The sequence below is a fragment of the Chanodichthys erythropterus genome, chromosome 16, assembly GCF_024489055.1.
Source record: "Chanodichthys erythropterus isolate Z2021 chromosome 16, ASM2448905v1, whole genome shotgun sequence".
Lineage (NCBI taxonomy): Eukaryota > Metazoa > Chordata > Actinopteri > Cypriniformes > Xenocyprididae > Chanodichthys > Chanodichthys erythropterus.
In genome coordinates, this window is record NC_090236.1 from 47,096,368 (window position 1) to 47,240,546 (window position 144,179).

At 39.0% G+C, this 144,179-nt stretch overlaps 1 protein-coding gene across 1 annotated transcript; it reads left to right on the plus strand.

The window, feature by feature from the left end:
• Positions 1–9,104: 9,104 nt before the first annotated feature.
• On the plus strand, positions 9,105–97,633 carry cwc25 (CWC25 spliceosome associated protein homolog). The gene is made up of 9 exons (XM_067363636.1): positions 9,105–9,429; positions 9,661–9,833; positions 9,994–10,230; positions 54,292–54,361; positions 94,103–94,233; positions 94,371–94,437; positions 94,845–95,050; positions 96,577–96,741; positions 96,979–97,633. Exons 1-9 carry the CDS (start codon positions 9,412–9,414, stop codon positions 97,091–97,093), a joined length of 1,182 nt encoding a protein of 393 aa, XP_067219737.1. The 5' UTR covers positions 9,105–9,411; the 3' UTR covers positions 97,094–97,633.
• The last annotated feature ends 46,546 nt before the right edge of the window (positions 97,634–144,179 follow it).

The window sequence follows — 144,179 nt, forward strand, 5'->3', positions numbered from 1 at the left end:
AGAGAGCTTATGACCTGTATGCCCGGGGGCGTGACTTTGGGGTGGGAGAGCTAGTTTGGGTTTACAGCCCAGTGAGGAAGAGAGGGAGGTGCCCGAAACTGGACAGCCACTGGGTGGGACCATGCCCAATATTGGAAAAGCTGGGGGAGGTTGTATATCGGGTGCAGTTGCCTCCTCGGGGGCGCAAAGTGGTGCTGCATCGGGATAGGCTGGCTCCTTACAGGGGCAACGCAACACCGCGGCCCAGCCCAGTGCTTCCTTCACAAAATGCTGAGACTCCAAGGGGGTCAGAGGGGGTAACTGAATTAGAGGAAATGGCCAGCAGTGGCCAGCAAGTGACATTGTTACCCGACACCCCTCAGGGTGATCGTTCGCAGGGCTCAGAAGAATCAGTACCTGAAGGTCAAGCTCAAACGCTTCTCAGGGGGCGTCCAAAGAGAAGGAGGAGAACCCCAGTAAAATTTAGAGACTTTGTCCTCGGGGTCGAGGACTTCAGTAAGAGGGGGGTAGTGTAGCATGTTCTAAATGTTATTGTGTTGCAGATGACAAGGAGTTTAATGCTTATGTTGCATTCTATTCATTTTTGTGTTGGGAACTGTTATTGTGAAATGCATTACCTGTTATTGGATGTTCAAGTTAAATATGTGAAGAGACTCCGCCCCTGGTGTGTGTGTTGAGGGAAAGCGGGTAGAAGGGGGGAGAAGGGTGCCTCGCTGTTTCAAGTGCGGTTCTCTGTTAAAGTCGGGGTGTGTACGGCGTGGGTTGTGGCCTACAACAGCCCGAATAAACACCCCTGTTCAATAGCACGTCTCATTATTGTCTGAGAACGCTACAGTATAATTCATAAACACAACTTCATTCTTTATAAATCTCTCCAACAGTGTGTAATGTTAGCCGTTAGCCACAGAGCATAGCCTCAAACTCACACAAAATCAAACGTAACCATCTAAATAAATACTTTACTCACATAATTCGAAGCATATACAGCATGCATGACGAACATCTTGTAAAGATCCATTTTAGGGTTATATTAGCTGTGTGAACTTTGTTTATGCGATGTATATAGTCGAGAGCTGGTGGGGCAGAGGGAACGCATCTCTTAAAGGGGCCGTGCTGAAAAAATCAGTGCATAGTTAATGATGCCCCAAAATAGGCAGCTAAAAAAATTAATTAAAAAAAATCTATGGGGTATTTTGAGCTTAAACTTCACAGACACATTCAGGGGACACCTAGGACTTATATTACATCTTGTAAAAAAACAATCTAGGGCACCTTTAATATAATTTAAACGGATAAGTTATAAAAAAATTCACCCCCCTCAGAGTTGTCATGAAGGGCAAAAATAGCAGTATAGACCAAAACCACAATTTGAACCAACTTGTAAACATGTTTTTTTCAGCTATAAACTTGGCCAATTTAACATGGGACTCTGAGGGACATGAGATTCTGCTCTCTTTTGGAGCATGTCCCTAGCGGCCAGTCGATGAATCGCAGTTTAAGTTACTTCCGTATTGGCTTCACGAGAGAAAGGGGGAGGTTGCCGCTTGATCAAGGCACGTCCGAATCCAATGTTAGCTTCACTTCCTCTCTCATGAGATACCTTCATCTGATCGATTTTTGAAGGAAGCATAGATGTATCCTTAGCTGCCTTTGATATCAATCCTGTGCTTTCCATTCTGTGACAGTTGAGCTAGAAAAATAAAGATGGCGTCTGAAGGTTGCGTTCGCTGCTCAGTTTGTGTATAAATGTACGATTTTGATCAACATATTTCAATTTTGATATCATTTCTATCGAGAAATTACTACTGTAGTAATTCAGTGGCGGAGGCAGAAAGTGGGTGATGGGTGGGCCTCTAAAAGTGTGGGTGGGCCAGAATAATTCGCATCATCCCGTGTTTTTCAACTGGCTTAATTTGGGAGGGGAAAAAATTATGGACCGTCCCTAAGTGGCGTCAGTTCACAAAAAGTCAAGGTATGGCACATTCAAATTACGTTATTTAATATAATATTACGTGACAATATCAATTCAAGTAAATCTACGAGATAAGAACAAGACAAAACTGCAGTTACAACCTGAACCGGTCAACCGATTAAAAAAAAAATAATAATTTGGAAATAACCTGGCATGGTAACAGGCAGCTATGTGGATAAATAAAAATAACTAAAAAGTCAGCTTGCGAAAAAAAAAAAAAAAAAAAATCAATACTGATTTGAAACTTGTGACAAACGCTCACACATTAACCCGATCACTTTATTTAGCGTTCATGTAAACATACGTTCGGATTCATAGAATGAATTTATATTTATTTATTTAAGAAATTCATTAAAAACAGAATATTGCTTCAGCCTTATTCAAAGGCCACAGAAACATGTTCGTTTTTTACGCACTTAAATACATGCCACCCGACGTTTTTGGTTTTCTTCCTATTTATTAAATATAGGCAATTGGTTGATGAAACAGTGATTGAAATTAAGATACAATTTCTACAAAACGAAATTCACTTTAAAGAAAGGCTTAGCTACTATAAAACAAAACTTAAAGAAGTGGACAAACTCAAGTCTGACCAGTTGCACGTCTCCCGACATATGCGCATCCGTCATGCTATTCACTTTTCATAATCAACATAGGTGAAATTTAACAAATAATAGGCTCTATAGCCTAATGTTTAAATATAAATATGAAACTCCCTCTAAATATCCCTCTGGCCGACGAACGCGCCGGCGCGTTCTGATGGATTTTTTCCTCATGACTGAAACAAGTCTTTCGTCAAGCCTACAAATGGTCTACTTTTATTCGTGTACGTTCACAATAACAACAAAATCTTGTACTTTTGTAAAATAAAATAAATAAAAAACAGGGTGCGCGCCTCAAAAATGAACACCGCGAATAATTGTAGGCTACCTAAAAGAAAGAAACATCTCCATTCGATAAGAAATTCGTATGTCTGTGTTAAATAAGAGGCGATCCATGGGCGTCGGAAGCAAAAACAATGTGGGTGGGTCCTCCCTCCAAATTTTTTTAATGCAATTTGTATATAGATAGATAGATGGATAGATAGATAAAATGCCATTCAATCGGTAGTTATTGATTGATTTTTTTTAATAGAATAACGAGATACAAACCTTTACATTCAATCGCATTTTTGCTCCCATTTATTTTCACACATTGATCACAGTGCATACAAAGTTCAGTCCCAAAGCGCGCACAACTGGAGAAATACACGTTTACCTTTGATTTCGTTTGATAGAAAAGAAGCAGGCGGTATGCAGGGTTTCATAATTACCGAGGTTACAAAATGTATTATGCTAGGGGGGTACGGGGGCATGCTCCCCCGAGAAAATTTTGATTTCCTTGGTGTACATAAATGCATTTTAAGACGTTTTAAGGCCAACAAATTGGATAACAATAGCTTTAAAACCATGTCAATAAATGCATACATGCACAGTTTTGAGGCAGCTTTAATCGCATGTTTGGTAAGTTCAGGACTTAATTTACAACAGAATAACGACAGTGCATGCCCGTAGCTTCTTTTGCACTTAAGTTAAGCTATAATTAAAGTAATATGCAGCGCGCGCCCCGCATTTGCGCGAGCAATTCTTGAGTTCGCGCCTCGAGCACAGTAGGCTATACGGCTGATTGGAGTTTTACTGACATAGCCTGACAATATCTCATCTGACCGCAGTTCACTGTTGTTCAACTGAAGCTACCTTTTCCGCGCTCGTTTGACTTGTGCCTGGCGCTGAGGCGAAGGTGGAATGCGCGTCTGAAAACTGTCCCGTTTGTTGTGGTCGTAAAGAATCTTTATTTTTGATCTTTTTTATGTTCTTTTGGTGGTTTGTGGAGTAGCATCACCTGGGGGGGATTAGACAAATGCTGAATTAGAGACGGTAAAAGTGAGTAGGTCCAATATATTGGTCCTAAAAAGTCTAATGGTTACAATGGTTCCGACCCCCATATAATATATATATATTTCCTTGGATCTGACTGGGTGGGCAAGCTGTCGATCTGGGTGGGCCCAGGCCACACCCGTAGCTCCGCCCCTGTAGTAATTAAATATTTGCTTAGTTCTCACCAAAGCTCGCGCTATCAGAAGTCTGTCCGAAATCAATTTCGTGAGGTACCTTCATGCACAAATGCTGCCGTACAAGTCGAGGCAGCAAGACAGCTAACGTTACCTAGGTTTTCGGTTTTCTTTTACTGTCTATGGACGCAGCCCTATTCTCCCCAAATACTCCTCGCTGCAGACTGTATCGCGATGACGTCACATATTTTGACGTCACGTATGTGTTACCGCGCATGCGCAAAGAATGACGTATCGTCTTGTATGTAAAACGCATGCGCGCCAATGACGTCACGTTTGTGTCACCGCGCATGCGCGTAAGTTAATGGCACCTTATATACTTATTTTAATAGTTCCTCTGTCATGGTTGTTTATTTTTGTGTACTATATTTTTGGACAGTTTCTGTCGCTTTGGCAATACTGCATGTAAAACATTTATGCTAATGAAGTAGTTAGAAGTCAAACTGACTACATAAAGTATATTTTCAGTCTCTACCAACTAAACCAAAAAAATAATCAAACTGGATCTCAAAATCCTACAGTCACTGCTGGAAAGGGTTCAAATATGCAAAAATGCTTCAAAACTGATGAATCTGCAGGAGCTGGAGGATTTTTCTGAAGAACAGAGCTCAGTTTAACTGCTCATAACAAACAAGAGACTCATGAACAACCATCACAAAACAAAAAAACAGTCATGGATCATCAGGTGACCACACACAGTATTGAGATCCAAGGGTTCCCAAACTTTTGAACGGGGTTATTTTAATAAATTCAGCTATTGTTTGTCTTGTGGACTATATTTAAACATCTTTTATGTAAAATATCTTACTCAGGACAGTACTAAACAAAAAATAACATGCATTTTGTATGATCTCTCTTGTTTTGTTAAAAATTCACATTTTCACAGTTTCTGAAAGGGGTTCCCAAACTTTCGATCCCCACTGTAAGATATACTAAAAAGGGAAACTGATAGATTGATGGGAGTTTATATACTGTACTTACCTTGGTCAAGTAATCAACAGGCAGGGGGGGTTTCATCACCTCTAAATTGAAAAGTAAAAATAAGAGTAGAATTATTTTCAAAACAGTGTTATTTGTGCTGTTCAAGAAATAAAGTGAAACCAATACCAGCTCTCTCTACTCTTCTCTTTTTCTGTTCAAGGACTGCCCACCTGGGTATGTTGGTGATGGCAGAAGGGGAGTCCTGCGCGGATTTTATTCAGTTAAGGAAGTTGAGGGCTATTGCTCTGTTGACTGTTTTTTTAATGATGGAGGGGAATTTCAGAAGATTTGAAGGAATTTTCATGTGAGATATATATATATATATATATATACATATACATATATATATATATATATATATATATATATATATATATATATATATATATATATATATATATATATATATATATATATATATATATATATATAGATAGATATATTATATAATTTATGTGTATTTATGTCATTTATATCATTTACATATAAATATTATATATACATATATATATATATATATATATATATATATATATATATATATATATAGATAGATATATTATATAATTTATGTGTATTTATGTCATTTATATCATTTACATATAAATATTATATATATACATATATATATATATATATATATATATATATATATATATATATATATTATAGTGTATATTATTTATATATTGTGTATATATTTATTATTTATATATATATATATATATATATATATATATATATATATATATTATACCCGCACACATACATAATATAAAAAAATATAATGTGTGATAATCTGTATGTGTAATTAATTCATAATTCTGTAATTATAATTGTAAAAGAGAGATATGCTTTGTTTTGAAATAAAAGAAAGTTATCACTGTTATCAGTTTGATTATTTTTTTTGGTTTAGTTGGTAGAGACTGAAAATATACTTTATGTAGTCAGTTTAACTTCTAACTACTTCATTAGCATAAATGTTTTACATGCAGTATTGCCAAAGCGACAGAAACTGTCCAAAAATATAGTACACAAAAATAAACAACCATGACAGAGGAACTATTAAAAAAAGTATATAAGGTGCCATTAATGTTTACATTTTTATTATTAGAATTTTTATTACTATGTTCTTGTTGTATTTGTATTGTATATGTGAACTGGAAGCTTCAGCACCAACTAAAATTCCTTGTGCCAATAAAGCTCTTTCTTTTATTATTTCTTTGTCGTTTTCAACATTTTTACATATTAACTTGTGCCAGGTTTTCGCATGCGTTTTAAGGCCAGAACACACCAAGCCGACGCCGACGAATTAGTGGCGACGAAAACAAACTGTGGGGTTGGCTCACGTCGGCAGCGTCTGTTTCCAAAGTTGCCCTGCCACACCAAAACGATGCTAAACAGCCGACAGCCAAGCAGCACGTCAGTTCTGCGCCTGCGTGAGATGAAATGCCTTTCCGAAACAGCAGGCGGCAGTAGCTGAGCAGCCAATCAGAATTATCTCATGGCCCGACGGACCGACGAGCTCCAACGCCGATTCAACATTTCGAATCGGCCGAAAAAAGGCCGACGAGGACCAACTTCAGCCGACGGTGCGGAACACACTGAGAAAACTTAGTCGGCCGACGAAGAAAAACTGCCCGACGGCCGACCGTCGGCTTGGTGTGTTCCTGCCTTTAAGGACGTGGAATCTCACACACGACGTCAAAACACGTGACAATAACGCGTAACTCATATGACACGCATGCGCTGTCAACATGTTATGGCGCATGCGTTTTAAAGACATGCAATACGTAATATACGTGACGTCAAAATACGTGACGTCACCGCGCTACAGTCTGCTGGACTATGGCTGCGTTCCAGTTCGGTTTTAGACACACACTCGCGAACTTCCCTAAACACTTCCCCTCGGGGGAATCCCTGCCGCCATTTTGAAGTGCGTTCCACTTCGTGAAGTGGACGAGGGAAGTTTATATGGACAGACCCTCGCTCCCTCGATTTTGACCGAGGGAGCGAGTCTACTTCATATGTACACTTCAGGCAGCTCCATAACCCACAATGCAACACGATTGTGACGTCACCGCATATCGCGTTTAATTTACCCCACCACAAACTACTCTATGATATACTAATTATGTTTTAAACATTTAAAACACACATATATACATATAAGATGCAGTATTAAACAATTTTGTAAGGGGAAAAAATAAATAATAAATCAGCTCCATTGCGGATTCCAAGTGATCAAGGGCTTAGGACGTTCCAGTTCAGCCCATACAAAGGTTCCGCCAGAAGTGGGCACTCGTGCAACGTAGCAATGACGTACATCCGAGTCAACGAGACCGAGTGAAGTTAGCGAGGGAAGGGCATTTAAAAACTGAACTGGAACGCAGCCTATGCTGCTGGTCCACACTCCGGTATGGGAAGCCAAACACACCAAAAGTGGTACGAGGCAGCGGGGTGTTACAAAGCTCGCGCCGCGCTGACATGTCATCTGCGCGGATCAATGGGCCGAGCCGCGCGACCGACTCGTCAGCGCAGCGCGGACGTGTTTTCTAGCGCCACCCAATGGGCAGCGCGGCGCGAGCTAATCTCATCCAATAGTATCCAGCTGCAGACCCGCAGGCAGCACCAGTTTCAGAGCCGCAGTTTCATGATATCTACAGTATTTAACAACAATACTTTCATTTTTCTGTTAATACAATACAGTCATTTTTCTGTTCATATAGGCCTAATATGCATAAGATATCATGATGTACAAAGAGCAAAATTTTAAAACAGCCTATATGCTATGCTATATGTCAATGAATGGATACAAACACAGTCGTGTATAGGCTACTGCGAGAATAGGCTACAACTACGCCGTTTTTATTTTTAAATTATTTTCTCCACGTTTTAAATAGGCTAATACAATGACACAGAGTTTGAGAAGATTTATTTATTATTTTTTTAATTAATTCAAACATATTAATACATGTGTAACATTTGACTGTATATTTGATCGTATTATTTCCTTCATGTTCAAATTGTTACACATAATACTTACATTATGTAACGTAGGCTATTTAATGTCAAATAAAAATAACCATTTAAAAAAAAAGCCTTGAACAAGTAAAACGTGTGTTGAAAACAAATAGGATATAAAACATTTCTAAAATAATAGGATTAAAACATATTTAAACTGCTCATAATAAAATAAAAACAAGCAAAAAAACAAATAATCATCTTAAAACACTTAAAGATTATAAGCCCATATCATGGCATTTCTGCAGAAAACCCTGTTTTTTCATCCCTGAAAACAAAATGAATAAGTTTTATTAATATTTAATATTAACACGATACATATATTTGACAAATGCAAAAAAATCTTTAATGATAAAATGTAAATGATTCAATAGCCTAGCAGACACTTAGTAATACAAATACTTAGTAATATAAATATATAAATATAAATTTGTTCACCACATCATGACAGAAATATCATACACTCACCATATACACCTTCTGATGTCTCATTGGCTTAAATGCATGTTTCACTTGTTCAAGGATTTGGAATGATTAAATACATGTAGGCTTATATTTTGACATTAAATGCCCTTAAATGCCTCTGTGTCTTTATATTATTTGTCAGAAGTTCACAACATGACCATAAGGAAATAATATCACATACAGTCAAGGGAGACATTTTTCTATATGGTTACACATTTATTAATATATTTTCAAAATTATATGGTTAAAAGTATTTGTTCACAGTTTATACAAATTAGTTCATGCCTTAACAAAACATAGTTTGCATTATCGAATAACTTGGTAATTAAAAGTCCTCTTTGTACATCATGATATCTTATGCATATTAGGCCTATATGAACAGAAAAATGACTTTATTTAAAAGTATTGTTGTTAAATACTGTAGACATCATGAAACTGCGGTTCTGAAACTGTGGTGCTGCGGGTCTGCAGCTGGATACTATTGGATGAGATTAGCTCGCGCCGCGCTGCCCATTGGGTGGCGCTAGAAAACACGTCCGCGCTGCGCTGACGAGTCGGTCGCGCGGCTCGGTCCATTGATCCGCGCAGATGACATGTCAGCGCGGCGCGAGCTTTGTAACACCCCGCTGCCTCGTACCACTTTTGGTGTGTTTGGCTTCCCATGCTCCGGAGCAGAAGGGGGCGGTAATGCACCAATAAGCTGGATGCCAACCGCCGTAAAACAGGAAAGAAGAAAAAGAAGAGCTTCGTTCCACAACAAAATGGAAGTTTAGATACACGCAATCGACATTAGGATTGTGTGTTTGAAATAAACAGTTTTAAAACATTATAATCTTATTTGTACAGCAGCCTCAACAACATGGGAGGTGGTGATCTTGTAAGTACAATTTGTTTTTGTCAGTAACGCAGTTATGTTAAATGACTAGAACCCAGTTGCTAATGATAACCAGTGAGGTTTAATTCGGCTTGTTAATGGGTATCGCCGGCTTTAAATTATTTAAACGAAGACGTCTATTTGAAAGAACTCTGGCCATTTAATAAAAATGATTGATTCCATGTGTAATTTTTACCTAAATCTGATTTACTTAATTTCCGCGAATCCCACCAGAACTTGAAAAAGAGTTGGCATCCGCAAACTCTGAAAAACATCGAGCGAGTGTGGAAAGCGGAACAGAAACATGAGGCGGAAAGGAAGAAGATCGAGGAACTGCAGAAGGAACTTAAAGAGGAGCGAGCCCGAGAGGAGATGACCAGATATGCGCAAGAAACAGGCGCTGTTAAGTGTGTAACATCCTTTCACCTCCTCTGTCAATCCCAACACAGCGCTTTTACATTACAGAAATATGTTATAACGCATAATAATATGTAATAATAATAATCGTAATAATAATGTGATCTGGTTTAAGCCTGTAATGTAATATCAAATTCCCCACTATTGCAGGAAGAAAGACGACCGTTTGGACTGGATGTACCAGGGTCCAACGGGACAGATCTCTCGGGAGGAATACCTTCTCGGTCGCCCCATTGACAAGCAGATCACCCAGCAGTATGAGGAGCCTGAGAGTGGTCCATCAGCTGAGACAGGCCTTCTGCCTGGTTCCATATTTATCCCCACAGGTTCTGCCTCTACTAATGATATGGCTGCTAAGATCAGAGAAGACCCTCTTTTTGAGATCCGGTAAGCTGGAATGGTGTAAATGGTGTATTTTTATTTTTTACCTAGAAGGCTTGTAACTAGGGGTGTGAAGAGACAGGTATCTCACGAGACGAGACGAGACTCGAGATTGAGTTCACAAGACGAGACTAGATTTTTACACACTATTTTTAAGAAATCCTCAATGGCAAAATACATGACTAGAAAAAATACTCTACAGGTGCATTTGAAATGTTTTAACTAATCATCTTGTAATGAATGTCATTTCAGTTCTTCTTTCTGAGTATGGATTATCATATGCAGTAAAAGACAACAATACTCAAGTGTAGGGATGCACCGAAATGAAAATTCTTGGCCGAAACCGAAAACCAAAAAAGAGGAAACCAAGGCTGAAAACTGAAACACCGAAAGAAATTATGCCAATTATTAATACCACTGCATTTATGTTAATGACTGTGTACTAACTTTACTAAAATCAAGGCATTGCAATTGCATAAATTAATATTAAAGTTTCAAATAATAAATCAATTACAAATTATGCAAATATTTATTTAGCACATTGCAACAATGCACAGTAAAATTCAAACTAAAATGTTTAACTTGACCCCACTCATGTGTACATTAAATAATAATGTCCTGTACATTATTATTTAATGTACACATGAGTGGGGTCAAGTTAAACATTTTAGTAAATATTTCTTGCAGGATTTCACTGAACATATCAGACAACGAGGGTGCATGCCCCTCATCTGGTGCAGAGAGACAAGTTTTTTTTTTTCTGCGCTCTGATCTCCTCCTGCGCTGGGCGCTGCTCCGTCTCTGTCTCCACACGGGTTCTCTGCATCCATCGCGGCCTGGATAATTTCTCGTGCGCGCTGCTTTATTTCCGCATCAAAGTAATGGTCTTTATAACGCGGATCAAGTACAGTCGTGATGAAGTGCAGAGGATCCGAATAGATCTCCGTGAAATGTGCGCTGACCGACTCTAAGAGTGTACTTTTCATTGTTTTCACTCCGTGGTCTGTCTCAACCACTTTGCTTAGGAGACGCTTTAGTGCTGCGATTAAAGGAATAACGTCCGCTACAGATGCATCAGAGGATCTGATCTCGCGGTTTCTGTTTGCGTCATCACAACATTTCGGCCGTATTGTTTCGGTGATAAAAGTCTTTCGGACGAAAAAAATTTCGGTGGCCGAATATTCGGTGCATCCCTACTCAAGTACTGTAAAAGTACAAACTCAACTGACTGACTTCTGTCCTGTATGATTTCAGTCTCTTCAGACCTTACTGTATATGATTTATGAGCTTCTACAACTTTTGACCTCCTAACTGAACTCCTTTCCACAAACTGATCATAGAAATAAAAACAGTATAAATAAAAATGGTAAAACTTTACAATAAGGTCTCATTTATTAACATTAATGTATTAACCAACATCAACTAACAATGAGCGATATATTTGTCTTCTGTTTTGTTTGACAACACTTCGAACGTCAACAAGTTACTCCGCCCAGGATCGCGTAGAGCACCTTTAATAAGATTAAGAGAAAACTTATTCATTTTTATTGTAAAGTGTTACCATAAGTGCAACCATCGCACTCTCTCAATATTCAAAGTGCCAATAAGACCAAATTTTTCTTTGATACAGAGCTAAGAGATGGTTACAATTACACTGGCCAGCCTAACCCTCTACAGCACAGCGTTGCCCTCAGGCAACGGAAAGTTTTCTTAAGCCCTATGTTTAGTAAATTTTTCTGTAAACCAATTAGAAAGGTTGAGAAAGTACCAAATAACAGTCCAGTAAGGTGTTGTTGGAGTCAATATCAAGGACCATTTAAAGGTGGGACGTCCTGTTCTGACACATGGTCACAGGAGCACATAGTCTGAGAAGAAAGCAATATTATTGCTTTAGTAATCTTATTTAAAACGACATGAACTGTAGGGGTGTAAATCGGACAGTTCATCACGATTCGATACAATATTGATTCTTATAGCCAGCGATTCAATATTTTCCGATACCTCAAAGTTCTGCGATATGATTAGATTAATATTTCGATATTTTGAGCCTATTTTACACAACCAGTTAAATTTTTATTAACTCAACCAAAATATATAACAAACCTTTATTTCAAAATTTCACATCCTGAACCCTGATTGGGACATCCACAAATAAAAATTCACACAGTAACTTAATGACACCTTATGACATGACAACAGTCAAGAAAGTATTTTAGTTCTGTGCTAAAATGTGTAATGTCAAAAAACTAATAAACAAGGAATACACACACACGCATAATTAAAAGACATTTCTTTTAAATGTATAGTGCAGGTTTTTAATGAAGCAACAACATATTATAGGTAGGACAAAACAAGATAGGCTATTAATATTCTTTCATTGTGCAAATTTATTATAAAGGCTCCAATACAGAGCGGCACAAAGCACTTATGCGCATCACGTGTGCAGAATGATGTGCTTGAAGCAACACAGAGTAACAGCGTGTGGTGCTCTTATGCGGCAGTTTATTGACCATATTCTTTTAAAGGTGCCCTAGAACTTTTTTTAAAAAGATGTTATATAAGTCTAAGGTGTCCCCTGAATGTGTCTGTGAAGTTTCAGCTCAAAATACCTCATAGATTTTTTTTAATTAATTTTTTTAATTGCCTATTTTGGGGCATCATTATAAATGAGCCGATTCAGAGCTACTGGCCCTTTAATTCTCGTGTTCCACGCCCACTGAGCTTGCGCTTGCCTTGAACAGTGCATAAACAAAGTTTACGCAGCTAATATAACCCTCAAATGGATCTTTACAAAGTGTTCGTCATGCATGCGGCATGCATGCGTCGGATTATGTGAGTATTGTATACTGTTATATTGTTTACATTTGATTCTGAATGAGTTTGAGGCTATGCTCCGTGGCTAACGGCTAATGCTACACTTTTGGAGAGATTTATAAAGAATGAAGTTGTTTATGAATTATACAGACAAGTGTTTAAAAATGAAAATGGCGACGGCTCTTGTCTCCGTGAATACAGTAAGAATAAATGGTAACTTTAACCACATTTAACAGTACGTTAGCAACATGCTAACGAAATATTCAGAAAGACAGTTTACACATCACTAAAAATATCATGTTATCATGGATCATGTCAGTTATTATCGCTCCATCTGCCATTTTTTGCTGTTGTTCTTGCTTGCTTACCTAGTCTGTTGATTCACTTTTGCAGATCCAGACGTTACTGGCTTCCCTTGTATAATGCCTTTCATAATATTGGAAACATAATTCTGAAACCCATATCAGACGTAAATTTTCACCACTTCTGACGCATCTGCAAAGTTTCATGAGTTTTCGAGTATGTTTCGGCCCTCAAAAAAGTGATTCACCTTACATGGCGAAACATCAGACTTTGTCAGTCACCACGGACACGCCCTTCAACTAAAACTCAAGATCTTTGCGATTTAACATCTCAAAGGCCTTAAGATTAGACTGGCCATATATGATGTTCATCTGGTTTAATCTCTATGAGGAGTTAATCACAGTGTAAAACATGTCATTTCCTGTTGCCCCCAGGTGGCGCTATGACTGTAACTGAATATTGTCATATAGATGTCTTCAGGTCAGGACTCTAATAAAACATGTGAAGTTTGGGGCAGATCAGACATTGTATGCCAGAGTTACAACAACTTCCTGTTTCATTGCGAAACATCGAAATTTGCCAGGCCGCCACGGACTTAAGCAAAAACTCTAGATCTTCGCAATTTAACGTCTCAAAGGCCTTTAGATTAGACTGACCAAATATGATGTTGATCTAACGAACTCCTCCTAGAGCTTTAATCAAAGTACAACATGTGGAAATGGCAAAAACTGCCAAAATTTTGTAGAGAAAATTAAAAATATCTCACTTCCTGTTGGGTTTACAAACTTTGCACCCAGGGGCTTTTTTGTAGGTATTGGGCTGTTACATCTGTCTACCGAATTTCATAACTGTACGTGAAATGTAGCACGAAGGGCGCTTAATTGAAATTTTGTAGGTGGCGCTATCGAGCCATTTTGCCACACCTAATTCTGAAACCCATATCAGATGTAAATTTTCACCACTTCTGACGCGTGTGCAAAGTTTCATGAGTTTTTGAGAACGTTTAGGCCCTCAAAAATGTGATTCATTTTGGAGAAGAAAAAAATTTTGGCTGAGCAATTCCAATAGGGTCCTCACACCATCGGTGCTCGGGCCCTAATTAAAGCTGCAAGCAGCGTTGAGAGGGCCCTCGCACCCGGGCTCACCGCCACCCGTTGGCCTCAGGAAAACAGTGAACAGTGGGCGACATGCATTTAAGTGAGTGAATACAGGAGAATTAAGCCAAAGTCATTTTGAAATGCCACACTTCCTGCGGCCAACAGGTGGCGCTTTTACCGTAACTGAATTTTTCCATGTTGATGTCTTCAGCCCAGAACTATTTTCGAACATGTGAAGTTTGAAACAGATCGGACATTGTATGTCTGAGTTACAACAACTTCCTGTTTCTTTCGTGGCGTTAATCGCATAAATTAGCACTCAGCCAAGTGTTGCATGATTTAACGTGTTTCTAGCATGTCTGGTACTTCGTGGCATGATGAAATGTGACTCTGGTAGTGAATTTCAGTATAAAGCATGCCACTTCCTGTTGCCAGCAGGTGGCGCTATGACTAACTGAATATTATCATATAGACGTCTTTAGGCTAGGGCTGCGTTCCAGTTCAGTTTTTAAATGCCCTTCCCTCGCTAACTTCACTCGGTCTCGTTGACTCGGATGTACGTCATTGCTACGTTGCACGAGTGCCCACTTCTGGCGGAACCTTTGTATGGGCTGAACTGGAACGTCCTAAGCCCTTGATCACTTGGAATCCGCAATGGAGCTGATTTATTATTTATTTTTTCCCCTTACAAAATTGTTTAATACAGCATCCTATATGTATATATGTGTGTTTTAAATGTTTAAAACATAAATATAGCTGCGAGCAGCGATGGCGGGCCCAAGCCCGGTGGCACCGCCACCCCGGTGGCTTCAGGGCAACTGTGCACAGCGGGCAATAGGCACTTAAAATGGTTAAACATCAAAGGACTATGTCAAATTCACTCCACATTTACTGCACTACAAGGTGCCGTTATAGAGCCCCTCCTCCCTGCCCATTTTCAAAGGATTACATGTGCCAAGTTTTAACATTATTCTGATGAATTTTGAAGCAAATCAGGTAAAAATAAGAAGGTGATCTCAATGTATGCTGAAAGTGACACATTTTCTGCTTCCAGTTGGTGGCGCTATGACTTTGAATCACAATAGTCAAATCCATGTGATCAGCCTTGTACAACGAAGACTAAGCCAAAGTTTCATCAAAATCAATTAATGTATGCAGAAGTTATAACACTTTGTTTCCCTTTTCTTGCCATAAATTCGTTGCCTTGCCACGGCCAAACCGTTTGAGATATCCAAAATCCGTTTGCAATTAAACAACTTCAATGTGTTCGCAACAAGTTAAAAAAAGCTTGGTGTAAATTGGATAAACCCTGTAGGAGTAGTAGTATAAAATTCATAGTCTGTTTTTTCAAAAAATTAACATTCAAACCAAAATAGCTGACTTCCTGTTGGTCGGAGCTAATGAATGTAAATTAGAAAATTGTCCGGCTTGATGAGAATAATATGTGTACCGAGTTTGGTGACTGTAGGAAAAACTAACCCCCCACTTTTGTCAAAAGGTGGCGCTACTGAGCCCCTCCACCACGCCCATTTCTATGGCTTTGTCCATGTCTACTGGTTGACAATATTGATGTGTGTGTCGAGTTTCATGCAATTTGAAGCATGTTAAGAGCCTCAAAAACACTCAAGAATATTATTACAGTTTGACCTGTTGCCATGGCAACAATATTTCAAATATCAAAAATCCTGTCATAGGTCTACATCTGCTGTGTATTGACATTACACTGATGAAGTTTGAAGCAAATCAGGTAAAAATAAGAGGGTGATCTCAAAACATTTCAAAAAGTGATACACTTCCTGCTGCCAGTTGGTGGCGCTATAACTTTGACTCACAATAGTCACATCCATGTGATCAGACTCCTATAACGAACACACTCGTGAAGTTTCATAAAGATCAATATATGTATTAAGACGTTATAACACATTTCCTGTTTCCTTTTTCTCGCCATAAATTCGTTGCCTCGCCACGGCCAAACCGTTCGAGATATCAAAAATCCCCTGGCAATTTTTAATCATCAGTGTCTTGACTTCATGCTGACCGAGTTTGGTGGCGATCGGATTAATCGTCTAGGAGGAGTATATCAAATTCCAGAGCATGCGTTTTTCAAACAACCCTTAATAGCTGACTTCCTGTTGGCGTGGCGATTAACTTAGAGCGCGAAAGTTGTTCGGCCCGATGAGGTCTATATGTGTACCGAGTTTCATACTAATACGTGCAAGCATGTTTAATATATGGACCAAATTTTCAGACTTTTTTCAAGGGGGCGCTGTCGAGCCCCCCTGCCACGCCCGGGTACCAGCCTCTCCGGTGTCCTAATGGCCGCGGATTCCAATGTGTGTGCCAATTTTCAAGAGTTTTTGAGCATGTTAAGGCCCCCAAAAAGCCCCGGAAGACGGAAAAAAAAATAAATAAAAAAAAAATAATAATAATCCTTAGAAGAACAAGAGGGCCCTGCGCGAATTTTCGCTTGGGCCCTAATAATAATAATTAAAGCTGCAAGCAGCGTTGAGAGGGCCCTCGCACCCGGGCTCACCGCCACCCGTTGGCCTCAGGAAAACAGTGAACAGTGGGCGTCATGCATTTAAGTGAGTCAATACAGGAGAATTATGCCAAAGTCATTTCGAAATGCCACACTTCCTGCGGCCAACAGGTGGCGCTTTTACCGTAACTGAATTTTGCCATGTTGATGTCTTCAGGCCAGGACTATCATTGAACACGTGAAGTTTGAAGCAGATCGGACATTGTATGCCTGAGTTACAACAACTTCCTGTTTCTTTCGTGGCGTTAATCGCATAAATTAGCACTCAGCCAAGTGTTGCATGATTTAACGTGTCTCTAGCATGTTTGGTACTTCGTGGCATAATGAAATGTGACTCTGGTAGTGAATTACATTGTGAAGCATGCCATTTCCTGTTGCCAGCAGGTGGCGCTATGACTAACTAAATATTGTCATATAGATGTCTTTAGGCCAGGACGCTTATCACACATGTGAAGTTTGGGGCAGATCGGACATTGTATGCCTGAGTTACAGCAGCTTCCTCTTTCATGGCGAAACATCAGACTTTGTCAGGCCGCCACAGACACGCCCTTCAGCGAAAACTCAAGATCTTTGAAATTTATCATCGCTAAGGTCTTGAGATTAGACTGACAACATTTGATGTTGATTTGGTTAAATCTCTATGAGGAGTTAATCACAGTATAAAACATGTCATTTCCTGTTGCCTACAGGTGGCGCTATGACTGTAACTGAATATTGTTATGAAGATGTCTTCAGGTTAGGACTCTAATAAAGTATGTGAAGTTTGGGGCAGATCCGACATTGTTTGTCTGAGTTACAACAACTTCCTTTTTCATGGCGAAGACATCAAACTTTGTCAGGCCGCCACGGACACGCCCTTCAGTGAAAACTCTAGATCTTCGCAATTTAACTTCACAAAGGCCTTTAGATTAGACTGACCAAAAATGACATTGATCTGATTAAATCTCTAGGAGGAGTTCGTTAAAGTACAACGTCTGGAAAATGCAAAAAACGGTGAATTAATTCAAAATATCTGACTTCCTGTTTGGTTTCGGATTTCGCTCCAAGAGAATTTTTTGTAGGTACTGGGCTGATAAATGTGTGTACCGAATTTCAAAGCCCTAGTGTAATGTAGCGAGCGGGGCTGTACGTTAGATGGCGCTATCGAGCCATTTTGCCACGCCCAATTCCGAAACCCATAACAGACGTAAATTTTCACCACTTCTGACGCGTGTGCAAAGTTTCATGAGTTTTCGAGCACGTTTAGGCCCTCTAAATGCGATTCACTTTGGAGAAGAAGAATAATAATAAATATAGCTGCGAGCAGCGATGGCGGGCCCAAGCCCGGTGGCACCGCCACCCCGGTGGCTTCAGGGCAACTGTGCACAGCGGGCAATAGGCACTTAAAACGGTTAAACATCAAAGGACTATGTCAAATTCACTCCACATTTACTGCACTACAAGGTGCCGTTATAGAGCCCCTCCTCCCTGCCCATTTTCAAAGGATTACATGTGCCAAGTTTTAACATTATTCTGATGAATTTTGAAGCAAATCAGGTAAAAATAAGAGGGTGATCTCAATGTATGCTGAAAGTGACACATTTTCTGCTTCCAGTTGGTGGCGCTATGACTTTGAATCACAATAGTCAAATCCATGTGATCAGCCTTGTACAACGAAGACTAAGCCAAAGTTTCATCAAAATCAATTAATGTATGCAGAAGTTATAACACTTTGTTTCCCTTTTCTTGCCATAAATTCGCTGCCTCGCCACGGCCAAACCGTTTGAGATATCCAAAATCCGTTTGCAATTAAACAACTTCAATGTGTTCGCAACAAGTTAAAAAAAGCTTGGTGTAAATTGGATAAACCCTGTAGGAGTAGTAGTATAAAATTCATAGCCTGTTTTTTCAAAAAATTAACATTCAAACCAAAATAGCTGACTTCCTGTTGGTCGGAGCTAATGAATGTAAATTAGAAAATTGTCCGGCTTGATGAGAATAATATGTGTACCGAGTTTGGTGACTGTAGGAAAAACTAACCCCCCCCACTTTTGTCAAAAGGTGGCGCTACTGAGCCCCTCCACCACGCCCATTTCTATGGCTTTGTCCATGTCTACTGGTTGACAATATTGATGTGTGTGTCGAGTTTCATGCAATTTGAAGCATGTTAAGAGCCTCAAAAACACTCAAGAATATTATTACAGTTTGACCTGTTGCCATGGCAACAATATTTCAAATATCAAAAATCCTGTCATAGGTCTACATCTGCTGTGTATTGACATTACACTGATGAAGTTTGAAGCAAATCAGGTAAAAATAAGAGGGTGATCTCAAAACATTTCAAAAAGTGATACACTTCCTGCTGCCAGTTGGTGGCGCTATAACTTTGACTCACAATAGTCACATCCATGTGATCAGACTCCTATAACGAACACACTCGTGAAGTTTCATAAAGATCAATATATGTATTAAGACGTTATAACACATTTCCTGTTTCCTTTTTCTCGCCATAAATTCGTTGCCTCGCCACGGCCAAACCGTTCGAGATATCAAAAATCCCCTGGCAATTTTTAATCATCAGTGTCTTGACTTCATGCTGACCGAGTTTGGTGGCGATCGGATTAATCGTCTAGGAGGAGTATATCAAATTCCAGAGCATGCGTTTTTCAAACAACCCTTAATAGCTGACTTCCTGTTGGCGTGGCGATTAACTTAGAGCGCGAAAGTTGTTCGGCCCGATGAGGTCTATATGTGTACCGAGTTTCATACAAATACGTGCAAGCATGTTTAATATATGGACCAAATTTTCAGACTTTTTTCAAGGGGGCGCTGTTGAGCCCCCCTGCCACGCCCGGGTACCAGCCTCTCCGGCGTCCTAATGGCCGCGGATTCCAATGTGTGTGCCAATTTTCAAGAGTTTTTGAGCATGTTAAGGCCCCCAAAAAGCCCCGGAAGACGGAAAAAAAAAAAAAAAAAAAAAAATAATAATAATCCTTAGAAGAACAAGAGGGCCCTGCGCGAATTTTCGCTTGGGCCCTAATTAAAGCTGCAAGCAGCGTTGAGAGGGCCCTCGCACCCGGGCTCACCGCCACCCGTTGGCCTCAGGAAAACAGTGAACAGTGGGCGTCATGCATTTAAGTGAGTGAATACAGGAGAATTATGCCAAAGTCATTTCGAAATGCCACACTTCCTGCGGCCAACAGGTGGCGCATTGACTGTAACTGAATTTTGCCATGTTGATGTCTTCAGGCCAGGACTTTTATCGAACATGTGAAGTTTGAAGCAGATCAGACATTGTATGCCTGAGTTACAACAACTTCCTGTTTCTTTCGTGGCGTTAATCGCATACATTAGCACTCAGCCAAGTGTTGCATGATTTAACGTGTTTCTAGCATGTCTGGTACTTCGTGGCATGATGAAATGTGAATCTGGTAGTGAATTACAGTATAAAGCATGCCACTTCCTGTTGCCAGCAGGTGGCGCTATGACTAACTGAATATTATCATATAGACGTCTTTAGGCTAGGACTCTTATCACACATGTGAAGTTTGGAGCAGATCGGACATAGTATGCCTGAGTTACAACAGTTTCCTCTTTTATGGCGAAACATCAGACTTTGTCAGGCCGCCACGGACACGCCCTTCACCGAAAACTCAAGATCTTTGATATTTATCATCGCTAAGGTCTTAAGATTAGACTGACAACATATGATGTTGATCTGGTTAAATCTCCATGAGGAGTTAATCACAGTGTAAAACATGTCATTTCCTGTTGCCTGCAGGTGGCGCTATGACAGTAACTGAATATTGTCATGAAGATGTCTTCAGGCCAGGACTCTAATAAAGCATGTGCAGTTTGGGGCAGATCCGACATTGTATACCCGAGTTACAACAACTTCCTGTTTCATAGCGAAACATCAAAATTTGTCAGGCCGCCACGGACACGCCCTTTGGTGAAAACTCTAGATCTTCGCAATTTAACATCGCAAAGGCCTTTAGATTAGACTGACCAAATATGACATTGATCTGATAAAAGCTCTAGGAGGAGTTCGTTAAAGTACAACGTCTGGAAAATGCAAAAAACGGTGAATCAACTCAAAATATCTGACTTCCTGTTCGGTTTTGGATTTCGCTCCAAGAGACTTTTTTGTAGGTACTGGACTGATAAATGTGTGTACCGAATTTCAAAATTCAATGTGAAATGTAGCGAGAGGGGCACTACGTTAGGTGGCGCTATCGAGCCATTTTGCCCCGCCCAATTCTGAAACCCATAACAGACGTAAATTTTCACCACTTCTGACGCGTGTGCAAAGTTTCATGAGTTTTAGAGCATGTTTAGGCCCTCAAAAATGCGATTTATTTTGGAGAATAATAATAATAATAATAATAATAATAATAAACGGAGCAATTCCAATAGGGTCCTCACACCATCGGTGCTCGGGCCCTAATAATAATAATAATAAACGGAGCAATTCCAATAGGGTCCTCACACCATCGGTGCTCGGGCCCTAATAATAATAATAATAATAATAATAAACGGAGCAATTCCAATAGGGTCCTCACACCATCGGTGCTCGGGCCCTAACAATAATAAACGGAGCAATTCCAATAGGGTCCTCACACCATCGGTGCTCGGGCCCTAATAATAAATATAGCTGCAAGCAGCAATTACGGGGCCAAGCACAAAAACGGCACAAGAAGCCAGCCAACATGGCCGTGAGCATCAGACCAACAGCAGCAGTGAGCAATTAGAAAAAAAAGTTATTAGCATTTTTGTCAAGTTTGTTATAACTTTTGAGCACGAGGTGGCGCTGGTCCGAAACTTCTCAGGCTGCTTCAGGGCATTGTCCTGATGACCCATACCAAATTAATGAATTTTGGTCAAACCCATCAGAAGTTATAAGCAAAAATAGCCATTTTTCATATCTCCACTCCAGTAGGTGGCGCTGCGCCGAAACACTGTATGATGCCTCAGGTCATGCTTGTGATGACACGTACCAAGTTTGGTCTGAATATGTCGAAGCATTGTAGAGATACAGCTTCAAGGGTAATTTTTGCATTACATCTCAAATTCTTTGCTCCGGTATACGAAAACGGTTTGACTTATCGACTTGAAATCCATAACTTTTTGTCGGCATGGTCTGAAGATGACACAGTTCAATTTTGGTGAAAATTGGAGCAACGGTCTAGGAGGAGTTCGAAAAAGTAGGTTTTTGAAGAAAAACAATATGGCGGACAGGAAGTTTAGCTGACTATAGCAAATGTGATATCTATGTTCTCAGTTTCATTACAATTGGTGAATACAGTCAAAAGTTATTAGCATTTTTGTAAATGTGGCGCTGCGCCGAAACACTGCATGGTACCTCAGGTCATGCTTGTGATGACATGTACCAAGTTTGGTCTGAATACGATAAAGCGTTGCGGAGATACAGCCTTACTTCTGTTTTCGCAAGCACTACGTACAATTCGTTCGTGAGTTTTTCGAAAACGGTTTGAGGAATCAACTTGAATTCCATAACTTTTTGTCAGCATGGTGTGAAGATGATCTGATTCAATTTTCATGAAAATCGGAGTAACGGCCTAGGAGGAGTTCGAAAAAGTAAGTTTTTCAGAAAATTCAAAATGGCGGAAAAATTTTCATGACGGAAAATGACGTCATAGGGTGCGATCGATTCGTCTTGACCCAAGGAAAAGAAAAAGAATTTTGTTTCTAGCCCTTATGGTTCAAAAGTTATTAACATAAACATAAGTGCAACTTTGGACAGCTGGTGGCGCTAGAGGGATTGAGATAGAGACTCCAAATTTGCTGTGGACAAAGGTCAGACTGTCCTCTAACTGTGTGCCAAATTTCACAACTTTCCCGCAAGCGGTTCTATGGGTTGCCATAGACTTCAAGAGCGGAAGAAGAAGAATAATAATAATAATAATAATAAAAAAAAAAAAAAGAACGCCAACAATAACAATAGGTGCCTCCGCACCTTCGGTGCTTGGCCCCTAATAAACGGAGCAATTCCAATAGGGTCCTCACACCATCGGTGCTCGGGCCTTAACTAACGGGACACTAAACAAAACATACAAACAAAAAATCACCACACCCTTCAAGAATGACCCAGCTGCCCCCGACGCCATTATCCAGGGCATTCCAATAAGTAAACCTAATATAATAAGTCAAAACAATCTAATCAGCTCAACTCAACTGAAACATCATTAGTAATAATAGTTGTAGTCGTAACTAGGGCTGTCACGATATTAGATTTTTCACACCACGGTTATTGTGGCCAAAAAATATCATGTATTAGTCTAAATAATTTTTCTCTTTCAGGGTTGCTGCAAGTTTAAGTCAAATTTAAGGCTTTTTAAGACCTGAAGAAATAAAAATGAATACTAGCATAGTAGCCTATACATTATGGCTGTTACCAATCAAATTAAATCATTATCAACAAAATCCATCTTTGCAATACAGAGGTGACACAGAATGAGAAGTGGCATTAATATATTTACACAGCATTTACAATTTGTCTACATAAATTTAATTCAATATTTAAATATTTTTAAATAAATTTTTCTAGTTTTAACTTTTTAATTAAAATGTCCCTTAAATATGAAACTAAACTAAACTGCCAGTAGGTGGCAGCAAGTCACTGTCTTTAATAAGTGAGTGAGTCAACCAAACCGATTTGTTTAAATGACTGATTCATTCAGGAACGAAGCTCGGATTCATTCATTCTAAACGCGGATTCAGTCAGTATAACAACATTTCTGTTGTATGGGGCTCTGTTCTGCTGTTCATCATTTTGAAATTTTCAAGGGGCAAAACAACAATATGAAAGGGGAAAAAAAAACAATATTAACAGTATTGTGTTTAAAACGTAACTCACATTGGTCATTTAACAATAAGTTGAAGGAACATTGCATTTGTGCTGATTTGGGTAAAACGGCACTTTTGCTTGTGATATTGTAAAACAAACAACTACATCTTATAATACGATATAATGACAAATTGTCGGGGCTAAAAATGCCTGTGTATCTTGAATTTTGAGGGCATACAACTGCATGCATAGCTACATCACGCTGAATAAGACGAGTAAAGAAAACACGGTAGGCTTATTAAAAGAATCACCCTTTATTTAAATTTATGAACACAGAAAATTGCTGTTAACAGGTAAATATAACATTTCCCATTCCATGACTAGTCAAATAATCACAACTTATTCTCTGTAAAATGGAGTAATCTGTAGGGTGATGGACACGGAGGTGGGTAAAAAGGTTGGTGGTGTTGCCACCCTTCGCACTGACTGTAGCTAGGCAGATCTTGCGGATTGAGCTGTCTAATGAGCCGAAAAACTCCCATACTGTCGAGCTTATTTATGTTTTTGGGGTGTGGAAAGAGCCTCTCAGTCTCCTGCTCGGAATAGCTGCGCGCACTGCGTTGTCTTTTTGTTTGACAGGTGTCAGCGTTAAGGTGCAATACTGCCACCTGAGAGCTCAACCAGGTACTGGCGCTGGAGTATTTGCATGTCATGATATCATAAGCATCCTGTTCATTTTAAATATTGTGGTTATCCTCAATACCGGTATATCGTCACACCCTAAATTAACACGATATCGATATTTCATGCTTTGAATATCACGGTTATCGTCAATATCGGTATATTGCGACACCCCTAGTTGTAACTTTGAAGAGAGGAGGAAAAAAAAACAAAACAATAATCATCAGGAAGGTAACACAAAATAATAATGATAATAATAATTTAAATTACAAAACAACCAAACATTAGGAAAATAAACTTCAGTTAACAAAATCAAGCTTCAGCCTCACCTCAGACAGCCATTTACATTATCCTGAAGAGATCGGAGGTGACATGTAAACTGCTTCAGCATCTTTGTGGCAGCTAAAACATTGCTGTTTACCATCAACAAAAACACACAACGTGCAAGGATAACGAAGAGAGTATTTCATATTTAGTTCACGAAGCTTGTGCTTAACAGGATCAAAGCTCTTGCACCTCTTCATCAATTCAGTGCTAAAATCCGGATAAATGTATATACATGTCCTGTTGTGCTCAAGCTTCTTTTTCTCCCTCGCGATCCAAAGAATTTTCACCTTGTCCTGGAAGTTAAGGAGCTTAAACATAATAGACCTGGAACTGGCTCTATCGCTTTGACGAACTGTAGGGGAGCGATGAGCCCAATCAATGATCAGCGGAGTGGGAAAATTGTCTTGCCCCAAAAGCTGTGGAGTCAGCCGGGACATAAAACCAGTAATATCATTACCCTCTACTGACTCCTGAACTCCAATAAATCGAAGATTAGAACGTCGGTTTCGATTCTCGAAATCGTCAACTTTGTCAATCAGGTAAGAGTTATCTTTCTCCAGTTGACGAATCCTAGTGATAGACACTTGCACGTTGTCCTCATAAGCCCCAACACGTTGCTCTAACAAGTTAACTTGATCTCCCAAGTACTTAATGAATTCTGAATACTGCTCAAACTATAATGTATGGAATCCGTTTTCACATCAAAGTGAGTCAGCATGTCCGTCTTGATCTGTTGAATTGCATCCCACAAAGTTTGGGTTGAGATATACGAGATTTTCGGCTCATCCATTGCAACAGACGAGTAATCCAAAGCGCGGATACAAAACGTGTGATTGTAAGACGTAAGAGGTCAACGCCAACAAATTGAAAAGCAGTCCAAAGTAAAAGAGATCTTACAAAGTTACAATAATAGCAATACTCATGCTTGATGCCATCTTGAAATATTTGTGCAGTGGTTAAAGTCCCCCTGAAATCAAAATTTATGTTTTTTAGCTTTCAGTATGAATATGTTAGCCTCAAGCAGGGCTCAATGCTAAGGTTTTTTTCTGCTGGCCCGGTCGGGCCAAATTTTTACTTGCCCTGCCAAAAACAATAAAAAAATTTAAAAAGTAAAAGAAAATGGGCCTATAAAATAAGCCTAGTTATTGTTTTCATTGGTTTTGATACATGTAACCTGTAACTTAAACTGTAAGACAAGTAAAAAAGTAAAAATATAGGAACAAATAATCAAAATACAAGTAATAGCACAAATAAATAGAACAGTATAAACATAAATAAAATAGGTGCTTTTTAGGTTTTTATGTAGGCTTAAACAGGAGATTTTCAGGTACAGAAATTCTGTCTTTTTATTATTGTCATTTCATATTTAATATGATGAAATTCAGTTTGGAGCAATTCAGTATGCAGCACAATAAAAATAAATAAATAAATATATATATATATATATATATATATATAAGAACAGATAAATAAATAACTGCGTACACACAGTTAAAATGAGTTATTGCCAAGATAGATAGATAACTAAGAATACACATAGTTAAAGTTATTGCCCGGATAAATACCCAGATAAATAAATAAATAAAATATAGCTGCGAGCAGCGATGGCGGGCCCAAGCCCGGTGGCACCGCCACCCCGGTGGCTTCAGGGCAACTGTGCACAGTGGGCAATAGGCATTTAAAACGGTTAATCATCAAAGGACTGTCAAATTCACTCTACATTTACTGCACTATAAGGTAGCGCTATAGAGCCCCTCCTCCCTGCCCGTTTTCAGAGTACATGTGCCATGTTTTAACATTGTTCTGATGAAGTTTGAAAAAATTCAGGTAAAAATAAGAGGGTGATCTCAAAGCATGCTGAGAGTGACACACTTTCTGCTGCCAGTTGGTGGCGCTATAACTTTTAATCACAATAGTCACATTCATGTGATCAGCCTTGTACAACGAACACACAGCCGAAGAGTCATCAAAATCAATTAATGTATGCAGAAGTTATAACACTTTGTTTCCCTTTTCTTGCCATAAATTCGTTGCCTTGTCACAGCCAAACCGTTTGAGATAACCAACATCTGTTTGCAATTAAACAACTTCAATGTGTTAGCAACAAGTAAAAAAAGTTTGGTGTAAATTGTATAAATCCTGTAAGAGTAGTAGTTTAAATTCATAGCCTGTTTTTTTAAAAAAAATAATAATATTCAAACCAAAATAGCTGACTTCCTGTTGGTCTGAGCTAATGAATGTAAATTAGAAAATTGTCCAGCTTGATGAGAGCAATATGTGTACCAAGTTTGGTGACTGTAGGAAAAACTACACTTTTGTCAAAAGGTGGCACTAGTGAGCCCCTCCACCACGCCCATTTCTATGGTTTTGTCCATGTCTACTGGTTGACAATATTGATGTGTGTGTCGAGTTTCATACAATTTGAAGCATGTTAAGAGCCTCAAAAATACTCAAGAATATTAAAGTTAGACGTGTTGCCATGGCAACATTTAATATATCACAGACACATTAACAGGTCTACATGTTGCCATGTTTTGACATTATTGTGATGAAGTTTAAAGCAAATCAGGTAAAAATAAGAGGGTGATTTCAAAGCATTTTGAATATGACACACATCCTGTTGCCAGTTGGTGGCACTATAACTTTCACTCACAATAGTCACAACCATGCGATCGGACTACTACATCCAACACACTCGTGAAGTTTCATAAAGATCAATCAATGTATGCAGAAATTATAACACACTTCCTGTTTCCTTTTTCTTGCCATGAATTCATTGCCTCGCCACAGCCAATCAGTTCGAGATATCAATAATCCGCTGGCAATTTTTTATCATCAGTGTCTTGACTTCATGCTGACTGAGTTTGGTGGTGATCGGAATAATCTCCTAGGAGGAGTATATCCAATACCAGAGCATGCGTTTTTCAAACTTTGTTTCCCTTTTCTTGCCATAAATTCGTTGCCTCGCCACGGCCAAACCGTTTGAGATATCCAAAATCCGTTTGCAATTAAACAACTTCAATGTGTTAGCAACAAATTAAACACACTTCATTTTGAATATGACACACATCCTGTTGCCAGTTGGTGGCGCTATAACTTTGACTCTCAATAGTCACATCCATGTGATCAGACTACTACAACCAACACACTCGTGAAGTTTCATAAAGATCAATATATGTATGCAGACGTTATAACACATTTCCTGTTTCCTTTTTCTCGCAATAAATTTGTTGCCTCGCCACGGCCAAACCGTTCGAGATATCAAAAATCCGCTGGTAATTTTTCATCATCAATGTCTTGTCTTCATGCTGACCAAGTTTGGTGGTGATCGGATTAATTGCCTAGGAGGAGTATATCAAATTCCAGAGCATGCGTTTTTCAAACAACCCTTAATAGCTGACTTCCTGTTGGGGTGGCGTTTAGCTTAGAGCACGAAAGTTGTTCGGCCCGATGAGGTCTATATATGTAACGAGTTTCATACTAATACATGCGTGTTCAATATATGGACGAAGTTTTCGGCCTTTTTTTTTTGAGTTTTTGAGCATGTTAAGGCCCCCAAAAAGCCCCGGAAGACGAAAAAAAAAATGAAAGAAATAAATAAATAAATAATCCTTAGGGGATCAAGAGGGCCCTGCGCGAATTTTCGCTTGGGCCCTAATAATCCTTAGAAGAACAAGAGGGCCCTGCGTGCTAATTCGCTTGGGCCCTAAAGAACAAGAGGGCCCTGCGCGCTAATTCGCTTGGGCCCTAAATATAGCTGTGAGCAGCGATGGCAGGCCCAAGTCGGTGGCATCACCATCCCGGTGGCTTCAGAGCAACTGCACAGCGGGCAATAGGCAGTTAAAATGGTTAAACATCAGAGGACTATGTCAAATTCACTCTACATTTACTGCAATATAAGGTGGTGCTATTGAGCCCCTCCTCCCTGCCCGTTTCTAAGGCTTTGTCCATGTCTACTGGCTAACAATCCTGACGTGTGTGGAGTTTCAAACGATTTGAAGCATGCTAAGAGTCTCAAAAGCATCTAAAATGAATATTAAAATTGAATGCTTTGCCAGGACAACTGTGTTTGAGATATCACGATTCTTTTCAAAGATCTACATGTGCCATGTTTTGACATTATTCAAATGAATTTTGAAGCAAATCGGGTAATAATAAGATGGTGATCTCAAAGCATGCTGAAAGTAACACATTTCCTGCTGCCAGTTGGTGGCACTATAACTTTGACTCACAATAGACACATCAGCCTTGTACAACGAACACACAGCCAAAGATTAATCAAAATCAATTAATGTATGCAGAAGTTATAACACTTTGTTTTCTTTTTCTCGCCATAAATTCGTTGCTTCGCCAAGGCCAAATGTTTTGAGACATCCAAAATCTGTTTGCAGTTAAACAACTACAATGTATTAGCACCAAGTTAAAAAACTTTGGTGTAAATTGTATAAACCCTGTAGGTGTAGTAGTATAAAATTCATAGCTTGTTTTTAAAAAAAAAATTAACATTCAAACCAAAATAGCTGACTTCCTGTTGGTCGGAGCTAATAAGTGTAAATTAGAAAATTGTCCGGCTTGATGAGAACAATGTGTACAGAGTTTGGTGACTGTAGGAAAAACGAACCCCCCAACTTTTGTCAAAAGGTGGTGCTACTGAGCCCCTCCACCACTCCCATTTCTATGGCTTTGTCTACTGATTGACAATATTGATGTGTGTCGAGTTTCATGCAATTTGAAGCATGTTAAAAGCCTCAAAAACACTCAAGAATATTATTAAAGTTTGACGTGTTGCCATGGCAACAATATTTAAAATATAAAAAATCCTGTCACAGTTCTACATCTGCTGTGTATTGACATTACACTGAAGTTTGAAGAAAATCGGGTAAAAATAACAGTGAACTCAATGCATTTTGAAAGTGACACACTTCTTGCTGCCAGTTGGTGGCGCTATAACTTTGACTCACAATAGTCACATCCATGTGATCAGACTCCTATAACGAACACACCGCTGAAGTTTCATAAACATCAATCAATGTATGCAGACATTATAACACACTTCCTGTTTCCCTTTTCTCGCCATAAATTTGTTGCCTCGCCACGGCCAAACCGTTTGAGATATCAAAAATCCGCTGGCAATTTTTCATCATCAGTGTCTTGATCGGATTAATCGCCTAGGAATAAAATTCCAGGGCATGCGTTTTTCAAACAACCCATAATAGCTGACTTCCTGTTGGGGTGGCGTTTAACTTAAGGCCAATTCACACCGCACCGACAAACGCCAACGAACAAGTTGGCCGTTGGATTTAGAATTCTATGAGAAAAAAACTGTCATGTTCACACCGCCCCAACAAACACCGACCAACGAGTGACGTTTGACTGGGAAAATTCCACAACTACATATGTAACCATGTTAACAATATTGTCAGGCAAGTTTATTATATTAATGATATAGTATCATATATATATTTTCATTGTATTAAAGTATTGAGGCAAAACAAAAATACCTGAAATCCGAAGCGCTGTAGCCATCGATCTGATCGTAACCTATTGGCTAGTATACACCAGTTTTTAAACCTTTTTTTTTTTTTTTTTTTTTTTTTTTTTGCATATACAACCATGTAGCTAAACAAGCCAAAACGAATTATTAAAAATGAAACTGAAGGTAAACCTGCGTTGCTCTCATAGTGGTTAACATTAACGTTACCTCTCTTTCGGTGAAGTGGAGCAGCTGCTCTTGCTGAATGGCACAGATTGCACTATGGACTATTGTACCTTTTTGTATATTTTTATTTTTTAACTGGATTTTATTTTTTATAACGAACAAGCTGCGATGTCACGTTTCCAGTACTTTGTTGTGTGTGAGGTGCAGGCGCGATCAAACAGCCGCCTTTGAGGGGACTTGCCTCATCGTCATGGCAACGGTTCGTAGCCAGGTCAGTTTACATCAGAGTTTGTTGCCGTTTGTTGGAAAACTGTTCCGATCACCACCAAACTTGGTCAGCATGAAGTCAAGACATTGATGATGAAAAATTGCCAGCAGATATTTGGTATCTTGAACGGTTTGGCCGTGGCAAAGCAACAAATTTATGGCGAGAAAAGGGAAACACGAAATGTGTTATAACGTCTACATACATTAATTGAAGTTTATGAAACTTCAGCGGTGTGTTCGTTATAGGAGTCTGATCACATGGATGTGACTATTGTGAATGAAAGTTATAGCGCCACCAACTGGCAGCAGGAAGTGTCACTTTCAAAATGCTTTGAGATCACCCTCTTATTTTCACCCGATTTGCTTCAAACTTCATCACAATAATGTCAAAACATGGCAGATGTACACCTGTTACTGCATTTGTCATATCTTAAATATTGTTGCCATGGCAACACGTCAAACTTTCATAATATTCTTTGGATTTTTTAAGGCTCTTAACATGCTTCAATTTGGATGAAACTTGACACACACATCAATATTGTCATACAGTTGACAGACTCAAACACACCTGAAAGCAGCTAATCAAGCCAGTGCATTTGTAGGCCACTGACAACATAGTATTACATTAGTTTTATAATTAGGTTAGTTAAAACATAAGAACACACTGCAAATGATAACTTCACACTCATTTGAAATTGAACTATAACACTATATCCCTATTGGTACAGGAATAGTTTTCTAAATAATTTTCTTAAATAATTTTTTAATTATTTATTGATATAATTCAAATTTATTAAAATAAAATTTCACATGATTATAAAAGTGGCTGTTTAAAATAAACTTGCATAAGTGAGCAGGACAATCTAGACATGTAGCTCACTATTTCCTGAGACTGACATTAAAATTGTCTTTGCAAGTTCTGTGATTTGGATCCATTTATTTTTATTTTATTTTTTTTTCATTGTATACCGCATATATTGAAATTAAATGAAACATGCTTTTGGTGCATAAGATTGGTGCACAAATAACAGCTCAGGGAGGTCAAAAAACACATGAAGAGAAGTGTGAGGATTATACAACTGGTTTGTAAATAATGTAATGCTTAATTTTAGAAATGATAAATTGATCATTAATAAAGTATTAAAATACAATTATTAAACACATTAAAGATATGCTTATAAGTCAAGAACAAAGCATTTATAGCTGTATTTATAAACTGCTTACTAATGTCTATCAATGCTTTATAAATGATGAATTAACTATTTACTAATACTTAACTAATGCTTCACAGTGTGCAGTTATTATAGTGTTACCAAATTTTTAAATTCATTATTTATTGACATGATTTAAATTTATTAAAAAACTGTTTCAGTAAAATTTCACATGATTATAAAAGTTTCTGTTTAAAATAAAACTTGCATAAGTGAGCAGAAAAATCTAGACATGTACCTTATTATTACCTGAGACTGACTTTAAAATTGTCTTGGCAGGTTCTGAGATTTGGCTCTATTTATTAATTTTTTTTCATTTTATTTTTTATCTTATACCACACATATTAAAATTAAATTAAAGCATGCTTTTGGTGCATAAGATTGGTGCACAAACAACAGCTAGGGAGATCAAAAAACACATGAAGAGAAGAGTGAGGATTATACAACATCAGCAACCACAGACATTCACATTAAGGCTGGATTATTTTTTTCAGACTGCATGATTTTCAAAGTAGTCGGGTCATTGTTCTTTTCACACTGCATGACTATCTCGGCCAGCATTCAGTCGCTTCTGTGTTCAAACTGCACGATGGATCGGAGACAGAAGGTTTCACACTGCATGACTTTACAATAGGAAGAATTGCCGACAACTCTGTCTGGCACGCAAACTATGTTTCACAACCAAACACACGGGAGATGTGACAAGGAAACAACGTGATATCACGCGTGCAAGAACAACTTTCGTACTCCAAGTTATACGTCACCTCAACAGGAAGTAAGCTATTACGGGTTGTTTGAAAAACACATGCTCTGGAATTTGATATACTCCTCCTAGGCGATTAATCCAATCACCACCAAACTCGGTCAGCGTGAAGTCAAGACATTGATGATGAAAAATTGCCAGATATCTGATTTTTGATATCTCGAAAGGTTTGGCCGTGTCGAGGCAACAAATTTATGGCGAGAAAAGGGAAACAGGAAGCGTATTATAACTTTTGCATACATTGATTGATGTTTATGAAACTTCAGCGGTGTGTTCGTTATAGGAGTCTGATCACATGGATGTGACTTTTGTGAGTCAAAGTTATAGCGCCACCAACTGGCAGCAGGAAGTGTATCACTTTTTGAAATGCTTTGAGATCACCCTCTTATTTTTACCTGATTTGCTTCAAACTTCATCAGTGTAATGTCAATACATAGCAGATGTAGACCTGTGACAGGATTCTTGATATTTTAAATATTGTTGCCATGGCAACACATCAAACTGTAATAATATTCTTGAGTGTTTTTGAGGCTCTTAACATGCTTCAAATTGCATGAAACTCGACACACACATCAATATTGTCAACCAGTAGACATGGACAAAGCCATAGAAATGGGTGTGGTGGAGGGGCTCAGTAGCGCCACCTTTTGACAAAAGTGGGGGGGTTAGTTTTTCCTACAGTCACCAAACTCGGTACACATATTGTTCTCATCAAGCTGGACAATTTTCTAATTTACATTCATTAGCTCCAACCAACAGGAAGTCAGCTATTTTGGTTTGAATGTTAATTTTTTGAAAAAACAGGCTATGAATTTTATACTACTACTCCGACAGGGTTTATCCAATTTACACCAAGCTTTTTTTAACTTGTTGCTAACACATTAAAGTTGTTTAATTGCATACGGATTTTGGATGCCTCAAACGGTTTGGCCGTGGCGAGGCAACAAATTTATGTCAAGAAAAGGGAAACAAAGTGTTATAACTTCTGCATACATTCATTGATTTAGATTAAACTTCGGCTTAGTTTTCGTTGTACAAGGCTGATCACATGGATGTGACTATTGTGATTCAAAGTCATAGCGCCACCAACTGGAAGCAGAAAATGTCACTTTCAGCATACATTGAGATCACCCTCTTAATTTTACCTGATTTGCTTCAAAATTCATCAGAATAATGTTAAAACTTGGCACGTGTAAACCTTTGAAAATTAGCAGGGAGGAGGGGCTCTATAGCGGCACCTTGTAGTGCAGTAAATGTGGAGTGAATTTGACATAGTCCTTTGTTTTACCGTTTTAAATGCCTATTGCCCGCCATGCACAGTTGCCCTGAAGCCACCAGGGTGGCGGTGCCGCCGGGCTTGGGCCCGCCATCGCTGCTCGCAGCTATATTCTTCTTCTTCTTCTTTTTCTTTTTCTTCTTCTTCTTCTTCTTATTCTTTTATTATTATTATTATTATTGTTATTATTATTTGTAATGTTGTCATTTCAATTCCTCGATCATCCCAAAAAGCTTCTGGTCATTTTGAGCTCATTCTCACCTCTACTTCTGAACCAGCTGTTTTTCATGTACATTTTTGCTGTTTTTGCTCTTCTTGCTCCGCACTGCACTACAGCTCAGACATTTGAGTGCTTGAAATGTTTGCCATGTTGCTCTGCTTTAAAAGCTGCTCTTTTTGCTGTACTGTTCTGCCTGCAGTGTTGCTCAGCATGCTGTGCTGTTCTGTTTGATGTTTTTCTCTGCTTGGTGTGCTGCTCTGTTTGATGTGCTGTTCTGCTTACAGTGTTGCTCTGCTTAATGCTGCTCTGCTTGCTGTGTTGCTCTGTTTGCGGTGCCTTCGGTGCTTAGCCCCGCATTGCTGCTTGCAGCTATATTTATTATTATTAGGGGCTACAGCCCCTTCGGGGCTATTGTAATTGTACGTTTTCCCTTTTATTATTATTCTTCCGAATGGGAGTCTATGGCAGCCCTATTAACGGAACATGAGAAAATGATGAAATTTGGCATACTTGTAGAGATGGTCATGTCTAGAAATCTGACCAATTTTGAAGTCTCTAGGGCCAACTCTATAGTGCCACCACCAGTTCAAAATTTCAACATTCTAAAGATTATAACTTTTGATCCATTTGCTCTAGAAAAATACAATTTAGTACATCTGATTTGTCGCTTCATGCTGATGCTATTCAACTTCTTACATTAAGTCTCCGCCCATTACAGTAGCAGCCATTTTGAAAAGTACAGTATTCCATTTTTTCGCTACTCTGGACAAAATTGGACAAATTTTGAAAATCTTTGATCAGATGATCTTTGGTCTGAGCCGCACAGAAATGACTGAACAGATTAAGTTAACGAGGTTGACCCAAAATTGCTATAGAGGCTGTATCTCGGCCAAACTTTGAGCAATCGAAACAAAAATTGGTACACTTGATCAAGACCATGAGCTGAGGTTCCATGCCAAATTTGGGAACAGCGCCACCTACAGGTCATGAGATCTGAAAGATGGCTATTTTGGCCAATAACTTTTGAACACTTTGTTAGAAAATCAAGATCTAGATGGTGTCTATAGATCCCCTGTGCCATGCCGAATCCGAGGATATCGAATTTGTCAACATCGGATGAACCACGTGTCCGCCATTTTGAATTTTGTCATAAATTGCAATAACTTTTAAACAATTCGACATATCATCACAAAAATTGGTACATATGACCATCAGAGAGTCCTGAAGGTACATGAAAAATTTCAGCACAGCGCCACCTAGTATTCCACAGATATAATGATTTTTGCAAAATTGCTTATAACTTTTGAAAACATTATCCAAAATTTGTCTGCTTTATGTCATTTTATTCCCTTGCTTATGCCGATTCCGACAAATGTGTGATTTGTCATTTTCCTTAAATGTACCTGTCTGCCATATTAAAGTAAATCAGAAACAGTTTTTTCGATACTCCTCCCACAAATTTTGGTCAATTTTGAATTCCAGGTGGAGCGGTTTTATGAAATTGTGTGTTTTGATTCCTTTATTGCCTCTTAGATTAGAAATAAATGCTTTTTGTTTCATGCTGTTTTCATTTTCATCTAAGCTTCTGTACATTCTGAGTTCATTCTCGCCCGTAATTCTGAACCAGCTGTTTCATGTTTGTTCATTTTCTGCTGTTTTTCCTCTTCCTGCTCTGTATTGCGCTACAGCATGATGAGCTGCGGAATGATCTAAAGTAAAGTTATTAAATAAAACATTCAGTGCAGTTTTATTAAAATTCTTCATTTTGAGTTCATTTTCACATGAACTAATGAACTTCGGCAGTTGTGCCAACAATCACCTGCACAGTGGTGCAATGAGATGCGCAATGGACACTGGACCTGGAGGTTGTGGGTTCGAATCCCGTGTTGGGTGGTCATTATGCAATTGTGTGTAATGAGTCATTTTGATTCCTTTATTTATCCAAATAAGCATTGTACTAATCTTTATTCCTCTTGAATTAGATACAAGTGTTTTTAGTTCATTCTGTGTTCATTCTCATCTGAACTTCTATTGATTTTCATTTCATTTCCACCTGTCCTTCTGAACCAGCTGTTTTGCATGTACGTACAATTTCTGCTGTTTTTGCTCTTCCTGCTCCGTATTGCGCTACTGCCACTTCTGGGGCTTGGCCCCGAATTGCTGCTTGCAGCTATATTTATTAGGGGCCAAGCACCGAAGGTGCGGAGGCACCTATTGTTATTGTTGGCGTTCTTTTTTTTTTCTTTTTTTTTTTTATTAGGGGCCAAGCACCGAAGGTGCGGAGGCACCTATTGTTATTGTTGGCGTTTTTTTTTATTTTTTATTTTTTTTATTCTTCTTCTTCTTCTTCTTCCGCTCTTGAAGTCTATGGCAACCCATAGAACCGCTTGCGGGAAAGCTGTGAAATTTGGCACACAGTTAGAGGACAGTCTGACCTTTGTCCACAGAAAATTTGGAGTCTCTATCTCAATCCCTCTAGCGCCACCAGCTGTCCAAAGTTGCACTTATGTTTATGTTAATAACTTTTGAACCATAAGGGCTAGAAACAAAATTCTTTTTCCCTCTGATTCCTTGGGTCAAGACGAATCGATCGCACCATATGACGTCATTTTCCGTCATGAAATTTTTTCCGCCATTTTGAATTTTCTGAAAAACTTACTTTTTCGAACTCCTCCTAGGCCGTTACTCCGATTTTCATGAAAATTGAATCAGATCATCTTCAGACCATGCTGACAAAAAGTTATGGAATTCAAGTTGATTCCTCAAACCGTTTTCGAAAAACTCACGAACGAATTGTACGTAGTGCTTGCGAAAACAGAAGTAAGGCTGTATCTTCGCAACGCTTTATCGTATTCAGACCAAACTTGGTACATGTCATCACAAGCATGACCTGAGGTACCATGCAGTGTTTCGGCGCAGCGCCACCTACTGGTGCGGAGATATGAAAAATGGGTATTTTTGCTTATAACATAAATTTGGTCTCGTTGGATTCGGGGAATCATGCCGAGTCGAATGATATCCAATTTTCCCATATCGGCCATTTTGGCCGTCGGCCATTTTGAATTTTGTGCTAAAATGCTGTATTTTACGAACGCATTAACGTATCTTTACAAAACTTGGTATGGGTCATCAGCACAATGCCCTGAAGGAGCCTGAGAAGTTTCGGCACAGCGCCACCTTGTGGTCAAAAGTTATAACAAAATTTACAAAAATGCTAATAACTTTTGACTGTATTCACCAATTGTAATGATGTAGATTCAGTAGATTCCTTGGGTCATGCTGAGAACATAGATATCACATTTGCTATAGTCAGCTAAACTTCCTGTCCGCCATATTGTTTTTTCTTCAAAAACCTACTTTTTCGAACTCCTCCTAGACCGTTGCTCCAATTTTCACCAAAATTGAACCGTGTCATCTTCAGACCATGCCGACAAAAAGTTATGGATTTCAAGTCGATAAGTCAAACCGTTTTCGTATACCGGAGCAAAGAATTTGAGATGTGATGCAAAAATTACCCTTGAAGCTGTATCTCTACAATGCTTTGACATATTTAGACCAAACTTGGTACATGTCATCACAAGCATGACCTGAGGCATTATACAGTGTTTCGGTGCAGCGCCACCTACTGGAGTGGAGATATGAAAAATTGTTATTTTGCTCATAACTTCTGATGAGTTTGACCAAAATTCATAAATTTGGTATGGGTCATCAGGACAATGCCCTAAAAGAGCCTGAGAAGGTTCGGACCAGCACCACCTTGTGGTCAAAAGTTATAACAAAATTGACAAAAATGCTAATAACTTTTTTTCTAATTGCTCACTACTGCTGTTGGTCTGATGCTCCCAGCCATGTTGGCTTGCTTCTTGTGCCATTTTTGTGCTTGGCCCCGTAATTGCTGCTTAGAGCTATATTTATTATTATTATTCTTCCTCCCGAATGGGAGTCTATGGCAGCCTTATCAACGGAACATGAGAAAATGATGAAATTTGGCACACTTGTAGAGATGCTCATGAATAGTGATTGGACCAAATTTGGAGTCTCTAGAACCAACTCTATAGCGCCACCACCAGTTCAAAAATTCACTATTCTAAAGGTTATAACATTTGAACCATTTGCTCTAGAAAAATGTAATTTAGTATATCTGATTCATCTCGTTATGCTGATGCTATTCAACATCTTACATTAAGTCTCCGCCCATTACAGTAGCGTCTATTTTGAAAAGTACAGTATTCCGTTTTTTTGCTACCCCTCCTTCAAATTCTGTCCAATTTTGTCCAAACTTTGATCAGATGATCTTTGGACTGAGCCGCACAGAAATGACTGAACAGATTTTTTTTATTAATCTTTGTTCAAAAGTTATAATGTCAAAGTTAACGAGGGCGACCCGAAATTAGTATAGAGGCTGTATCTCGGCCAAACTTTGAGCAATCGAAACAAATATTGGTATGCTTCATCAGGACCATGTTCTGAGGGTCTATGCCAAACTTGGGAACAGCGCCACCTACAGGTCATGAGATATGAAAAATGGCTATTTTGGCCAATAACTTTTGAACACTTTGTTAAAAAATCAAGATCTTGGTGTCTATGAATTCCCTGTGCCATGCCAAATCCGAGGATATCAAATTTGTCAACATCGGATGAACCACGTGTCCGCCATTTTTAATTTTGTCATAAATTGCAACAACTTTTTAAACAATTTGACATATCATCACAAAAATTGGTACATATGACCATCAGAGGGTCCTGAAGGTACATGAGAAGTTTCAGCACAGCGCCACGTAGTGTTCCACAGATATGATTTTTGCAAAATTGCTTATAACTTTTGAAAACATTATCCAACAGTCATTTTATTCCCTGGCTCATGCCGATTCCGACAATGTGTCATTTGTCATTTTCCTTAAATGTACCTGTCTGCCATATTGAAGTAAATGAAAGTTTTTTCGCTACTCCTCCCACAAATTTTGATCAATTTTGTCCAAAATCAGCTCAGATGATCTTTGGACCGAGCCACACAGAAATAACTGAACGGATTTTTGATATTCGCTACCGTTCCCGAGATATTCATCTCTTAATGTGACCTTGCTTGTGTTTGTTGTCTTATGCTAGTTAGCTTAGCATGCTAACCAGTTGTCATTCTCTTTAATGTGGCTCTTCAGTTATCAAGTTAACCATGAGCTTCATTAGCATTAAGTTAGCTTAGCATGCTAATATGGTTAGCATGCTAAGTAATGCTTTTTTTGTGAATTCTTTGTTACATTAAAAGTTCTCTTCCACAGCCTGTGAAATGTGCATCCTCAAGTAGCTCAATGTGTAAAGCCAGTTACCTGAAGATCCCTGTACCCAAAGATAGTGGGTTCGAATCCCAGGTGGAGTGGTTTTATGAAAGTGTTTTGATTCCTTTACTGCCTCTTGGATTAGAAATAAATGCTTTTTGTTTCATGCTGTATTCATTTTCATCTAAGCTTATGTACATTCTGAGTTCATTCTCACCCGTAATTCCTGACCAGCTGTTTCATGTTTGTTCATTTTCTGCTGTTTTTCCTCTTCCTGCTCTGTATTGCGCTACAGCATGATGAGCTGCAGAATGATCTAAAGTAGTTATTAAATATAACATTCAGTGCAGTTTTATAAAAAAATCTTAATTTTGAGTTCATTTTCACATGAACTAATGAACTTCGGCAGGTGTGCCAACATTCACCTGCACAGTGGTGCAATGAGATGAAAAATGGACATTGGACCCGGAGGTCGTGAGTTCGAATCCTGAGTCATTTTGATACATTTTTTATCCAAATAAGCATTGTACTAATCTTTATTCCTCTTGAATGAGATACAAGTGTTTTTAGTTAATTCCGTGTTCATTCTCATCTGAACTTCTACTGAATTTCATTTCATGTCCACCTGTCCTTCTGAACCAGCTGTTTTGCATGTACGTTCAATTTCTGCTGTTTTTGCTCTTCCTGCTCCGTATTGCGCGTAATTTGGCACACTTGTAGTGATGGTCATGTCTAGAAATCTGACCAATTTTGGAGTCTCTAGGACCAACTCTATAGCGCCACCACCAGTTCAAAAATTCACTATTCTAAAGGTTATAACGTTTGAACCATTTCCCCTAGAAAAATGTAATTTAGTACATCTGATTTGTTTCGTCATGTTGATGCTATTCAATATATTACATTAAGTCTCTGCCCATTACAGTAGCAGCCATTTTGAAAAGTACAGTATTCTGTTTTTTCGCTGCTACTCCTCCAAATTTTGTCCAATTTTGTCCAAACTTTGATCATATGATCCTTGTTCTGAGCTGCACAGAAATGACTGAACAGATTCAAACAAAATTCAAACAAAAATAGCCGACTTCCTATTGGTCGGAGCTAATGAATGTAAATTAGAAAATTGTCCGGCTTGATGAGAACAATATGTGTACAGAGTTTGGTGACTGTCAAAAGGTGGCGCTACTGAGCCCCTCCACCATGCCCATTTCTGTGGCTTTGTCCATGTCTACTGGTTGACAACATTGATGTGTGTGTCGAGTTTCATGCAATTTGAAGCATGTTAAGAGCGTCAAAAACACTCAAGAATATTATTACAGTTTGACCTGTTGCCGTGGCAACAATATTTTAAATATCAAAAATCCTGTCATAGGTCTACATCTGCTGTGTATTGACATTACACTGATGAAGTTTGAGGCAAATCAGGTAAAAATAAGAGGGTGATCTCAAAGCATTTCAAAAAGTGAAACTTCCTGCTGCCAGTTGGTGGCGCTATAACTTTGACTCACAATAGTCACATCCATGTGATCAGACTACTACAACCAACACACTCGTGAAGTTTCATAAAAATCAATATATGTATGCAGATGTTATAACACATTTCCTGTTTCCTTTTTCTCGCCATAAATTCATTGCCTCGCCACGGCCAAACCGTTCGATATCAAAAATCCGTTGGCAATTTTTAATCATCAATGTCTTGACTTCATGCTGACCGAGTTTGGTGGCGATCAGATTAATTGCCTAGGAGGAGTATATCAAATTCCAGAGCATGCGCTTTTCAAACAACCCTTAATAGCTGACTTCAGCCGCGTTTCCACCGAAATTACCCGGAACAATTGTACCAGGAACTTTTCTCCCAGGAACTTTTTGTCCCCCCCCAGACCTGTTGCCTTCTGCGTTCCCACGTGTTCTAAAGTACCGTGAAGATTAGGCTAATTTGCCCGGTGACATAGTACTGCGCGCAACTGTTTCTTCCTGTCAGTGACAGACCGTAATCATTCTTGTGTGACAGAAAAAGCAGTATGGAGGAGATTCAAGGAATGCTGCTTCTGCTTATGGTGTATTGGTTTACTAAAGAAATGATGAACCAAATGGCAGAAAACAGACGAGCACTGATAGTAAAGCGTATACAGAAATCTCGTAATTCTCGATATAAAATGAGACAACGTGTCTTATCAGAAATTGCCGACATTGACCGTGAGATGGCTGGGACGAACGAACGCCATCGGGCAGAAAGAACAAGATTGATAAGAAAACAATCAATAAAAATTATCCAGAGTTGGGAAGAATGTTATTATGGTATTTACTGCTGCGTGGAGTTGACCAATCAGTAGTAGTCCCACCCCCGAAAGTTCCTGAACTTTGAAAAAGTACCACCTCGCTATCAGGGACTTTTCTGAAGGGGAAATTTTACCCAGAACTTTTTTTTAGTTCCTGGTTCCTACGGTGGAAACACACCGAGTACCAGCCCAAAGTCCCTAGTTCCTGGGTAAAGTTCCTGTGGTGGAAACGGGGATTTCCTGTTTGGGTGGCGTTTAACTTAAAGCACGAAAGTTGTTCGGCCCGATGAGGTCTATATGTGAACCGAGTTTCATACTAATACATGCAAGTGTGTTCAATATATGGATAAAGTTTTCGGACTTTTTTCAAGGGGGCGCTGTCGAGCCCCCCTGCCACGCCCGGGTACCAGCCTCTGCGGTACCCGGGATAATAATCCTTAGGGGATCAAGAGGGCCCTGCGCGAATTGGGAGAGAACAACCAATGAAACCCAGACCTACAACACACTGATTATACAAAATAATGAATATTAATATATGAGCATGGAGAAAAATTACAACAAACTCCCAAGCACAAGGGAGAAATGTGAAAGAATATTTAAAAGGGCTAATAATACTTTCATTACACTTACAAGCACTGCAGTCTCATGATAAATGACACATAGTTTGACACAGAAAGAATAAAGAGTTTATTTTTTTCTCAATTTTTCTTTGAATTTTCAATCTAAATCAGTCTTTTGTCTATTAGAAAAATTGTCATCACGTTCACACCACTGTATCAGTGTCCAGTTTGCACACACATTTCATTTGAAGAAGACTTGATGAAATATGTGTGCATAATCTGTGCTGGTTCATGTTTGGTGCAGGAGAATGTGTGAAATATGTCTATAAAAACTTTAAACACAGATATTTTATTCTGTATGTGAGCTATGAGCCACGTGGCTAGTATTGTTAAACTCATAGCGGAGTGGGCAAAATTCAAACAACACTCATGTGCTAGCTCTGCTGAGGGAAACATACACACGGCTCGTGTGTCCAAACGCAGAGCAGTCAGAGGTGAATGAACGTCTCAGGTTACGCATGTAACCATGGTTCCCTGAGAACAGGGAAAGAGACTCTGCGCTGAATTGCGCTATGGGGAACGTCACTCGTGACCTGTGTTCGAAATGCCGAAATCACAACACTCCAATCCTATTGGCCGGCAACAGCCTATCACGTCAAACGGCACGAACCGTGACGTCTAAAGGGAGCGCCTGGGGAAACAGCCAACATCTTTTCGTCTTTGAGGGACTGTTAGCAGGCATCCCGAAGCATGGAAGGAAAGCACAGAGTCTCGTTCCCTGTTCTCAGGGAGCCATGGTTACACGCATAACCTGAGACGTTCGCTTTCGAAAGGGAACTTCAACTCTGCGCTGAATTGCACTATGGGGAACGATATACCCACGCCACCATGCTAGAGGAGAATGCATGCCCAAAAAACATCCGGCAGTTCCAGGGGAAAAAAACGGGAGCAGTTCTCCAAGGCTGTCAGTGACAGCATTCCCTACGGCCAACAGCCCAAGTTGAGCCTAAAAAGAGACCCTTCAAACAAGGCTGCTCGAGCATCTGGGATCAACAAACTAAAGTGGTCCCTCTCAGGGAATGTGGCCAAGAGTCCAAAGGAACCTAGGCCATTCACTAGGGAGGAACAAAATCACCCCCGACGCCACCAAGGAGGCCTAGCTAAATTTAGCAAAGCCAAACCTAGCCTTGCCAACCTCGTCTGATATACAGAATCTCCAAGCGCAAACTCCAAAAGGAGAGCAGGAAAGAGTGACTGCAGAAAGGCAGTAAGCTACTCAAACCCACACACAGAGATGGGCATCCTGGAGAGCGGAACTCAGCTGAACGCTATTAACCCTCGTATGAGAGGAGTACAACCACTCATCCTAGGATCTGCTCAGCCACTGACAAAGTGCTGAGGAGGCTGTGCACTAAACAAATCCCGGTACAGGGGTGCACAAACCAGCCTAGGGCCAGTCTGAACGGGAGACTTCATAGAAGTCTACAACCAATGAACGGCTTAGGGAGCTAAGCACAATTACACAGTCAACCCAAAGGGGAAGTACGAAGCTCAACCTAACAGACAGACCGTACTGTGGGCACATAGTCATGGAGGCCGGAACAAAGGGCCTACAACATCACCAGGGTTCTTAATAATGAACTAAGCATTCCACAGAAACTTAATACAAGAGGTGCTATTCTGGGATGGCCCGTAAGGCCAAAGACCTGAAACAGCATGCTGAAAGCATGACCACCAAGTAATTAAGTAGCTGTGAGTGCCGACAAAACAGCCCGTCCAACACAATCCAACAAGCATTGTACTCAGTAAAGGAGTTTTCTACTCTTTAAGCAAGAGAAGTACAGCGTACGCCATCACGCACTGAAGGCGGCCCATGAAACTATAACTTCAGCAGACACGTGGCATCAGCTTGTGGCAGTGTTATCGAGGTTCAGGCTAAACAGACCAACTACAAAGGAGGTCCTAGTCAGCCTGAGCCCCAGCCAGTCAGCAACACAAATCCCTATACTGCTTCAGTAAAAAATTATAAGGGAGAACCTTGAAAAAGGTAAATGCCAGCATGCACCACAGGAGGCCCTTAAGGCCCACCCGTCGCATGCGGCGTCAGCTAGTGACCACTAAAGTTCTAGGAGCAGAATAGAACCTAGTAACAGACAGGGTAACTATTTAACTCAACTAGAGCTAAAGGAAACAAATGCACTCAGAAATGTACTCAGTAAAACACCTTTTACTCTCTAAGCGAGAGGAGTACAAAGCCAAACTCCGGCGTGAAAACAATGGAGGCCTGTAAAAAGGCCTACGACTTCATAAAACATGTGGCATTAGCCAGTGCAGTCATAACTCACCCATGGTGAAGAGACATACAAAAAACCCATTCAGGCTGTGCCAACATGCTCACTTTAACACCGAAAGGAGGCCCTAATGGGGGCCAACAACTTCCATGAACACATGGCAACAACAGGGTAACACATGACAGATGCTAGCCAGACAGCCAGTACTCGAGAAACCATAGGAAGGAGAAGTACATGCTACGCCACACGACCCAACGAAAGGCCTGATCTAAGGCATATTCATACATTTGGGGAGGGGCGTGGCTAATGGTGGCATGTGTCATGAGACATGACTCAACCATGGCATGAATGTGTATACGACCAGCCCAGCTGGGCCAACACAGAAGCTACAAAGCACCATATGGCACCAGCCTGTGGTCATAACAGGGCCCAAGCTCAGAGGGCCAGTTCCAAACCCTAAATGGTAACTTAAGGGTTAACTAGCTACACAACCTGAGCCTAAGCGTACACATTCCAACAGGCAATGTAAAAGTATGCTGTCATGATCTAAGGAAGGCCTATAAGGCCTAACGCCACAGATAACATGAGCATAAGCCTGAGGCAGTGCTAAAAAAGCGTGAGCAAACTAGAAATCCTAAACCAACAGCGCTGTATTTCCAGAAACAAGCTGCATAACAGAGAGGCTATAATAATAGCCAACAATCTAACAGCAATGAAAACCAGCTGCTGGGGTTATAAACGACTGGGAGAGGTCGAGGTTAACTTTTCTAACCAGAATAGGAATCCCTACACTCACCCTGAGTGTGCAAACCAACAGGTGATACACTCAGTGAAACACAGACCCTAACCGGGGAGTACAACAAAACGCCACGTTCATAGACAGAGGTTAAACCTAGCCTGCTATCACAGAAACAGGTGTAACCTGTAGCAGCACAAAGTAAGCTCACATGAATATGCAAGGCTACAGTCAAAGAACCTTAAAGCAACGAAAGGCTTTAAACATACATGCCATCCATACGGATAAATGTTTTTCGCAGGACAAATATATTTGTTCTGAACCCAGGAAAACGGGGGCTAAGAAGCCAAAACACTGTTAAATCAAACTCGATTCATGTGAAAAACATAAAGCATGAGTGGTTCTAAGCAGTGGGGCCTAGCGTAACGCACAACTTATCTCCTTGGCGATAAGGGCCTGCTGAAAAACCCCAGCTGTTTATCCGACTAAAGCGCCTACATATTAAATATGAAGGGGAAATATGGGCAAAAACGGCCACCGACTCCCTCAGGAGGAGGCCAGAACTAGGAACTATACAACCGCAAGGGGATAGTATTAACAGGGGTGATGTAAGCAAACAAACAAACACCTAACCTAGCTCTAGCCTAGCCGCTAGCTAAGGCCTATAGAGACCAAGCCATGCTCAGGCTTCACTATTCCTAAATATAAGAAAATATGAAGCAACACAAGCGACAGCATCAGATGGCCGAAAACCGGCCAATCCGATACAAATAACTGTAATGGCGAGTGCTAGCTCTAGCTGCAAACACAGTGTCAGCCAAGAAGCTACACAAACACCGGAGGCTAAAATAGCGGCCATCAGCAGCCTGCCTGTAAAACAGCCAGCCTAGCATTGTTATTCGCCCAAATAACCCCTTAATAATAATAGTAATAATAACAACAACAACTATACGCACGGGAAGCTATACAGGAAAAGCAAGGTCTACATTTAGGAAATAAAAATGGATCTGGCTTACCTCCTGCGGCTCGTAGAACGCAGATTTCTCCTTACTACTTCCACACGGAAAAGGATAAAATCCAATGTTCTTTTAAGCCTAAAAGCACTTTCACTATCAAGCCAGATGGCGGGCCGTCAGAAAAATATTCATCATAGGCCCACATCGTCAGCCCGACTGTCAAAGCCCATAGCATATAGATGTCAAAGAACGCTACGGGGAGGTGCAGGAAGAAGGAAGAGCGAGGGCGAGAAAATGGCCCTCATCAGCGCTGCTGCCGCTGATTCTCGATCACCTCCCTCAGATCCTGCTTCTTCCTCCTTGCATCCCGCCATCTCTGCTACTTACTCCGGGGAGGAGGAGGCGCACAAGCGGCGACACTAGCCTTCTGGGCCTGCCTCTGAGCCTCAGCTCGAGACGGCCCGGGCCCTCCCAGCTGTCTGGGCCCAGAACTGGATCGGAGCGGAATGCAAGATCTGAATGCAGCAGAGCGCGCCTTCACCTCCCTGAACTTCTCATCCACCGCCTGCACGGAGGTGCCGAAAAGTTCAGTAGGCGAAACCAGGGCATCGAGGAGAAAGCGTTTTTCTTTCTCCCTGATGTCCACACAGTTAAGCCACAGATGTCGCTCTGTGGCCAGCATGCCCGCCATAGATCTACCCATCGAGGCGGCAGTTTGCTAGGTGGCCCTCAGAGCGAGATCCGTGGTTCGGCGCAACTCCGTGACCACCTCAGCGGACAAACACTGGCCCTGATCCAGATCTGTAAGCAGATCAGCCTGGTACGCAAGCAGCACTGCCATTGTGTGCAATGCCGCACCAGCCTGACCTGCAGTGGCGTAAGCCCTGCCATTCAAACTTGACGTCACTTTCAGCGCTTTGGATGGCAGGGCCGGAGCTTTCAGTGTCGGTGCACTCCCTGTAGCAAGATAGTTCGCAAACGTCTCATCTATAGGTCGCATCGACACTTAGCCATGATGGTCCAATCCCTCAACAGCAGCAAAATTAGCTTGCTGATGTCGATGAATTCGGGCCGAGAATGGGTTCTTTAATGCCTTCTTGATCTCAAAATGCAGATCGGGAAGGAATGGAAGGCTTGCCGGAGTTACCGGGTAATGGCTAGAAAGAAACTGATCGTTTAACCTGCTGCGAGCGGGTCCCCATCTCACGCGCTCCCAGGGCAGCTGCAGCCTGCTTGAGGCGCATTCCATAACTCAGAAAACGCCGCGCAGGGCGGCGCTTCTCCCTCCTTGGCCATCTCCTGCTCTTTGGGGCTTTGAGCCAAAAGAGCACTCGCCCCTGGATCTGAAGATGTCAGACAGGACATCATCATCCTCCAGAAGCGCGTCCTCGTCAGTCGCTTCGGCATGAGAAATATTTGCACCCTTCTCAAAATCCTCAGTGAGCTCCACCAGAGACCCCCATGATTTCAGCCGCCGCTCTGCTTCAGCATGAAGGGGGCCGAAACCACCAGGCAACGGTGATGACGCTTCTCCCCTTGAGAAGAGGGCCAAACGAGAACGGAGCATTTTCATGGGCAGTCGCTCACAGTTAGACACAGTTAGAGTTAGTCTTCGCCCAGACACACAACGCGCAGGTTGTGTGTGCTCTGGTGTTAGAAACCTGGGACAAGGATCAGCACACTTCCTGAAAGATTTCTCAGACATTTTGGTAACACAAACACAGGAGTTCTGTGAGTAATGGCAATGAACAAAACAGTCCAGAAAAGACAAAAGGATGTTGGCCGTTTCCCCAGGCGCTCCCTTTATACGTCACGGTTCGCGCCGTTTGACGTGATAGGCTGTCGCCGGCCAATAGGAAATGGAGTGTTGTGATTTTTGGCATTTCGAACACGGGTCACGAGTGACGCATAGCGCAATTCAGCACAGAGTTGAAGTTCCCTTTCGAAACGGAACAGCACTTTTGTGACATTTGAATTCTCCACTGTAATGCGATCTCATGCAAACATATTTTCCATTTGTGCTGGTAGATTACAGCAAAACAAACCACATGCACCCAAACTTCTGCTCTGGTCGCGTCGCAGGAAAACATATTTTTTGTGTTGTAGCACTGAGGAAACAATTGCACCCATGTCTCTGAATGAGAAGTGATACTTCCTCATGCATAATACCGCATTTATAATCTTATGCATACTACAGCGCAGTGATTGGATTGAATGAGCTTTATGTCATGAATAAATGCAGAAACTGTTGACGTCAGCATGTTCGACCAGCCCATACTGGAGCCAATCAGAACTCCGGATCTTGCCACTAGTACACATGACGTCAGATTTTGTGACTTTGCTCCGACTTTGCTTTTCAAACCGAAAGACCGAAATCGCTCTGAAAAATGCAAAAATAACTCATTTCAACTTTTAAATAAAATTTTCAATTATTTGCAGCCTATATATAGATCTGTTCACAGCTCAAAAAATGTGTTCTGGGGTTTCATGACCCTTTAAAAATAAAAAAAATAAAAATATTCATTCAAGAGCATTGAGTGATTTTATCTTTGTCTTTTCTTGTTAGATTAACAATGACTTTAGCAATCATTAATGTTGGCTGCTGTCCCTTTAAGAGCTGCACAAACCCAACATAGGCCTACTGTTACACTGCCTTCACGAGGTCTCGGAATTATGGTAAATACGAGTTTCCTAGGTAAAAATTGCACATGAACACCCTTTCATTTTGAAACATGAATGTGATGAGCTTTTAATCACAAATTCAGAAGTGGTAATTATCAAATTTCCAATAGCATGTGAAGGCAGCAATACACATGCACTTTCTCAGTGTACACTGTGTTTACGAGGATACTTACCAAAATGGAATTTTGATATATTTGTCTTGGTTATTTGACTGTTTAGGCGCGTCTCTGAAGCCCTTTGCTAATGCGCGTTCTGCAATGTCTCAGAGTGCGTGCACAGGTGGCTGCCTAGGGAACAGCGTCCGTTTCATGGCTTAATGTGCTTTTAATAGCACTGTTTATGTTTAATATCAAGCACATCCCAAAGTTTAGCAACAGTAGACTGCATTTTACATCCCTCTCTTATTCGGTTGATTTGGATGTTAAGTTTGGGTTAGGTAGGAATGAAAGAAGGGTTAGGTAGGACTCCTGATAGAAGAACTGCACAATAGGAGTGTTTTACAATAACAGGGAAACGTTACATATGCCTATGCTTTATTTCACACTGAGTTTAGTGTACATAGAAAAATGGCACAACAAAGCAAAAGGAAAGAAAGGCTATGTTTATTATACATTTTTAGACTTTATTCAAATAAAAATGTAAAACTAATGTATTTTGCAGCACAGGGTGAAGTCAGTATATACATTAACGACGATTTGAGAGAAATTCATTACATTTACAATTTACAATTCATTACAAATACATTTAATGTAAAACAATATACATGGCGCTCTGTGGCACGGCAGGATTTTGAGTCATTTCTGGGGGCCGGTGTGTGTACACTCATAGAAAACAATGCGTTTGAATTTTAAAGACGTGGCGCGGTGCTGAGCTTCGCGTCTGGTGTGCGACCCCCTTAAAACGCTGTTTAACGGTGTCCATTTTGTCTGGTAATGCAGTGAGATGTAAACAGGGACTCACCGACTGATTCTAATGTCGGGATTGAAATGGTGCAGTCGTGGCAGCATCTAGATTCTTCCTTTGTTGGCATTTGCCACATGTGCAACACCACTTCTCGTTAGATCTTCGTCTGCCCGATGCTGGAGAGGTGTGTGTCGCCGCAGCAGTCTCTTCCATCTGCCTAATTTCTTCCTCTGTGTATTCCGGTTCAAAAAGATAGGGCAGGGCGAAAAACTCATCTTCTCCTCGAAGTTCAAAATCGTTTGACATTGTTGTTTTACCTTTTTTTGTAAAGTGTTTAACCTAGTATTTGCATGTTCAATCTGTAAACACCGACTCGTACTTCTGCCCCACGTCAAGCGTGACCTTTTCAACGTAATTGTGTATTATGTGACGTCACGAACGTGTATCCCAGAACAGAGCAAGGCGAGTATTTGTGCTTATAAATGACCAATCGTTTTGCTAGATAAGACCCTTATTTATTGCTTGGTATCATTTAAATCCATGTGAAGTTGCACTGAAACTGTAATTTGGACCTTGAACCCTTTGGTGCCCATTGAACTCCATTATATGGAGAAAAATCCTGGAATGTTTTCCTCAAAAACCTTAATTTCTTTTAGACTGAAGAAAAAAAGACATGGACATGAAACTATTTTCGTTGGCGAAATAGTGAACAAGTGATTTGGTGTCTAAAATATAAGTCTCTTAACACTGAGGTCTGAAAACGCGCCGGCGCGTTTTGCAGGGTTTTTTTTTTCACATTGCAGCAAAACAGACTTAAAATACTCCGTCATTTTTTTGTCATAGAGACATAAGTAACATATCAATTGAAACTATAGAATATCATCTTTTATTTGTATACACTCAGAGTAAAAACACAATGTTGTGCTTTTTGTAAAATAAAGAAAACTAACATGATGCGTGATTTCTCCTCTCCCTCTGAACGAAGTCCAATCTGATAGTTCTCAGAAAATGAACTGTAACTTAGTGAATACTAATCACAGAAAAATTAAACTTATGTCTAAAAAAACGTTAAGATGTCAGGTTTTAAATCATGTAAGTCAAATCGAAAACAAACCTTCTGTGTTTATGTAATCTGTATGAAAAGAGAGCCATGTCAAAAGTCCGTGATTCAGCTCATTATCCGCTAATGCGGCCACGCCCATGGAGCCAGCGCTATTCAGACGCAAATTCAGAGGCAAATTCAGAGGCATTCATCGTCTCAATCGTGTATTTATTGTCTTGAAAAGTGTTTATCTGGATGTAAAAGTCATGGTTAGGGAGCTCTAGAAGACATGCAGTTAGTTCCTGTTTTCTTTTCTTCTATAGATGAATTTTAGATGAGTTTTTTTTTTCTTTAGCGCCTTCCGGCTGCAGTATGAATTGGAAACTCCATTCATGGAATAGCCTCTTCTTCTTTTAGATGAATTTGTGGACTAAAAAATGCACAGAGCGCCCTCCGACTTCAAGGATGAATTGAAAACACCAGCGCTCATAGTAATGACAATGAATATTAAATAAATATAACTCCTCTGTATAGAAAATTGACATAAGCATATGAGAATCCAATATTTCTCCAAATGTGCATGCTTTTAAACTAAAAGCCTATATTCAGACTCTTTGCATCACAGAAATACATTATATTTTAAAGTATAATATAAAACCATTACTTTATATTGTAGTAATATTTTTCTGTATGTTTCATATATCATGATGAGCTTGAGACATCACAGAAGGTTTTTTTCACAGCCTAACTGACTGAAATGCCTCATTAATATGCAAGCCATTTCAGCTCATTACTATCCAATTCTTTTGTCTTCTCAGGTAAGAATTATTCAGTGGTGATTCACGCCTCCTCGCATACTGTTTCTTAGCAAAAAAGTGTCTTACAAAAACTAAATTAATATATTGTTTTATATGAAGGAGTAGGCAGCATAATTTTTACATAATTTTGAAGCAAAAACTGTAGTTTACAATCTCCAATATCCTAAAGTCTTGTAAACACAGATTTACTTTACTCTTTTTGGCCTTATTTCAGTGACTTAAGTTTTGTTTTTTCAATAACCACGCATAAATGTTATTCCTTCAAAAACACAAACATGTACATACATGTTCCGCACATATTATTGTAGCCTAGTTTGTGCTGAATACAGTGTAATGACACATTTTCCATTAATGTTTATGAACAACTGAAAAAAGCACAAATGTCAGGGGATGTCAAAACTTCTCCAGGCCCCAAATCAGACTCAGACTCCAGAGGGTTAATATAAACTACTTGGTTATTAAACTGTACGATGTATAAAATCAATGTCCCATTATAATCATGCTGATATTTCAAGAAAAATGCACTCTTCGTGTAATATTGTTAACTATATTAAATTATAGAAATATAAAAGATATACAGGGGCATTTTTGTCCTTATCTTGAATTCTGGGGGCATTCTAAAGACACTAAATCACGCAGTGAAAGCGTACACTCTAAATATTCACGCGCACTAGTCTAACCTACAAGACCACGTCATGTAGGGTATGCGCGCGCACTCAATATGTGTGTATTTGTTTGGTTTTTGTAAAGTGAGGGGACATACTCTATAATGTCAGATCGCTAAATCAACAATTACGATATGATAGACGATATGAAGAGTTTGGTTCCAAAATGCAATAACTCCATTTTGATTAGAGTAAAAAGGTGTTTTCTTTACCAAGAAAGCGGCAAGATGAAAACCATTATTTTCTGTTTCAAACTTTCACATAGCATCTTTTGGTTATAAAAACATTAAAAATAAAAAGTTTATTATAAAAGCAGATTATTTTTTCCCCCAAATGCAATAAATCCATCAATAAAAAAGTTATTTTTAAAATTGAAAATACACAACAAAGTAAGTTGATTCACATATATGACAGCGTCTGAACTTTGCCAGTACTTATCTTTATATACAGGCATTTTACTAAAAATACATTCAGTCGTCGCTCCCAAAATGACTTCAACGGGTCATCTTGTTAATGTCATAAATGAATTCTTTGTCATTACAGATTAAAGAGTATCCGGCGCCACCGCATGGTTAAAATAAACACATATGCCGAGTACATTGGTATCAAAAACGGCTTTTAAAAACTGCCCATGATTCAGTTTTGTGGACCGTGACAGAAGTTTAATGCTGTCGTGTAACAAAGCAACAGCTTTACAGAGTGCCTCATCTTCTTTATATTCTCACGTAAATGATTACATTTCAATGACTTGCGTTTCTTCCCCACCACAGAAACCACCACAGGTTCATCAATGCCGTCAAAAGTATTAATTTTTCTGTTTTTGTTGATCACAAAGTACAAAGCAGATAAGGAAAACTAGGATGCCGGGTGTATTCAGAGCACCACCATTATGGTTTAGTGTGTGGAATGGTGCGCTGTGATTGGTTGAGCGGATATATCGTGTTCTGTAGAAAAAAGATACTGGCATTTGTCGCATTTTGGAAAGAAAGGTAGGAAACATGACAGAATAACATGACGGATATCGCATTCAATGATAAGCATTCAAAACTTAGTCTCTCACTTCCAATAAATGGATCACGTATTTTCATGACATCTCATCTCACTTCAGCTCTCCTGTCCAATCAAATGCGCTCTAGAATGTGAAATCCCGCCCCCTCCTACACTGTCAACAGACACTGAAGCTGTGGCTGAAATCGGTCATTTGTTCACACATATACCAGTTTCTACATGGTAAAGTGCACATAGTGCACTATATAGGGGATCAGGAATGATTCAGACAGTATAAATATGCTTTCCATTGATGTGAGTAAAGTCTTTTTGCATTAGTATAACATAAACACAGCGCGAGCACAGTCTGCTATGGCCCAGGGACACTAGAGCACAGAGCGGATCATATCCGCTAGTTGGCTCAGACCAAGAAAAGTATCAGACATATTTAAATTCTGCACAGAATGCTATATTTTAAAGTGATATAGAGGAGATTAGGAGGATAAACAGTTAGATATTAAAAGGAAACGGGTTTTACTGAGTTTAACTGCTCTGGCCGAGCTGTGATATAAACAAAACGCTATTGGCTATTTTTTAAAAAGGGGCGGGGCGGTTTGATATATCGACCTGTCTTCTTGTTTGTTGAAATTACGTCAACATATTGAATAAAGCTGCGCGTTCCAAGACACTTCAGTGGGCCTTTAAACCAATGCTGCATTGTCAAACTGAAAGATCTGTACCGAAAATATTCGGTACAAATACGTGTACCATTACAGCCCTGTTAGCAAGGGTAATCAACTATTTTAAAGAGAACTAGGGAGGAGTTAAAATTATATGTAGCTTGAGCTTAACTCAAATATTTATTTGGGTCTGGAAATATTCCTATAATTGCTGGTAAATTAAAATGTTTACAGTAGATATAATCCCTGTTTTTCAGCAAACGGGAGGAGGAGAAGAAGAGAGGAGTTCTTACAAATCCTGTTAAAATGAAAGAAATCCAAAAGATGGTGAGTAGAATACTTTGCATGATATTTAGTTGTCAGAATTGAAGATTTAACTTGCTTTTAATTCATTATTTGGAATTTGACATTAATTGGTCACATCAGTTGCATTGGAAATTTATTTGACAAAAATAGGAGTTTACCGTATTGCAATCTAACAATATGAAATTCAACAGTTAATGGAATTCTGGGAAAATAAGTGTTATTTCACTCTGGTCCACAAAATAAAGGTTAATTTATTAAATATAGGCCTGGTTTCACAGACAAGGCTTAAGGATTAAGCCTTAGTTCAATTAGGGCATTTAAGTATCTTTTATAAACTTGCCCTAGAAACAAAACATTACTGGTGTGCATCTTGAGACAAAACAATGGCACTGACATATTTTAAGATATGTCAGTGTAAGTGGTTTCAGTTAAAGCAGCTGTAACAAGCATTTTAGTCTGGGACTAGCTTAAGCCTTGTCTGTGAAACTGTGGCATAATGTTTGACTTCTTTTACTTTTTTTAACTTTTCGATTTAAAATAAAAATCTAACTGGAATAATGTCAAGTCACCTTTATTTATATAGCACTTTTTACGATGCAGATTGTTTCAAAGCAGCACAATTTTCGCTGTACAGCAGCTCTAGAAAAAAATGGTGTCATTGTCCAGCTCAAGTAAGTTCTGTATTGATAAGTTCATTCTGTTGTAAAAATCATTAGTTATTAATTTAGTTAATTTATATATACATCAGCTCTGGAAAAAAAGTGTCATCGTCCAGCTCAGTTCAGTTCGCATACAGTGGTGTCAGTGTAGGCAGATCAAAAACATTTGTTAAATATCAAGTGTCCCCAACTACAGTAGGTGGACAACCAAAATGGGTATTACCGCCGCGCATACCGCCGCCGCAGGGCCGTTGCGTTAACTGAAAATCAGTCGCGTGTAAACAACTACCGCCAGGTGGCGCAAAGGGACGGATTGGAAAGTGACTGTAATAATAAAATGTCGGTTTGTAAACGGAGATGAAAGGACGAAGTAAAACAACAATAACATTATAATATAACCTTTTAACATCCTTAAAAACCATTAAAAAGTGAGTTAATTTCAAAACGTGGGATAGGCTTAGGCTACTCTATGCATCAAAAATTAAAAGAAAGACCCTTAGGCATGCATGCATATATATATATATATATATATATATATATATATATATATATATATATATATATATATATATATATATATATATATATATATATATATATATATTAGGAGCACACACACACAGATTATAATTGTAATATTTTCATTCTGGTTTGCTCTTAGCGCAAAAAAAAAAAAATCCTTATTATTAAATATTAAATTATTATATTAATATTAAATATTATTATTATTATTATTTTTGTGTGTGTGTGGGGGGGGGGGGGGGGGGTATTATATATGCTATATAATGTTTAGTGATTTTGATATCGCAGACTAATACCGGCAGGAATAAATATTTAGGCAAATTTACTCATTAAAACAACCAAAGGTGTTCATCAGTGATTGTACATCAAGAGCAAGGACAGGTTGTGTGCATTTTGTTTTGTGCTTTTACCAGACCGAAACGCTCGATTGTCTTTTGTGAAAACTGCTCATGTGCACGAGCGCCAAGAGAACTGATAACAGCAGCAACGAGCACTGGCCATGATTTCAGAAACAACACGTTCCAGCGGATAGATCGCCTCTTATTTAACACAGACCTATATCTTATCGAATTGAGATTTATTTATTTTTAGGTACAATTATTCGCTGAGTTTAAGTTCACTTTTGAGACGTTTCAGATTCTCGCAGAGACAGCTGAAAGCGCACCCTGTTTTTATTTTATTTAATTATTCAAAAGTATGTTGTTATTGTGAGCGTACACAAATAAAAGTAGACCATTCGTAGTAAGTAAGTAATCGCCAAAAAAGACGGAAGGCCTGTTTTAAGTTGTTTCAGCTTTCATGAGGAGAAAATCCATCAGAACGCGCCGGCGCTTTCGTCGGCCAGAGGGATAAAAATATAGCCAATTTAGTTTATATTTATATTTAAATATTGGGCTATTGCCTATTATTTTTAAATGAATAAATTCCACCTATGTTGATTATGAAAAGGGATAGCATGACGGATGCGCAATGTTGGGAGACAAATGCAGCGGGTTAGACATAAGTTTGACCACTTCATTAAGTTTTGTTTTATAGTCTTTCTTTAAAGTGAATTTCGTTTTGTAGAAATTGTATCTTAATTTCAATCAATCCTATATTTAATAAATAGGAAGAAAACCAAGAACGTCGGGTGTGGAATGGAAACGAAACCATGTTTCCGCGGCCTTTGAATAAGGCTGAAGCAATATACGTCTTTCTGTTTTAATTAAATTTATTTATTATTTTATTACATGTCTTTATTACTTAAATAATTGATACAATGTTTTTGGTTGAACAATATATTTTAGCTGGTCTTAGACACATTTGCGTAGTGGCTTATTGTGCAAACTTTTTTTTCCTACCACACGCCAAACTCATAACATTTCTTGCAGATAAAAAAAAAATAAAAAATAAAAAAACACGACGCTCCGACTTTTACAAAATCCCTCCTCGCTCAAGTCAAAACTTCGCACATACTCGGCAGCAGCAGACGCTGGCAAACGCGCGAGAGGAGGGTTGATCCTATTCGAACTTCTGGAGTGGAGCGTGAAACACTGCAAAATCACAAACAAATAAAGAAACTTACTGCAAATACTCATAACAGAGTCTAACAATTGTGTATTTCGTCAGCTTATTTCATATGATCAGATCAGGATGTTAAAATTAACAAAAAGCACCAAGATTGCAAAAAGGTCTGTCAGGCACATAGCTTAGGCTAATATTTTGAGTCTCCCGCTCTCTGGATTAATGGCTTTGGTGACAAACATTTTAAACAAAGCGCCCTTCCCCTATCTCAAACTTGTCAAGTGTTGCAGACCAACTCTATAGCAGAAACTTTTTTATCTTAATAGCCTAGCACTTGTTGAATAACATAATGTTGATTATTGGGCTAATGTTTTTTTATGGCATGACATTTTTTTTGTAATGTTTATGAGAGTGTTAATGGATACAAACTGCACAATTGCAGTTTATCAGATTGTTACATAGCTATAAATGCACAATATAGTTGAAACATTAACACATTAAAATAATCTGATAATCATACAGTAGTTCACATGAACCCTTTGTAAGCGATGTATTACCATTACATCATGGGCATACGGGACAGCCCCGCAGCCCCAACCCTATGATGGGCCGTCGCATTATTTACTATTTAGCCTTTGCTTTTTTTTTTAGAACTAAACTCAATTGACTAAAAATAAAAAATATAGCTGCGAGCAGCGATGGCGGGCCCAAGCCCGGTGGCACCGCCACCCTGGTGGCTTCAGGGCAAATGTGCACAGCGGGCAATAGGCATTTAAAACAGTTAAACATCAAAGGACTATGTCAAATTCACTCCACATTTACTGCACTACAAGGTGCAGCTATAGAGCCCCTCCTCCCTGCCCATTTTCAAAGGATTACATGTGCCAAGTTTTAACATTATTCTGATGAATTTTGAAGCAAATCAGGTAAAAATAAGAGGGTGATCTCAATGTATGCTGAAAGTGACACATTTTCTGCTTCCAGTTGGTGGCGCTATGACTTTGAATCACAATAGTCACATCCATGTGATCAGCCTTGTACAACAAAGACTAAGCCGAAGTTTCATCAAAATCAATTAATGTATGCAGAAGTTATAACACTTTGTTTCCCTTTTCTTGCCATAAATTTGTTGCCTCGCCACGGCCAAACCGTTTTAAATATCCAAAATCCGTTTGCAATTAAACAACTTCAATGTGTTAGCAACAAGTTCAAAAAAGTTTGGTGTAAATTGGATAAACCCTGTAGGAGTAGTAGTATAAAATTCATAGCCTGTTTTTTCAAAAAATTAACATTCAAACAAAAATAGCCGACTTCCTGTTGGTCGGAGCTAATGAATGTAAATTAGAAAATTGTCCGGCTTGATGAGAACAATATGTGTACCGAGTTTGGTGACTGTAGGAAAAACTAACCCCCCCCCCCCACTTTTGTCAAAAGGTGGCGCTACTGAACCCCTCCACCACGCCCATTTTTATGACTTTGTCCATGTCTACTGGTTGACAATATTGATGTGTGTGTCGAGTTTCATGCAATTTGAAGCATGTTAAGAGCCTCAAAAACACTCAAGAATATTATTACAGTTTGACCTGTTGCCATGGCAACAATATTTCAAATATCAAAAATCCTGTCATAGGTCTACTTCTGCATACATTGATTGAACTTTATGAAACTTCACGAGTGTGTTGGTTGTAGTAGTCCGATCACATGGATGTGACTATTGTGAGTCAAAGTTATAGCGCCACCAACTGATAGCAAGAAGTGTGTCACTTTCTAAATGCTTTGAGATCACCATCTTATTTTTATCCGATTTGCTTCAAACTTCACCAGAATAATGTCAAAACATGGTGAATGTAGACCTTTTGAAAGGGAATAGTGAAATCACAAACACTGTTGCCATGGCAATGCATCAAACTTTAATATTAGTTTTGGAAGCTTTTGAGACTCTTAACATGCTTCAAATTGCATGAAACTCAATGCACACATCAGAGATATCAACCAGCAGACATGGGCAAAACCGTAGAAACGGGCGGGGAGCAGGGCCTCTATAGCGCCACCTTTTGACAAAAGTGGGGGGGGGTAGTTTAACCTACAGTCACCAAACTAGGTACACTTATTGTTCTCATTAAGCCGGATAATTTTCTAATTTACAGTCATTAGCTCCGACCAACAGGAAGTCTGCTATTTTGGTTTGAATGTGGATTTTTTAACTAAACAGGCTCTGAATTTTAAACTACTACTACTAGGTAGTTTATTCCATTCAGACCAAACATTTTTTACATATTGCTAAAACATTGAAGATGTTAAATTGAAAACGGATAATGGATATCTTGAACCGTCTTGCCATGGTAATAGATTGAAGTAATGTAAAAAAGATAAACGGAATGACTCATATTCTCCATTAAAAAAAAAACACTATACACAATTTATATATAGAATAATATAGATGTTTGAAATAAACACATTTTATTCATTTTCTTCCAATTCAAAAAGCATGTGTAATTAAAAATAGGCAGATTAATCCATTTTTCAATCAAATATAATTTGTCATACATAGAGTAACAACTAGAGGGCAGCATATACCTATTTTTAAAACAGGGTTGGATAAGTCAAACATATATAATTTTGATATAGGCCTTTGAGACGTTAAATTGCAAAGATCTAGAGTTTTCACCGAAGGGTGTGTCTGTGGCGGCCTGACAAAGTCTGATGTTTCGCCATGAAAGAGGAAGCTGCTGTAACTCAGGCATACTATGTCTGATCTGCTCCAAACTTCACATGTGTGATTAGAGTCCTGACCTGAAGACATCTATATGACAATATTCAGTTAAAGTCATAGCGCCACCTGGGGGCAACAGGAAATGACATGTTTTACACTGTGATTAACTCCTCATAGAGATTTAACCAGATCAACATCATATGTTGTCAGTCTAATCTCAAGACCTTAGCGATGATAAATATCAAAGATCTGGAGTTTTCGTTGAAGGGCGTGTCCGTGGCGGACTGACAAAGTCTGATGTTTCGCCATGAAAGAGGAAGTTGTTGTAACTCAGGCATACAATGTCTCATCTGCTCCAAACTTCACATGTTCGATAATAGTCCTGGCCTGAAGACATCTTCATGGCAATATTCAGTTACGGTCAAAGCGCCACCTGTTGGCCACAGGAAGTGTGGCATTTCAAAATGACTTTGGCATAATTCTCCTGTATTCACTCGCTCACATGCATGTCGCTCACTGTTTTCCTAAGGCCAACGGGTGGTGGGGAGCCCGGGTGCGAGGGCCCTTTCATCGCTGCTTGCAGCTTTAATTAGGGCCCAAGCACCGATGGTGTGAGGACCCTATTGGAATTGCTCTGTTTATTATTATTATTATTAGGGGCCAAGCACCGAAGGTGCGGAGGCACCTATTGTTATTGTTGGCGTTTTTTTTTTTTTGTTTTTTTTTTTTTTTTCTTCTTCTTCTTCTTCTTCTTCTTCTTCTTCTTCTTCTTCTTCTTCCGCTCTTGAAGTCTATGGCAACCCATAGAACCGCTTGCGGGAAAGTTATGAAATTTGGCACACAGTTAGAGGACAGTCGGATCTATGACCATAGCCAATTTGGAGTCTCTAACTCAATCCCTCTAGCGCCACCAGCTGTCCAAAGTTGCACTTATGTTTATGTTAATAACTTTTGAACCGTAAGGGCAAAAACTCAAAACAAAACTCTTTTTTCCTCTGATTCCTTGGGTCAAGACGAATCGATCGCACCCTATGACGTCATTTTCCGTCATGAAAATTTTCCCGCCATTTTGAATTTTCTGAAAAACTTACTTTTTCGAACTCCTCCTAGGCCGTTACTCCGATTTTCATGAAAATTGAATCAGATCATCTTCACACCATGCTGACAAAAAGTTATGGAATTCAAGTTGATTCCTCAAACCGTTTTCGAAAAACTAACGAACGAATTGTACGTAGTGCTTGCGAAAACAGAAGTAAGGCTGTATCTCCGCAACGCTTTATCGTATTCAGACCAAACTTGGTACATGTCATCACAAGCATGACCTGAGGTACCATGCAGTGTTTCGGCGCAGCGCCACCTACTGGTGCGGAGATATGAAAAATGGGTATTTTTGCTTATAACTTCTGATGGGTTTGTCCAAAAATCATAAATTTGGTCTCGTTGGATTCGGGGAATCATGCCGAGTCGAATGATATCCAATTTTCCCAATTCGGCCATTTTGGCAGTCAGCCATTTTGAATTTTGTGCTAAAATGCTGTATTTTACGAACGCATTAACGTATCTTTACAAAACTTGGTATGGGTCATCAGCACAATGCCCTGAAGGAGCCTGAGAAGTTTCGGCACAGCGCCTCCTTGTGGTCAAAAGTTATAAAAAAATTTACAAAAATGCTAATAACTTTTGACTGTATTCACCAATTGTAATGAAACTGGTCTCAGTAGATTCCTTGGGTCATGCTGAGAACATAGATATCACATTTGCTATAGTCAGCTAAACTTCCTGTCCGCCATATTGTTTTTCTTCAAAAACCTACTTTTTCGAACTCCTCCTAGACCGTTGCTCCAATTTTCACCAAAATTGAACCATGTCATCTTCAGACCATGCCGACAAAAAGTTATGGATTTCAAGTCGATAAGTCAAACCGTTTTCGTATACCGGAGCAAAGAATTTGAGATGTGATGCAAAAATTACCCTTGAAGCTGTATCTCTACAATGCTTTATCATATTCAGACCAAACTTGGTATGTGTCATCACAAGCATGACCTGAGGCATCATACAATGTTTCAGCACAGCGCCACCTACTGGAGTGGAGATATGAAAAATGGCTGTTTTTGCTTATAACTTCTGATGGGTTTGACCAAAATTCATAAATTTGGTATGGTTCATCAGGACAATGCCCTGAAGGAGCCTGAGAAGTTTCGGACCAGCACCACCTTGTGGTCAAAAGATATAACAAAATTGACAAAAATGCTAATAACTTTTTTTTCTAATTGCTCACTGCTGCTGTTGGTCTGATGCTCACGGCCATGTTGGCTGGCTTCTTGTGCCGTTTTTGTGCTTGGCCCCGTAATTGCTGCTTGCAGCTATATTTAGGGGCCAAGCACCGAAGGTGCGGAGGCACCTATTGTTATTGTTGGCGTTTTTTTTTTTTTTTTTTTTTTTTTTTTTTTTATTCTTCTTCTTCTTCTTCTTCTTCTTCCGCTCTTGAAGTCTATGGCAGCCCATAGAACCGCTTGCGGGAAGTTGTGAAATTTGGCACACAGTCAGAGGACAGTCTGACCTTTGTCCACAGCAAATTTGGAGTCTCTAACTCAATCCCTCTAGCGCCACCAGCTGTCCAAAGTTGCACTTATGTTTATGTTAATAACTTTTGAACCATAAGGGCTAGAAACACAATTCTTTTTTCCTCTTATTCCTTGGCTCAAGACGAATCGAACGAACCATATGACGTCATTTTCCGTCATGAAAATTTTTCCACCATTTTGAATTTTCTGAAAAACTTACTTTTTCGAACTCCTCCTAGGCCGTTACTCTGATTTTCATGAAAATTGAATCAGATCATCTTCATACCATGCTGACAAAAAGTTATGGAATTCAAGTTGATTCCTCAAACCGTTTTCGAAAAACTAACGAACGAATTGTACGTAGTGCTTGCGAAAACAGAAGTAAGGCTGTATCTCCGCAACGCTTTATCGTATTCAGACCAAACTTGGAACATGTCATCACAAGCATGACCTGAGGTACCATGCAGTGTTTCGGCGCAGCGCCACCTACTGGTGCGGAGATATGAAAAATGGGTATTTTTGCTTATAACTTCTGATGGGTTTGTCCAAAAATCATAAATTTGGTCTCGTTGGATTCGGGGAATCATGCCGAGTCGAATGATATCCAATTTTCCCAATTCGGCCATTTTGGCCGTCGGCCATTTTGAATTTTGTGCTAAAATGCTGTATTTTACGAACGCATTAACGTATCTTTACAAAACTTGGTATGGGTCATCAGCACAATGCCCTGAAGGAGCCTGAGAAGTTTCGGCACAGCGCCACCTCGTGGTCAAAAGTTATAACAAAATTTACAAAAATGCTAATAACTTTTGTCTATATTAACCAATTGTAATGAAACTGGTCTCTGTAGATTCCTTGGGTTATGCTGAGAACATAGATATCAAATTTGCCATAGTCAGCTAAACGTCCTGTCCGCCATATTGTTTTTCTTTAAAAACCTACTTTTTCGAACTCCTCCTAGACCGTTGCTCCGATTTTCACCAAAATTGAACCGTGTCATCTTCAGACCATGCCGACAAAAAGTTATGGATTTCAAGTCCATATGTCAAACCGTTTTTGTATACCAGAGCAAAGAATTTGAGGCATGATTCAAAAATGACTCTTGAAGCTGTATCTCTTCAGTGCTTTGACATATTGACACCAAACTTTGGAAGTGTCATTGTCACCTCACTCTGACCATACCACAACAATTTGGACACAGCGCCACCTATTGGTCGAAAGTTATGAACCAGTAAATCCTCATTTTTGATAATTTTTCAGCTCTTATGCCTAAAATGATCTTAATACGTCTTTAATTGTTCACTGTTGCAGTTGGTCTGATGCTCCCAGCCGTGTTGGCTGGTTTCTTGTGCCGTTTTTGTGCTTGGCCCCATAATTGCTGCTTGCAGCTGTTTCTTATTATTATTATTATTATTATTATTATTATTATTAGGGCCCGAGCACCGATGGTGTGAGGACCCTATTGGAATTGCTCCGTTTATTATTATTATTATTATTATTATTATTATTATTATTAGGGCCCGAGCACCGATGGTGTGAGGACCCTATTGGAATTGCTCCGTTTATTATTATTATTATTATTATTATTATTATTATTATTATTCTCCAAAGTGAATCGCATTTGAATATATATATATATATATATATATATATATATATATATATATATATATATATATATATATATATATATATATATATATATATATATATATATATATATATTTATAATGATAAATATCAAAGATCTTGAGTTTTCGGTGAAGGGCGTGTCCGTGGTGGCCTGACAAAGTCTGATGTTTCGCCATGAAAGAGGAAACTGTTGTAACTCAGGCATACTATGTCCGATCTGCTCCAGACTTCACATGTGTGATAAGAGTCCTAGCCTAAAGACATCTATATGACAATATTCAGTTAGTCATAGCGTCACCTGCTGGCAACAGGAAATGGCATGCTTCACAATGTAATTCACTACCAGAGTCACATTTCATTATGCCACGAAGTACCAAACATGCTAGAGACACGTTAAATCATGCAACACTTGGCTGAGTGCTAATTTATGCGATTAACGCCACGAAAGAAACAGGAAGTTGTTGTAACTCAGGCATACAATGTCCGATCTGCTTCAAACTTCACGTGTTCAATGATAGTCCTGGCCTGAAGACATCAACATGGCAAAATTCAGTTACGGTAAAAGCGCCACCTGTTGGCCGCAGGAAGTGTGGCATTTCGAAATGACTTTGGCATAATTCTCCTGTATTCACTCACTTAAATGCATGACGCCCACTTTTCGCTGTTTTCCTGAGGCCAACGGGTGGCGGTGAGCCCGGGTGCGAGGGCCCTCTCAACGCTGCTTGCAGCTTTAATTAGGGCCCGAGCACACCGATGGTGTGAGGACCCTATTGGAATTGCTCAGCCAAAATTTTTTTCTTCTCCAAAATGAATCACATTTTTGAGGGCCTAAATGTTCTCAAAAACTCATGAAACTTTGCACACGCGTCAGAAGTGGTGAAAATTTACATCTGATATGGGTTTCAGAATTAGGTGTGGCAAAATGGCTCGATAGCGCCACCTACAAAATTTCAATTAAGCGCCCTTCGTGCTACGTTTCACGTACAGTTATGAAATTCGTTAGACAGATGTAACAGCCCAATACCTACAAAAAAGCCCCTGGGTGCAAAGTTTGTAAACCCAACAGGAAGTGAGATATTTTGAATTTTCTCTACAAAATGTTGGCAGTTTTTGCCATTTCCACATGTTGTACTTTAACGAACTCCTCCTAGAGCTTTAATCAGATCAACATCATATTTGGTCAGTCTAATCTAAAGACCTTTGAGACGTTAAATTGCGAAGATCTAGAGTTTTCGCTGAAGGGCGTGTCCGTGGCGGCCTGGCAAAGTTCGATGTTTCGCAATGAAACCGGAAGTTGTTGTAACTCGGGCATACAATGTCTGATCTGCCCCAAACTTCACATGTTTTATTAGAGTCCTGACCTGAAGACATCTTTATGACAATATTCAGTTACAGTCATAGCGCCACCTGGGGGCAACAGGAAATGACATGTTTTACACTGTGATTAACTCCTCATAGAGATTAAACCAGATGAACATCATATATGGCCAGTCTAATCTTAAGGCCTTTGAGATGTTAAATCGCAAAGATCTTGAGTTTTCGTTGAAGGGCGTGTCCATGGTGACCGACAAAGTCTGATGTTTCGCCATGTAAGGTGAATCACTTTTTTGAGGGCCGAAACATACTCGAAAACTCAGGAAACTTTGCAGATGCGTCAGAAGTGGTGAAAAATTTACGTCTGATATGGGTTTCAGAATTAAGTGTGGCAAAATGGCTCGATAGCGCCACCTACAAAATTTCAACGAAGTGCCCCTGACACTACGTTTCACGTACAGGTATGAAATTTGGTACACACATCTAACAGCCCAATACTTACAAAAAAGTCTCTTGGAGTGAAATCTGAAAACCAACAGGAAGTGAGTTTTTTTTTTTTTTCTTTGCAAAATTTGGGCAGTTTTTGCCTTTTCCAGGCGTTGTACTTTAACAAACTCTTTTTAGAGCTTTAATCAGATCAACATCATATTTGGTCAGTCTAATCTAAAGGCCTTTGAGACATTAAATTGCGAAGATCTAGAGTTTTCGCTGAAGGGCGTGTTCGTGGCGGCCTGGCAAATTTCGATGTTTTGCCATGAAACAGGAAGTTGTTGTAACTCGGGCAAACAATGTCTGATCTGCCCCAAACTTCACATGTTTTATTAGAGTCCTGGCCTGAAGACATCTATATGCCAATATTCAGTTACAGTCATAGCGCCACCTGGGGGCAACAGAAAATTACATGTTTTACACTGTGATTAACTCCTCCTAGAGATTTAATCAGATCAATTTCATTTTTTGTCTGTCTAATCTAAAGGCCTTTGTGATGTTAAATTGCGAAGATTTACAGTTTTCGTTGAAGGGCGTGTCCGTGGCGGCATGACAAAGTCTGTTGTTCCGCCATGAAAAAGGAAGCCGTTGTAACTCAGGCATACTATGTCCGAACTGCTCCAAATTTCACATGTGTGATAACAGTCCTGGCCTGAACATATCTATATGCCAATATTCCGTTAGTCATAGCGCCACCTGCTGGCAACAGGAAATGGCATATTTACACTGTAATTCCCTCCCAGAACCACAAATTTAATATGCCACAAAGTACCAAACAAACTAGAAACACATTAAATCATGCAAGACTTGGCTAAGTGCTAATGTATGCGATAAACGCCATGAAACAGGAAGTTGTTGTAGCTCAGGCATATGATGACCGATCTGCTCCAAGCTTCACGTGTTTGATAACAGTCCGGGTCTGAACACATCTATATCGCAATATTTGGTTATGGTCAAAGCGCCACCTGTTGGCAGCAGGAAGTGTGGCAATTCGAAATGACTTAATGGCACAATTCTCCTGTATTCATTCGCTTACATGCATGTCGGCCAACGGGTGGCGGTGAGCCCGTGTGCGAGGGCCCTTTCATCGCTGCTTGCAGCTTTAATTAGGGCCCGAGCACCGATGGTGTGAGGACCCTATTGGAATTGCTCCGTTTATTATTATTATTATTATTATTATTATTATTATTATTATTAGGGCCCAAGCGAAAATTCGCGCAGGGCCCTCTTGTTCTTCTAAGGATTATTATTATTTTTTTTTTTTTTTTTTTTTTTCCGTCTTCCGGGGCTTTTTGGGGGCCTTAACATGCTCAAAAACTCTTGAAAATTGGCACACACATTGGAATCCGCGGCTATTAGGACGCCGGAGAGGCTGGTACCCGGGCGTGGCAGGGGGGCTCGACAGCGCCCCCTTGAAAAAAGTCTGAAAATTTGGTCCATATATTAAACATGCTTGCACGTATTAGTATGAAACTCGGTACACATATAGACCTCATCGGGCCGAACAACTTTCGCGCTCTAAGTTAATCGCCACGCCAACAGGAAGTCAGCTATTAAGGGTTGTTTGAAAAACGCATGCTCTGGAATTTGATATACTCCTCCTAGACGATTAATCCGATCGCCACCAAACTCGGTCAGCATGAAGTCAAGACACTGATGATTAAAAATTGCCAGGGGATTTTTGATATCTCGAACGGTTTGGCCGTGGCGAGGCAACGAATTTATGGCGAGAAAAAGGAAACAGGAAATGTGTTATAACGTCTTAATACATATATTGATCTTTATGAAACTTCACGAGTGTGTTCGTTATAGGAGTCTGATCACATGGATGTGACTATTGTGAGTCAAAGTTATAGCGCCACCAACTGGCAGCAGGAAGTGTATCACTTTTTGAAATGTTTTGAGATCACCCTCTTATTTTTACCTGATTTGCTTCAAACTTCATCAGTGTAATGTCAATACACAGCAGATGTAGACCTATGACAGGATTTTTGATATTTGAAATATTGTTGCCATGGCAACACGTCAAACTGTAATAATATTGAGTGTTTTTGAGGCTCTTAACATGCTTCAAATTGCATGAAACTCGACACACACATCAATATTGTCAACCAGTAGACATGGACAAAGCCATAGAAATGGGTGTGGTGGAGGGGCTCAGTAGCGCCACCTTTTGACAAAAGTGGGGGGGTTAGTTTTTCCTACAGTCACCAAACTCTGTACACACATTGTTCTCATCAAGCCGGACAATTTTCTAATTTACATTCATTAGCTCTGACCAACAGGAAGTTGGCTATTTTTGTTTGAAGGTAATTTTTTGAAAAAACAGGCTATGAATTTTATACTACTCCTCCTACAGGGTTTATCCAATTTACACCAAGCTTTTTTTAACTTGTTGCTAACACACTGAAGTTGTTTAATTGCAAACGGATTTTGGATATCTCAAACGGTTTGGCCGTGGCGAGGCAACGAATTTATGGCAAGAAAAGGGAAACAAAGTGTTATAACTTCTGCATACATTAATTGAATTTGATGAAACTTCGGCTTAGTCTTCGTTGTACAAGGCTGATCACATGGATGTGACTATTGTGATTCAAAGTCATAGCGCCACCAACTGGAAGCAGAAAATGTGTCACTTTCAGCATACATTGAGATCACCCTCTTATTTTTACCTGATTTGCTTCAAAATTCATCAGAATAATGTTAAAACTTGGCACATGTAAACCTTTGAAAATGAGCAGGGAGGAGGGGCTCTATAGCGGCACCTTGTAGTGCAGTAAATGTGGAGTGAATTTGACATAGGCATTTAAAACGGTAAAACATCAAAAGGACTATTGCCCGCCGTGCACAGTTGCCCTGAAGCCACCGGGGTGGCGGTGCCACCGGGCTTGGGCCCGCCATCGCTGCTTGCAGCTATATTTATTATTATTATTATATTGCCCAAATGTAAATAGCATAGCCAATAAGTTAGGCTATTTCTTTATTCTTTTACTGTAAATACATGAATTTAGTTTAGGCCTAGGCTATATCATTTGATGCACCGATCGAAATTACTGAAACATCATTTTACGCGCTTGTCTAGAACCTTATATAGCCTAGCCTATGCCCAAATTTGTGTCTAACTTAGCATTTAGAGCAGCTAAAATATATTGTTAGACCAAAACATCTTATCAATTAAGTAATAAAGACATGTAATAAATAAATTTAATAAAAACAGAAAGACGTCTATTGCTTCAGCCTTATTCAAAGGCAGCGGAAACATGGTTTCGTTTCCATTCCACACCCGACGTTCATGGTTTTCTTCCTAATTAAATACAAGCAATTGGTTGATGAAACATTGATTGAAATTAAGATACAATTTCTACAAAACGAAATTCATTTTAAAGACAGACTTACTATAAAACAAAACTTAATGAAGTGGTCAAACTTATGTCTAACCTGCTGCATTTGTCTCCCAACATTGCGCATCCGTCATGCTATTCCCTTTTCATAATCAAAGGTGTCATCTTTAAAAATATATATATTAGGCTATAGCCCAATATTTAAATATAAATGTGAAACTAAATTGATTACATTGTTATCCCTCTGGCCGACGAAAGCGCCGCCGCGTTCTGATGGATTTTCTCCTCATGACAGAAACAACTTAAATCAGGCCTTCCGTCATTTTGGCGATAGCCTACAGATTAGTGCAAGACTACAAATGGTCTACTTTTATTTGTGTGCGCTCACGATAACAACAAAACCTTGTGCTTTAGTAAAATAAAATTAATACAAACAGGGTGCGCTTTTAGCTGTCTCTCTGCGAGAAACTGAAACGTCTCAAAAATGAACTTAAACTCAGCGAATAATTGTACCTAAAAAGAAAGAAATATCTCAATTCGATAATAAATTCGTAGGTCTGTGTTAAATAAGAGGCGATCTATCCGCTGGAGTGTTGTTTCTGAATTTGATATTTTAAGGAACAGAATACACTCCTGCATTTAAATGCGGCTGCAGGAGTTGCAGTTTTTTATGACGTTTTATTAATCCGACCATTCTTTTTAGTTTCAATGATTTAGCTAAATCGTGCCTTAATAATGGGAGCGATATTATTCAGTGACTCACGTTTTACTAAAACAAAGGGATATAATTCATAAAACAATCAACAATTTATTAATCAGTGTCCAAACAGATAGGCTATATTTTTCCTAAGTAGTTATCTGTCAAGTAAAGGACAGGTAACGAATAACAAAGTAGCCTATGTGCGTGTCAAAAATCCATGCTGATTTATTACAGGAGTTTAAAATATAAATAAAAAATTTATTTGTGATAAATATAGGCCTAATATATGATAAAATTGACATTTTGCATAAAGATAAATGTGCTTTGATGCATTTGTTGGATATCATGTGGTTAAAGCGCCACTCAGCGGTCAAAAGCTGCAAATGCAGTTTGCGATGCGGCGGCGGTGGCACACGCGGCAGTAGAAACACCGTTTTGGTTGGCCACCTACTGTAAGCAAACCAGAGGTAACAACAGCAAGGAAACCAAACTCCATCAGGTGAAAGAAAAAAAACTTGGGAGAAACCAGGCTCAGTCAGGGGACTAGTTCTTCTCTGGCCAACATGCTCATGCTTATGATTCAGGCAGCATTACATGTCGTAAGTCAGATTGGGATCAGACACGTCAGGGATGTGTTGTGCTTGTGTTTATTCGCTGGTCCTCCTTCTGATCTGGATCAGCCTAACAATCCTTTAACGGATTTGAAAATATACATTGATAATGTGTATGCCAGGTTAAAGCGATGTGTTTTTTAGCCTAACTGAGCTGGATGATGACATCACTGTTAACTCCAGTGCTGATATAAATAAATTAACTAAAATAATAACTATTGATTCTTACAATGGAATGAATCAATACTGAATTTACTTAAGCTGGACATTACACTGTTTTCTTTAAGAGCTGCTGTGCAGCCAAAAGTATACTAGTTATACCAGTAATAGCATACCAGTTATCACTGTAAAGCTGCTTTGACACAATCTGCATTGTAAAAAGCGCTATATAAATAAAGGTGACTTGACTTGACTAGATTTAAACTGACAGAGTGTGTATGCTTCCCAAACAATGCTAGGAAGACTTTTCCAAAGTTTAGGTGCTAAATAGGAAAAGGATCTACCGCCTGCTGTTGATTTTGATATTCTAGGTATTATCAACTGGCCAGAATCCTGAAATGGCAATAGACGTGAAGGGCTATAATGCGTTAAGGGCTCGGTCAGGTACTGGGGAGCTAAACCATTTACTGCTTTGTAAGTAAGTAGCAGAGGTGGAAGTAATGAATTTCAACTACTCGCATTACTGTAATTAAGTACCTTTTTTGGGTACTTGTACTTTTTTGAGTACATTTTTAAATCTGAAATTTTACTTGTACTTAAGTACAAATTAAGCCAAGTAATCTACTTTACTACTTGTAAAATCAAATTCCGTTACAGAGTATGCCTACAATTTGAATTAATATTCAAACCTTTGACTGACTTATCGGTAGCCAATTAAGATATCAGATCATAAACAGACCAATGAAAACCTATTTTAATAAATATATATATATATATATATATATATATATATATATATATATATATATATATATATATATATATATATATATATATATATATATATGCCTCAGACATCGATTCAGAATATAACATATGGGTTGTTAATGTAAGAAAATTCGTTCTTGTAACTAAACAGTGAATCTAAAATGCTAAGTCGAAGAAATCGTGAGGGAACTGGCAAAATAACAGATTCCTTCAAGCCTAGCCAAGTGGCTAGCGCAAATGATAACCAGGATGCTTTCAGCGACTCACCGACCTCTGAAATACTCAATGAAATGTGTGGCATGAGAAAGGAAATAAATGAGAAGTTTGGAAAATTGGAGGAATCGATCAAGCAGGTAAATGAAGGGATAAAAGGACTCGAAAAACGAATGGAGGAATCCGAAGAAAGAATCTGCATTACTGAGGACAGATGCGAGCGATCGGACAGGTTGTTGACATATATGATGAAAAAACAGCTTCAGTTGGAGAAGTTAGAGGACTTGGAAAACCGCTTAAGGCATTCAAACGTGAGAATATATGGACTGGAAGATGGTGCAGAAGGAAACAGAAACATGATTGAATTTATGTCGACAACATTGATACTTGATCTACCCGAGGACGAGGACTTGGGTATAGAGCGCGCACAGATCACTCGGGATGAAACCGACAAATCCAAATGCGGCCCCGCGATCAGTCGTGGTTAAGTTTTTGCATTTTCAGATGAAACCGTGTGTCTTGCACAAAGCCTGGGCTACTAAGGATTTGCAGTTTAAGGGGAGTCGTGTCGTGCTGGATCATGATTATTCCTATGCAGTACAACGCAAATGAAGAGAGTATAAAGACATCAAAAAGAAGCTGAAAGAACGCAAGATCAAGTTCAAGTCACCTTACCCAGCGATACTGAAAGTTCAGCTTGAAGATGGAGAAGTGAGTTATAGCTCAGCCTGGGAGGCAGCGGAAGGTCTTTAACATCTGGGGATCAGAGCAAAACTTTCAGAGGCTGAGATGCGAGAAAGAGACTTGTTCAAGCTGGGCTTGCTGCGGAAATGCATGGAGACACATTTATCTAAAACTCTGGTTGGGGATATTGAATTGCTCTCAAAGTGAATAATATCAGTGTTTCCCACAGGATTTTGTGAAACTGTGATATGTGTACATTGGTTCCTCTAGAGGGGTCCGGGGGCTAGCCCCCCCGAAGGAAAATTTTGTAAATTTTAAATTTAAATGCATGAATCTGCATTCTGAGAGCAAAATTAAGTGACTAGATCAATGAAGAAATTTGTTCTCTTGTAAACAATTTTGTGATCTAATCATTTATTTATTGGTGATGGTAGAGCACATTAATCACGAACACAACATGCAGTAGGCTAAATGATAGTTCATAAGTGGTCAAACATGTAGAGTACACATTTAAACCATTAAAATGTGTAGCAAAAGAGGTTACCTTTTGTTGAATTAATTTATTAGTGGGGGCCTTTAATTAATGGCGTTTAATAGTCTAATGGATAGACTCCACAATATATTGTTCTTTGTTGTTGTTCCTTGTCAGTATAGGTTTAATTTATTTTTGGCTTTATGTTCTTTTTCTTTATTGTAAGAGTATTAAAAGAGTGGGACTTACAACCATACATATGCAGGTAATACGTCATGGTTTAAGGGATAAGTGCAGTGATTTAGAGGGTTAAGTTGGTTAAAACAGGAGAATAAATTGCAATCCAATACGACAACGTAAATGAAGGGGTATAATGTAGTATCTTATAATGTGAAAGGTTTATATAACCCAATGAAGTGGCGAAATATTCAGTTTTGTTTAGATTCAATATTTAAAGATAAAGAGGGGAGACATATCATAGTAAATGGAATGATAGATGGGGTATGGGTAACCATGTGTAATGTATATGCACCGAATGACAAACCACAATTTATAAAAAACATTGTTAGTGTAATAACAGAAAGAGCAAAGGGCCCTTTATTGGTTGGGGAGATTTTAATTGTTCAATCTCTTTGTTATTAGATAAATATCCACTCTCATCCTCACCTCAGACATCAATGGCCAAAGCCCTTAAGAATGTTTGTGAGGAATTCGAGTTTTTAGATATCTGGAGATTCTTACATCCAAAACAACGAGATTATACCTTTTTCTTCCATCCTCAAAGGACATATTCTAGGATAGATTACTTCTTTATGCCAAAAAGTGAAGTCTGTAGAGCAAGAGAGTGTGAAATTTATAATATCTCATTATCTGATCATGCTCCTGTGTCACTGATATGGGAAGTTGGCCAAAGACCTTCAGGTAGTAGATGGAGGTTGAATACATCACTATTAGGAAGGCCAGAGATTAAAACATATATGACATGAATTTGAACAGTACCTAGAACTTAACGATAAACCAGATACATCACCCATAACATTATGGGAGGCGGCTAAAGCTGTGTTAAGAGAAAATAATAAATAATAAAGAAAATTATTTAATGTTCTTCCGCATTAAAAAAGGAAGATAGAAAAGCAAAACAAACTCGGGAAAAAAAAAAAAAAATCTGGAAATACAGCATAAGCAAAACCCAACAACAAAGAATCTAAAACAGCTCAAGGAGGTGGATGATTTACTCACACAGAGAAAGTAGAGAGGAACCTAAGATTTTTAAAGCAAAAAATTTATGAGCATGGGATTAGAGCTAACCATTTGTTAGCTTCTCAGTTGCGGGGGAAATAAATAAAAAATGGTTTAAACATAGTGAAAACAATTAAGACCAACTCTGCTGATAAACCTGCTGAAATTTCAGAGACCTTTGCTGCTTTTTATAAAAACCTTTATTCAGACGCAGACATATGCTCAGAGCCAGAACAAATAAAATCATATTTAGATAAAATTAACTTCCCCCAAGAGGGAGATTTTAACTTCAAACGTAACAAAGGAAGAAATAATGGAAGCCATTAAAAAATTAAAGAATAATAAAAGCCCTGGGACAGATGGGTATACAAATGAGTTTTATAAAGCATTTAGTGACATTATAAGTCCTTTATTAGAAAGAGCATATGCCCATATTATGGAAACAGGTAAAATGCTATATTCATGGAAGGAGGCAATAATTTCAGTCATTCATAAAGAGGGGAGGGACCCTACAATCCGTAGGGTCCCTCCCCTCTTTATGAATGACTGAATACAGGCCAGTTGCCCTCCTTAACACTGATTGCAAATTGTTAACATCTATATTGGCTAGGCGTATAGAGAGAATTGTTGTGCATCTGATAAATCCAGATCAGACTGGATTTGTGATCGGGCAGCATTTGCAAGATAGTATTCAAAGGCTACTCAATATCATGACATATAGCTCCTCTCAACAACTTCCTTGCATGGCACTAGCGTTAGATGCAGAGAAAGAGTTTGATCGCATATCTTGGCCTTTTTTGTTTAAGGTGTTAAGAAAAATTTGGATTTGGCCCTAAATTCGTTAAGTGGATCCAATTGTTGTACTCAGACCAACAGAGCATGGTCAGAATAAATGGCTGTCTGTCACAGCCATTTCAATTAAGTAGGGGGACAAGGCAGGAATGCCCTCTATCCCCACTATTGTTCACAATGAATATAGAGCCCCTGGCTCAAGCTATTAGAGAGAACTTACAAATTAAAGGAATTGATATAGATAATTATGTACACAAGTTGTCCCTCTATGCAGATGACGTCCTTGTTCGCGTTTCAGATCCTTTAAGTTCAGTTCCAATATTAATGGAGGAAATTAAACAATATGGAAATTTATCAGGATATAAAATGAATGTTAATAAAACTGAAGCCCGAGCTTTAAATGCACACATTTCCCTTCACACAAAAGCTTCCTTTCATTTTAGATGGCCAAGAGAAGGCATAACATATTTGGGAGCAAAAATCCCCCCAAATTCTGATAAATTATATGAGGTCAACTATATTAAGCTTATTAAAAAGATTACAAGTGATCTTGACAGGTGGTCTATGCTGCTCCTCTCTATGGCTGGAAGAATCGAGTCAATTAGAATGAATATCCTTCCCAGATTGATGTTTCTATTCCAGGTACTACCCCTCACACCTCCACGGTCCATGTTTACACTGTTGGATAGATTCACTTCCAGATTTATCTGGCAGGGAAGACACCCTAGAGTTAGATACAAGGTTCTACAGTTACAAAAATCTCAAGGAGGTTGGGCTCTTCCAAATTTCAGATACTATTGGTTAGCATGTCAATTAAGAGCCATGACATTGTGGATATCAGATCTAATACAGGATGGCTTGAAATGAAGACGAATTGCTCATGTGTGCCATTGTCAGCTATTCCTTTTTGTGAAGAGAAGAGCTGTAATAGCCGTTTAGGAAGGTGGACAATGATTACTCTTTTAGCGTGGAGAGAAGCTCAGCGGAGTTTTGGTCTTTTAACTGGGGACTCTGCCCTGTCAGATATCTCATGTTAAAAAAAAAAAAAAAAAAAAAAGCCCCTACAGCTAGGTTCAGGTTTTCAGAGGTGGAGACTGTACAATTTATATTTTATTCATCAACTGCTAGCTGGTACTACATTGAAAACCTTTTGAACAGCTGGAATTAGAGTTTGGTTTACCAAGAGCTGTTTTTTTTTTTTTTTTTTCGATATCGTCAAATAAGAAATTTTCTTCTCAAACATCCAAATTCAAAAGAAATTCTAAACCAATTATCAACAGTAGAACAATATTTTAAAAGAATTAAGCTACATGAGATGGCGGGTAAACCGGTATCTACTTTATACCGGGCCTTATCTGATATGAAAAAAGATAATATTGAACATATTAGGCACAAATGGGAAAATGAGTTTAACAAGGAAATACATGAAGAGGCCTGGAGATATATTTTTAAAGTAACAAATGCGGTTAATTGGAGATATTTTAGCTGGAAATGCTCAATCCGATTTTTCAGATCACCCAATAGTGGTATCCAAGATCAATCTTAACCAAACGGCTTATTGCTGAAGAGACTATATAGGGAGGCTCTTGCCAATCTCACACATATATTTTGGACTTGTCCTAAATTAACAGGTTTTTAGAATGAGGTATTCGATATTGCAGAGAAAACATTGGTTATAAAGTTAAATAGAGAACCCATGGTGGCTATTCTTGGGGCCAATATGAAAGAGGTGAAATCTAAAGAGGGAAAATATTTACTCCAAATACTCTTGTGGCTGCAAAAAAAAAGCTATTACCAAAAATTGGCTCCAAAGAGAGCCTCCAACCTGTAATAAATGGTTATCTTTAATTAAAGAAATATGTTATGGAAAAAAATAACATATACTCTTAGATTGCAACAGGCCTGATTTTAAAAAAAAAAAAAAAAAAAAAAAAAGAAAAAGAAAAAAAAAGATGGGCAGCCTGGTTAGAAGGAATGGCTTTGGACTATGACTGACGGGTTTCCAGGCATGGCAAATCTAGTAATATATACCCAGCAATAGTAATACCTATAATTAAAATGAATAAATAAAAAGTCCCACCCTCCTTGGTTGGATTCAAGTATTTATTTATTTATATAGTTTTAATTGTTTCCTATTTTGGTGTATTGTTTTTAATAATTTTAAAATAGATTTTTGTTTGTTTATTTTTTTATTTCCTGTGAAGATTATTGTTGTATAATGTTTGTTAGATATGTTTTTTGTTTATGGTTGGTGACTAGGTGGACCTGCAACAAATGTAAAAACAGACATGTATGATGTGTTACACACAGGATGTATGCAAGTTTGTTCTTAAAAAGAAAAAAATGGAAAATAAAAATTAAGTTGTAAAAAAAAGAGCTGGCCAGTAAATGAGCTGTGTTCTGACGTAGAACCTGGAAGCGCTGCACTGTTTACTACATGAACAGCATCAGAGACTGATACAGAAAAGAAGAAATTGTTCAATAAAATCTTTTTTTATTATTATTATTGTTATTTTTTTATTTTTATTTATTTTATTTTTTGCGCACAAAAAGTATTCTCATCGCTTCATAACATTAAGGTTGAACCACTGTAGTCACATGGACTTTACTACCTTTTTGGGCCATAAAAAGTGGTAATAACGTTGCAGTCTATGGAGGGTAAGAAAGCTCTCAGATTTCATCAAAAATATCGAAGGTCTTACAGGTTTGGAACAACATGAGGGTGAGCAATTAATAAAAAAAATTTCATTAACATCCACGGCATATAAAAATTCAGTGTTGTTATTAGGCATGGGCCGGTAACCGGTTTCAAGGTATACCGCGGTTTTGGAAACGTGCATGGATGTGAGAATGTGATGTGGCATCAAATCACAACGGTTGTGATGTAATTATAGAAATATATAGAGGCGCTCCATAGAGTAAAACGGCTTTCAGCTTCGATTCACAGAAAATGCTGCTCTGCAAGTGCTGTGTGTTTGAGTCACTTATAATTTGAATTTAGGAGCACAACGTGCACCAAACATCTGTACTGAGAGTGTAGTTTATAAATCTGTTTTCAAAGAAAAACATCTTACTGGATCTCCCTGTGGTTTTCCATCAAAATAAAAGCTCAAGGATTTAACGTTTGAAAGCAAGAAATAAAGACATCCATGAATATTAGTATTGAAATCTTACTGTTGTTCTGTAATATAAAAATAACAAATAATTATATCATATAATAACACTATTAATACTTTTTAATATTTGACTATTAATATCTTCTTTAGCTGATCACATGCTTAAAGGATTAGTCCACTTTTAAATAAACTTTTCCTGATAATTTACTCACCCCCATGTCATCCAAGATGTTCATGTCTTTCTTTCATCAGTAAATTAAGGTTTTTGAGGAAAACATTCCAGGATTTTTTCTCCATATAGTGGATTTCAACGGCTACCAACAGGTTGAAGGTCCAAATTGCAGTTTTAGTGCAGCTTCAAAGGGCTTTAAACGATACCATATGAACGCGAATTGACAGCAGACCCAGAAGAGAGGACAATGCTGAAATAAAGTCGTAGTTTTTGTTATTTTTGGACCAAAATGTATTTTCGATGCTTGATTCCAACTAATCCACTGATGTCACATGGACTACTTTGATGATGTTTTTATTACTTTTCTGGACATGGACAGTATACCGTACGTACATTTTCAGTGGAGGGACAGAATGCTCTCAGACTTAATCTAAAATATCTTACGCTGTGTTCCAAAGATGAATGGAGGTCTTACGGGTTTGGAACGACATGAGGGTGAGTCATTAATGAAATAATTTTCATTTTTGGGTGAACTAACCCTTTCATTTCTTTTCGATTGATGAAAGAAAGATATGAACACCTTGAATGACATGGGGGTGAGTAAATTATCAGGAAAAGTTTTTTAAAAGTTAAAAGTGGACTGATCCTTTAACTCAAGTGACTGCAATTTTTTTTCTTTTTTTTTTACAGAAAATAATTCAATTTCTGTTCTTATTATTCTGCAGGTTTTGGCTCACTTAAATGACTGCATTTATTTTATTTATGTAATTTTAATTTAATTAAGAAGAATTAAATTAATTATTTTAATTATTAAATCTAAAATACATGTTTGCTACTTTTCCAAATATTCTATGTTGCTTAGAAATATATTGTGTTCAAAGGAAAAAAAAGTTGTTTTTTACCTAGAAATTTTAAAATAACACATTTTAGAGCTGTAATTGCAATACCATGATACCGTGAAACTGATATTTTTGCTTAAGGTTATCATACCGTCAAAATCTCAAACCAGCCCAAGCCTAGTTGTTATATTTCGAATACCTCAACTGAATTGAGGTAATTTCTTTTATTTGTTCTTATTTTATTACTGACTGTTTGCTTGTCTTTTTTGTAAATTCAGTTCAGTTTGAAATCAAGCTTTCTTGTACTGCGTGTGAGCTATTGCAACAAAGTTACCCTATTGTAGAGACACAAATACGCAGAGTGAGCAAATGTTTAAGTGAGATTATTGTAATGGTAATTAATCAATGTTTAAATATGTAAACAAAAGCCTTAATTAAAATCTGTTCATCGTATAAAATTGACCTAACTGCACCACTGCAATCAAATTGATTACAAGACTTGTGCTTTTTGAAGCTTGAAAATGATTGCCTTGACAAAATAGATTGACATAAAAATTAGATATTAAAATATATATATATATATATATATATATATATATATATATATATATATATATATATATATATATATATATATATATATATATATATATATATATATATATAATATGGCAATATACAGTATGTTGTGGTTTTCCTCATGGTATTTAAAATAATACTGAATATTGATCATTTTCAGGGTATTGTACTGAAGTTAGAAATTTCAGTATTGTGATCACTAATTCATGCACAAAATGCTTTGTTGAAAGTAGCTATTTTCTACTTGGGTCTATGATTAGAGTGAATATTGTTTGGTAATTTACTGGTAATTAGCAAGATTTTAAAATCTATATGTTTAATAGGGAGCAAATGCAGTGTTGACAGTGTCATACTACCTGGTTCTAGTAAGAACTCTAGTTGATGCATTTTCAACCAACTGTAGTTTATTAAGCATGCAGGGCAACCAGTGGATAAAACAAACAGACAAATACAAAATAAACAAAGATATAAATGAAATAAATAGTGCTTTCATTTGTTCATGTGTTCAGGTAAGATGGCATTAGCATCAATTAGTGCTTATTAAAGCCAACTATATTCAGATTAAGAGCTGTGAGTGATTTTCTCTTTGCATTTTGTTGTTTGATTTGATGGCACAATCATCAGAAGGTGAAGTGCTGTCACCTTAAGACAATATATTAACACATCGGATTTACTTCCAGCTGTTCATGTCCATATAAACTGTGTTCAAGTAGCTAAACACTCTCCAGGCCAGTCATTTTGACATATTTGTGTGTGTAATTGATCATTTAGACATGCACCCAAAGACCAAAGTGTAATTTGTTTGTGTGTGCGTGCTCCAAAACGGATCTCCAAATAGACAATTTAGCCCGGGGAACAGCGTCTCTTGCGTGGATTATTGTGATAATAGTTGTCAAAGGTCATGCAGTTTAGCAACAGTAAAGACTATTTTACAACTATCACCGATTGTGCTGATTCTGATGTTAAGTTTGGGTTTAGGGAGTGTTGAAGTTTCATGTGCTTTTTATTCACCGCACTGACAACAGAACAGCAGTTATACACTAGATGGCTTAGTACAACAGTGACACCTATTGGTAAATTACTATATTACAACACTTCCACTTAATTTACAATAGCATTGTCATGTTGTAGTAAATAACATATTACCTTTGACAAAAAAAAAATAAAATAAATAAAATAGTGTCAAGATACAATAAACTATACTAACACAAACTAGTAATATCTTTTTTTTCTTTGTCCCTTTTTGCCATGTTAACACTAAACACAGTCTAGCCTCTTTAGTGTTAGACTAAATAAAATAAAATTAAATGAAACAAATATCTCACTTCTAAGATACTCAAACCTCTGTTTTACCAATGGCTTGGTCAAGATGTCTGCCTTCATGTTATGTGTAGGACAGTATTGCACTTGTATTTGTCCATTCTGCACACGAATGTAATGTTAGCGAAGGTCTATGTGCTTAGTTCTTGAATGATCAACTGGATTCTTTGCAATTGCAATGGCTCCTTGGTTGTCCTCCAGGATCACCACTGGCATAGCATCCATTCCAAGATCACTCAGTAGTCGTCTAAGCCAGACACATTCTTGAGATGCTTGACTAAGTGCAACATACTCAGCTTCCACTGTCGAAAGAGCAACTGTTGATTGTTTCTTGCTGCGCCAGCTCACGGCTCCTCCACTCAGTAGAAACACATTACCAGTTGTTGAGCGATGATCGTCCTGATCTCCAGCCCAATCAGCATCTGAGAATCCGATCAAGGTTCCAGATTCTGACTGCTCATACTTGAGAGCGAGTTCTGTCGTACCCTTCAAGTACTGTAGTATCCTCTTCACAGCAGTCAGATGTGCAGTACTTGGATTTGCGTTGAACTTTGATACAACACTCACTGCTTGTGCTATGTCAGGACGTGTTGCCATAGAAGCATACAGTAAGCTACCTACCATAGACTGGTAGTTACTTGAGTTCACAGGCTTACTGACACTGTCGTCCTTTTTTAGCTTCTGATTTACATCAGCTGGGGTTGCAACAGGGTTAGCATCATGCATGCCATACTTTCGAAGAATTGCTTCAATGTAATACTTCTGATGAAGAAACATACATTTCTTCTCCTTGTCTTGGATGACAGAGATACCCAAGATATAGGAAAGTTCTCCCATGTCCTTCATCTTGTAGCGCTTTTTAAGAGCAAGTTTCAGCTCTTCCATCCTTTCCATCGACTCTGTGATTCGTATCAGATCATCAACATACACAGCTAATATCTCCAGCTCCTGTCGAGATCTTACAAACACACACGGGTCGGATGTACTCTGATTGAAGCCAATGTTCTTCATGAACTCTGTAAAGGTTTTGCTCCAGCAGCGAGGAGATTGCTTCAGCCCGTATATTGACTTCTTCAGTTTGCATACCAAACTTTCCTCTCCTGATTTGATGTATCCCTCTGGTTGTTCCATGTAGATTTCCTCATCCAGATGTCCATTCAGGAATGCAGTTACTAAATCCATCTGATGTACATGTAGATTATTCTGAACGGCGAAAGACAGTAATGTACGAATTGAGTTAAATCTTATCACAGGTGAAAAAGTCTCATCGTAGTCAGCACCATACTACTTTGAGTATCCTTTAGCAACGAGTCTACACTTATATCTTCCCACTCATCTATCACTCTGATGCTTGACTTTGAACACCCATCTAGATCCTATAGCCTTCCGATCCTTTGGTAGCTCAACTAAATCTCATTTTCCAACAGCGATTCATATTCCAAATCAGCCGCATCCTACCATTCCTTTGCATTAGGACTCATCATTGCTTCTTTCATTGTGCTTGGTTCTTCTACACAACAAACACCAGCATAATGATCAACTGTCACCAGATCAGCAAACTCATCATATCCAAATCTCTTGGGTGGTTTTCTGATTCTGCCGCCTTCTCTAGCAGTCTTATCGACAGTAACATCGACTGATGTTGTCTTGTCAGTTTTCATGTTAACTTCATTCTTAGAAGAAGAAATGTCCACTTCTTGTTTCCACAACGAATTAGAATCCTTCTTTTTTCTTCATCGAACAATCGGTAGCCCTTCGCATTGTTGGCATATCCCACAAAATGTAGCTTCACAGCCTTCTTGTCCAGTTTTCTTCTTTCTGTGTCTGGAACATGTGCATAAGCTACACAACCAAACACTTCCATGTGACTTACATTTGGCTGTTTATCATACCATCTCTGGTAGGGTGTCTCTTGCTTCAGAACAGATGTGGGCAGCCTGTTCTGTATGTAGGATGCAGTCGCTACTGCCTCTGCCCAATACATCTTTGGTAATTTAGCATTAGTGGTAGCTTTGAGGTAATTTAGAGAGCATGGTTCTTTCTGCTTCAGTTAAAGTGCGATTTATTTATTTATTTATTTTTATTATTATTTTTTTTTTTCTGCCACACCATTTTGTTGGTGTGTGAGGCACAGTTGTTTCATGATGAATAACATGAGTGTATTCTCCACCATTGTCCGTTCTTAGTCTTGTCACTTTCTCTCCACACTCATTGGAGAATGTTTTCTCAAATTCCTTGAATTTAAGCACTTCACTCTTCTGCCTCATAAAGTATACTTTGCAACATCTAGAATAGTCATCGATAAGTCACACAATAATTTGACCCACTAATAGACTCAGTCTGCATGGGACCACAGACATCACTATGAACCAACTGCAATTTGCGTTTGGAACGGATTTCTCCCACTGGCTTGTGAGGCTTTCTAGACAGCTTGCCTTCAATGCAGGCTTCACAAAAGAGAACTTCTTTCTCTGCAGAAAAGTCCATTCCATTCATCAGATTTTTAAGTTCCTTCAATTTGGTGGTGTGACCCAGTCGCTGGTGCCACACACTGGCTGTTACTAATGCACTTGACTCAGAATGACAGTCAGGTGAATTTCCCTCGACATCCAGCTGATACAGCCCATCAGATCTTTGTGTTCCCATTCCTCTGAGATCTCCATTCTAACTACGGATGTAACAGCGAGATTTTTTTGAACTGCACTGTATTTCCTCTTCTAACAGCAGCTCCCACTGAGAAAAGATTCCCGGATAGCTTTGGAACATACAGCACATCATACATTGTGACATTTTTGACATCATCGACTTTTAATGTCATTCTCAGCTTAACATTACCAAGTCCTAGGGCGTCAACCACTCTGCCGTCACCGAGTTTCACTGACTGTGGTTTTGGAAATTGCTGATAGTTTTGGAGAATTTCTTCATGACACGTCATATGCTTTGATGCTCCAGAGTTAGGGCTGGGCGATGTATCGAATGCTTTTGTCACGCGCATTTCTTCAGTAAAGCCGGTTCTCTGATTACCGCTAAATCGCCATCACCTGCTTTCAAATGAAGCGGCATTTAATAGACAGAGCCGTAGTTCACTGATAAGACACGCAATATCGCGCTCAATATCGACGGCGATACATATCGATATTGAACGCGATATTGCGTGTCTTATCAGTGAACTACGGTTCTGTTTATTAAATGCCGCTTCATTTGAAAGCAGGTGATGGCGATTTAGCGGTAATCAGGGAACCGGCTTTACTGAAGAAATGCGCGTGACAAAAGCATTCGATACATCGCCCAGCCCTATCCAGAGTCGATCAACCACTCGATCTGTTGTCACTTTATCCTGGTTAGTCTCTTTAGAGATAAAAGCACTCTCAGACGAATCTTCTGAATGCTCAATGTGTTTTGCTTTGTGGATTTTATTCCTTTGGATTTTATTCCTTTTTGTTTTACTTGGACAATCACGCTTGATGTCCCTCTTTCCCACAATTGTAACATCTCCACGAGTTGGATCTATCAGTTCTCACCGTCTTGGAGTTGGACTGCATATCACCGCCAATCTGCATTGACATCGCTGACGCACCACCGGACGCAGCACCGCCATAGTTACCATCTGCAGACATTCGCGTTTGTTCTTCATTTATTAATGCTTGCTGAACAAACTGTAGTGTTAAATTGTCCAACTTGGTTTCCAGAGCAGTGACAATTGTAGCATAGCCTGATGGCAGACTACCCACCAGTGTTACAATCTGATTCTCCTCTTCAATCACAGCACCTATCGCTCCTAGCTGGTCAGTTAGTTCTTTCATTCGTTTCAAACGTTCAGTTATGATTTCTCCTTCCTTCATTTCACATCTGAAGTACTTTTTCTTTAGAAACAGCTTATTCGCAAGAGTGTCTCTCTCAAAATGTCCTTTTAGCGTATCCCTCGCTTCTTTAGGTGTCTTGCAGCTTGTTATCAGATATAACTGGGGTGTACTCACATTTAGCACCAACACAGAAAACGCCTTTTCTTTTCGTTTTTCAAATTCTGCTCTTGTCTGTGCATTTGCTCCCTCTGACATGTTGTCAGTCTGTCACCATGCCCCATAGTCCTTTTGCTTTCATCAAATGTTCCATTTGAAATTTCCACGTTGCCCAGTTCTCTGGTCCGCTCAGCTTTTCAATAAACAGTCTATCCTCCATTGTGAATTCCACAACACTGTTTATATCACACAAAAGCAACCTTTTTTTAGCGAGGATCTGTGCCCATAACCTGTTGAAGTTTCATGTGCTTTTTATTCACCACACTGACAGCAGGAAGTAACAGAACAGCAGTTATACACTAGATGGCTTGGTACAACAGTGACACCTATTGGTAAATTACTATATTACAACAGGGAGGAATGAACGTGCACCACTGTGAAGGGAAGGAAGTGTGCTAGACGAAACACGACTAGTTTTTAATAGTTTTTTTTTTTTTTTGATAGTTTTATCTTCTTTCTGATGATCCTTGGAAACCAAAATTGAAATCAGAAATAATATTAGCTTAATATCACAGGCCAAAAGTGTAAGCAGATGTTTGAATGTTTAGTTCTCTTCTCCATCGTCACAATTAAACAGGGCTTTAATGTTGCGTGCGAGCTATAGCTCCTCTGCGTGAGCACGATCTGAGGATTGCGAATAGCAAAAATGCATCATAAACATATCTCCCATTACTATTGTCCTATATATATTATTGGATACAGAAACAGCTGGTGACTCTGGTGAGATAGAATTTGCAAGATAATGTCTATGTAGCAATAATAAATTTGTGTATTTTCTTCATGATTTCTCCAGTACCGACTAGGACTGTAGTCAAGTCCACCTTTGTCGAGTCCAAGACATGTCGAAGTCAAGCACTAGTCAAGACCGAGTCCAAAGAGGTTCGAGTCCAAGTCAAGACTGAATCCAAATGAAACAGTCAAGACAGTGACAGAAAAAACCTACAGCAGAACCGTTAACACCAGAGCTTGTCGATTTCATAATCAAGCCCCGGGGCCCATTTAATACCTAGCCTTGAGATCATGTCTTATTGGTAAAAATGATTTTATTAATTATTAGTCTTAAATGAAAATATCATTACAGTGAGACTTGGTAACCACAGGTAAAACCATACATGGCTACTCACTACCACTGTCAAATGATATATTATGATATGTTATATAGGTCTATAAAAACACCTAAACACAGGTAAAAACTATACACACCTTCACAAAGAAATGAATTATATTTTCCCCTACCCACCTAATATTTATATTGCAATATAAATGGCTATAACATAGTTTTCAATATAAATATTCCACATTTCCACGAACCATGGTAATTTACTACAGTTTATTCATGGTAAAAGTTTGTGTGTTAGTGTGGTGATTTGGGGATTTAAAAGTCTTATCTTCATTCATAGCACATTTCTCCTGTTTTCCTCATCAGTCTTACTGGGAACGATGAGGCTGTTTCATCCGATTTAAAACTAGTTTAATCAATGAATAAATGCAGCTCCTTTAAGCTTTCGTCCCGTTATCCACTGGGCTGTGCTGTGAAGTTCAAAGTAAACTAGTGAAATGCCTGAAAACAGCGCGTTTTTTTTTTTTTTTTTTTTTTTTTTTTTTTTTGATTAGGGTGCCACTAGCCAGATGAAGATGATTCGCGGGCCAGATTTGGCCAGCGGGCCGCCAGTTGACGAGCCATGTACTAAAGACATTGTTAAAATAGTTGAAGTGACTGCAGTGGTTCAAACTGAATTTTATGAAGCAATGAGAATGCTTTTTGTGCGCAAAAAAACAAAACAAACATAACTACTTTATTCAACAATATATCTTCTGTGTCATTCTCTTACGCTTTTTACGTTCAGTGCTCCCAGTTTGTACATCAGAATGCCGGCTCATCCAGCTTTCTGACGTCTCTTGTTCCAAAGATGAATGAAGGTCTTGAATGATTGGTGTGGAACGATATGAGGGTGAGTAATTAATGACAGAATTTTCAGTTTAGGGTGAACTAACCCTTTAACAGAGCAGCCATCAAGTGTTAGATGGTATTCTAGGTTATTAGGTGCAGATGTTTTTGGTCCAGCAATTAGAATCTGTTTTTTTTTTTTTTTTTTTTTTGGGGGGGATTTAGTAGTAGGAAATTACGAATCCAATTTTTTTATATCAGCTATGCATTCCATAAATTATGTGAATTGGTAAGTTTTGTCAGGATGCAAAGAAATATAGTGCTGAATATCATCAGCTTAACAGTGAAAACTAACGCCATGCTTCCTAATGATATTTCCCAAGGGTAGCGTATATAGAGTGAAAAGCAGCGGTCATAGTACTGAGCCTTGCGTTACTCCACACTGAACTTGAGATCGGTATGTCATATCTTCATTTACTGCTACAAGCTAATAACGCTCAGATAAGTATTTGAACCATGCCAATGCAATTCCACTAATGCCAACATAATTCTCGAGTCTGTTCAAAAGAATGTTGTGGTCGATGGTGTCATGGAGCACTAAGATCTAGTACCACTAATAGAGAATTACAGTCTCAGTACTATTGTACGGTCTAAATCCTGACTGGAAATCCTTGCAGATACCATTTCTTTCTAAAAAGGAAGACAGTTGTGATGATACTACCTATTCTAGTATTTTTGATTGAAAAGGTGGATGTGAGATCGGCCACCTTCAGATCTCAGACATATTATAAATACTTAGATTTGTAAGAAATGGCAAACTGAATGGGATAAATGTACAACAAACAAACTTAAATCAATCATGTGGTTGGTGCAAAATGTGGTTGGTGCAAAATCGCTGGGATCGTATTATTTACAAACGCTGTCAACAGGGTACTCCAGGCTAACCTACATGTTTCTGTTAATGGGTGAAGATCCTCCTTTGTGCCAGAATCCATCATCATTGAAGCATATTTTGATGGATTGTGTTAGTCTGAAATCTGTTAGAACTATTTTTTTTTTTTTTTTTTTTTTTTTTTTTTCTTACTTTTATGAATCTTAGATAAAATAATTTTTATCTAAGATCAAATTTAATTTTTATTTTTTTTCCTTTTATATAAAAAATAAATAAATCTCATTCTCGCCATGAATACAGCTGAGGTACAAACAGACAATTTGAGATCAGCCTGTAATTGATTAATTTTCTCTCGGATTAAGTTGTTTTTTTTTTAAACCGGTTTAAAATACCAACTAAGCTATTGAAAGAGATGCTTCCAGAGGTCATATATCCTCTTCTTAATATCATTAATTAATATTTGTCACTAGGATATGTACCGAAAACTTTTCTATTTAAACTATTATTTAACCTGTTATCAATAAAACATGGGTAACATTTTATAACAACTCACGCCATGAAGCATTAGTTAAGCATTAGTAAATAGTCAATTCATCATTTATAAAACATTAATAGACATAAGTAAGCCATTTATAAATCCAGCTATAAATGCTTTGTTCTTGATTTAAGCATATCTAAAGCATATCTATAATGAGTTTAATAATTGTATTTTCATACTTTAATAATGATAAATTTATTATTTCTAAATTATGTATTACATTATTCACAAACCATTTATTTAGGAGTTGTCAGTTAGAGGTCTGCGCGGGACTGTTATTTTCGTCCCGTTCCCGCAATGGTTCTATTCGGCATGAACCCGCTCCCGCCTAAAATTCACTCTGTGTTCACCCACTATCCAAAGATAGTGATTTTCTTCCCGACCCGACGGGTCCCATTAAAGATCTTTTTCAGTATCTTGCGTTGCATTTAAACTTCCCCTAAAAAAGAGAGTGATTGGGGATAACAAATATAAAATGTTGCATATATACAAGTATTTGTTATTTGTCTATGATGCTGTCAACAAATGTCAGAGGAAAAAATGTCACAAAGAATAATAGGCTAAATATCACAGAGAAAAATAAGCTAAATTAAATAGCCTACAGCATGTCACTCAAAACATACATAAACGAAAACTGTTGGCTTACTAGCTATACTGCAAAATGAAATCTTTTTTAACATCCACTCAAGAACAGAATGACGCTGACTGACGACCGTTTCAGAACGTCTCTAATGCAAAGAACATATCTTGCCAGGTTTCTCAGTACAGGGAACTGGTGACTCTGTGAACGCCACCACTGCAGAAAGTTTTGTTCACTTAAAGTTCAAGCACAGATGCGTTGATGTCAAAGAATCTCGGGAGTGACCGGGTTATTGTCAGACCGCCTGCTCCTGCCTAATGCACTCTATAGTTACCGACCACAATCCGCCTTTCATTCAAAATTTAATCCCGCGCAGCAAGAAATCTTATCAGGTCCCGCGGTTCCTGTGGGAGAGCTGCAGGAATGCAGACCTCTATTGTCAGTGGTTCATGAGATCAGTTAAGAAGTGTAAATAAATGATTAATAAAATATTTAAATGTACATTTATGCATCTTATTATTTAGACATAGTGTTAGTTACTTGGTGTGTTAATAAATGCTTTATTAACACATATTCTTAGTTTCAAAACTACCTCAGTACTAACTTTAAAACATTAGAGAACAGCAGTGAAGAAGATCACTGAACCTTTAACTCTCTGAGGTCTGAAAACTCGCCGGCGCGTTTTGCAGGGTTTTTTTCACATTGCAGCAAAACAGACTTAAAATACTGTTTATGTTAGTTGATAAAAATAGTCACTCATTGTTAGTTCATGATAGTTCACAGTGCATTAACTAATGTTAACAAAGGAAACCTTATTGTTTGTGCTTAATAAGATTAAGAGAAAACTGTTATTCATTTTTATGGTAACACTTGTTAGATTGTTTTTATTTAAATACAAAGCAAAACGACAGTGGAGGCGTAATGTAAACAAAGTGGTGGCATATTCTTTCCAAATCATCCTAACACTCTGTCATGGCAACATCACGAGACTACTTTTCGCCTCGACAAGAAATCTCGTCACAGTTTAGTCTCGCGAGATCTCATGACACGAGATCTCGTCACACCCCTATTGAATACTAATCACAAAAAAATTAGACTTATGTCTAAAGACACGTTGAAATGTCAGGTTTTAAATCATGTAAGTAATATCGAAAACAAAAATTCTGTGTTTATGTAATCTGTATGAAAAGAGACATGTCAGAAATCCGTGATTCAGCTCATTAACAGCTAATGCGGCCACGCCCACGGAGCCAGCGCAATGCAGAGGCAAATTATGAATCAATACAGGCATACATCATCTCAATCATGTATTTATTGTCTTAAAGTGTTTATCTGTATGTAAAAGCCATGGTTAGCGACCTCTGGAAGATATGCCGTTAGTTCCTGATATGTCCTCTTCTTCTTTAGAATAATTTGTGGACTAAAGGTGTACAGAGAGTGCCCTCCGGCTGCAGGTATGAATTGAAAACACCATTCCTGAAATGTCCTCTTCTTCTTTAGAATAATTTGTGGACTAAAGGTGTACAGAGCGCCCTCCGGCTGCAAGCATGAATTGAAAACCGTATCCAGCACTCATAGTGATGATAATAAATATTGAATAAGTATTACTCCTCAGTATAGAATATTGACATAAACATATGAGAATCCATCAATATTTCTCCAAATGTGCATGCTTTTAAACTAAAAACCTATATTCAGACTCTTTGCATCACAGAAATACATTATATTTTCAAGAATATAATAGAATACCATTATTTTAAATTAAGATGAGACATGATTAGAGGTTTTTTCACAGCCTAACTGACTGAAAAGCCTCATTATTATGCAGCACCATTAAAGGTTCTTTATGCGCTTCTTTTGTCTTCTCAGGTGTAAATGACCCATTATTCATGATGATTCACACCTCCACACATACTGTGTTTCTTGACAAAAAGTGTCTTACAAAAACTAAATCAATATATTGTTTTATATGAACAAGTAGGCATTATAATTTTTTACATAATTTTGAAGCAAAAACTCTAGTCTACAACCTCCAATACCCTGAAGTCTTGTAAACGCAGATTTAATATACTTTTTTGGCCTTATTTCAGTGACTTAAGTTTTTTGTTTTTTCAATAACCACACATTAACATTATTCCTTCAAAAATACAAACATGTACATACATGTTTCTCACATATTAGCCTAGTTTGTGCTGAATACAGTGTAATGACACTTTTGACATTAATTTGTTTATGAACAACTGAAAAAAGCACATGTCAGGGCATGTCAAAACTTCTCCAGGGCCCCAAATCAGCCTCAGACTCCAGAGGGTTAAATCTGATGTATAAAAGCTTTACAAAGCATAAATAGTCCTCACTTTAGATGAGCTCACAAAAATAGTTAACTGACCACTTCTAAATGTTTTATAATTACCTGAATTAATCATGAATTGCAGTAGGAATGTTAATAAAGCATTTATTAACACACTAAGTAACTTATTATTATTATGTCCAAATAATATGTATACATCAATGTTTAAATAGTTTATTAATCATTTACTTATACTTCCTAAATGAACTTATGAACCACTGACAACTCCTAAATAACTGGTTTGTAAATATTGTAATACTTAATTTAGAAATGATAAATTGATGATTAATAAATTATGAAAATACAGTTAAACACTTTATAGTTATGCTTATAAATCAAGAATAAAGCATTTATAGCTGTATTTATAAACTGCTTACTAATGTCTATTAATGCTTTATAAGTGAAGAATTAACTATTTACTAATGCTTAACTAATGCTTCATAGCATGCAGTTATTACGGGTTAATTTTGATGATTCAACGAGTTTAGACAGTTCTTCCCCTCCTATAGCAACAAATGAATGGAATTTTTCCTCAGGGACACTACAGTGCACTGTCTGATGTGATATTGTAGTAGATTGTTGCATGGTTATAATTTTCTCTCTAATATTATCAATCTTGCAAGTAAAGAAGTTCATAAAGTCCTTAATGCTGTGCTGTTTGTAAACTTCAGAAGTTGAAGCTTTATTTCTCAATATACTATCAAATACACAGATCTAGCAGTTTTTAAGGCCTTTCTGTAAGCAAAAATGCTTTCTTTCCACGAAATGCAAAAAAAAAAAAAAAGTTTTGTTTTCTTCCAGCTGTGCTCAATTTTTTGGCTGCTCTCTTAAGGGCCCAAGTGTGCTCGTTGTACCACATTGTTGGACTATTTTCCTTAATCTTCTTCAAGCACAAAGGAGCAACTGTGTCTAAAGTACTGGGAAAGAGAGAGTCAGTAGTTTCTGTTGCAACATTGAGTTCTTTTAAGCTATCTGGTATGATGAGGAGATTAAACTGATCAGAAAGACTATTTATAAAGCAATCTTTAGTGGTAGAAGTGATAGTTCTACCATATTCGTAACAGGGAGTCGGTTTTACAGCCTTGGCTAAATGTAGTTTACACAAGACTAGATAATGATCTGAGATGTCATCGCTCTGGTGCAGAATTTTAAAGGCATTAATATCGATTCCATGTGACAATATTAGATCTAAAGTATGATTATGACAATGAGTGGGTCCTGAAATGTGTTGTCTAACTCCAATAGAGTTTAGAATGTGTTACAGCCAGCTTGTTTCAAGCCACAACATAAAAAAGGTTAACACACCACCGTTCAATCAATACAATCAATATTAATCAAATCAATATTAATTTATTAGTTTTAACAAACATAACAATAACCACAAATAACAAACATAAGTCTAGAGAAAAAATAAAGAAACAAAGGAAATAACAATAAAATCTTGAAGCTACATGATATGAAATGTATACAAATAAAGAAAAACAAAGATGTCACATTCTGGTCATGAGCTGCTCCTGGGAGAACCATCCCATCGAGAGTGCTCCCCAATGAACAACCCAAAGTCCTTATATAGTCTACACCCCTAATTATCATTAATTAATTAACATAAGGATTGACGCAAAACTCCTACAGTCTGCCACCAACAGGTAAGGAGAACACTCGTCACAAATGTCTGTAAAAGTGAATCCCAATGCGTCTTTTTTTTTTTTTTTTTTTTTTTTTTTTACATGGATATTAAAATCACCAACAATTAGGACTTTATCAAAGAATTTGCTGATTTTCTATTGGTTAGTACTGGCTGCTGATAAAGTCTGTATGGTGCCCTGGTGGCCTACATATAGTAGCCAGCACAAATGTCAAACGGGATTTATCACTTACACTACATAATGTTACATAAAGCACCAAGAAATTATATTTGAAACTAGACCTCTGAGTAATACTGAAGATATTACTATAAATTACAGCAATACCTCGCCCTTTGCCTTTCAGATGAGGCTTGTGTTTATAACAGTATGGGGTGGAGTCATTTAAAGTAATGTAATTGTCCAGTTTTAGCCAGGTTTTTGTCAAACACAGCACATCTTGTTTATAATCTGTGATCATATCATTTACAATAAGTGCTTTTGAAGAAAGGGATCTATTATTCAGCAATCCAGGCATTATCATTTGTTTAACTTTATTATATCTGTTTTTTATTTGTTGAACATCAATTAAATTTTTACCCTTAAATGGGTTTAGGAATTTTTTGTATTTACTAAATCGAGGAACAGACACAGTCTCTATGTGCTGGGATTTATCTGACTTCTGTGATGTGAGACAGCTAGCTGACAGTCAGTTTAGCCATTCTGTCTGCTTTTTGACCCCCGCCCCAGTTTGTAATGTTTCAGACTTTGTGCCATTTTACTAGAGAAAAGTGGCACCATCCCAGCATCTCTTTTCAACAGGTCATGTCTGCCCCAAAAAAACATTTCCAATTGTCTATGAACCCTATATTATTCTGTGGACACCACTTAGACAGCCATCCTTCAAATGATGACAGTCTGCTAAGTATCTCATCACTCCAGTGAACAGAGAGGGGTCCAGAGCACATTACAGTGTCTGACATTGTATTTGTGAGTTCACACACCTCTGTAATGTTAATTTTAGTGATCTCCAACTGGTGAAGTCGGACATTATTAGTGCTGACGTGAATAATAATCAAATAATAATAAGCCAAAATTGCTTTCAGGTGCTCTGGCTCCTGGCAAACGATAATGCATCGTGATATCGATTTAGATTAAAATATTAATAGCTAGCAACATCAGATTAATATAATTGTCAATATTAGACAATATCAGATATATGGTGATGAGTATGTTATATTTAGCAGTATAAACAAAGCTATATGGAGCTACAGATGCAAACCACTCAGCAGTGAAGGCAGACAGGAGCAATTGATCAGGTAGCAGCAATTGAAAAGGCATAATGCATTCTCTTTGTTGTCCAAGTTCAAACTCAGTAAGTGAATTGGAATTCAAAAGGCATTGTTAGTTGAATTCTGAAAGGAGTTTCAAAAATGACAACACTGCTCTGTGACATTTTTCTACCCTTATAGTTGCGTCACAATCTTGAGAAGGAGAAAAAGAAAAAACGTAAAAGGGAGAAAAGAGAGGAGAAAGAGAGGAGGAAGGAGAAAAAGCACAGAAAGAGGAGTTCAAGCTCTGATGAGGAGGACCAGAAGCATAGGTACAAATTACATTTTGAATGTGTTTTTGATTTTTTTCATTTACTGGAATAAATCTCTCTTTGATCCTTGTTCGAGAGACAGCATACTTAATTTAAATAAGTTCTCTAACAATATGTGTGTCTGTTTGGCCAACCAGGTCCAAAGAGGAACAATCAGATGTCACAACATCTAATGGACATCTTAAATCAGGCTATGGACTTCAAGTAAGTAATTATTTTTTTTCCCCTGGCTTTCTTACTGACATGTTTCTTTTGGATTTTTTTATTATTAACTTTTATTTAATTTTAATATTTAATCATTTATTGACATTTGAATTGTCATAATAGGTCATGCTGACCTCAGTAATATAGATGCTTAGAGTAGTTATTGGATCTGCAGGACTTAATACTACACCATTGCTTAACATTGATCTGGTAATATTTATCAAATACTCAAGCCTGTTACTCATGAGATAGCTGAAATGGCAAACCACAACGGTTGACTGATTCAATCAGTTTCCCATGGACTAAATCAAGTCCTGCTTGTTTTCTTGTTAGAGAAGCCATTTTACTTTCAACTTGCATTTCATGGCAACTTTGAAATAGTGAAATTTACTCCTTTCCTCCTTCAGTTACCAGAAAATAGATCCCATCACTCTTCAGCATCTAACCACACAAATCATCATTCAAGAGACAGGAGTCGATCCCCATTTTCTCATAAAGCAGACAGGGGCAATCATTCCTCTCGAGAGTCAGAGGGAAGACCTAAAACCAAAGACCCCAGCTCACAGAGACACAAAGGCCGCCATCAAAGACAGCAGTACACCAATTACAGCAAGTATGACACATCCTTGAGTTGCTATATCATGTAGTAGGTTAAATGATTTACTTTCCCCCCCAGCATTTTTTAAAAAGTTGCCAGCCACTGCCAGCATTTTTGATCATTTTCACTAAAGTTTTATGGTCCCCAGAATATTTTGTTGTATGAATATCTGAACATGCAATATACCAAAGGAAAGAGCAAATCCTCTGATTTTAAACAAAAAAAAAAACCCTGTTTTATTCTAGCTTCATGTATTCTTTTTCGGTCAACATTTGAATATGGATAAGTTTCATTAAGTGATTTGAGCTTGAAAAACAGCAGTCCACTAGAGAATGCGCACGGACTTTGAAAGGGTTGCGCGCTGAACTGTGCACGAGATGGAGCGGGACACGGAAAATGAAATAAGGCCTATAGCCTACCCGCGAGCGCGTCTTATGACAACTTTTATTTTTTCACACACAGCACAGAGAAACATCTTTCTAATAAACCGACCAAACTGCCTATCAAGTGATAGACAAAACTGACAATGATTTTATCTTTTTTAAACAAATGAAAGGCAATGTGGATAAACATTCACAGCCACGATGAACAGAACACCACACAAAGATATATAAAATGAATAAAAACATTTTGTATCAATAAACCTTAAAATAAATATATATATATATATATATATATATATATATATATATATATATATATATATATATATATATATATATATATATATATATATTAGGGCTGTCAAAATAACGCGTTAATTTCGATTAATTAATCTGAGAAAAAATAACGCGTTAAAAAAAATACTGTGAGATTACGAGGGTCACCCCTAGTATGTACATTTATAACACTATACTTAGTATTGTATTACCTTTTCATCAAATTACAAAAAAAAAGTTAACACTGTTGTGAGGGTGTTTCTAATACAGCGGCTATGGGAGTGACAGTAAACATGACATCTTTCTCTCTTTTGACTGCCATTATCGATCTTTTTTTTTTTTTCCTCTTTTTGAAAGTTGTGAAAACACTGTTGATGAGTTTTTCTTTTGCTATTTGAGAAAATGGGGACACAGAAAATATATTTAATGTATTCTCTCATTCACCACCATAGAATTTTACCCAACTATGACAACTTCGATTTCGAGAAACCCGGACAGGTGAAAAGGGTCTATTGGAAAAAGATTGTGGCATTTAAATGGCAGTGTTTTCAAAATGAAACACAACAGCTGTTAGTTTTGAATGATATGTCTAACAGAAGTGTTGGGAACTGTGTTTAGTGTTTTGCAAAAAGTTTGTTTTACAATTGCAAACTGAGAGTAAGGCAGATAATGTGCTTGCAGTTTTACAGACTTGGTCTGAAGATTAGGTCTGCAAATGAATGGTTTCACTGAGTGGGCCTCAAGTACCACTTTTATTGTGTAAGCAATTATAAAAAACTGTAAACTCTGGCATGAACACATTTCATTTGTTTGTTTTAGCTTCAGAAGACTTTCAGTTTTGTAAGCCACTTAAAATGCAACTACATTTTCCCCTTGTCTCAGGCGCCTCTCAGCTGAAGAGTTGGAGAAGAAGAGAAGGGAAATGATGGATTTTGCCCGTGAAAGGGAGATCGAAAGGGAAAATAATGTGAAGAGATATAAGAGACAAGAGGAACAGGAGAAAGCCAACGACAGCGCCAAACAGGACCATCATGCTGGCTTTATACAGTCAGTATTTTTATTACTGAAAACAGAATTCTTAATACTGCTGCACCCAGTGATTTTATTTGTAGCAGACAGTCTAATTCCTGGTTGGTTTGTTAATTGGCATAGAAGTGTGGGGATCAGGAATATCTTAATTCTGCTTCAGCATACATTCTTATGAGCAAAGCACTTATGGCATTAAGACATTTTTTGGATAATGACTTCCTCTCTAATTAATTTGTGTCTGTAATCTCTCTACAGTGACATGAAGCTAGAGAGTGCTGCCACGTCATCTCTTGAGGACCGTGTGAAAAGAAACATTCACTCCATTCAGAGGACCCCTGCTGCTCTGGAGAAGAACTTCATGAGAAGATGAAGAGAACTTAAAAATACATACATGGAACCTCTCTGAGATACCTCTCTGTCTTTTGTATTCTACTGGTTTAAGATTGTTTTACATTTTTATTGAGGCTTATGCTTGTAAATAAAATGCAAAGGGCTTTCTCCTAACCAACCTGCTCCAGTCATCAGCATCAGTAGGTCTCTCTCTCTATGTATGCATGTACGTGTTATATATATATATACATATACACACACACACACACTATATTGCCAAAAGTATTGGGACACCCCTCCAAATCATTGAATTCAGGTGTTCCAATCACTTCTGTGGTCACAGGTGTATAAAATCAAGCACTTAGGCATGCAGACTGCTTCAACAAACATTTGTTAAATAATGGGTCGTCCTCAGGAGCTCGGTGAATTCAAGCGTGGTACCGTAATAGGTTGCCACCTGTGCAATAAATCCATTTGTGAAATTTCCTCACTACTAAATATTCCACTGTCAACTGTTATTAGTATCATAACAAAGTGGATTATATATATATATATAATGACTCTCTCACAAGCAAAAGTTATAATGTTCCTGCCCCAGCGTTTTTAGGTCAGTTGTTTCTCACTAAGGGATGCATATTGTAATTGCAGGTCATATCAAAAAGTTGTTGGTCTATATAAATAGCTGTATTCTGTACGTTTGACTTGTCAAGTCACCTTTATTTATATAGCTATTTTTACAATGCAGATTGTGTCAAAGTATACTTACAGGGATAGAGGGAACATAATGCTGTACAGCAGCTAAAATAGTGTAATTGTCTACCTTAAGTAAGTTCAGTATTGGTTGATTGATTCATTATTCATTGTAAAAAAAAAAAAAAATCTTATATATATATATATATATATATATATATATATATATATATATATATATATATATATATATATATATATATAATTAATTTAGTTCATTTATCTATACTAAAAACTCATGTATGATAATTTTCTTCCTAATACAATAATTTTGAGCTTCTGGTCCAATACTTGGACATTTCCAATCTAGCAATACTGAGTGAATAAGACGAAAGCAGTACACAATGAACTGCATTGTAGTCTAACCACCAATAATCGCAATAAGCTCTGTTTTGTTACTTTCGATAAGAAACAAAGTGTCATCCTTTAAATTCGTCTGAAGGGACTGCTCAGTGTCTCTTACCCTGTTCTCAGGGAACCATGGTTACATATGTAACCTGAGATGTTCCCTTTCAAAAGGGAACTCAACACTGTGTTTGACACACTATGGGGAACGATATACCCACACCGCCATGCTTGAGGGGAGTGCATGCCAAAAAAATGGCTAGACGTCAGAACTAGCAGTTTCAACTGAAATGCCAAAACCACTCCCTCTACAGGTCACACACAGGCTGTCCGTGACAACATTCCCTATGGCCAACAACCCAAGCTATAAGCCTCAAAGAGGCCTTCCACAGAAAGCCTACCAAGGTCACTCAAAGGCTTCTGGGACCAACCTCTTTTCAAAGAAAAGAGGATATCTCTAAGGGAATGTAGCCAGGGGGCCCAAAGGAAGCCTAGCCAGTCACTTGTCAGGGGAACAAAGTCAACCCTGAATGCCACCAGCCACCAGGCCGACCTGGTCTAATTAAACTAACCTAGTCTTGGTCATCGACCTGTCTGATCACAGATTCTCAGTTCACATACTTCAGAGAAGATATCCAGTAACCAACTCAGACCAGAACGTAGAGACGGGCATCCTGGAGAGTAGGACTCTTAGCGCGATTTACCCTCACCAATGAGGGAAGTAAAACTCTGCTCAATCCTAGGATCTACTCAGCACTTGATTATTTGCACTGAGGAGGCTGTGCACTCTGGGACTCAAACAAGGGAAGTACAATCAGCCTAGGGGCTGATTTTCAACAGGGAGGCATCAGAGAGGCCTACAACCACTGACCAGATTTAGGGGGCTAAGTACTATACAGGAAAACCCTCTAAACGAGGGGGTAAACCATATATAACAGATAAACCATACTGTAGGCACAAAATCATGGAGGCCCCAGAAAGGGCCTGCAACACAAAGTAATTCTACACCGTGTAGAATATATCGCAGCAGCCTTGCAAAAGGCCATACATGTGAAAACTAAATGCTTAATCTGCTTAAAAGACACCCAGATATGGGGGGGATGCTTACAGGGCAGCCTGTGAAGGCCACACACCTAAAGCAGCTCAATTACTGATAAAGCAAGAGCCCACAAACATGAGAACTCATTCAGATTGAAACCGAGTTTAACTAGCAGATAAGACTGTAGAGTGCCCACATAACAGTCTACCTCAACACATTCCAACAAGCAATGTACTCAGTAAAACACTTTTTACTCTTTAAACGAGTACAAACTTACGCCAACATGCCCTGAAGGAGGCTCAGCAGGGCCTGCGACTCCAGAAAGACACGGGCGTCAGCTAGTGGCAGTGTCTAAGCTCTAAGGGAGCCATATATGAGAACCAAACTATCCAGTGAGGTTAACTATTTAGCTCAACCTGAGCTTAATTCTATTCAACACATTCCGTCAAGTCAAGTCACCTTTATTTATATAGCGCTTTTTACAGCGCAGATTGTCAAAGCAGCTTTACAGTGATAACTGGTATATAATTTTGGCTGCAGCTCTTAAAGAAAATGGTGTCAAGGGGGAGTCACGTGACGTGCTCATGAACCTAGTCGCACTTGAGTAGAGCTCCGTACGTTTGGCCCCTTTTACTGATTTTTTCGTTTTATTTTAAGTTTACTTCACTAACAATACTATTCCTGATGGCTCACAATCGGAAACAGCAGGAGATGTCTCCGTCGGCTTCTCCGATTAAGAAGAAACCCAAACCACCGACCACAGGTGATATGGTGGATACTGCCTGAAGGGTCCGAAAAGGACGACCCTATGGGCTTTCTGAAAAGTTCGCTACCTAAGTGGCTCCCGTCTCTGGCGGACAAAGAGATTGAAGTGGAACGAGCGCACCGCGTGTACACAAGGCACTCCTCAGATCGCGCTAAACCACGGGTTTTCATCTTTAAACTTCTGCGATACACGGACAGGGAGCTCATTTTGCGGGCCGCCAGACTTCACGCCCCGGTGAAAACATCCGACGGAGCAACGCTGTCTTTCGTTCCAGATTTTTCTCCACTCACCGCAAAAAGAAGTGCATTCGGGCCAGTTAGGAAGGAAATGAGAGAGGCAGGTATCCAGAATTTCCTTCTCTATCCTGCAACGCTGAAGGTCATTCCCAATCAAGGTGAACCTAAAATGTTATACTCCCCAGAGGAAGCAAGAGTCTTCCTCAGATCCCATTCATCCACCAACCCTCAGTGAACTTCAGCCGGGTATTTTCTATCTAATCGGAGAAGAGATGCCATAAATGGTTAGGCGACTGTGTTTTTCACTTTGCACTTTAATGTTTACTTTTGAACTTACAGAAAGTATCCTTACTGAATACGGAGGTATAATATTTTAATAATAGTTTTAGTTGTATTCCGTCTCTCATATTTTATTATTTATTTTTATTTATTTTTTATTTTTATTTCATTTATTTATTTTTATTTTTTTTAATTATTATTATTATCATTATTATTATTTTATTTTAATTATTATTTATTTATTTTTCCCTAACAGAGATACTATTTAGTCAGTATGTGACTTTGGGGCCAATGTTGGTGCTTCAGTAATGTGCGGGTTTTTGTTGACGCCACGGATCATGTTTAGGGGTGCTGGCAGATCGAGGTTTGTTCTTGGTTTGATCTGCCATAGTTCATGGAAATGTGTTTATGTTTTGTCGAATACTGACGGGAAGGGTGGAGGTGGGGGGTGGTTTGATGGTAGACTCAACTGGTTTTGTTCTCAAATCTGTATTTAGTCTTATTATGCAGTAATTCTGTTCGATACCTATGACTGACCTTAATATTCTAAGTTGTAATATTAATGGCCTAAATGGCCCACACAAACGTACAGGTTTTCTGGATTTTCTGCGAAGGAAAAAGATTGATATAGTGTTAGTTCAAGAGTCCCATTTGAGAGAGGAGGATGTACACAGGTGTAATAACAAGTTTTATGAAATGGTATCTCATTCATCTTCGGATGCTAAAACCAAGGGGGTCCTAATATTGGTGCGGAGGACTTTAAATATTACTATTTTAGATAAAGGTTGTGATACAGACGGTAGAATAACACACATAAAAACAATAATGGAGAATAGGAATATTGTATTTATTTCAGTTTATGCCCCTTGTACTCCTGATCCTACTTTTTTCTCTGTTTTGTCTACCTATCTTTTAAAATTTTCAGATTTTGAAATTGTATTGGGTGCAGACATGAATTCTGTAATGTCACATATTCTAGATAAATCTGGACCAAAGGAATCACACTCTCAAGCCGTCTGTTCTGCCAAACTTAGGCAATGTGTAACCTCATCTTCACTGGTGGATAGTTGGCGCTTATTAAATCCTTCTGCTAAGTCTTTCACTTTCGCATAAATCTTATTCGCGAATTGACTATATTTTCATCTCTACTTCTTTATCTTCAGCTGTTCGTGATGCCGATATCTGTTCCTTATCTTTGTCAGATCATGATGGAAATCTGTGCAGACTATCTTTGATCCCTCGGCCATCTCGTGCGACTAGATGGCGGTTTAACCCTAAATTGTTACAGGATGAAAACTTTTGCAGTCAATTCAGAAATAAATTTGCTGAGTTTATTGAAATTAACCAAGGTTCAGTGGATGATCCACAAACACTCTGGAATGCAGTTAAAGGATTTATAAGAAATAACTCAATTTCTTATGCTTCTTTCCTTCAGAAAAACCGACATAAGAAGATAGTTGAACTGGAATCACAGCTCCAGAATTTGACTAGAGACAATCAACGTTGTTTCTCAGACAATACTCTCAGCAAAATTATGGCGGTCAGGTCCGAACTTAATTCATTACTGAGATCCAGGGCAGAATTCCTGATTCAAAGATGCAGGCAGAATTACTATTTTCAAGGAAGTAGACCAAGCCACCTTTTAGCTTTAAGAATACGCAACAGTGAAAAGTTTGCTAATATTTCTGCAGTGAAATCCCAATCCGGGCTCATTATGACGGACCCAAAAGACATTAATATTTCTTTTCATTCTTTCTACTCTAACCTCTATACTTCTTCTGCTGTTGGTGACCCTGATTCTTTTACAACTTTTCTGTCCAACCTTGATTTACCTAGGCTGTCAGATTCAGATTCAGATTACCTGGCTGAACAGATTACTCTTCAGGAGCTGGAGATGGCAGTCCGATCTATGAACAAGGGGAAATCCCCTGGTTTAGATGGTATTCCAGTGGAGTTGTACACTACTTTTTGGTCAGATTTAGGCCCCCTTTTGTTAGATATGATACATTTTTCAGTTACTCAAGGCTCATTTCACCCATCTATTAATATAGCTGTTATTTCTCTCTTATTAAAAAAAGATAAAGATCCGACTTCCTGTTCTAGCTACCGGCCAATTTCCTTGATAGGGACTGATGTTAAATTATATGCTAAGGTACTATCTCGGCGTCTAGAGAAATTTATGAACAGGCTAGTTCACCATGACCAAACAGGGTTCATTAAATCTCGCTCAGCTTCGGATAACTTACGCAGGTTATACCATATTATTAATTCAACTAATAGTTTGTCCTCCCCTTGTGCAGTGTTATCTTTAGATGCTATGAAAGCTTTCGACCAGCTAGAATGGAACTATTTATGGGCAGTTCTACAGCATCTGGGTCTAGGATCGAGTTTCATAAACATGATAAAAGTTCTGTATGCCAATCCAGCAGCCTCTGTTCTCTCAGGTTCTGTTTGCTCTAACCCGTTCTTTATACACCGAGATACTCGTCAGGGTTGCCCGCTTTCTCCTCTGTTATTTGCCTTATCCTTGGAACCCTTAGCTCAAGCGGTCGACAATCTGAAACTATTTCTCCCATAATTATAAGGAATACTCATCATCATATTTCTTTATTCGCTGATGATATCTTATTGTTTTTGGAGAAGCCGTCACATTCTATTCCTCATGTATTGAATTTATTTGACCATTTTGGATCTCTCTCTGGGTTTAAAATTAATTGGAGTAAGTCTTGTCTACTTCCCCTTAATTCTAAATTCGATCCCATTTCCCTTTCTGTATCTATTCCATTAGTTCAAAACTTTAAATACTTGGGGATAGATATTTTTCCTTCCCTGCAAGAAATTCTTTCAAAAAACTACAATAGCATTCTAACCAAAATATCCTCAGATTTGGAAAATTGGTCTCGTCTTCCTACTTCTCTTCAGGCTCGCATATCGGTGATTAAAATGAATGTTCTCCCACGTGTTAATTTTTTTTTCCTCCATGATTCCTCTCGCTCCACCAGTTGGCTACTGGAACAAACTTGAGGCATGTGTTTCACGGAATGGGAAACGTCCTCGTATTAAACTGACTACCTTACAGCGAAGTAGATTACATGGAGGGCTTTCTTTCCCTAATTTTAGACTATATGCTCAAGCCTTCTCCCTCCACCCTTTATCAGTTTGGTTTGACCCTGACGCTTCTGTATCTTGGAGAGCAATTGAGGAATCTATTGTTTATCCTTATAAATTAAAGCATCTAGTTTTTTCCGGAGTTACACTTAGGCGGTGTAAATCTAGGTTTGGTCCCATTGTAACCCATCTCCTCTCCACATGGAGGGAGGTTGAAAGACGTTTACAACTAGTTACAATATGGCATAAGCATTCGCCAATTTTCCACAACAACAATCTTTTGTCAGGCAATACTCCATTCCATTGTCCCCAATGGATTCATCATAAAGTAAACACTATGGGAGATATCTTTGATGATAATGGTTTACAATCCTTTCAGAAACTCAAAAATCAATATAATCTGCCAGGCACTTCCTTTTTTATGTATTTACGCATTAGATCGGCCCTACGGGCATACGGGGTGCCTTGGAACTTTCAACTGCCTATTCACCCTTTGCGCAAACTAATCCTCCCGTCGGAGGAATTTCCCTCTTCTGTTTCAGTCATTTATCTTTTTCTTCTTGAGCATTCATATAAACCTTTATCTATTACAACTGTTTGGGCTAAGGACCTTAATGAGGATGTGCATGTTTTATTTTCAGATCAGATATGGGGAATGTTTAAACTGTCTTCTAAAAACCCTAACCACCAAATGATTCATTGGAAATTGCTGCATAGGGTCTACTTGACTCCAATGAAACGTTTTCATATGAAGTTGTCATCTTCTCCTAAGTGTAATCTCTGTTCACAAGGATCATTAGGCACATTTTTGCATTTCTTCTGGGAGTGCCCCCCTCTCTCTCCTTTTTGGACTCACCTTTCCTATTTGTTGGGTACTGAGATAAGTCTGACTTCACGCCCTTTTTTCTTGAATGACTTTTGGGACCTCACCTTGTCTGTCCAACAAAGATGTTTACTACTGGCTGCTCTCACTGCAGCAAAAAAGTTGCTAGTCAACCGTTGGAATCCTCCTCACACAATGGACAGACGAACCTGGGCGGTATATTTGTTGGACATTATCTCAATGGAACTCTTAACTTCTCGCATACATGGATCTAATGTGAAAACTGTCAATTTATGGCATTCATCTTTCAAGGTTGTGTCCTCTTTTCTAAAATCTTTGTAAATATTTTATTGTATTTTATGTATTAATATTACGTAATTTATTTTATTATTGTTTATTTTACTTTATGTATTTATTTATTTTTCTTCTCTACCCTTAAGTCTACCAAGGGGTGGGATGGGTTGGGATGGGTTTTAAACTTGCACAGTTGCTTTTTGTTTTACACTGCTGTTCACAGGAGAAAATTCAATCAACAGTTGTTAAAAAAAAAAAAAAGAAAATGGTGTCAATGCAGATCAAAGCAATGTTAAATATCAAATGTCAAGTCAAACAGGCAATGTACTCAGTAAAAACACTTTTTACTCTTTAAGCAAGAGGAGTACAAACTTACGCCATCATGCTCTTGAAGGAGGCCCAAACAGGGCCTGCGACTCCAGAAAGACACGTGGTGTCAGCTAGTGGCAGTGTCTAAGCTCTAAGGGAGCCTAGTCTGAGAACCAAACTATCAAGTGAGGTTACCTAGCTTAACTCAACGTGAGCTTAATTAATTTACACATTCCAACAGGCAATGTACTCAGTAAAAACACCTTTCACCCTTATAGCAAGGGTGATATAGTCTGCCATGCTCTGAAGGAGGCCAAAACCGGCCTACTTCTTCAAATGATCACAGGCATAAACATGTGGCAGTGCTAGTTCTAAGTGAGCAAAACTCTGACTAAACATCTACCAACAAAACTTGTGAACCAACAAGCTATTGTGCTCTGAAGGAGGCCCAAAACAAAGCCTTCCACTGAGGAGGAGGTGCCCGAGAGGCGACACTGGACTTCTGGCCCTGTCTCCGATCCTCGGATCGGGACGGGCCAGGACCTCCTGTCTGTCTGGGCCCAGAATCGGATCTGAGCGGTATGCAGGTTTTAAACACTGCTGAGCGTGCCTTCGCCTCTCTGAACTTTCCCATCACCACCTCGACGGAGGTGCCAAAAAGTTCAGAGGGCGAAACTGGTGCATCGGAGAGAAAGCCCTTTTCTTTCTCCCCGATGTCAGCCATGTTCAACCACAGATGCCTCTCCATGGCCATCATTGCTGCCATCGATCTTCCCACTGAGGCAGCAGTCTGTTTAGTGGCCCGGAGAGCAATATCTGTGGTGCTGCGCAGATCGGCCTGGTTAGTCTGTAACACTGCCATCGTGTGTAAGGCAGCACTAGCCTGACCCGCTGCTGTGTATGCCCTGCCATTCAAGCGAGATGTCATCTTAAGGGGCTACAAAGGCAGGACCTAAGTTTTTGATGTTGGTGCCCGCCCTGTGACGAGAAAATGTCTCGTCAATAGGGGGCATCGACACATACCCATGCTGGCTCATTCCCTTAACATTAGCGAAATTGGCTCACCGATGTCGGGGAATACTAACTGATTACGGGTTCTTCCATGCCTTTTCGATCCCCACGTGTAGATCAGGAAGGAATGGAAGGCTCACAGGGGCTGCTGGATTATGGTCGGAAAGGAACAGTTCGTCGAGCTGTCCGGTCCCTTTCTTTACACGCTCCCATGGCAGCTGCAGCCTACCAGAAGTGCGCTCCATAACCTCGAGCAGCTCTGCATATGCGGGGCAGGGGGGCTTTGAAGTTTCAGAAGGCTCGCCTTCTTCCTCTTCAACAGCCACCTCCTGCTCTCTTGGGCTTAACACCAGAAGAGCACTCGCTGCTGGATCTGATGATGTCAACGAGAGGACGACATCAGAGATTTACACCTCTCTCAAACTCCTCAGCCAGCTCCATCTGAGAGCCCCATGATTTCAGCCGCTGCTCTGCCTCAGCACGGGCGGGACCAGAACCACCAGGCACAGATGCCGACCCCTCTTCCCTCAAGAAGAGGGCCAAACGAGAGTGCAGCGTCCTAAAAGGCAGATGCTCACAGTTTGCACAGACAGTGCCCTCAAGCATTGTCCGTGCATACTCTTCTCCCAGACAGAAAACGCACAGATTGTGTGTGTCATCGGGTGTCAAAAACCTAGGAAACGGATCCACACACTTCCTGAAACGTTTCGTAGACACATTGTTTTCCTACCAGATTTGAAGTATCACAGTTCAAACAAAGCAGTCCCTGAAGACGATAAGATACTGACTGCTTCTCTAGGTGCTCCTTTATACTTCCGGGTCGCGTCTTTAATGACGTCATAGGCTGTTGTTGGCCAATAGGATTGGTGAGATTTGATAATTGCTTTCTGACACCGGTTCACGTGATGTTCCCCATAGCATGTCAAACGCAATGTTGAGTTCCCTTTCCAAATAATTGGCAAAATTTTCATAATAATATCCCATAATATTTCATAGGAATATTGACAATTAAATGAAAATTTAAATGAAAATTAGTCAGAAATAAATGATGATAAAATATATTTTCATAAGGGTGTTAAATTGGATCACTAAATTAATGTCAGCCATTTTTAAAGACCAACGAGAGGGAGAGGTCATAGTGAAACCTCTGAACATTTGGGGTCTCTGAAAAAGCCCTGAATGTGCTCTTTACAGGACATCTAGACTTAAATCTGTGACATGTAATCTGGAAATTCGCTAAAATATAATGTTCTCTAAAGAGGACAATACTCCATTGCTAGTAGTCAGGATATACATAAATGAACAATATCACACTCGTAGTCATGCGATATTGCATTTATACAAGTTTGACGGCACGAGTGTGTAAATAAATAAGAAATAACAACGGAGTGTCTTTATAACCCTCTCTTGTGAAGAACTACTTCCTTCCGCAATGGATTCAAATCTCAAGTTGACAGTTTGACCAAGCCTCCATTACTAGTTCTAAAACGTCACTTTAGAACAATTAACAAAGGAATGTTGAGTTCCTTCATTGAAACGCATTGTATTTTATGTAAGCAATAAGGTACAAGAGGCTGTGTTGTATCGAGAATAAGTAACGGATAAAGGACTCCTAACAACACCCTTCAGCCATGACTTATTCACGATACCGCACTAGCCTTGAGTACCTTATTGCTTTTATAAAACGGTTACCACACAATATAAATATTAAAGCCAAAAATATGTATCAATGCAACTTTCTGAAGTAAAATCACTAAAAGCCTTCATTCCATCAGAAGAAATAGTCCCTGACTTTGAACAGCAACATAAGTTACATTACGACATTAGATGGCGTCAAAGACTATCTTTACGAGTGTGTCAGTCAGTAGCGAAGACTTTTACATTGAAAAGACTGAATTGTTGTAAACACGGAACAAGACGCAACTGACAAATGCTTCGACTAGTGCTGTCAGTCACAGGAAAACCCATTAACTAAGATAATACATCGGACATTTAAAAAAAAAAAATTATTATGAACATAGGACTGACCTGAAGGATAATGCTAAATCTGAATGCATCTAGTTCTATACATAATACAGTAAGCTTCAATGAACAATATCATTGAGAACCAGTGATGGCAATAACGGCGCTATAAATAAACAGCATTACTAACGGTGTTACTTTTTTCAGTAACGAGTAATCAAGCAAATTACTTTTTCCCCTGTAACAACGGTGTTACCGTTACTGACAAAGATGCCACATTACTATAATTGAGCTCGCTGAAGTGGTTTTCATCCGAGTAGGCTCTCTCTCAGCCATAGGACCTGCAAAGTTTTTTCTCTGGTGTGTGTGTTGGGGTTGGACACATGCTAACTGATAACGATTGGTGTGTGACTAGAGATGATAGACCTGCAAAGCATTTTGTTGTAAAGAGATAGTACAGGTTAGTCATACACAAATATAATTTTAAACTTGATAATAATGTTTGATGCTCCATGTGTGGGTGTCAGAGCATGCAAGCAGAGTGCGAGCTCAAACCAGAATACTCTTTGTGACATGCTGGATCGAAAATATATGAAAAGTTTTTTACAGTCGACTAGTAGTTGTTCATTTAAGCCATTAGTTGATTAATCACATTTATATTAATTTGATTTCTTAAATACTGGAGAGAATAAACCATAATAATGAGCGTTTACGTAATATAGGCTATATAGCACTCAAGTGCACGCTTAAAGCACCGGCAACAGTAATGATTATGAATGTGAAAGATGAAGTTCACATTGCTGACTCTTATCATCTCCTTGGACGCGCTTAGAGAGAAAATGCACATTTCATTCGGATTACATAATCAGAGAGTAGCCTATTTCTTTTCATTTTGAATTATTTAATTTAAAAGTAGACATTTCAAGCTTTCTATAGATATATTTCTCATGTCTGTGAGGCAAGTAGCCTATACGCTGACTTTCTGTTCATTTAACCTGTAAGACACGCTCCAGTTCACGTGTAAGTGATCACGCTGGCACCTCCATGTCATGATTATATATTCTGTTATATTTGCTTCTTATTTATTAAATCCAGGCAATTGGTTGATGAAACATTGATTAAAATTAAGATACAATTTTTACAAAACGAAATTCACTTTAAAGAAAGGCTTTCTACAAAACAAAACTTAAAGGATTACTCCACTTTTAAATAAACTTTTGCTGATAATTTACTCACCCCCATGTCATCCAAGATGTCCATGTCTTTCTTTCTTCAGTCGAAAAGAAATTAAGGTTTTTGATGTAAACATTGTAGGATTTTTCTCCATATCATTCATTTCAATGGGCACCAAACGGTTGAAGGTCCAAATGGCAGTTTCAGTGCAGCTTCAAAGGGCTTTAAACGACACCAGACGATACCAGACGATGAATAAGGGTCTTATCTAGCGAAACGATTGGTCATTTAAAAAAATAATAAAAAAGTTTAAGTTTTATAAGCACAAATGCTGGCCTTGCTCTTTTCTCCGATGCACGTTCGTGACATCACGTAATACGCAATTACGTTGAAAAGGTCACGGTTGACATAGGTGGAAGTATCGAGTCAGTGTTTACATTACAAATGTGCGGAAAGAGGATCGTATACACACATTCAAATGTCTTTGTGTCATTTTGTTTAATCCTTTGAGCGGTATGGTCCCACATATAAGATGTTTATTTCTGTGCCCCTGGGCGTACAGTTCCACATATGGGATTTAGAATGTTCAGCGACGTCACATAACTGCTAGATTCAAACTGTGCTTTCGCGCTCTGGCTGCGAGACGGACGCGCGCTCTCTTGTCATCACAGCTATGCCCTATAATGTTTCTTTTAAGGTTTCAGACATTTAAATATGCATAAGCACCATTAAACAATACATTTGGAGTTTATAACACATATACACACTTTATAAACACACACTGATGTCAGACGTCAGTGGAATCATCAATAAACAGTGAATTCAAATATAATTTGCCGACATTTATTCATATCAGACACACATAATGGGTCTAAGTAACTTAAAGTTTACTCTTATTCTTCCAGTTCACCAGCCACTTACTTGCATATATTTCAGGAGAAACTGATGTATTCACCTGCTATAAATCAGACTGACAGAACTATGTGAACTGCAGTGCAAAATCTCGCATTATAGATCAAGATAAAGATCATTTAAAAAAAACAAAACACACTCACTCACACATATTTGAGTCTCTCATACAGTTCAGCGCTCGTGACACGCACGCGTCGCCATGGAAACAATAAGGGCAAACGTTCTAAAATAAGGGTCGCCTTAAAAAAAAACTCACTCTGGCGGTCAGTTAGAATATTTTAAACTCACGCTTGAAAGGTGTGCGTATCCTGGGTGTTTTAATATTAGAAAGCCTAAAAGAATTTTTGTCAGGACAGAAATTTGTGACTTTTCAGAGATTTCCTATACACAATCCTGAGCTAATGAAACCGTGGTTGCAACGCCTACGTCAACCGTGACCTTTTCAACGTAATTGCGTATTACGTGACGTCACGAACGTGCATCGGAGAAAAGAGCAAAGCCAGCATGTGTGCTTATAAAGCTTAACTTTTTTTTTTTTTTTTTTTTTTTTTTAAATAACCGATCGTTTCGCTAGATAAGACCCTTATTCATCGTCTTGTATTGTCTGGTGTCGTTTAAAGCCCTTTGAAGCTGCACTGAAGCAGCCATTTGGACCTTCAACCGTTTGGTGCCCATTGAAATGAATGATATGGAGAAAAATCCTAGAATGTTTACATTAAAAACCTTAATTTCTTTTCGGCTGAAGAAAGAAAGACATGGACATCTTGGATGACATGGGGGTGAGTAAATTATCAGCAAAAGTTTATTTAAAAGTTAACTAATCCTTGAATGAAGTGGTCAAAATCATGTCTGACCCACTCCATTTCTCCCGATATATTGCACATCTTATGATGTATCCTATCTTATTCATTTGTTCACTTTTCATAATCAAATAGATTAATTTAAAAAATAGCATAGGCCTACTTAATTTATTTTTAGATTTATATTTAATATTGGGGGCATCCAAGTTAATTGACTTTTTTTTTTTTTTTTTTTTTTTTTTTTTTAAGTAACACAATAGTTACTTTCCCTGGTAATTAGTTACTTTTATAATGATGTAACTCAGTTACTATTTGTGAGAAGTAACTGTAATTAATTACTTTTTTAAAGTAACATGCCAACATCCCAACAGGCAATAACAATCTGCGATAACAATCGGATGGATGTACATTATCCTGCTTTAATAGACGGCTACTTGCCACATAAGTAAATAATTAGACATGAAATATTGAACTGTGGCAAAATAATTTTATTAGCTGTTTAAACACAAAGCTTCCGTGGAAAGAGCAGTTGTTGTGCAAGTTCAACCTAGATGGACACGGACATTTAAGAGATATGGTACAGTCATAACACATATTAGGGGTAGGAATCGGAGGGTACCTCACGATACAATACGATCACGATAAATTGGTCAACGATAACGATAATATCACGAGTCAGCGATTCTGCGATAATCGATATATCGCTAGACAATCCTATAATGATACATCGCGATATTGGTCTTAATATGAAAACAAAATGCACATAAAATGTTAGTGCAGGTTAACGGATAAATCTGATCTTATATGTACATTTAATAGTTCACGTCACTGAAAGCAAGAAATTTGAGGTGCATTTTATTGACCATCAGTTAATTTCAAAATCAAAGACTGCAATAGGAGAGAGCGGCAACAGCACTGGTATAAGGTCTCATTACTTTTAATGAAGATAATTGTGTGTTATGTGTCTGCGACTTACTTTCACTTTCATATGCAACAGTTTGCGCGTCAGCTTGCTGAAGAGATCTGCGGCGATGTGTGATGCAGTAGCGTTGTCATATCTGACTCTCACATGTTTCAGTTTTAGTATTTTTGGGAGAAGTAAAATTTACATAAGTAGTTTCAACAACCAGTTGCATTTAGACTGAGCATAGACAGTTTTAACTGGAATGCGTCCCAGACCATCTCCTGAAATGGTTTGAGCGATCGGATTTAAATCCGTCTCAAACGCGTTTTTAGGCGTTTAGGCATTTAGACCTGGTCTTTTCACGATCAGATAGCTATCCGATCAGAGAAAATGCATGAAGTCACCAGGTGCAAACAGACCCTTTGACGTTCTTCAAGCGCTTAGATATACACGGGAGCATTCGAAAGCAGGCATCTATCAGAAGATCCCTAATATATGCTTTCAATGCTCCCGTGTAAGCGCTCTGTGAAGAACGTCAAAGATGTTTACGACTATCACATCAATGGTATAAAAATGCGTCAAGACTTTGAACTTAAACGTGGCTGGGGCATCTATTTTACTCACACTGCTGTCCGTAATCCTGTTAATAACCTCCTTTTCTTAGGCTAGTTAACTTAAGTTCACGTTTCCCTCATTCATGTGTCGAGCGCCGCCTTTACATAGGACGTTTTGAGCAAAGAAATATATATATATAGCGCTTTATTTTTTTTAAATTAAAATATCGATATTTGGCGCAGCCATACGATTCTCGTATCGCACAGAGAAGGATGACGATATATCGCCATATCGATATTTTGTCCCACCCCTACCACATATTACACTGCATTTCATAATACCTGCTTACATGGTAGCAGCTGTGTTTGTATGAAACGAGAGCAATACCGGATGACATAATTAAATAACTGTACACAAAAGAATAATTTAATATTTTAATATTTTATTAGCTCACCAAAGGCAAAACTTCCACAAGGAAAAAAACATTCCTAGCAAGCATATAGCGCTGCAGACTTCAGTTACCCAGATGAGCCTGTGTTATCTGTTTTCAGCGATTGTGACCAATCAGAATCAAGTATTCCACAGAGCCATGTAATAAACAGTATTAGAGAGAGAGATTGCCTGGGCGAGCATTACTTGTGTCTGATATAACATTTATTCTTCAGGTCGATATCCATAATATTATATCCAATACCAAATACAACATATTTATATAAAATATTTATTGAACAACAATATTTCACAAGTTTTCCTGCCCATTCAGTCTGAATGGTTAATTGTAAAACACACTTGGCTTGCTGTCCTCGAAGGAGGCTCGACCCGAGGTTCGGCTTGAGCTCCAAGTTAATACTCTCGGGTGGCGGTCACGCCAAAAAATAGGTAGAATAATATAAATATTACAGTGGGATTGATATGAATATATCTCCGAAGGCAGCTGTTTTAAGAAAGGTTTTGATGGCTTTTCCTCTTATCTCCATATAAAGTAGTAATATTCATTCAGTCCGTCTGCTGATTTTGTTTTATGTAGCATAATTTCACAAAGCTAAAGTCAGACCAGATCTTGAAATTATTCAGTAATTTAAATTAAAAACAACTGCTCATGTGCATAACATCTTTGACTATGGTAAAAAATGCTTCTAATATCCAAATGCCAGTGTTTGCCTCTAATATCAAACATATATTTAAGGCCAGTTTGGCCTGTGAAAAAATAAACAACAAATAAATTTGCTTTAAAAAAAAAATCTGCAAACAGTATCAGAATCTGGCCATGATAAATCAAAATAGTAAATAATCATAAAAATCGAATAGTCTTTTCACTGTAAAAAAAAAAAAAAAAATGCAGTTTTCTTGCAAATTTAATTTGTTGATGTTTAATATTAATGCAACTATCTGTGCACTAAGGTTATTATAAGAAGGTAATTCGGCCCACATATGGTTAATTTCTTTCCAGTCCGTCCCTCAAACTAAAATGAGTTTGACACCCCTACTGTAGATGCTATTTATACTAAATGACAATAGCAGCATTTTCACGATATGCTATTTATACTAGGTGAAATAGCGATATATTCTATTGACACCATGTAAAAGCAGCCTATCAGTTCTTTGCAAGAAGTGTAAATAGTATTTAGATGCTGTAGGCTAGTATTGGCAGATAAAAATATCAGAGTGATTATATTTATTAAAATTATTAAATGGATGCTGTATTATTGGGAGAATAAAACCCCTCCACTTTCCACCAACCCCATACTCAATGAACACTTTTAATATTATTAAACACTTGTTCACATTTTATTTCCACTTTTTGAACATTATTTTCATTTTATTGAAAATGTATATGATGAGAAAATAGAAGTGAGCTCTATTATTGGGTGAGCTCGGCAAAATGCTGATTCGACCCCACAGCAATCGCTGTAAAAGCCAAATCTGAAACACTACATGTTATTGTTACGCCACTGAATAGATCAAATTACAACTGTCCCTTTTTAAGCTTGAGTGGCCCAACCAGACACTGGAGCTATACTGTAAAGAGTGTTTGTCAACAAGGGACGCTACTTGCACTTACTGTAAATAGACACCCCGTGTCCTATTATTTCAATATATTAGCACTTATTTTGATTTTTATATCTTTAGAAAATATTATACAACAGTTTGTTTGCAAGCCCAGAATAATAATAATAATAAAAAACCCGCTTAAAAACATTTTTGGCCCCTGGACTAGTGCATCTCTGTTTTATCATAGTTCAAATCAGATTGGACACCGGGCTTTAAGTTTGACACCCCTGACATTTGCACTGTAAATTGTTTTATTTACTATGGTCTAATAAATTTAACCTCAATAAAGGTTAGCCTGGGATGAACGCAAATTCCCATGATAAACCTCTGGGATTTTGGAGCACCAAATTGTAACAGTAGTTCAACATTACTATTGCGTTCTTTAATTGATTCCCTGTCTTATTCTGCCCTCTAGTGGGTAATATCGAACATGCTGCTAACCCTGCCCAATAAATACTTTTAATGTTATTAAACACTCGTTAGGCAGGTTATTTGCACTTTTATAACATTGTTTTAATTTCTTTTGAAAATAAATGCCTTTTTTGATATGTGATGTGAAACTAGAGAAGAACGAACTCGGCAAAAGGCGGATTCGAAACCGTGGCGATCGCAGTAAAAGCTAGACTGGCGGTCCAATACTTTAGCGTTACGCCACTGAGGACGTTGTCAAATGCACGTCCTTTATCATAATTGATAGATAATGAAGAGTTATTATGTTGAAATAACGACTTATTATGTCGGTATAACGACATAATATCTCGTTATTTCAAGATATTATGTCGTTATAACGACTTATGTAGAAATAACGAAATATTATGTCGTTATACCGACTTAATATCTTGAAATAACGAGATATTATGTCGTTATAACGACTTATGTTGAAATAACGAGATATTATGTCGTTATAACGACTTATTATGTTGAAATAACGAGATAACTTTTTTTTTTTTTCTTTTTTTTTTCACCATGCGGTTCAGGGCTTCCGTAAACCACTAACTGAGATCTAAACCAAGAAAGATAAATTAACACTAGAAGTCCCAGAGATTTGTAACCTTCCTTTAGCCAAGTGGATGTTAACTGGCTAGTCCTTTGGCTATCATTAGCATCAATTCATGTGTAAATATGGTCATTACCTGAGCAATCTGCAGGGGGTTTGGGGGTGTGTGTGTGAATGGTTGCTGGTGGCTTGTTTGTATGTGTGGGGGAGGGAGGGCTGCTAAAAGCAGAGAACTTGATTGACCATGGGCTGGTTTCAGAAAGGAGGTTAAGTGAAAACTCTGAGTATGATAACCCTGAAATGAGGGAGTGCAAGTGATGTTTAAAAAGTTAACTCACTCATTCACACTGCAAAAATGCTTTTCATACCAAGTATTTTTTTATCCTATTTCAAGTAAATTTAAAAAAAAATCTTAAATTAAGATGGAATTTCTATATGAGAAAATTATATATGATATTTAGTCTTGTCTCCTGGGGGGGGGGGGGGGGGGGGTTCTAAATTAAGTACATTTTACTTAAGTAAAATTATCAATATCTGCCAGTGTGGTAATAAAAATAATCTTAATGCAAACGGAAAGTGTTGGAGTGTCTACCCAGGTGGAAAAAAAGTGCAGTAAAATACACTTTATTTTAGTACACTTTTACACTTCCATAATGTACAGTGCTCTATTTCCATGCACTTATTTTGTACTTAAGATTATCTTAAGAAGTACTAAAGAAGAGCTTTTAGTATATTAAGAACATCTAAGTGTATTCAACTGTGCTATTTTGAGACACCATGAATTTGAACTAAAATGTGCTTTTAACATACTATCTCTGTATAGAAAAATGTATTTAGCTACCACTTGTAGTACACTTGAACCCATCTTTCAAACACTTTTAAAAATGGACTTATGATGTATTTCAAATATAAGATTAATATATAATGAATATATACAAAATGTATTTATAATATATTGCCAGGCAGTGCCAGGATTGTGAGTGATTGCTGGAATGTACTCACTCACTTTTTAATATTATTTGTAAATATGTGTACAAATGGTTGGTTTCTTTATTTTATTTTGTACTATTTTTATCAATAGATCTCAGCAACAAAGGGAAAAAAAAACATGTGTGTTGATTTCTCCCTAAGATGGCAAAGTGAAACACACGTTTCCTTGAAGTGGCTCAGCATGGCCCCACATTGTTTACATAACAAAAGCAACTGTTCACAGCTGATTAAGGATATTAGCCTAAAGCCTTCCAGCCCATCGGCTGTCCTGCGGGTTTTATAGGTAGAAAAGCCAAATGGCTGCTTTCTGGGACTTGATGAATTACTGACATTTACAATGCAGATTATCCTTTATTATTAATAGTATTCGATCTGATTTTTCCCGTTGCGTCTGTCGTTGCTATGCAACCATGCAGCTTTACAGGGGGTATGGCTTATCTAAATGAGATGTAAATGAGCCCTATTGTCACTCCCTGCAGGTGAGAACAGGTGAGAACTGCACAAGTTTTAGAGGCATTTTCTCTCTTTAGAGCTTTTTTGAGTACCTACCTTCAAATGGCCACAACTTTTACAAATATTATCAGATTTCCATGTGTTACACATAGTTGGAAAGCTCGGAGACTACACTTTCAGAATCTCTGAATAACTCAAAATGCCCCAGAACCGACTTGTGTCCCTACTTTCTGTGATTGGTCACATATGTCAGTGCCATTTTTTTTTCCTCAAGATGCACTCTAGTAATGTTTTTTTTTTTCTAGTGAACATTTATAAAAGCTACTTAAATATCCTAATTGAACTAAGGCATAATCCTGACTTAGGCTAAGCCTAAAGCCTAGTGTAGTTTCAACACTAACTTGGTGTAAATGAGGGGGAGGGAAAACACTAATGGTGTTAACGGCGAACACTTGTTTTTACTCTATTCAAGTGTAACAACGTAACACTATTTAAAGTGTTAGTTTAACTCTATTTAGTGTGGATCTATATAAACCCCGAAAAGGTGTTAATTTTGACACTGCGAGTGTGAATTTAACACTTTAAAATTTGCTGTGTAGCACACAGCGTTAGTTTAGTGCAAAACTAGCACAAAAAATGGAAAGGTCCTTAACGCATTCTCAAGCAACTGGGTTCTTTGAACTACCAAAATAGCCCTGGAAGACACAGGAGAGGATGTACAGCTCAGCATGTCCGCAATTTGAAAATGTGTTATCCAACGGCTGAGAATTTGGAGTTACAGGTGTGGAATTACAAATTTAAGAATCCGTTTAAGATCTGCGGATCTTACATCCTGACCATTTGGCAGGACAAGTTCAAGATACAGCAGTGCTTTTGTCTCTATGATAATGTAAAGGTATAGGTGATACTGCCAGACTGATTGGATTAGCACCTATGCATTTGAGTGAGACAGTTATGCTGATTACATCATGGCTGGGAAATGTAGGCAATGATCTGATTCCTGTACTGCATTTGCATCCTTTGTTTAGATTGTCCACACCTCTACTCATGTATCCCTCCCCCTTGAATGTATATGAACTACCAAGTCACTGCCTTAGTTAGATTTTGGATGACCACAGCGACTCACAGCATGTTTCTCAATAAAGAGTAACTTCTGCTTCAAGCGATCCCAAAGTCTCCTGGTCTATGCTTCTGAGATTTCCAACACAGGAAAAGAAGAAACTCCTGTTTCCCTTTCTAATTGGGGATCGCTTTGGGAGACCAATCTACTTCGAGTGTAAGAAAAATGAGCCAATGCATATTGATATGCGATGATTGCAACAGCTGCTCTTCTCTGCACTGCGGCACAAGTATTTAATGAGCAGCAGGTGTGTCACATATTTGCTTTTTTCCGCTTAGGAGCCGAACACGTGCTGTTCCTGCATTTGTGCTTCTTTGAAGAGTGGTGGAAGACGAGCTGTTCTTTTAGGAACGAGCCTCTGCGTGTCTGGTGCGAGTGTGACAGCACTCGCAGTGTTGGTCGCGGTCTCACGAGAGAGCAAAAACAGCTGTTCTCACAGCTCACTGGAGAGGGCGCCTTCAATGAGTTTGCTTTTTTTTACTTCTTAGAGTTGTGTCTTCAACGAGTGTGTGAGTGCTCACAGCAGGCTTGCACTATTGTACTGTTTGTGTAGCTGTGGCCATTTTCCTGTGCTTTTCAGCACCAGAGAGAGCAAATTCCTAAAAGAGCACACACTGTCTGACCCTGCATCTTTTCAAGATGTCATTCAGATTGTGTGCTACTGGATGCGGTCGCTACCTGGCCCCCAGTGATGGTCACGATTACTGCCTCACATGTTTGGGCCTCACACACGCTGTGGTGGCACCATGTGGATGGTACATGTTCTCATTGCGGGAACATGACAATCTCAGTGTTAAGATTAAGTCTCCAGTATCTGTAAAGGACTGGAGCCCCTTCGTATATTCCCCGATGTAGTCCTTCTTCTGGGCCAGCTCAGATGAAGCCTGCATGGGGTAATAACCTAGGTTACCTGAGGGTTACAGTGAGGAATACCCTGCCGAGTCAGCCTCCTCGGGCCCCTCACACCTCCATGACACTGCAACCAGTGGAGCTTCCACAAAGGCATGCTTGATCCACCTCGTGTGGTACCAGTCGTCATTTTTGGGGCTCCCCTGGAGGACCAGATGTCAGTCGCTGCATCAGAGGGTGAGGTTATGTTCTCCGGGAATGAAGATTGGGCTGCGCTGCCCCCTTCAGGTGTGGCAGCATTACCAGAGTCAGACCCAGAGATGGCCACTATGCTTTCCCGGGCCGCTGCGAGTGTAGGTCTATCAGGCCAAAGCGCTCCAGGAACTGCACAAGGGTAGTTCCGACCCATGGGTTTTGCAGGAACTGGGTCGGGCGATGTCCACCTTAATGGTCCAGGAGTGTCACCTGTGTCTGAACCTGGCAGATATGCATGAGCCCGACAAAGTTCGGTTCCTTAACGCCCCTGTCTGTCAGGCCGGCCTCTTAAGCGACACTGTCAAAAACTTTGCCCAGCAGTTTTCTGTGGCACAGAAGCGAACGGAGGAGATTAAGAACATCCCGCCCAGCCAGGCCCCCGCAAAACCAGTCGGCAAGCATAAGGGCCCTGAGACGGATGACCCAGAGATAGTCAAGTCAAGTCACCTTTATTTATATAGCGCTTTTTACAATGTAGATTGTGTCAAAGCAGCTTTACATTGATAACTAGTACATTTATTTTGGCTGCACAGCAGCTCTTAAAGAATAGTGTCAATGGAGGCAGATCAAAGCACTGTTGAATATCAAATGTCAAGTGTCCCCAACTAAGCAAGCCAAAGGTGACAGCGGCAAGGAACCCAAACTCCAACAGGTGACATCAGGTGGCAAACAAGTGGCAAATAGGTGTTAAAATTGAGAAAAACCTTGGGAGAAACCAGGCTTAGTCGGGGGTTCAGTTCTCCTCTGGCGAACAGTGCTTTGTTACGACTCAGGTTGGTATAATAAGTCTGATAGGATCGCAACATTCAAAGTATTTATTTCAGTTCCATCCAGTTGAGGATTGTATTCATCACGCCGGTATGGACGGTTGTTGAGGAGCTGCGCCAATGCTAGGAAGATTGTTCCAGAGTTTAGGTGCCAAATAGGAGAAGGATCTACCGCCTGCGGTTGATTTTGATATTCTAAGTATTATCAACTGGCCTGAATTCTGAGATTGCAATAGACTTGAAGGGCTAAAATGCTTTAAGAGCTTGCTCAGGTACTGGGGAGCTAAACCATTTAGTGCTTTGTAAGTAATTAGCAAGATTTTAAAATATATATGATGTTTAACAGGAAGCCAATGCAGTGTTGACAGAACTGGGCTAATATGGTCATACTTCCTAGTTCTAGTAAGAACTCCAGCTGCTGCATTTTGTACGAGCTGTAGTTTATTTATCAGGCGAGCAGAACAACGACCCAGTAAAGGGTTACAGTAATCTAGCCTTGAGGTCATGAACGCATGAACTAACTGTTCTGCATTTTTCATTGAGAGCATATGTCATAGTTTAGATATATTTTTAAAATGGAAGAATGCGGTTTTACAGATGCTAGTAACAAATGAAAGAATGAAATGATTGGTATCAAAGAGCACAACCTGGTTCCTAACTGACGACGAAGACTTAACAGAGCAGCCATTCAAGTGTTAGACAGTATTTTAGATTATTATGTGAAGAAGTTTTTGGTCCAAAATTAGAATCTCTGTCTTTTTCTGAATTTAATAGTAGGAAATTACTGTTCATCCAATTTTTTATATCAGCTATGCATTCCGTTAATTTATGAATTGATAAGTTTCATCAGGGCGCGAAGAAATATAGAGCTGAGTATCATCAGCGTAACAGTGAAAACTAACGCCATGCTTCCTGATGATATCTCCCAGGGGTAGCATGTACAGAGTGAAAAGCAACAGTCCTAGTACTGAGGCTTGCGGTACTCCATATTGAACTTGTGATCAATATGACATTTCTTCGTTTACTACTACAAACTGATAACGGTCAGATAAGTATGATTTGAACCATGACAATGCAATTCCACTACTGCCAACATAATTTTCAAGTCTATTTAAAAGAATATTGTGATCAATAGTGTTGAATGCAGCACTAAGATTCAGTAACACTAATAGAGAGATACAACCACGATCTGATGATAAGAGCAAATCATTAGTAACTCTAATGAGAGCAGTCTCAGTACTATGGTATGGTCTAAATCCTGATTGGAAATCCTCACAGATAGTATTTATTTCTAAAAAGGAACATAGTTGTGATGATTGTGCCTTTTCAAGTATTTTTGACAGAAAAGTGAGATTTGAAATCGGCCTGTAATTGACTACTTCTCTAGGATCAAGTTGTGTTTTTTAAATAAGAGGTTTAATAATAGCCAGCTTAAAAGTTTTTGGTACGTATCATAGTGATAAAGATGAATTGTGGATATTAAGAAGAAGATCTATGACCTCTGGAAGCATCTCTTTCAATAGCTTAGTCGGTATAGGGTCTAACATACATGTTGTTGATTTTGATGATTTAACAAGTTTAGACAATTCTTCCTCTCCTAAAGCGGAAAATGAATTGAATTTTTCCTCAGGGACACTACAATGCACTGTCTGACGTGATACTGTAGTACACTGTTGCATGGTTATAATTTTTTCTCTAATATTATCAATCTTGCAAGTAAAGAAGTTCATAAAGTCATTACTGCTGTGCTCTTTGGAAACATCAGAAGTTGAAGCTTTATTTCTTCTTAATTTAGCTACTGTATCAAATAAATACCTAAGGTTGTGCTTATTTTCTTCTAAAAGTTTTGAAAAATAGGCAGATCTAGCATATTGTAAGGTCTCCACAAAATGCGAAATACTTTGTTTCGTTTTCTTCCAGCTGCACTCCATTTTTCTGGCTGCTACCTTTAGGGCCCAAGTGTGCTCATTGTACCATGGCGTTGGATTAATTTCCTTAATCTTTTTTTAAATGCAAAGGAGCAACTGAGTGTAATGTGCTGAAAAAGACAGAGGCAATAGTTTCTGTTGCAACATCGAGGTCTTCTAAGCTGTCTGGTATGCTAAGGCAATGAAACTGATCAGTAAGATTATTTATAAAGCGATCTTTAGTGGTAGAAGTGATGGTTCTACCATATTTATGGCAGGGAGGCAGTTTAGCTGCCTTGACTAAATGTAGTATACACGAGACTAGATAATGATCTGAGATGTCGTCACTCTGCTGCAGAATTTCAACAGCATCAATATCGATTCCATGTGACAATATTAGCTCTAAAGTATGATTACGACAATGAGTGGGACCTGACACATGTTGTCTAACACCAATAGAGTTTAGAATGTCTGCAAATGCCAATCCCAATGAGTCTTTTTTATTATCTACATTGTTAAAATCACAAACAAGGACTTTATCTGCAGCTAGTACTAACTCTGATAGAAAATCAGCAAATTCTTTGATAAAGTCTGTATGGTGTCCTGGTGGCCTGTATACAGTAGCCAGCAAAAATATCAACTTACAACTTACTCACTTCGAAGAAATTATATTTGAAAGACTTTTGACTAATACTGTAAGTATTACTATAAATTACAGCAACACCTCCCCTTTTGCGTTTCTGCGAGGATTGTGTCGATAATCATAACCTTGAGGGCTAGACTCTTTTAAAGTAATGTAATCGTCCGGTTTTAGCCAACTTTCTGTCAAACACAGCACATCTAGATTATTTTCTGTGATAATATCATTTACAATAAGTGATTTTGAAGAAAGGGATCTAATATTCAACAAACCAAGTTTTATCATTTGTTTATCATTATTATCTCTTTTTTATTTGTTGAACATCAATTAAATTTTTACCATTAAATGGGTTTGGAATTTTTTTTGTTTTTACTTATTCCGGGTACAGACACAGTCTCTATATGATAATATCTAGGTGTGAGAGTTTCTATGTGTTAGGAATTATCTGACTTCTGTAACGTGAGGCAGCTAGTAGACAGTCGTTTTAGCCAGTCTGTCTGCTGCTTGACTTGGGCCCCAGTTTGTCATGTTTCAGTTCTAAGACTATGTGCCATATTACTAGAGAGAAGAGCAGCACCATCCCGAGAGGGATGAATACCATCTCTTTTCAACAGGTCAGGTCTGCCCCAAAAACTTTTCCAATTGTCTATGAAACCTATATTATTTTGCAGACACCACTTAGACAGCCAGCCATTGAGTGATGATAATCTGCTAACTATCTCATCACTCAGAACAGGAAGGGGACCAGAGCAAATTACTTCTCCTGACATTGTACTTGCGAGTTCACACACCTCTTTAATGTTAATTTTAGTGATTTCCGACTGGCGAAGTCGAACATCATTAGTGCCGACGTGAATAATAATTTTAGAGTATTTACGATAAGCATTAGCCAGCACTTTTAAATTTGCTTTGATGTCAGGGGCTCTGGCTCCCGGCAAACATGTGACTATGGTGGCTGGTGTCTCTATTTTCATGTTCCGTGTAATAGAATTGCCAATAACTAGGGCACTTTCAACAGGATTCTCAGTGGGTGCGTCACTGAGTGGGGAGAACTTGTTTGATGTTCTTATTGGAACGGAAGAGTGGTGTTTTCCATGGCTAGGCCACCTCACCGTTACCCAAGTGCCCTGCTGCGCGGGCTCTACATCCGGAACTGAACAATGTACAGAGTTCGCTAAGCTAGTCCAAAACAGTATCTGAAGCCCTTGCATGCTTACTATCCTCGATTAAAGTTTGGATGCATGTCTCTAATTCTGAGATTCTCTCTGTCAGCCTGACTATTTCCCTACATTTGACATGTAAATCCCCTCGTCGCTGACAGAGAGCGCTATGCTGAACATGTGGCAAATGGAACAGGTAACAATGCTAGGAGAGGATGACATGACTCATCATGTTTGTAGACTGATCCGAGTTACCACAGCTGTTTGATGAACGCGTTGAAAGGAGCGAGCGAGAGACTGATGACAAGTTAACATGTTAGCGAGATGCAAACGTGTTGTAACAGCGATTTAGATTCAGGAGGTTTTAGAGATGCTCTCCGGGAGATGGTACCCGCACCACTCCCTCCCCTGGAGGAGGGCTGGGTGGAGAATCCTTTGTTTCCTTTTGTTTTTGTTCCGGACCCGGTTCCCACATTTTCAAAAAAAAAGAGCAGTTTCCTTTATCTCTGGGTCACTTCCCCTCTCTCTTCGCCAGCAGGCAGCAGCGTGTGGTTCGAGGACGCCACCAGGCCTTCAACACCCTCTGACTCCACTTCGGGCCGCCTCAGTGCCTCGAGTCCCTGTATTCCACCTCGCTGCCTCACCTTGCAGATGTCAGCGGTTCCGTTGGTCCCGCTTGCACGGTGTCTGGAAGCCTGGCCGTGGCCGATATGAAGATAGGGTTCTACATCCTCTACTTCATTGTACCCAAAAAAGGGGGTGGGTTACGGCCAATCTTGGACCTGCAAACCTTGAACCGTGCCCTGCACAAGCTCCCGTTCAAGATGTTAACGCAGAAACGCATTTTCGAGTGCATCCATCCCCGAGATTGGTTTGCAGCGATTGACCTGAAGGATGTGTACTTTCATGTCTTGATCCTTCCTCGACACAGGCTGTTCCTTTGGGTTGCGTTCAAGGGTCGGTATCAGTATCAGTACAAGGTCCTACCCTTTGGGCTGTCCCTGTCGCCTCGCGTCTTTCACAGGTCGCAGAGGCAGCTATTTTTCCACTCAGTGAATGCAGCATTCGCATTCTCAACGATGGCTGGTACTGTCACAGTTATGGGACCAGTTGTGCAAACACAGGGACATGGTGCTCCATCCCCTAAGCCTTTTGGGACTTCAGGTCAACTGGGAAAAGGGCAAACTCTCCCCAGTGCAGAGGATCTCTTTTCTCGGTATGGAGTTGGACTTGGTCAACTGGAAAGAGCGACCTCAACTGCATTGGCACAACAACTACCTCGAGTTGCTAGCAGTACGTCTTGCGCTGGGCCACCTCAAAGGGCTGCTACATGGCAAGCACATGCTGGTCCGTATGGACAATACTGCGATTGTTGCATACGTCAACCGCCAGAGTGGTCTACACTCCTGTTGCATGTGGCAACTTGCCCGCCATCTGCTCCTCTGCATCTGAGGTCACTTCGAGCCATTCCCATCCCTGGCATGCTCAATCGTGCAGCCGACAAGCTCTTACGACAGCCTGTGCTTCCGGGAGAGTGGCGACTCCATCCCCAGGTGGTCCAGCTAATTTGGGACCTCTTCAGAGCCACACAGGTAGACCTGTTTGCCTCTCCGGACTCAACCCATTGTCAGTTGTTTTATTCCCTGACCGAGGGCACCTTCAGCACAGATGCACAGCTTGCCCCAGGGCTTTCGCAAATTTGCATTTCCCCCAGTGAGACACTGTGCAAACCAGACTTGGTTTTGGAACTTATGCTCCTTGTGACAGCCCCTCCTTGGCCCATTCCTCTGAGGAAGGACCTGCTTTCTCAGAGACTGGGCACCCTATGGCAAAGGTTCTTGCTTGATGACCTACCCCAATCAGTGGTAAACCACTTTAAATCCTTTAAATCCTGGATTCGGTGGTCAAACAGTCCGTTGTCCTGTTTGAATAGTTCCAATGATAATATCTTACTGTATAACCACAGCTGCAGGAGGTGTTGATGTCATGTGAAAGATCTTCAAACAATTACCACTGTATTTGAAGGATATAATTTGAGGAAAACGGTAAGATTTGCACGTTTACTTTTTAAAATACTTAAGTGAAGCACAGAGAAAGACAATTTAAAACTAGCTATCATAAGCTCCATATATGGTGATTTCGGGGAGGAGACAGGGTGATGCACATACGCACAATCTTCTGCTGACTGGGATTTATAAAGGGATTTGTGCGCAGGATCTGGCATACGCATGGTTTTATAAATCTGATTTTTTTTTTTTTTTTTTTTTGCGTACGCAGAATCTAGCTTTTGCGCGTACGTACGCTTTTAGGATGAAATCTACGGCACAATCTAGCTTTTGCGCGTACGTACGCTTTTAAGATGAAATCTACGCACAGTTTTATAAATGAGACCCCTGGTGCTCATGGCACTGCAGGACCTCCCTTTGAACCTTTACAGTCAGCTGAGTTAAAAATTCTGTCACTCTCCTGACTGCATTAGCTTCCATCAAGGGGGTAGGGGACCTGTAGGCATTTTGGGTCAACAAATCGTGCCTAGAATTCGGGCCGGCCAACTCTCACGTCGTTCTGAGACCCCAGCCTGGATATGTGCCCAAATTTCCTACCACTCCCTTCAGGGACCAGGTAGTGAGCCTGCAAGCACTGCCTTTAGAGGAGGCAGATCCAGCCCTAGCTTTTCTCTGTCCCATCCACGTTCTGCTGCTGTACGTGGAGAGAACGCAAAGCTTCAGGACCTCAGACCAGCTCTTTGTCTGTTACGGAGGCCAACAGAAGGGAAAGACTGTCTCCAAGCAGAGGTTAGCCCATTGGATAGTGGATGCTATTGTCTTGGCATACCAATCCCTAGATGTGCCGTGCCCGTTCGGGTTGCGAGCACACTCAACTAGAAGTGTTGCTTCCTCCTGGGCGCTGGCCCAAGATGCCTCACTGACAGATATTTGTAGAGCTGTGGGCTGGGCGACACCTAACATGTTCGCTAGGTTCTATAGCCTTCGTGTAGACCCGGTATCTTCCTGTGTACTCGCCCCCAGTGGCCAGTAGCGTGAAGGACCTGTTCTAAGTGTCGCTTGCAACGCCACTATCGCCTGCTGGGCTGGATACATGCATCTATTCTCCAGTAGAGTTCCCCAGAAATGGCTAACCCTGTGAGTTCCTCCATCATCACCCCCCGGCAGTCAGACGTGGCGGAGCGTCTGACACCAGGCCTACATTTGTTTGCATTGTGGAACCATTGTGGAACCTGTTAGGCTGGGTGTCCATATGTTGTGATCCCTGCAGCAATCCCATATGTGTATTATTCTACGGTAAGGCTACCCAATCCAGCTAGCTCATGTCTTCCCTTGACAGAGCACGCTCTGTCATCTCTGCTGGTGTTCTTTCCCCCTTAGAACTAGGCTGGACCCACCCCAGAGACTTCCATATGTTTTACTACCCTAATTGGCTAGTCCATATGCATAACTGCCACATTTCATCTTCCTATGGGCAGGATGTTGCCTCCGCAGCGTCCCCTTCCCTTGAAGGGCACGCTTTCCCAATGTTATCCAATAGTCACACTGAGTGGGTCATGTGGAACAGCAGTGACTGCCCTTCTCTGCTTATAGCCCTGACTTCCGCTCCAACAGTTGGGGGCAGTCTAGGAATCTCAAGCAGAGCGGTGGAAAGGCCAGCGACAGTGGCGTGTTGGTAGATATCCCCAATTCATCTGTCAGTTCCGACGTACGTCGAACGTGACTGACTCGTTCCCTGAAGGAGGGAACGGAGACGTACGTCCCGTCGCCATAGTCGTTGTACCTCCGCTGTATGGCCGAGTCACTAGTTCAGCTCCTCAGCGGAAAAGCAAATATGCAACGCACCTGCTACTCATTAAATACTCGCGCTGCAGTGCAGAGCAGCTGTTGCAATCATCGCATGCCATTATGCATTGGTTCGTTTTTCTTACACTCAGAGTAGATTGGTCTCCCAAAGTGATCCCTAATTCGTCTGTCAGTTCTGACGTACGTCTCCATTCCCTCCTTCAGGGAACGAGGGTTACATACGTAACCAAGGCAATATATTTCAAGAAGCCTCTGATGAGGATGAAGAACTTTTTAATTGTTAAAACACTGTTGCTGGTTTACTTTCACTTTGTGTGAATGGGTGAAGTGATTCAATTAACGGTGGAAGGAAGGAAAGAAGGAAGGAAGGAAGGAAGGAAGGAAGGAAGGAAGATATAAGGAAGTGTGTCATACGTGGAAAAGACATGTCACCAGTAAGTTTGCATGTGAGCTTTGCCAGTAATGAAAGTGATGGATTATCGTGGAAAGACGGCTTGTCAGTCGGATGCTTCCTGTGTGTGATGTCTGGTGTGTCACTGTGTTCAGCTTGACTTAAGCGTTGCATTTCCAGATCGACTTTTTTTTTTTTGGTGAGCTGTTCTAAAGACAAATAAAGGCTGCTTATCTGCCTATCTTGGTGTCTGATGACTACCTGCTACACTCTCTAGCTACCTTCATGTCTGCAAACTTTGTACCTTTACGCAGCCATTAAACACACTATTCACACGCACCCACTTGCATAACTATCACATTCGCACATTCTGTGCTCTTTAAGACTGTTGTTTGATGTTATTTTTTAACAATGAATTGAACAAAATATTTATCCAATGTTTCTTTTTTCTTTTTTTATGGACAATTTATGAATAAATGTGACACAAATCTGCCTGTGTTGGAAAAGGATTAGCGTGACACGGTTTTTCTGCATGGATTTCAAACGTAAATTAAACTAAGTGTTGAACTGTTGTTGTTATTATTAGGGGCCAAGCACCAAAGGTGCTTAGGCACCTATTGTTATTGTTGGCGTTCCGTACGCTTATTAGGGGCCAAGCACCGAAGGTGCGGAGGCACCTATTGTTATTGTTGGCGTTTTTTTTTTTTTTTTATTAGGGGCCAAGCACCGAAGGTGCGGAGGCACCTATTGTTATTGTTTGCGTTCTTTTTTTTTTTTTTTTTTTTTTTTTATTAGGGGCCAAGCACCGAAGGTGCGGAGGCACCTATTGTTATTGTTGGCGTTCTTTTTTTCTTTTTTTTTTTTTTTTTATGGATTTCAAGTCGATATGTCAAACCGTTTTCGTATACCGGAGCAAAGAATTTGAGATGTGATGCAAAAATTACCCTTGAAGCTGTATCTCTACAATGCTTTGACATATTTAGACCAAACTTGGTACATGTCATCACAAGCATGACCTGAGGCATTATACAGTGTTTCGGTGCAGCGCCACCTACTGGAGTGGAGATATGAAAAATTGTTATTTTGCTCATAACTTCTGATGAGTTTGACCAAAATTCATAAATTTGGTATGGGTCATCAGGACAATGCCCTGAAGGAGCCTGAGAAGTTTCGGACCAGCGCCACCTTGTGGTCAAAAGTTATAACAAAATTTACAAAAATGCTAATAACTTTTGTCTATATTAACCAATTGTAATGAAACTGGTCTCTGTAGATTCCTTGGGTTATGCTGAGAACGTAGATATCAAATTTGCCATAGTCAGCTAAACGTCCTGTCCGCCATATTGTTTTTCTTTAAAAACCTACTTTTTCGAACTCCTCCTAGACCGTTGCTCCGATTTTCACCAAAATTGAACCGTGTCATCTTCAGACCATGCCGACAAAAAGTTATGGATTTCAAGTCCATATGTCAAACCGTTTTTGTATACCTGAGCAAAGAATTTGAGGCATGATTCAAAAATGACTCTTGAAGCTGTATCTCTTCAGTGCTTTGACATATTGACACCAAACTTTGGAAGTGTCATTGTCACCTCACTCTGACCATACCACAACAATTTGGACACAGCGCCACCTATTGGTTGAAAGTTATGAACCAGTAAATCCTCATTTTTGATAATTTTTCAGCTCTTATGCCTAAAATGATCTTAATACGTCTTTAATTGTTCACTGTTGCAGTTGGTCTGATGCTCCCAGCCGTGTTGGCTGGTTTCTTGTGCCGTTTTTGTGCTTGGCCCCATAATTGCTGCTTGCAGCTATATTTATTCTTCTTCTTCTTCTTCTTCTTCCGCTCTTGAAGTCTATGGCAACCCATAGAACCACTTGCGGGAAAGTTATGAAATTTGGCACACAGTTAGAGGACAGTCTGATCTATGACCATAGCCAATTTGGAGTCTCTAACTCAATCCCTCTAGCGCCACCAGCTGTCCAAAGTTGCACTTATGTTTATGTTAATAACTTTTGAACCGTAAGGGCTAGAAACAAAACTCTTTTTTCCTCTGATTCCTTGGGTCAAGACGAATCGATCGCACCCTATGACGTCATTTTCCGTCATGAAAATTTTCCCGCCATTTTGAATTTTCTGAAAAACTTACTTTTTCGAACTCCTCCTAGGCCGTTACTCCGATTTTCATGAAAATTGAATCAGATCATCTTCAGACCATGCTGACAAAAGTTATGGAATTCAAATTGATTCCTCAAACCGTTTTCGAAAAACTAACGAACGAGTTGTACGTAGTGCTTGCGAAAACAGAAGTAAGGCTGTATCTCCGCAACGCTTTATCGTATTCAGACCAAACTTGGTACATGTCATCACAAGCATGACCTGAGGTACCATGCAGTGTTTCGGCGCAGCGCCACCTACTGGTGCGGAGATATGAAAAATGGGTATTTTTGCTTATAACTTCTGATGGGTTTGTCCAAAAATCATAAATTTGGTCTCGTTGGATTCGGGGAATCATGCCGAGTCGAATGATATCCAATTTTCCCAATTCGGCCATTTTGGCCGTTGGCCATTTTGAATTTTGTGCTAAAATGCTGTATTTTACGAACGCATTAACGTATCTTTACAAAACTTGGTATGGGTCATCAGCACAATGCCCTGAAGGAGCCTGAGAAGTTTCGGCACAGCGCCGCCTTGTGGTCAAAAGTTATAACAAAATTTACAAAAATGCTAATAACTTTTGACTGTATTCACCAATTGTAATGAAACTGGTCTCAGTAGATTCCTTGGGTCATGCTGAGAACAAAGATATCAAATTTGCCATAGTCAGCTAAACTTCCTGTCCGCCATATTGTTTTTCTTTAAAAACCTACTTTTTCGAACTCCTCCTAGACCGTTGCTCCGATTTTCACCAAAATTGAACCGTGTCATCGTCAGACCATGCCGACAAAAAGTTATGGATTTCAAGTTGATATGTCAAACCGTTTTCGTATACCAGAGCAAAGAATTTGAGGCATGATGCAAAAACGACTCTTGAAGCTGTATCTCTTCAGTGCTTTGACATATTCAGACCAAACTTGGTATGTGTCTTCACAAGCATGACCTGAGGCAGCATACTCTGTTTCGGCGCAGCGCCACCTACTGGAGTGGAGATATTAAAAATGCCATTTTTGCTTATAACTTCTGATGGGTTTGACCAAAATTCATAAATTTGGTATGGGTCATCAGGACAATGCACTGAAGGAGCCTGAGAAGTTTCGGACCAGCGCCACCTTGTGGTCAAAAGATATAACAAAATTGACAAAAATGCTAATAACTTTTTTTCTAATTGCTCACTACTGCTGTTGGTCTGATGCTCCCAGCCATGTTGGCTTGCTTCTTGTGCCATTTTTGTGCTTGGCCCCGTAATTGCTGCTTGCAGCTATATTTAGGGGCCAAGCACCGAAGGTGCGGAGGCACCTATTGTTATTGTTGGCGTTCTTTTTTTTTTTTTTATTTTTTTTATTCTTCTTCTTCTTCTTCTTCTTCCGCTCTTGAAGTCTATGGCAACCCATAGAACCACTTGCGGGAAAGTTATGAAATTTGGCACACAGTTAGAGGACAGTCTGATCTATGACCATAGCCAATTTGGAGTCTCTAACTCAATCCCTCTAGCGCCACCAGCTGTCCAAAGTTGCACTTATGTTTATGTTAATAACTTTTGAACCGTAAGGGATAGAAACAAAACTCTTTTTTCCTCTGATTCCTTGGGTCAAGACGAATCGATCGCACCCTATGACGTCATTTTCCGTCATGAAAATTTTCCCGCCATTTTGAATTTTCTGAAAAACTGACTTTTTCGAACTCCTCCTAGGCCGTTACTCCGATTTTCATGAAAATTGAATCAGATCATCTTCAGACCATGCTGACAAAAAGTTATGGAATTCAAGTTGATTCCTCAAACCGTTTTCGAAAAACTAACGAACGAGTTGTACGTAGTGCTTGCGAAAACAGAAGTAAGGCTGTATCTCCGCAACGCTTTATCGTATTCAGACCAAACTTGGTACATGTCATCACAAGCATGACCTGAGGTACCATGCAGTGTTTCGGTGCAGCGCCACCTACTGGTGCGGAGATATGAAAAATGGGTATTTTTGCTTATAACTTCTGATGGGTTTGTCCAAAAATCATAAATTTGGTGTCGTTGGATTCGGGGAATCATGCCGAGTCGAATGATATCCAATTTTCCCAATTCGGCCATTTTGGCCGTCGGCCATTTTGAATTTTGTGCTAAAATGCTGTATTTTACGAACGCATTAACGTATCTTTACAAAACTTGGTATGGGTCATCAGCACAATGCCCTGAAGGAGCCTGAGAAGTTTCGGCACAGCGCCTCCTTGTGGTCAAAAGTTATAACAAAATTTACAAAAATGCTAATAACTTTTGACTGTATTCACCAATTGTAATGAAACTGGTCTCAGTAGATTCCTTGGGTCATGCTGAGAACAAAGATATCAAATTTGCCATAGTCAGCTAAACTTCCTGTCCGCCATATTGTTTTTCTTTAAAAACCTACTTTTTCGAACTCCTCCTAGACCGTTGCTCCGATTTTCACCAAAATTGAACCGTGTCATCGTCAGACCATGCCGACAAAAAGTTATGGATTTCAAGTCGATATGTCAAACCGTTTTCGTATACCAGAGCAAAGAATTTGAGGCATGATGCAAAAACGACTCTTGAAGCTTTATCTCTTCAGTGCTTTGACATATTCAGACCAAACTTGGTATGTGTCTTCACAAGCATGACCTGAGGCAGCATACTCTGTTTCGGCGCAGCGCCACCTACTGGAGTGGAGATATTAAAAATGCCATTTTTGCTTATAACTTCTGATGGGTTTGACCAAAATTCATAAATTTGGTATGGGTCATCAGGACAATGCACTGAAGGAGCCTGAGAAGTTTCGGACCAGCGCCACCTTGTGGTCAAAAGATATAACAAAATTGACAAAAATGCTAATAACTTTTTTTCTAATTGCTCACTACTGCTGTTGGTCTGATGCTCCCAGCCATGTTGGCTTGCTTCTTGTGCCATTTTTGTGCTTGGCCCCGTAATTGCTGCTTGCAGCTATATTTAGGGGCCAAGCACCGAAGGTGCGGAGGCACCTATTGTTATTGTTGGCGTTCTTTTTTTTTTTTTTTTTTAGGGGCCAAGCACCGAAGGTGCTTAGGCACCTATTGTTATTGTTGGCGTTCCGTACGCTTATTATTATTCTTCCGCTTCTTCTTCCGCTCTTGAAGTCTATGGCAGCCCATAGAACCGCTTGCGGGAAAGTTGTGAAATTTGGCACACAGTTAGAGGACAGTCTGACCTTTGTCCATAGCAAATTTGGAGTCTCTAACTCAATCCCTCTAGCGCCATCAGCTGTCCAAAGTTGCACTTATGTTTATGTTAATAACTTTTGAACCATAAGGGCTAGAAACAAAATTCTTTTTTCCTCTGATTCCTTGGGTCAAGACGAATCGATTGCACCATATGACGTCATTTTCCGTCATGAAAATTTTTCCGCCATTTTAAATTTTCTGAAAAACGTACTTTTTCGAACTCCTCCTAGGCCGTTACTCCAATTTTCACGAAAATTGAACCAGATCATCTTCAGACCATGCCGACAAAATGTTATGGAATTCAAGTTGATTTCTCAAACCGTTTTCGAAAAACACGCAAACGAATTGTACGTAGTGCTTGCGAAAATAGACATAAGGCTGTATCTCCGCAACGCTTTATCGTATTCAGACCAAACTTGGTAACTGTCATCACAAGCATGACCTGAGGCAACATGCAGCGTTTCGGCGCAGCGCCACCTAGTGGTGCGGAGATATGAAAAATGGCTATTTTTACTTATAACTTCTGATGGGTTTGGCCAAAAATCATGAATTTGGTCTCGTTGGATTCGGGGAATCATGCCGAGTCGAATGATATCCAATTTTCCCATATTGGACATTTTGGCCGTCGGCCATTTTAAATTTGGTGCTAAAATGCTGTATTTTACGAACGCATTAGCGTATCGTTATGAAACTCGGTATGGGTCATCAGCACAATGCCCTGAAGGAGCATACCAAGTTTAGGACCAGCGCCACCTTGTGGTCAAAAGTTATAACAAAATTTACAAAAATGCTAATAACTTTTGACTATATTAACCGATTGTAATGAAACTGTTTTCAGTAGATTCCTTGGGTCATGCTGAGAACATAGATATCAAACTTTCCATAGTCAGCTGAACTTCCTGTCCGCCATATTGTTTTTCTTTAAAAACCTACTTTTTCGAACTCCTCCTAGACCGTTGCTCCGATTTTCACCAAAATCGAACCGTATCATCTCCAGACCATGCTGACAAAAAGTTATGGATTTCAAGTCGATAAGTCAAATCGTTTTCGTATACCAGAGCAACGAATTTGAGGCATGATGCAAAAATGACTCTTGAAGCTGTATCTCTGCAATGCTTTATCATATTCAGACCAAACTTGGTATGTGTCATCACAAGCATGACCTGAGGCATCATACAATGTTTCAGCACAGCGCCACCTACTGGAGTGGAGATATGAAAAATGGCTGTTTTTGCTTATAACTTCTGATGGGTTTGACCAAAATTCATAAATTTGGTATGGTTCATCAGGACAATGCCCTGAAGGAGCCTGAGAAGTTTCGGACCAGCACCACCTTGTGGTCAAAAGTTATAACAAAATTGACAAAAATGCTAATAACTTTTGATAATATCTACCGATTGTAATGAAACTGGTCTCAATAGATTCCTTGGGTCATGTTGAGAACATAGATATCAAATTTGCCATATTCAGCTGAACTTCCTGTCCGCCATATTGTTTTTCTTTAAAAACCTACTTTTTCAAACTCCTCCTAGACCTTTGCTCCGATTTTCACCAAAATTGAACCGTATCATCTTCAGACCATGCCGACAAAAAGTTATGGATTTCAAGTTGATAAGTCAAACCGTTTTCGTATACCGGAGCAAAGAATTTGAGAGATGATGCAAAAATTACTCTTGAAGCTGTATCTCTACAATGCTTTGACATATTCAGACCAAACTTGGTACGTGTCATCACAAGCATGACCTGAGGCATCATACAGTGTTTCGGCGCAGCGCCACCTACTGGAGTGGAGATATGAAAAATGGCTATTTTTGCTTATAACTTCTGATGGGTTTGACCAAAATTCATTAATTTGGTATGGGTCATCAGGACAATGCCCTGAAGCAGCCTGAGAAGTTTCGGACCAGCGCCACCTCGTGCTCAAAAGTTATAACAAACTTGACAAAAATGCTAATAACTTTTTTTTCTAATTGCTCACTGCTGCTGTTGGTCTGATGCTCACGGCCATGTTGGCTGGCTTCTTGTGCCGTTTTTGTGCTTGGCCCCGTAATTGCTGCTTGCAGCTATATTTTTTTATTCTTCTTCTTCTTCTTCTTCTTCCGCTCTTGAAGTCTATGGCAACCCATAGAACCACTTGCGGGAAAGTTATGAAATTTGGCACACAGTTAGAGGACAGTCTGATCTATGACCATAGCCAATTTGGAGTCTCTAACTCAATCCCTCTAGCGCCACCAGCTGTCCAAAGTTGCACTTATGTTTATGTTAATAACTTTTGAACCGTAAGGGCTAGAAACAAAACTCTTTTTTCCTCTGATTCCTTGGGTCAAGACGAATCGATCGCACCCTATGACGTCATTTTCCGTCATGAAAACTTTCCCGCCATTTTGAATTTTCTGAAAAACTTACTTTTTCGAACTCCTCCTAGGCCGTTACTCCGATTTTCATGAAAATTGAATCAGATCATCTTCACACCATGCTGACAAAAAGTTATGGAATTCAAGTTGATTCCTCAAACCGTTTTCGAAAAACTCACGAACGAATTGTACGTAGTGCTTGCGAAAACAGAAGTAAGGCTGTATCTCCGCAACGCTTTATCGTATTCAGACCAAACTTGGTACATGTCATCACAAGCATGACCTGAGGTACCATGCAGTGTTTCGGCGCAGCGCCACCTACTGGTGCGGAGATATGAAAAATGGGTATTTTTGCTTATAACTTCTGATGGGTTTGTCCAAAAATCATAACTTTGGTCTCGTTGGATTCAGGGAGTCATGCCGAGTCAAATGATATCCAATTTTCCCAATTCGGCCATTTTGGCAGTCGGCCATTTTGAATTTTGTGCTAAAATGCTGTATTTTACGAACGCATTAACGTATCTTTACAAAACTTGGTATGGGTCATCAGCACAATGCCCTGAAGGAGCCTGAGAAGTTTCGGCACAGCGCCTCCTTGTGGTCAAAAGTTATAAAAAAATTGACAAAAATGCTAATAACTTTTGATTATATCTACCGATTGTAATGAATCTGGTCTCAATAGATTCCTTGGGTCATGCTGAGAACATAGATATCAAATTTGCCATATTCAGCTGAACTTCCTGTCCGCCATATTGTTTTTCTTTAAAAACCTACTTTTTCAAACTCCTCCTAGACCTTTTCTCCGATTTTCACCAAAATTAAACCGAATCATCTTCAGACCATGCCGACAAAAAGTTATGGATTTCAAGTTGATAAGTCAAACCGTTTTCGTATACCGGAGCAAAGAATTTGAGAGATGATGCAAAAATTACTCTTGAAGCTGTATCTCTACAATGCTTCGACATATTCAGACCAAACTTGGTACGTGTCATCACAAGCATGACCTGAGGCATCATACAGTGTTTCGGCGCAGCGCCACCTACTGGAGTGGAGATATGAAAAATGGCTATTTTTGCTTATAACTTCTGATGGGTTTGACCAAAATTCATTAATTTGGTATGGGTCATCAGGACAATGCCCTGAAGCAGCCTGAGAAGTTTCGGACCAGCGCCACCTCGTGCTCAAAAGTTATAACAAACTTGACAAAAATGCTAATAACTTTTTTTTCTAATTGCTCACTGCTGCTGTTGGTCTGATGCTCACGGCCATGTTGGCTGGCTTCTTGTGCCGTTTTTGTGCTTGGCCCCGTAATTGCTGCTTGCAGCTATATTTATTATTCTTCTTCTTCCGCTCTTGAAGTCTATGGCAGCCCATAGAACCGCTTGCGGGAAAGTTATGAAATTTGGCACACAGTTAGAGGACAGTCTGCCCTTTGTCCATAGCAAATTTGGAGTCTGTAACTCAATCTGTCTAGCGCCACCAGCTGTCCAAAGTTGCACTTATGTTTATGTTAATAACTTTTGAACCGTAAGGGCTAGAAACAAAATTCTTTTTTCCTCTGATTCCTTGGCTCAAGACAAATCGACTGTACCATATGACGTCATTTTGCGTCATGAAAATTTTCCAGCCATTTTGAATTTTCTGAAAAACGTACTTTTTCGAACTCCTCCTAGGCCGTTACTCCGATTTTCACGAAAATTTAATCAGACCATCTTCAGATCATGCTGACAAAAAGTTATGGAATTCAAGTCAATTCCTCAAACCATTTTCGTAAAATAAGCGAACGAATTGTGCAGAGTGCTTGCGAAAATGGACATAAAGCTGTATCTCCGCAACGCTTTATCGTATTCAGACCAAACTTGGTACATGTCATCATAAGCATGACCAGAGGCATCATGCAGTGTTCCGGCGCAGTGCCACCTACTGGTGCGGAGATATGAAAATTTGTCATTTTTACTTATAACTTCTGATGGTTTTGTCCAAAAATCATAAATTTGGTCTCGTTGGATTCGGGGAAACAAGCCGAGTCGAATGATATCCAATTTTCCCATATTGGCAATTTTGGCCGTCAGCCATTTTGAATATTGTGCTAAAATGCTGTATTTTACGAACGCATTAGCGTATCTTTACGAAACTTGGTATGGCTCTTCAGGACAATGCCTTGAAGGAGCCTGAGAAGTTTCGGACCAGCGCCACCTTGTGGTCAAAAGTTATAACAAAATTTACAAAAATGCTAATAAATTTTGACTGTATTCACCAATTGTAATGAAACTGGTCTTAGTAGATTCCTTGGGTCATGCTGAGAACATAGATATCAAATTTGCCATAGTCAGCTAAACTTCCTGTCCGCCATATTGTTTTTCTTTAAAAACCTACTTTTTCGAACTCCTCCTAGACCGTTGCTCCGATTTTCACCAAAATTGAACCGTGTCATCTTCAGACCATGCCGACAAAAAGTTATGGATTTCAAGTCGATACGTCAAACCGTTTTTGTATACCAGAGTAATGAATTTGAGGCATGATGCAAAACAAACTCTTGAACCTGTATCTCCGCAAAGCTTTATCATATTCAGACCAAACTTGGTATATCTCATCAAAATCATGACATGAGGCACCATGCAGCGTTTCAACGCAGTGCCACCTACTGGTGCGGAGATAAGAAAAATGGTTATTTTTGCTTATAACTTCAGATGGGTTTGTCCAAAAATCATAACTTTGGTCTCGTTGGATTCAGGGAGTTATGCCGAGTCAAATGATATCCAATTATCCCATTTCAACCATTTTGGCCGTCGTCCATTTTGAATTTTGTGCTAAAGTGCTGTATTTTATGAACGCATTCAAGTATCGTTACGAAACTCGGTATGGGTCATCAGAACAATGCCATGAAGGAGCCTGAGAAGTTTCAGACCAGTGCCACCTTCTGGTCAAAAGTTATTATGAAATTTACAAAAATGTTAATAACGTTTGAATATATTTACCGATTGTAATGAAACTGGTCTCAGTAGATTCCTTGGGTGATGCCGAGAACACGGTTATCAAATTTGCTATAGTTGGCTGAACTTCCTGTCCACCATATAGTTTTTCTTTAAAAACATACTTTTTCGAACTCCTCCTAGACCGTTGCTCCGATTTTCACCAAAATCGAACCGTATCATTTTCAGACCTTGCAGACAAAAAGTTTTGGATTTCAAGTCGATATGTCAAACCGTTTTCGTACACCGGAGCAACAAATCTGAGGCATGATGCAAAAACGCCTCTTGAAGCTGTATCTCTGCAATGCTTTGAAATATTGACACCAAACTTTGCGATTGTCATTGTCACCTCACTCTGACCATACCACATTAATTTGGTCACAGCGCTACCTATTGGTCGAAAGTGATGAGCCACTAAATCCTCATTTTTGATCATTTTTCAGCTCTTTTAGCTAAAATGATCTTAATAGGTCTTTAATTGCTCACTGCTGCAGTTAGCCTGATGCTCCCAGTCGTGTTGGCTTGCTTCTAGTGCCGTTTTTGTGCTTGGCCCCGTAATTGCTGCTTGCAGCCCTATTTATTATTATTATTTTATTTTATTATTATTATTTTTTTTTTTTTTGCCTGTTTTTATTTCCTCCTATTCTTCTTTGTGCCAAAATTAAAAATAAATAAATAAATAAATAAATGTTTGGAAGATGTCACTGAATTTATTTAACAATAGCAAAAGTAAATTTCTGGCTGAAGTAAATTTTTCATTTCAGTTTTTAGTATTTAATTAAAATGAGACATCTGCTATTATTTTAATCTCCAATCGGATATTTAGCAGTTTAGATAGTTCTGTAATGGTTCGCTAACTAGCAGAAGACTTTAAATTCCAGTTGCGCAGATGGGGAACGTTGTAAATCTGCGTTATGGTGTGCCCTGCTTTTAGAACTATGATATTTTATGACATTATAGTAATTTACATGAATAACTTTCATTAATTTTAATGAGAAAGGGGTGAATAAAGACTGGGAGACAATGTTCAAAGTTCAGAAATTATTATTTTAAGAAATGTAAAGCATTCCGGCTTATTTGTCTCCTGTTTTATGAGAGCCATGTGTAGAGGGAGTGAAGTGTTCGTCTCTGTTTTTCTGAATGTCTGCATCTATTTGCCCACATTGATTTGAACTATGCTGTATAGCTGTGTGTTGCGATCAGGGCTGTCGCAAGCATGGAGTCCTGATCACAATGTTTTCATGGTCAAACTCCAAAATTAGTTTATTTTTCATTCTTAAAAAAAAACTTTTATTATTTAAATTTTTTTTATTGACAAAATATTTTAGTTTGTCTTGTATATTTTTTTTTAAATTTGATCAAAAAGCTGCCATATGGTCATGGTCAGAAAAAAATCTACACTGTAATAATTAAACAAAACATCTCAGGTTACGTATGTAACCATGGTTCCCTGAGAACCAGGGAACGAGACTCTGCATTGAAACGCTTTGGGGAATGTCACACGTGGCCCGGTGTCTGAAAGCAAACTATCCAACAACTCCAATCCCTATGCCCTAAGCCTATGACATAATATGGCACGACCCGGAAGTATAAAAGGAGCACCTGGAGAAACAGACAGTATCTATCATCTTGAGGGACTGTTCTGCAGGCAGGCAGACCGAAGCATGGCAAGGAAACGCAGAGTCCATGGTTACATACATAACCTGAGATGTTCCCTTTCGAAAGAGAACTTGCTCTGCATTTGAACGCTTTGGGGAACGATATACCCACAACGCCATGCTTAAGGAGAGTGCATGCCAAATAATACGGCTGACAAAATGTCGAGCAGTTTCGAAGGAAACGCTTAGCAACTCACCATCGGGTCACACCAGGCTGTCAGTGACAGCATTCCCAACGGCCAACAGCCCAGGCTGAGCCTAAAAGAGGCCTTCCATAGAAAGCCTACTAAGGCCGCTCAAGGCATCTGGGACCAATGTTTCTGAGAAAAAGTGGTCCCTTAAAGGGAATGTGGCCAGGGAACCAAAAGGAGCCCCGGCCAGTCACTAGAGGGGAACGGAGTCACCCCCAATGCCACCAGGAAGGCCGACCTGGTCTGATGTAGGACAAACTTAGTCTTGGCCAACCCTGTCTGAATATAGAATCTCCAAAATGCATTCTTATTCAGAGGTAAGAGCGACTGCAAGAAGGGCAGTAAGCAACTCAAACCCATGTGTAGAGATGGGCATCCTGGAGAGCAGAACTCAGCTGAGTGCTATGAACCCTCGTATTGAGGGGAGTATAATCCGCTCATCCTAGGATCTACTCAGCGCTTGATAATTTGCACTGAGGCTGTGCACTAGAGAACCCTGATAGAGGGGAGCGCAAACCAGCCTGGGGCTGATTCAGCAAGGAGGAAAAGGAGCTTTTCCCCATACGCAGTACTCGTTCCCGTATCTCAGGGAACCGAGGTTACGTACGTAACCGAGTATGTTATTAAATTAGTTAATTTTAATGTAGTTCCGGGAGGTTCGGGAGGAGCCTAAACATTCAGTCCTTTCAATCATCATTATGAGTGTATACAAGCAGTAGTCACTGCATCAACCCAGTGCAATTCTTCCAGCATTTGGTCCCGCCCCATTGTTTGAATGCATGTCCCAACCCAACAAGCTCCAGCAGCATTTTACCTTCAACAAAGTGTTCCGCAGAATACTCTTCTGTTTTCAAGTTACACCTGGATCCTCTACCTCTGGTTCCCCTTCTGCACACAACAAGGGAATTTGAGCATGTCATCCTCTGCAAATTTGTTCAGGCGGCCATTAAAACCCACTCCTCCCGCTCTCGGCTAGGTGTCCGTGCATTCCAGCTCAGCCGCTTTAATCCAGTCAAGTGATTTGCCTTAGCGAAGATCCAATTTCCACGAAAGACGAACAAAATCCGTGCTCCTTTTCTCAATTCGCAAACGGACCAATTGATCCGTCTAAACGATTTATATATATTCGTCTAACGAATTTCATATTCTCTTTCAGTGGTTCTCAAACTTTTTTAGGATGTCGTACTCCCTGAGGGATTTAACATCCTTCTGTGTACCCTCTCTTTTCCACTTAGACTGCAGTTACACTTTTCCATTAAGGGACAATATTTTTTTCCTTTATAAATACCTTTGTAAAAAAAAATAATGCCTTAAATAAAATAATAAAAAAAAAATTAAATACAATGATGATAAAAACGAAGTGATACTTTTAAATATTACATTAAGTCACTGTTCTTATGAGTGAATCATCGAGTCATTCATTCATTCAGTATCAAAGAAGCGGCTGTATTTATGAATGGATCATTGAATCATTGACGATTCGTTCAAAGCCACAGATTCGTTCACGAAACATAGCTTGTGTGCTGCAGTTCTGCTGTGGCTTTCGTTGCAAAATCACTTAATCACTTAATATCGTATAAGGAGATAGTATAGACGTACAGGAAGTATAGACGTGGTGTATTAGAGGTAAAAAATGATATAAATACTGTTCGGTTTCTCGCACAAACCGATCGTTTCGTGTCTTAGGACATCAATGTGTCGTCACGTTAATTTGGACTAGTCTATGCAAGTTTTATTTACTAGTATAGTAGAAGTTCCCATCCACTAGCATTATTTGACTGACAGACGGCAACGGTTGGAGTTAAAAATCATCATTTGTGTTCTACTGAAGAAACAAAGTCACCTACACCTTGGATGCGCTGGGGGTAAGCAGATAAACATCAAATTTTCATTTTTGGGTGAACTATCCCTTTAACACTCTGGAGTCGGGTAACGCACCGGCACGTTTTGCAGGATTTTTTTCACATTGCAGCAAAACAGACTTAAAATACTCTGTCATTTTTTGTCATAGAGTAATATATCAATTAAAACTATAGAATGTCTTTTATTTGTGTACACTCAGAGTAAAAACAAAATGTTGTGCTTTTTGCAAAATAAAGAAAACTAACATGATGCATGATCTCTTGTCTCAATCTGAACGAAGTCCAATCTGTTAGTTCTCAGAAAATGAACTGTAACTTAGTGAATACTAATCACAAAAAACTTACTTATGTCTAAAGAAACATTGAAATGTCAGGTTTTAAATTGTGTAAGTCAAATCGAAAACAAAAATTCTCTGTTTATGTAATCTGTATGAAAAGAAAGCCATGTCAGACGCCTGTGATTCATCTCATTATCCGCGGCCACGCCCACAGAGCAAGCGCTATTCAGATGCAAATTCTGAGGCAATACATGTATACATTGTCGCAATTGTGTATTTATTATTTTCAAAAGTGTCTATCTGCATGTTATAGCCATGGTTAGTGATCTCTGGAAGCCTCTGTTAGTTCCTGGAATGTCACATGGTATGCCCGTTCTTCATTGAGGTATTTGTGGACTAAAGGTGGACAGAGCACCCTCCGGCTGCAAGTATGAATTTGAAACACAGTATCCAGCGCTCATAGTGATGACAATAAATATTGAATAAAAATTACTCCTCTGTATAGAAAATTGACATAAAAACATATGAGAATCCATCAATATTTCTCCAAATGTGCATGCTTTTAAGCTAAAAACCTATATGAAATGCCATAGAGGTAGAGATAGAAATGTTCAGACGCTTCGCATCACATTTATATTTTAAAGTATATTGAAATAGAAAACCATTATTTGGTTTGAGACTTGAGACTTCTTTTAAAACATAATAGTAATGCATCCATTTTTTTGACTGGTACTGTAATTTAACATAACATAGGCCTATACAAATTTCTCTTCACATGATGTGCAATAATATGTGCATGCATGAGATCACAAAAATCATGTTTGTTTTTTTGTTTGTTTTTTTGTCAAGATTGGACATTATATTTACGTTAATACAATAGCTGATGCGATCCTGTTATCAGAGGGTTTTTTCACATAGCCTACCTGACTGAAAGAGCTCATTATGCAGCTCATTATGCATATCTTTTGTCTTCTCAGGTGTGAATCACCGCATTATTCATGGAGATTCACGCCTCCACGCATACTGTTTCTTGACAAAAACTGTCATTTGCGGTGACATACACATACGTAATACTTGCTTTTTGGCCTTATTTCTTTGACTTAAGTTGCTTTTTCAATAACCACGAATAAACATTATTCCTTCAAAAAAAAAAACTTGTACATACATGTTGCTCACATATTATGGAATGTTCTCTCCCTCGACCCATAGCAGTAGGAACAACTCGGATATTCATTCTGCTGGGTCTGGTGATGGTTGGTTCGTTCTGTCAGGGTTTTGTCACAGCAGTCTAATGTCAAGTCAAGTCACCTTTATTTATATAGCGCTTTTTACAATGCAGATTGTGTCAAAGCAGCTTTATAGTGATAAAAATCAATAGTCATTAAATTAATTCATTTTAATGTAGTTCCAAACATAGGTTCGGGAGGAGCCTGAACAATCAGTCTTGTCAATCATCATTACGAGCGTATGTAAGCAGCAGTCACTGCGTCATCCCAATGCAATTCTTCCAGCATCCCTCCTCCTCCCCATCTCCTCCTCTATTTCGCTTATTCTCCCTCTATGCAGTAATGTTATAGAGGGGTTTAACTCGGAGCTCGAGCTGAGCCTCGGGTTTGAGCCTCCTTCGAGGACAGTAAGCCAAGTCAGGTACCAAGTCATCCACAAACTAATCTTACAGAGCGCATTAACCGCATGCTCAAAACTATGATAGCCTTCTACATCAACGAACATCATCATCATTGGGATCGCTGGCTTGCAGAATTCAGGTTTGCCATAAATACAGCTTGGCAAGA

Bases quoted from the DNA above. Each gene is read 5' to 3' on its own strand.
- cwc25 (XM_067363636.1), top strand. The intron at 94,438-94,844 runs GTAAGTAATTAT...TTCCTCCTTCAG, and splicing joins AATCAGGCTATGGACTTCAA to TTACCAGAAAATAGATCCCA. The intron at 95,051-96,576 runs GTATGACACATC...CCCTTGTCTCAG, and splicing joins CAGTACACCAATTACAGCAA to GCGCCTCTCAGCTGAAGAGT.